The sequence below is a fragment of the Xiphophorus hellerii genome, chromosome 4 (genome assembly GCF_003331165.1).
Source record: "Xiphophorus hellerii strain 12219 chromosome 4, Xiphophorus_hellerii-4.1, whole genome shotgun sequence".
In the NCBI taxonomy this organism is placed as follows: domain Eukaryota; kingdom Metazoa; phylum Chordata; class Actinopteri; order Cyprinodontiformes; family Poeciliidae; genus Xiphophorus; species Xiphophorus hellerii.
In genome coordinates this window covers 25,095,617-25,200,198 of record NC_045675.1, presented here as the reverse complement: position 1 = coordinate 25,200,198, position 104,582 = coordinate 25,095,617, and the positions used below count along the sequence as shown (strand labels likewise).

Sequence of the window (104,582 nt, the reverse complement as noted above, 5' to 3'; positions counted from 1 at the left end):
CCCACTTAACAGGAAGACACCGCTAGCACAACCAAGCTAATGCTATGTTTGTTTGGCCTCCAAGGTCAGAACTTGAATCTGGGAATGGTGTCATGTTGAAATCCATTGAGAATTACCAATAGTTGTGAAACTAAACATGGATATTTCATCTAAATGGCAGCGGTATTATACCATATTTTGGACCAAGGGCTTCTCCAATACCTCAGACTTTCCCCCGCTAAAGAGTGTTCTTTTTGAGTTTGCAGTAAAAGCTTTTACAACATGGACAAGTATATTTGTGGTGGTGGAGGAGTTTCTGCAGCTGCCGCACCAAACAGACGTCAGAGCCAGAGGGGGGAGGAGAGCTGAAGCTGAGTGCAGGAGATGGGTGAAGTGAGGCAGGATAGAAAAAAGGCTTCTTAGTGGGAGCTGCTGTGCACCCTGTTATTTTACAGCAAATAAAATGTCCCGGTGACATGAAAACATCCCCCTGACTCAGTCAACAAATTCACAAGTAGCCGGGTGACGACTGAACCTTATCACTCAGAAGAAGCATAACAGAATCATCAGCAGATTTCCGGATTTCCTGTAGCAGTCGCTGCGGAGAACAGATAAAAGGAAGCAACCATGAGGGGGCTCCTGTGGATAATGACATTTCCACTGACAGGCACCTTTTCACTCTTTGGACGACTCCGGGGCTTAAACTACAACAATTATTTATTGACGTATTAATTGTGCCATCAGCAGATTAAAACCCAGGAACGGCAGTCTAACGTGAGTTTTTTCGGTGCATGCAAAATGCAAATCCTTCTCATTCAAGATTGGGCAGGTTTTACTGAAACGCAGCGGATGCCTGAGTGATGTGGCCACTTTTGGAGCAGAACCGGACACGTATCCTGTTGTTGGCGTAACACAGTGAGTCCTGCAGAGGATGGATTTTGTGAACCCTACTGAGTTCCCTATGGAAAGAAGACAAGAAACAAAGAAAGAAAGGTCTTCATGCTGATGTTCCCTCCCTTCACTCCAGAGTCTGAAACCATTCCAGCCTGATTGTGAAAGTACAGATAGGTGGGTTGAAGTAATCAACCTCTCCTCAGCTCCACTGCTTCGCTACCCACACAGTGTCTGCACGCAGAAGTGAAAATGCAATAAATCTCACCGCCATATGCTGTTACATTCATCTCTGCCCATTATTCTTCCCTGTATAACATCCAAGCTCAGAGAACTCGGTGCTCCTTTTGTCAGCCCAGCTTCCCTCCAGCATTTTTCACATCTCCAGCCTTTTCTTTTTTTTTTTTTAATATATTGGAATAGACAACAAACTTGTCCTGCACTCTAAGTGAGATCACAGCCTCTTTCTAGGCACAGACTCCAGCAGGTTTGGTCCTTGTGTCTAATTGTATTTGTGGTGTTCATGGGCAGAATGTTAAGGGCTTGTTGAGGACAGGAGAGTGTCTGGCTCAGGAACCTCAGAGTCTCTGCCTCGGTTTAAACGATGTTGTGTTGCCGTCTCTGAGTGGACCTTCGTCTTGTACTGCAGCAGGTGTCAGCAGCATATAAAGTACCTGAAATGAGAGGATGGTGTGTGAAAGAACTGGATCTACGGTATTAGCAGCAGAAATGAGTCTCCTCTGGGGGTTACTGAGTTTTGAATCAAGTTTTAAATTTCAACAAATTTCAAATATCTCCAGTATTTATTTATTTATTTATTACAATAATGGCCCAAAGTAGAGGTTAATAGACACCAAATGAAAATGTGAGACCAAAGAACTCCATCATGAACTTGTGGGATTTCAATTTTGGAGATATTTAATGCAGAATAAATGAGCTGCTTATGGAAAAGTTTGTATGAAAGGCAGAGTTGATTCCTGCTGAATTCACTCCATGTTTGGTTTTGTTTCTATAGGATTGTTATTGTGATACTACAAATTGACCGATACAAAAATGTAGGCCAATATTGATATCCAATATTAATACTGCTGTTAAAGTCAACAGCTGACATTTACCAATATTACACTTTTTTTTTTACCTATGTTTTTGACAGCGTATAAAAGCGACCACGCTGCCTCCATTGCTTCCCTGCTTCATTTAGACGTCCCATAATCCTGTGCTGCGTCACCCAATGTCTCTTCAGCAACACAAACAGCAACAAATTGGATCTAGACATTGATTGTTAATATCAATCCAGTTTTACTTACCAGACTGATGCAGATACGGTAAAAAAACAAATCCTAAAACCAGCGAATACTGATGTTGATGCCGTTACATTACGCATCCCTAATTACTATGGAAACCCGGCCACTAATCACAGTAAAGATCCACTTTGAGCACCAACACTGTGCACATATTTGTTAAGTATTTCCTTTAATTCACCGTGCTCTTCTGCAGCGAGAGGAGACGTGTTTAACGTCCTGCGGGCGGACCTCATCAGCACTTTTAATGTTTTGTCCAAATGTCAACGCCCTCCACGGCTCAGGAGACGACCTTTATTAGACCCGAGCGCCTGGTCATGATTAAAGCACCTGCAAACACTAGAGACGCTTATCAAAATGTCAAGAGACGCCATTTTCGAGACTAGACCAGCCCTTCAAGAGAGAGCCGCTCCTGAGAGGCGGTAACCTGATTGTTTTAGGGGGTTTATGTGTTTCTGATCAGGCAGAGAGAAATGAGAGTCAACTCCTTCTTTATCTCATACATTGCTTTGGATCATGATAAGCTGCTAGACATGCAATAGAGCATGGGAATTGGATCATCTGCTGAATTTTGCTCACCCACATTAATCATTCTCTTTATTGTTTTTATGACTTAAACAGAACATCAATCATAAACACATTGCAGAATATGAAATGATTTGCATGTCATTGGCTGAAATATGTGCCAAACAAACACAATATGGTTGAAGAACAGAACAACAGAAAAAAGGTGCATCACGCATTTGGTCAGCAGGTTTGAACACATCAAAGCAGAAACTAACAGTCAGAGCTACAGTAGTTTAGCAATTAAAAGCTTGGACTCTTTACGATTTTCTGTGGACTTGAGGTCCTAACACCGTTGTTTTTTTTTTACTGCAATCACTCCTTTGTTGCGTTGGCAGTAGGTTTTGGGTCATAGTGTCACTGGACGGCCCAGCATTCAACTTTCTGGCTGAGGAAAAAAAAAAAAGGAAGGCTCAAGGATAAACTTGATTCCAAAGAGCTGGAGTTCTGTCTCTTTAGTTTTCTCTTGCTCATGTGGATCAGGGGTCTCCAACGCTAGTCCTGAAATCTGTCCTGCAGTTTTCAGACTAACTGAATGACCTCTTTAGCAAAGTTTAGCAAATGCCTGGTAACATACCACTCATTTGATTCAGGTGTGCTGGAGCAGGGACGCAGCATTATCCCTGACCGTCTGGAGTAGTTTCCGGTTTCTTTATTCAGCCTGAAAACACTTTGGCACTGCAACGCCCTCTGTTCTATACATCAAAGCAATAAGTATAAAAGTAAATGGTTAAAAGTAGTGAGAGGACACCTCCAATGTATAATAGGTTTACGTTCACTGATGCTGAAGTCTGAAACTTGGCCTTGTACACCTGTGTGTCAGCTCAGCCCCCGGCTCCAGGTTTCCCCCACTTCACAGGACATTGCATCACAGAGTTACACGGATCTCTTGCAGACTTACACTAACCCGAATGGAGTTTGCATAAACCAACAGCAGCTTCATACAGACATTTACGTGGATAGCAGAAAGAAATTGTAAAATAAAAAATAAAATAAAAAAAGATAGAGAAAAGTTCAGTCAGTACAAGCTGGTGAAGAAGAACATTGTGTTAAACACTAAGTAGCAACAATCTCAGGAATCACCTTCTGTGGGATTTAATCACCGTCTCATTTGCATTAAGCATTTTAAAGCTGCGGTATGTAATCTTTATAAAAACGCCGTCACTATGTTGTGAAAGTATATTTTTAAGACAGATAATCTGTGGGGGGGAAAAAATCAAGCTCCTCTGCTTCCTCCCTGTGGTCATACTGCCACTCGGTCAAGCAACCAATCAGAGCCAGGAGGAGGGTCTTAGCGCTGCCAATCAACTCGTGGATGCATATTTTTTCACAGATTGTCTGTCTTGTGTTATACTATCACACCATAGTGACAGTTAAAAAACAAACTTAAAAAAAAAAGATGAGCCATAAAGGAAGGACTCCTCAAGTTTTTTTTTTAAAGTTGCTTGACTTCAATAAGGCAATCTATTGCCTTATATATGAGAAAAATATTTTTCTCATGTTAATAATAATAATAATAATAATAATAATAATAACTGTTAGATTGAAGCAGATCTGAGGGTTACGTTCTTTACAACACGTTTACATTTCCATCAGAATAAAATATGATTATGATGCTCTTTAAAGGTCATTCCACCGGATTACAACAGAGAGGAGAGCTCATTAAGCCACAACCTGCCCCTATATATTGTACCTTATATGTGTGTATCACCTACACACAGAGCAGAGCTGCCACAGGATGAAAAATTGAAAGAAAAACACAGACGTAGTGATTTTCAAGGTCAGACTTAGACGTAGAGCTGAGCCCCGTTAAGCTGATGTGGTTGTGGATTTAGGTCCTGACCCGATGAAAGCTGTTTTATACTACAGTTACGTCAATGCAGGCTCCTGGGTTTTTGGGGGGTTTTTTGTTTTTTTTTTCCTGTTAAATTTTTACTACATTTATTTTAGACATTTATAAATTGCCTATTGGGAATTGATGAATGTGTAAAGTTTCAAACTTCCTCCTTTTTATTTCAATTTGTTTCTAGGAAAACTGGAAACAGGAGAAGCAACTAAACAAATGCATGATAACAGTGAGCTAAAACTACAATGGTTTGTTATGTATTTGTCTGAAAACAGGCTCCAACACTCCTGTTCAGTGTTTTCGTTTTGAGATTTTACAGAAGAAAAATGTATTTAAACAATGAGAACAAGATTAATAAAGGTGAAAGTACTGGCTTCTGAGTTTGTCCTTGTGGTTATTTTTATGAAATGTATCTCCTCAGAGATTTGCATAAATTAATCTTGGACATAGATGTTCAGATTAATTGCGTGCTTTTTAATGCAATGAAATTGGAGCTACTACAATTACACGATAGCAGCAGTTAAAAAAATATCGAATCATGGTCTAAACAAGAGGCCTTCTCAATGAGCTTCTCATGAATAAAGAAAAAGTCGAGCCTATATAGTTTCTTCAGGGACCAAAGAATGGTTGAACAAAATACTTTCTTCCTGAGTTAATATAGGGGAGTTTAGGAGGCAGACAAAACCCCAGATGTTTCGCTGCTTTCGGCACTTTATTTGGCACTTTGAAAGAGCTCAGAGTCTCATTTGCTGTCAGCAGCGACTCAAGAAACTTTAGTCTGAGAAACAAACTGCTGAAAAACAATCTCTTAACTCCAGACCTTTTAAAAACACCATCCGGTGGTGAATTTTTCCACTAATGAAGGTTTACCAAGTGGTTAATGATTTCTACTTCCACTGGATTTCTGAACATTTAGTTTTTCTTTTTTCTTCTTCTTCTTCTTTCAAGTTCACTGAAAAAAAACATTACTTTGCGTGCATTTAGGATGATGACATCACCGTAGTTACCGCTGGCATTAGGCAGCAAAACGGTGGACAAGAAGCTCGTGATGTTTCTGAAGCACACAAGTTATATTCCGGTTGCAAAAGACTAAAATTTTACAAGTTTAGAGTCTGATCCTGATCAGCGACGTTTGCTGGTAGGACTGAGATTATGACTCTACCAGCCCATCTGAAATTTGTAGTGGGGGGAAAAAAAATGTCTGAAGTTGATAAATCGTTGACCAGAACAGATGTTTTCGAAACAATTTTGCCCAAATAATCGCAGATGGTTATCATAGTTTGAGCTGGTCCTGTTTCCAAACCAATTCTGTGTTTTTCTTTTTTTTTTCGGTCACCGATTGTTCCTGAAATCCATGCAGTGTTCTCACACACGACTAAAAGGATTGGCTGCGTCCATGCAGGTTACACACACGCCCACACACAAGCTTCCAGGAGGACGTCCATAGCCCTCCTCTAGGCTTCGGCTGTCCCTGCTCTGCATCACGATGGTCCTGTGCTGCTTCAGTGACGTGCTCTGCAAGGCTGTGGGTGAGTTGTAGACTTTTTGGTTGTTTTATATTCTGGTCTGGAGAAGCTTTTATTCTGACGACTGCGTATCTGAGACCAGCAATATGCAGAAAAATTAAGATCTCGCCAATCAGCCAGCTTCCAGATGGCGGAGTTGATTAAAATCTGATGGATCTTTCCTGCCTTTATATTTTCATAATTTTTGCAGCTCAAAAAATTATGACAGAGTCCCTTCGATGTTGCACAGTGGAGCAGCTCAGAACTCCGCTGTGCAACTGGTCTACCTCTCTTGTACTTCACAGTGCAAGGACAGAGAGGAAGGGTCAGCTGTACCCTGATGTTTTACATTTGGACACAAATTCAGATTTTCTGTCTGATGTGATAAACTCCAGATTCTCCAGTCATTTCCTAAATGGTATTTTTCAGTCTGATGTTTTCTTTCTCCTATTTCTAACAAGCTTAAAAATTATTATCCTGTTATTTGACTCATTTACTTCATCTCACGTTTTGATAAATAAAGTTATTATAGGTGCTTGTCAAACTGGAAATCTGAGGCAACTCTCACAGATTGATCCAAACAAATTAGATGCATGTTTTATGACAGGATGCCATCAGCTAAATGCTGATGGAGATAAAAACCTATCGCTGCTTGGACTATGAATGATTCATAGTTCAATTTTCAGCGGTTTAAGAGAAGGAAACCCAACAAAGATGTTAGTAAAGAAATGAAAATAAATCATTGCCTAAAGAAAAACACAATAAAGACCTTCAGAAATCAACAAAAGCAATTGAACATTTATTTTCAGTTGAATGTCCGAACCCCTGGAAGCAAAGTATGAAGGAAAAGGTGTTGGTTTGGGCTTTCAGAGTGTGATTGTGGTCCATTCTCTTGCTTTGGACAGTAGCCACTTTTACAACCATGTTTTTATAAGTTTTGTACTTGACTAGGGATTATGTCTCACAATTATTTACCTTATATTTTGTAATTCTCGGTGTGTTCTCTCATATTTCACGGCCTTGCGACAAACAACTCCTGAGGCCTCGGTGGTTTCTTGGAGAGAATTAGAGAACAAACAGCATAGCGAAGACCGGGGAACGCAGCAGACAGCTGTAGCGAAGTTTAAAGCAGGAAAACACTTTAGAAAGCTCCGACCGTCCAACAGAGCTCTGCTCAAGCAATCAACCGAAAGCAGAAACTGCAGACGGATCCGAGCGTTCCTGTTCGCCTGAACTGACAGGCAAGAAGAAGCAGCCAAGAGGTACATGACTCTGGAGGAGCTGCAGAGATTCGCAGGTGGGAATCCAAAAAATAAATAAAATAAAAATCTTGTCTTTTTTATGCAACTACAGCAGATATTCACATTTCTGAAAACCTGTGACTCTAAACACGCAGCCAGTGCTGCAAAAAGAATGGCTTAGATCAAAGCAATTTCTCATGTGGTAAATTATTGGAAATGTAGTGAAAAATGATTCGAGGGGGTTTAGTACAAACGAACGCCACACTTTTCCTTTTCCTTCAGTTGTGAACACATTAAATTAAAAACTATGCATCATCATAAAACATCAGTAAACCATGTCGAAGTTTGTAGACGTGATGTGACAAACGTGCAAGAAGACTTTTGGATGCGCTGCTCTTCCTCTGATGACTGTCATCCACTCCCAGTCCTCAGCCATATTTCATTAACATGAACTTTAGTGCCTGGTTAATTATTTCACTTCCATTGTGTGTGTGTGTGTGTGCGTCTGCGTGTGTGCTCGGCAAGTCATCAGTTATTTACCAACTACTCTTTTTCATTTTCCAAAAGAATGCATGGCCTCGAAGGAAGTCACTTTAACAGGTTAAGATCAGATGGAAAATCAATTTACAAAGATCTTTTTTGTTTGTTTTTTTTACACTTGAAAAGACTAATCTGCAAAGAATTGGTAACGACCCAAGTGGAAGGACATCAGTGCTCAAATGCTTTTTCATGTCTGTGTAATTTTTATTTTTTCAGTTCAAATGAGTCAGAAAAATCTCTCTGAGGTAAATGAGGTAAGGGTCTCAGATGAGAGTCAGTGAAAGTAACTAAAGTCTTGTTTTTAACAAAGCCAGACATTTTTTTAATTAAAAAAGAAAGAAAGAAAGAAACGCAGCAGTGAATGTGGCACAAAATGAGGCTGTTGGTAATTGGTCTCTTTCTAGTCAAGTCGTTGCATTATACATTCAGTTCAGTCAATGGCTAACCCAGTCATTTCACTGCATACGCGTTTAGCGCGTGCATGTAACTAATTTCCTGTGATGCGTCACACCGAGGGGAATATCGGTGCCCATTTTAAAGTCTATTTCCGCTGCGTACTGCTTATGTTTGAGCCCCTCAGCTCTGTTTACATAGATTTTATTCGCCGTTTCTGTCATATCAAACTTTGACTAAAGCAAAAATATGTGATTGTCATCGCTCTTTAAGACACTTGGACAAAAAATAAATAAATAAAATAGTCTGAACTTGCTGTGTTTTATTGGCACACACGAGGTTTTGCTGCCTAGTTACAATAATCATTTTAGCTCTGTTTTTTTTTTTTTTTTTTGGTGGGGGAAAATACTGATGCGCACGGCTCCATCAGCTTTCTATAAATGCACTTATAGTTAAAAGATGAAAATGGAAAGCGACTGACCACACATTATCTGCCCAGTAATACCAAAAGCACAACAATACACAGATGATTGTGACGCCTTTTTACGCACGACCCGTGGACGACTTTTTTAATTATTTTTTTGACGCATAAATATTCACGAAGCAACGTAGCAAATTAATTTCTTTAGAATTTAACGTAAAACATTCATGTAGCTCTGAACGAGTCAGAACAATCTCATCATAAAAATGAGCGACCAGAAGCTGATGGGTTCCGATTTGCGCATCCGGTGCGCCTTGGTTACAGTTTGCCGAACACATTACGCGCGTCATTAAGTCGCTCCCTGAGCCTTTAAAACCACTATGTCCTGCGGACCAGACCCCGCAGTTTGTCCCGAAACTCCTTCCTCATGAGGCAGTAAATGATCGGGTTCAGGCAGCTGTTGGTGTGCGCCAGGCACACGGTGAGCGGGAACACGTACGTGTGGACGATGTAATACGCACTGTCCCAGTTGGCAAAGTTCAGTTTGACCAGGACGCTCCACAGGGTGATGGCGTGGTTCGGCATCCAGCAGAAGAAGAACGACAGCATGACGATGGTGATGGACTTGGTCACCTGGGATCTCCGTTTGGGGTTGCTGGTCTTCATGCTGCGCTTGCGGATGATGCGCAGCAGCATGAAGTAGCTGACCGACACGATGGACATGGGTAGAACAAAACCCACGACTATTTTCTGGATGTGGTAAACCGCCAGCCAGTACTGGCCGCCCGGAAACCTGAGCAGGCACAGTTTCTCTCCCGTCACGTTGGTGACCGTGGAGAAAATCGATGTCGGCGCGGTGGCCACGGTCGCCAGAGTCCAGATCACCGCGCACACCCACTTGGCGGAGCACGACCTCTGCACGGTTCGGTTCTTCAGAGCCGAGGCCAGCGACCAGTAGCGGGTCACGCTCATGGCGGTGAGGAAGAAGACGCTGGCGTACATGTTCATGACGGTGACCGACAGGATGATCTTGCACATCGCGTCTCCGAACGGCCAGCTGAAGTCCATGACGGTGTCCACGGCCCAGAAGGGCAGCGTGAGGACGAACTGCAGGTCCGTCACCGCCAAGTTGAGCACAAAGAAGTTGACCCTGGACTTCCTGCGCTCCTGTGTGACCCTGATAAAGAAGAGGACCAGCAGGTTGCCAACCAGCCCCGCGGCGCACACCACGGAGTAGACGAGGCAGATGAGGAATCTGAGGACCGGACTTCCGTCAGCCGTCACGTCGATGTCCTCCAGGTTGCTGAAGAGGTCCGGCCTCAGTGACCTGTTCAGAAAGACGCTCTCATTGACTTCACTCATACTGTCAGCATCTGGGGAGGGGAGGTTTAATTTAAACGCCTGAACGTTTATTCCCAAACAGAGTCGCAGCTTGGAGTGCTGCCATCCCAACTTCTCATCTCCTCTTCAAGACGCACAATCGTTTAATATGACACCCTGCGGCTCCTGATGACAGGACAGTTCCACCCACCGCCTCTCTCTCTCTCTCTCTCTCTGTTTTAGACTATGGGTGGGGTTAGATGCTCATTGGTGAGCAGCATGCAGGCTGGAACCATCAGGCTTGCGCGCAAACGAACGCAAATCATCTTCTCCATAAGCATAAAAAACCAAAACAACAAACAAAACAAAAAAAACGTAAATGGTTTCGTTTAAATCTAATAGATAAATGATGATGAGATGACATTGTTAGATAAGTTGTACCTGAAGCCGCACATTGGATGTAACTGAGTGAGTCCCCTTCAAAATAAACTGAAAGTTCATCAACAACTCACTGCTGCCACCCAGTGGCCAAGCGACAGAGAAAGGTCATCCACATTCATCTGTAAAAATGCCAGACGTTTCCAGACTCAACTCCAACTCCAGTTTTCAGTGCTTTACATTCAAAATACAAAATTCACTATTATATGACATCTGAAAAAAAAGAGTGGAAGGAAGAAAGGTGGTGAAAAAGAGGACAAGAAGGAAAAGGAACATGAAAGGACACATAGAAGGAAGGAAACTGGAAAGAGGAAATGATAAAGTGAACAACAAGAGAAAACAGAAAGGGAGTAAGGACAGAAACAATGAACAAAAGGGAGGAAAATGTAAGGATGGACATAAAAAAGGAAAGAGAGAAAGGAAGAAAAGAATGAAGAACAGACACAATGAAGGAAAACACTAGTAGAAAATCTTACCAAGTGGTTGATAAGATTGAAATAAGACAAAATCAACCGAACAGCGACTTTTCAGCAAGAGATAAATTAGCTTCTTTTTTTTTAATGAAAAAAAAACAACAAAACTCCAGAAATAAATTGAAACACGCAGATGTAGCAGAATGCATTTTATTACATCTACTTTTCTACATAAACAAGTAACATTCAATAAGTAAACAATTTCTTCCAATGCAGGTAATAAATATTTTTTTCACTTGGTAAATTTGTACAAACTGACATGGGTCTACTGTACACCGTCTTCCTCCTTCCCTCCATGAAAAGCCTTTTTTTATTTATTTATCTGATTTTTTTTTTTGTTAAAACAAGTTTTTCTGTCTCTCAGATTGGAGCTGTGAAACCTGTTAATAAGGCAGTGAGTGCAGATGTCGACTCGAGTCCGTCTAAGGAGATCATTTCTGTTGTGTGAGACTCTTTATTGGCCACAGTCGTCTTTTTTTGTTTTGTTTTTTTTTGTTTTACAACTTCCGTTTTCTAAAAAATATATAAATTATTTTTATTCCTTTCGCTCTGAAGTGACGCACACACACACACACACACAAAAACAGAAGCATACTAGAGGACATCGAACGGCTCACGTTCGGATCTGAACGTTCAGTTTTCAGGGTTTTCCCATACTGACAGAATATAAACACTTTTTCCCTTTAAGTTAAGGTGAGGATGACCAAAGAGAGGAGCCGCTTTCCCAGACTTCACTGTTAAAGAGCTAAAAAAAAAAAAAAAGAAATAATAATAATAATAACATTAGAGGGAAACCAGGAAGAGATCCAACTTTGTCGTTTTTGGTAATCCCACACAGAAGCTTGTGATGTTTGAGCAGAAACACATTCAACACAGTTTGCTCTGGCGCCCCCTGGCCGTCATGAAGTCAGCAGCATGACGAGAGTGAGGACAGAAGCTTCAATAAATTAAGCCGCAATCAAATGCTTTCAGTTACAGTGACTGTCTCGTCAAGTATCCCAACACGGGAGGGTGGGGGGAAGCAGCAGGAATCTGGTAACACTTTAGAATAAAGGCACATGCTGTCTATGAGTCTGAATGATAAGCCAAACAATTAATTATTAACCGACTCCTTGATGGTCTGTAAGGAAACTCTGCAGCTCCATCCAGAAGCCCTGCAGGCCTCTGCTTTGCTTTCCAGGCCAAAAGAAGCTGGTTTTTAAAATGTTTTATTTAGGAAGAATGTCCTGTTTTGGTTTCATAATCAGGATAAATTTAAAATTCTCAAATGGAGATTTATTTTGTTCCATTATACAAAGGATGTTGGAGGAGGGGGGACAGCTTGGCTGCCTCTCCGCATTCAAAACAACAGGACGCCGTTAAACTCGGATACAAACAGCCCTTTCGGCTGCAGTTAAAAGCAGACGGGAGCTTTTCAGGCCCTCCCAATGTATTTTTCAGTATTATTGAAGAGCAAACAGACAAGCCCTGAACTGGTGCCAGATGGTAAAATGAGGTAAACGGGCTGAGTTGGTGTGAATATGTACAAGGCAGACCTAAAAATGAGACGGTTGTTTACCGACGTGTGGCCTGCAGGCATGGAGGAGTCTCTCACTATGACAACCTGGAAAGAAATCCCACAGTGTTCACTATGCTATTAACAAATACTTACAACTGTATAAAAACAATCTAATTGCTTTAAAATAATGCTAAAAAGCAAAAAAGAAAAATTCTTACAACCTGCTTGAGTTGCCACTTTGATTTTGATACTTGCACATCACCGTTTAAAGCTCAACTTAAGACATAGTCGAATTTTGTTTGAACTGCTAATTTGAAAGATTTAGGAAAATAATAATAATAAAAAAATTGCATCATAAGTCACATGTTAGGATACTTTTTTTTTATTATAATTTCCCAATAAAAATAATTATCTGTATGACTTAAAAATCAAATTGCACACTTAATAATTTACTAACAACACTTATAAAAACTGTTTTGCGAGAACACTGGCAGTTTTTTTCAACTGATTGTGTGAAACATATTAAGCCATATGTTTATCTTAATGAAGGGTCAAAATAAAAAGTTCAGTGCTGCATTTATTTGTGGTGATGCTTTGTCTTTTTTTTTTAGATGTTTTTTCATGTTTACTTTTTGTCAGTGACCAGAAAAGTGAGTATTCTAATGATTTGATTTGTGGTAAATGTCCCAATTAAAGACTCGTTTGGATAAACGACCAACTATTTCTATGAGAGGTGGGCAGTAACTAGCTACGTTTAACTTTAAGTATCAGTTTTCTAAGGTTTATGTTGAAACAGATTGATTTGGAAAAGCTAAATCTTTCTTCTGCCTATAATAATTTTACTTATTTGCATATTTTTCCTTTTGTCTATAAAATACCACAATGTGAACATGACTTTAGATTTTTGTTTATCTGCTGCCATAACTTTTAAATATTACATCAGATGTTGCAATCAAACAATTGCTAAGTACATGAGTAACATTTTGATGGAATACTTTTTTACTCTCACCTTACTAATTTCTTGTATGGCAAAGTTTTACTTTTACTTGAGTAAAAAAAATCCTAACATAGTGCTTCTCTTGGTTGAGTAAAACGTCGAGTTACTCTACACACATCTGACTGTAACCAACTCAAAGAAAACCACTTTGTGCAGCTTAAAAACTCCCATCAGATGCCTGCACATAATCTTGGACTTCTAGAAAAACCTCCACAGGTCATCTGCAATGCCTAAGTCTTCCACCAGGGGGTGAAAGCCAAAAAATGGGGGTAAAATGTTGCAGGTTTTTGAAGGAAAATGAAACGTTACGTTGTAGAGATTTCAGAAATGCGGCATAAATAATGGTCCATTCAGCCTTATAAGGCTAGCCAAAACATAGAATAAACATTTGATAAATTTTATGACACTTTGAGAGTTTATGCACAGAAAATAACTGAGTTGTCTGTGTAAGAGCAACGTGTACTTTCAAACTTCAGCTTCAAAACTGCATTAACACAGAAAGCGATAGGTGGCGCTGGTTCCCACACCTGCTCCAAACAGACAGGCACTTCCTCTCTGCACTTTCAAATTAAGAGGACATGAAACATAGTGGAAACCAGCCCATGCCTAGCAGCGTGTTTAATGTGTATCATCTTTATTCTTTATGTCATTATCTGCCAAACAGCTGAGGCTGATGGCAGCCTTGGAAAACTACCTGATGTTTGGATTTGTCTGCTGGGTTTCTGGTTGTGCAGCCTATTTTTTTTTTTCTTCCCCGCACTCCTTTCTACATCGCTGCATTCCGGAACACACAACACAATTAATTCAAAAGAAACAATTAATCGCGCATGAATTAATTAAGCATTCGTTTGTGCCCATAAAAGGATTACCAGAGTCTGCTACCGAGTAAATGCACGGTGGCATTTATTTCCCTAGAGAATCATCACAACACCTTTCTGAGTAGTCGAGCTGCTGCTAAACAATTATTCAACGCATATTAAATAAAATCTTTTCACCACCGGCTCCCACATGACAGTGACTCACACTCGCTTTCAGTCACTGAGCAATTTGTAAAAAAAAGAAAAGAAAATTCAATATATAGACACGAAGGGTACAAAATAAATAAAATACTGCACAACACAGGAAATACACTAAAAGAACTTGTTCCAGCAGATGATGGAGAGGCAGGAGTTGATTCCCATGAGAAAAGCGGGGAATGGAGTTAGAAATGCCAAGTGGAGGGAAGAGGGGGAGAAGGGAGGAGGTCACCCCGTGTCAGATTCCCGTCCAGTTATCGAGGAATGGGACGGGGCGGCGGGAGGAGGGAGGTGAGGTGACGGGAGACGCTGTCAGAGCCCATTATCTCATGATCGCTGGGATAATTAGGCGCTGCCTGATTCCGGCGCCTGGAAGAGGGGACGTCAGAGAGACGCTCATGACGCCAGACGCTGGGAACATTTAAAGGACGACGGGGAAACACGGCTTCGATAACGACAAAACGAAAGTGTGTGTTGTTTTAAAAATGTACATTCACGAGCAAACCATGCGTGAAAAGCAGCGAACGCGCTTTGCTCCAAACACTCGAGGCTTTCTCCTGACAGGCCATGCATTTTTAAACCGTCTAATTCGGAGCGGAGCCCGCGCTGACCTGCCGAGGCCGCCTTTCTTTCACTTCTCAAGACGTCACCCGCAAGCCGTCCTGACTCAACTTTCCCCCCGGATGGGTGCGGAAAACCAGCCGTAGGTTCAAAAACGTCAGATGCAAAAAAAAAAAAGTGACGATTTTAAGACATTACTTTAATGTTCCTCAAACACGCGCACATAATAAACAGGCACTGCTTTAAGCTTGGTCGCATGCTGTGGACGCCTGTGTCTTTAAAAGGCCCGGCGTTGCTACGACCGGCTACGTCGGAAAATCCTTTTATGACAGTCAGCCGCAAGAGACGCGAAGCAACACACTGAGCCCGGAGAAACAGACTGAAAAAGATCACACTGACACACACACACATTCAACAGCACTCAGATCACTTTCATATTAGTACCTACTTTTTGGCATTGTGCAAAAAAAAAAAAAAAGTCTTCCAGCTAAAAGTCAAAATTGGCAAGTATAAATAGCTTCAACAGTTTAAATGCTGTATGCCGGCAGATTCTTTACAAGGAGTGAAAATAACCAACACAGAATCAACCTGAAAGTCAAGGGGAATGCATATTTCACTGTTTAAATATCATACATAAGTTAAAAAGAATATTAAAACTACTACAACATGATTCAACTGTTAATTCAGTCTCATTATAGAGAAAAACAAAATACACAATGAATCTGGACAGGAGGTCGAAGAGGGGAAAAAAAGGAACGTGGTTGCTGTTGGAGATGCGGATGGAAAGTTAAGCAAACATGGCAGCAGGTGTTGAAGGGAAAGGAGGTCCAGTCCTCCGCCTGGGAACAGCGACAGAAGCAGCTCACTACACTGAAAACGTTCCCGACTTAGAAAAGTAAAAGAGGAAAATAGATTTTGTTCTCTGGTCACGGTGCTGCGCCTTGAAAAAAACAATAAGGAACCCTTCAACCTTGTATTTTTTTTCACTCGGGCAGCATCTCTGCTGTTTGTGCCAAGTTTGTACCAGTAAAGATCAGATGTGGTCCAAACGTTCGGACTGGTTTCTCATCTGAGGTCAGTAACACCAAGTCCACATCCCTCCCTGCTACTCTCCCTTTAAGTGATGTCACCCACTTAGATATTTAGTGCTTTTCTCCATATTATGGCTCCAAAAAGGCTGACAGAGTTCGATGACTTGGGGCCGGTCTAATCTCTGGAGCAAAAAAAAAAGAAAAAAAGAAACGTTTACCCTGCGGTCCGCACCGGGCTCGGCGTGACGCTGCATTCACGCCGGGCCCAGAGCGTCGCCCCCCGCCTCGGGTCAGTCCAGCGATATGACGTCAGGTATCCCGCCGTAGATAGCTGCCACTGCCGCTTCGGCGCTGCTTCGACTGGCCACCACCCCGGGGTGTGTGTGTGAGGACGGGTGTGAGGACGAGTGCGAAGACGACGAGTGTGTGGAGTGAGTGTCTCGAAGGCTACTGGATGAGACCAAGCCGCCGCCGCCCGTGTTGCTCATCCCGTTGGTCGGCGCCGTCAGCGAGGGGGTACCTGATTGGTCGAGGAACAGCTGGGAGGCCGACGAGGAGGTGCTGTAGGGCAGGAAGCGGTTGAGGAGGAGCTCGTGGTCCTCTGAGGCCGAGGCAGCCGCCGCCGCCGCCATGACCATGTTGTAATGCTGCAGGGCGGCAACGAGGAAGAGCTGTTAGTGGGACAGCATTTTATATAAATATATATGTGTGTGTAGGCGTGTGTGTGTTCTTTTTGTCATGTTGGCCAAAATCGTCACCTCAAAACTACTCACAGGACAAAAGAATGTCATTTTTTTAAAAACTAAAATGACCAAAAATTTTATATTTTTTCCACCTTTTCACCAACAAGCTAAGCATAAACTGTTTTAACTAAATGAAGTAATCCAACTCTTTTGTAGGAACTGCATCGTAGATCCAAAACTTTAAGTGGTTTTTCTTGTTAAACGAAAGGCATCCCGTTCGCTTATTGCTACTTTGGGCTCGAATGAAGAAAAGTGAAAACATTTTTTTTGGACTATCCTCAGCATTAAAAACAGGACCTCAGTCAGTCTTCATTTGAAAACGCTTCCAGTATTTATCCAAGTTTTACTGCAACAATTAAAAGCAGATTTGGGTGCATCAAGGTGTACTTTAGAATAGATGTGTTCGTAGTCACCATGACAAAATAAGCAAAGCAGAAAACGAGAAAAAAGATGATCCCTTTGTGTTGCATTTTAACACTTTTTAAAATAGATTTTGATTTAAAAGTCGTAGTTTTGATCTAATTTATTCTTGAATTGTGGCAAATGGCCAGTGCACCCCACTTTGAACACCCTTAATGTATAAGAAAAAATAAAAAAGGAAATAGTTGGCAATATTTTGGTGTTAAATATAATTGAGGCATTTGCTTCTGACCATCTTCTCTTTCAAAGGGGACATGTCAGACGAAACATTTCCAACACCGTGAGTCATATTTAAAATCCCTTCAGCTTCATTGTTTCAGGCTGGCAGCAGAAATCTCCGACGCCGATACGGCGTAGTGAAAGCAGCAGGATATCGCACGACTTTCTGCACCAGACGGCTTTCATTTATCAAATGTTTTGCTCTCGCGGCTCCCTGTATAGATTGAGACTAAGAGCCAGCAGTAAAAGCAGTAAAAAAAAAAAAAAAAAAAAAGGGAACACAGAGTACAGGAAGGATTTTATGTGAAGTTCTCCCCCATCATCAGGCTTCAGACAGGTCAAATAAAAATTTTAAGTGGGTTACTCAGAATTAGGATATGTCTTTTTAAATAATTTCTTTTTATGACGGGGAACATCTCGTCACTGAGAACCCACCGGCAGCTGGCTTCGTATGGTGAAAGTAGAGAGGGCGCTTTAATAACAACAACAAAAAAAAAAAATACATAAGTGTTTGAGGAGTGGGGGGTATTCCTGTGCTACACGACACACAGAACACAGTTGAACATACCTGATGATTGTCTCCTTGAAGAAAAGAGAAGAAGTTCAACTCTGGAAAATAAGCACAAAGGAAAGTCGGTGTTGATTACATCTAGAAATGGGAGGATGGCACACGCCAGCGTAAACCTGCAGGCAAAAATGGTACAAAAAAATGAAGTGGAAATTCTCAAGTGAGAAGTTCATGAGTGTTTCAGAGCTGATGTGGACAGGTCTCGCATCAGGTTCGCCCACCCACAAAAACAAAAACCTTTTACAGCTCATTCTTAATAAGTCATCAGTAAAAAACGTTCTTCTTCTGTGGTATCTGACAATTATTGTTTAATTGGTCCAAAATGTCCAGATAAGTTTCCTCCATGTTGTTCATATCTATACTTTTCCACATCCAACTTTCTAGAAAAATAAGTAAGGGCACAAGAAAGTAAGAAGAAACTGAAAACAAGGGAGGAAAGGATGAACGAAAGGACAGAACTAAAAATAAAGAAAGAAACAAGGGAAGACATGACAGAGGAGAGAAAGAAAGAAAGAAAGATGGAAGGTCAGAAGAGGTAAAAAAAATAGAGGTCATGGCCAATGGAGATACGGAGGAAACAACAAGAAACAGACTAAGAAGAAAAGACAGAAAGAAGGATAGAAAAAGATTAGTACAGCAGAAAAAACACAAACAAGGAAAACAAAGAGAGGAAGGACACCAGACAGGAAGGGCACAGTGAGGGGCCCATATAAGGAAAAAAGAGAGAAAAAGGAAGGAAAGAGAGAAAAACGGACAGGAAGGGAACAAGAGGAAGGAAGGCCAGAGAGAAGAAAAGACACAGAATGACAATGGGACAGGGAAGAAAGTTTGGACTAACAGATATATTCTATATTTATCCGAATTTGGAAAACGTTTCTGGATTCCTGAGTGTGTGGTTGTTACCTGACAGGTCGTTGGGGGTGTGGTAGTAGGGCCTGTAGTCCTGGATGAGTGGGGGCACCGGAGGGATGTAGTTGGTGTCCATGGCTGGCATGCTGGGGGTGCAGCTGGCGGGAGAGGCCTGGTGGTGCAGGTTCAACACCCTGCAGAGCGCGTGCGCACGGAAAACACAAAGAGGTCAGAGGACTGCTGCACCGACCGTCACGTTTTCACTTTGTGCAGAATGCTGGGGTACAGCCAGCATTCTGCACCCTAAACTAAGCCCCAAACACCAACGCAAGATTCACCAAGGCCAAATGAAGCAGTAGAGACTTCATGAATGTTAATCTGGCAGAAAAGGTAGCAATGAAAAAAAAACAACTCTGTATTTAATGCTACTTTGCTCAATTAAAAGTCAACAAAATTTTCCTTATTCTGGGTTTTTATTGTTTACGGTTGGTGAGGTCATGCTTTAAGCTTCACCACAAAAACTGCTCTTGAAAAACATTCCCTTTAAGTAGTAAGATTCTTTAGGATGCAAGTCATTTAAAGAACTGTGATGTGTGATCAAGTCATATTTTCAAATTTATTGATACTCTCATTGAGCAAACGGTGGAGAAAGAGTAAAACTAACAATCCCAACTATACAGACCGTTTTGGAGGGTTTTAAACATCATCAATCAGAATTTATCATGACAAAAATAAATCAAAATTTCTACCGTGATAAGACATGTATCGCGATAAGTGATAAACGAAGCAATACGCGTCCAGCCCTGCTTCTGTGGTTGACTCACCCTTTGTTTATGACAGGCGGCGAGGTCGGCGACAGAGACGGACACGCTCTTTTGACTGGAGGAGGAAGTGTTGCAGAGGAAGGTGGACGAGGAGGAGGAGGAGGCAGCGGCGGGGAATCTGGTTCTTCTTCGTCCGAGGAGCTGTCGAGTGTCAGGTCGATCACTTCCAACTTTTTGCTGTGGCTGCTGTCGCTGTGGCTGGAGGACGAGGAGCTGTGCTGATCCGAGCCTTCAGACGTCCGACAGGAGCCTGAGGGGAAGCACAGACGTCTCAGTTTGTGTCGGGATTTACAGAGAAAGGAGCCTGAGAAAAACCCTGAAGGTTCTCTAAACCTCAGAAAACTCATCTGCTCTGCTGAACATGAATCATAGGGTGTTTGTTGGCATAGAGGCATTTTATTCAGAGGTAATATTACTGACGATTTGGCAAATTAAAACGGACAATGCAAACCAAGTAGCAGAGGATAAACGTTATTCTGTTTGGTTTTCTTTTTTAGCAACTTTGTATTCCTAGCTGAATTGGCTTCCCATCCCACAAAACTCACCATCCAGCCCGTTGTTAAGGGAAGCTGAGGAGACCTCTTGCACTTCCTTCTTAGACCTCATGGGGGCCCAGCTGCCATCCTCCTTAAACTGGATCTCATCACAGTCTGAGCAGCTGTTCAAGATCTCTACAAAAAGTCTAGAAGAAGACACAGGCAGGCAAGGGTTAGCTTAAAATAATTCATTTTAAATGGAAATCTGAAATCAACCAGATGATCTTAATCGTATTTTGTTTTTTTTTAAAAAGCATCTTCCAGACCGACGCAGCACATTCTCTTTCAAAGTTCGCTCAAAACGTACGGATAGAAAGGAAGTGACAGGCTTAAAAAAACGACCGCAGATCAAAAAATGTCTAAAAGTCTTGGCTTTAAAGAGGGACAGAAATGCAGCGAAGAAAAATGCAGCATATGGGAACAAGTTGTCTCTTTGTGACAGGCTGCGATGAACATGTGCCTCAAGATCCCATTTAATATTTAGTCATTTTGTAAGAATCAGCCTGTCACTGAGAGACGGTTCGTCCCACTTTCTGTGACAAATATCAAATATAACAGCTTGATAGACAGAACATTTTAGCAGCAGCAACTAATTTGTGGGAAAAAAACTTTACTTAATAATAGATCCAACTTAAAATGGGTTTTGTCAAAAAGTGTAATGATGCAGTTATCTAACATGACGAGACATTTACATGATATCGTTGTTATACGAACAAAACAGGAAGAGATATTATCAACACTTTTTGGAAAATGAAGACTTCTGTATATAATGTGGTTTGCAAGACTTTCTCAAGTAAAGTGATCCGAATGCCAAAGAAAATAAGAAATAATAAAAATTAGCTCTTTTTAGTGTTTTAAGAAACAGAATAAAAGTTTGGAATTAATAATTCAAAAAAAGATAAAGGACTGAAGTTCACTATGAATTTGTGGCAGTGATAAGGAACCAATGAAAACCAGAAGTGGAAGAAAAAGGAGAAAGAAAAAGCAAAGAGAGAAAGGAAGAAAAAAGAAAGCAAAAATCAAAGAAAAACAAAAAACAAAAGAAGCAAAGAAGGAAAAGAAAGAGAACTGCGGAAAAATCTAACTTTTAGACAATCTGATATAAAATCTAGTATTTTCTACACTCTAACGTTCATTTTCTAAACATTTGCAAACTGCAGAGCAACCACAAACATGTTAAGTCACGTAAAGATCAAACTTGGTCTTCATCAGGGTCACTGTCTGTTCTGGCAAATACTCCTCTTCTGCACTAACTTCAACTCTGCAGCTTCTGTCTCTCTGTCTTTCCCTTGTTATTATGACTTTTAAAATTTAGCTTTTTTTTTAAGGTCTTCCTTTGTAAAATGCATCTTTTTTTCTTGGTGGACTTGTGACTTTGCTGATTGGTGGAGAGATGTTTGTTGAGCTCAGCTACAACAGACACAGACCTTAACAAGGTTTACCCAGAAGTAAAATGTAAAATAAATGCCTTTTAGCCATTTCCCAAAATCAGTTTATCCATTGTGTACTGAAGCATTTTATTACCACCTACTTTTTCTTTCTTGTTTTCTGTACTGAATCCTTTTTACTAAAAGCTTCATGCATAAAGATTCTCTTTAAGTACTGCACAGAGATAAGAGAAAAGCAGTCAAAGTCTGAGTTAAAACACTTTAAAAAAAAAAAAAAACTAACTCAAAAAGCTTTATGCCGTATTTATTAGTAGATTTCAGGAAGAAAAGTTTGGAAAAATAACAGAATATTTCAAAGAGTTAATCATCGCATCTCCTTCAGAAAACAAAGAGGCTGCTTGTGTCTTTGTCTGACTTACCCATCGATGATAAGATGCTCATAAGGGGCCTTCTTGTCACAGACAGGACAGACCCAGGTGGGCTTCTTCTCATTCATCTGGATGTAAAGCGTGGCGTCGAAGCACTGCAGATGGGAGCACGTCAGCGCCCTGCACGGGATCATCAACCGCATCTTCCCCAGCTGCACCGCGAACGCACCAACGGGTGGTGAACCCACAGAGGAAACACGCAGCATGGATTAAGGGTGAATTACACTCTCGAGTGCCATAAACATGCCAAAACCACATGACAGCGCAGGATTTTGCTTAAGAAGAGTTATGCCGACAACGGCATGTTGAGCAATACGTGTGTTGGCAAGACTAGATTATTATATATATATTTTTTAACACAAGATTAAGCGTATGAGGAGCAGGAAAGGTGGTTACCGGGCAGAGCAGGGACACACGCAGGCTGGTTGTGGCTATTTCACTGTCAGGGTCCGCTGTGAGCTTCTCTTTGACTGGAGGTAAGAGGAAAAGGACAACAGCGCTGTATGAGTCAGTGAGAAACAGATGGATGGAGCTCTTCTTCCAGATGTGCTCGCTCAGTCACTGTCAGACACCAGGCCGGCGCTGTGAGAGAATTCAGGAGCTCTTCACGCTGCACCGCAACCTTCAAGTACATTTTGAAACTCATAGTTACCGTCTGGCTGGAACAAAAACAACAAGCTTACTTTGGACTGGGGATGTTTTCCGTTAGTTTAACGTGCATAGCGATAAGTCAGGCCAGTGAAAGACGCTCGAGTCATTTTCTCTTTGCGACTAGTTATTCTCCGAAAATATGTCAAACTGGCCTGAAGACTCTTTTTGAATGAATAAGCGTATAAAGTTGGAGACTGTTGAAAAAACTTTAATAGTTATAGCTACATAACTTAAGAGCTAAGAATGAAACACAATGTAAAAATATGTAATTCAAGCCAATATCCAAAATTTGATTAGAAATCGATATATTTAGTAGTATATTACAATAGCCTACCTGTTAAAAAGTTTTTAAGGTGCAAATTCAGCAACAAAGAACGAATCTGTTTGGATGAAAATACGATAAAACAGAGAAACTACAATAATCTGATCATATTAGAATATGTAGAATATTCTATTCTGATTATATTCTGGTTGTAGAATATAACCAGCATGGCGGCACCATGCTGGAAAAGCTTTGATAAGTTCTGTCTCATTTATTGTTTATGTAGACTATTGTTGATATATATTTTTTGAGTCATTACATTGTAGGACAATTATTTGCTCAAGTTTTGGATTCTGTGCAGCTGACAGGATTTTTGCTCTTACTATAGTTGTTATGATGCGTAACCGTGGACGCGTGCTACGAGACTGGCATTCAGCATGAAATGAGTTAATACATTTAGTTTCCCTATGAGATAATCAAGTATTTTCAAAACTAAATTGAACTGAATAAGTGTCTCCACCCCTAAATTAACACTTTTTTGACCTTTTTATTTAGTCTCAGCATTAGGCATTGTGTCCTTCAGTCTCTTTTTTTCGTGCCCGACCTATTTGGCGCTGGGATTCTTAATGATGGAACCCAGATTTCCTAAGACGGAGGGAAGGCCAGGTTGTACGAGAAAAGAAAGCTACAGGGTTTGCATGCTTATTTATGTCTGCAAATTAAAGCCTCACGATGAGATCCGATGGGCGGCAGACGCTGAACTTTTCGTAGCCTGGAGGTACGGATGCAGCCGAAGTGAGGTCGGCTTTGGGGTAAAGAGGGAGCGCCAATAAATCTTTTGTGTTTCACAGACTCCGCTTCTTTCTTCCTATATCAATGCTGGTCACTGATACAGAAAGAGCGGTGTAATGCGAGAAGGCCGTTATGCCTGGTCTTTTTATATTTTAAACAAAAACTGTAATCTTTTGAAGTTTAGTGTTTTCGTCACCAGTTTATTGTTTTTTTATGTTTGTCCTTTTTAGTCTTTTGAAACACAAATCCTAACTTTACTGGTTCTGCTCGGGGTTGTGCTTCCAGGGTGAATTAAGGTTCTGCCTCCAGGTCGTCATGACTGTAATGCGTGGGAAGACTCGGGAGGAGAGGAGGGCGGGGGGAGCTGCATGTGTGCATGGGAAGCTGGCCGCCATGATAACCAGGAAGATGCATTAAATCTTTTAAAGTCCAAAACCTGACGTTTTAACAAGTCCCGGCACGATTTCACATTGCTTTCAGCAAAGTACTGGATCAGAAGCAGATCTGTAAACTGTCAGAGGAAATGTAAGATGTATCCGAGTACGCAGCTAATTAAAATCGTCCCATACATTTAATCATATAGCAGAAACAGTTGAACAGCAGCTCGTGTAAGTAAATTTCTGTTTAAATCTCCTTCAATGCACAGACCGTACCACAGAAAGTGGTCGGTGAAGAAAACTCCCAGCTCCCATTTAGTCTTTTTAGTACTTTTGATTCAACGTGGAGATTAGATCATTAGCAACTTTTTTTTTTTTTTTTCTTTCCCAGAGCCGAGGACAGATTTTAATCAGAACAGTTTTAGCCCTAAAGCATTCCAGCTTATCGGATCAGTTCATCTGTGAAGAGAGAGGATGGCGGTTCTTACTGAGCGCTCTGGAGTGATCTGGGTTTCTGATGCCTTTTGCTCGCAGTCTTTGTAGCAGCACTGTGGAGGACTGCTGCTTCACCAAGTAAACCGCCATGGAGTAACTCTGCACACACAAATTAAGACACAACATCAGTCACAGCCAGTAAAAGTCAAAAAGAGCTGATTTACAACTCATTAGTGTTGTAAAAGTTGCCTTCACTGGGCTGAGGATGTATTTTCAGGATTTGTTATACTTGATCCTGTTAAAAATTAACATGCAATTTTTACATGTAAAGAATTGCATGTTAATTTTCAACAGGTAATTTAAAAAATTTAAATTCAGCAGAATTTTAAGCTTCTAAACACAGCAAAAATTTGTTTCACTGGTTTGTCTAGTAGTCAAACTGTGAAAGGCCTAAATGAACGGACTGAGTTTTTGTTATTATTTACGAAAACTAACAAACGATGACAGCAAAGGGGAACATTCAGGTTGTTTAATACAAAAAGAAAAAACAAATATTCAAAATAAATGACATATGAACAGTTTTAGTGAAATTTGTATGTTAAAAAATTTTTTAAAATAGGTTAAACTTTCAGAGAAAGAAAAGGGGATAAAAATGTGATGTCAGAGGATTTTTAGTGACATTTGCCAAAAATGTAACACAAAATTTTTTAAAAATGTAGTGGTGTATCAAGCAGCAATAAATGCTTAATACAGGCATTTATTGCTGCTTGTGTATCAATAAAAGTTGATACACAAGCATCAATTTTTATTATCTTTTCTATAATTATTAAATTTGCTTAGCATAAATGCTGCCTCATACCTTCTGACTTTAGTTGGCTATGCTATGCTAGCATGAGAAGGAGCTTGATGAATTTGACCGACAGAAATCAGAAAGACGAGCACGGCAAATTTCAGTAAATTATTTTACCTTATATTTTATAATAATGATTAAAAAACAGATAGGATTTTCTCAGACCCCCCACTTTGAAAAGCACTGTCCTAGGCACTGAGAAAGGACAGATGGGTTTAGCTCCTACCCTTCCAATCTCTGCAGTCCACGATACCACGATGGTGTTCGGGACTGTGGTGGACAATCTGACAAGTGAGGTAATGTTGATCGGCCGGCTCGGCCGCTTAGGCTCGACGCCATTTTTGGTTGGAGGAAGATAACCCTGAAAATCAGACAGAAACGTGAGCCTCGCAGTAGATCTCATTAAACGTTCGTGTCGGCAGACGGCGAGTCAACCAGGACTCCTCACCGGCAGGTTGCATGGCTTCCCGTTGACTTTGACACAAAGATTGGGAGGGAAATGGTCTTCCTGAGGACAGCTTGTCTCCGACAGGCAGAACCGGAGCTGAACCTGAACTGAGAAGTCACATTTGGTCCCCGAGATGTCCCTGTGAGGAAAGGCAACGGTTATCATCAGCACAACCTTCCATGTTGTGGGTTACTATTCAACGGCGGTGCAATAATCAGCGTTGTACTGACATAGAGCTGCTGATCTGCTGGACCTGCTGCGGCGTTAACGCGAAGGCGAAACACGTCTCCTGAAACCGCTGGCTGTTGTCTGACGCTGCGGAGAAGCAAAGACAGAAGAGAGGGTTTACTAGTAGTGGAAGTAACGAAACTCAACTTAATTTTAACTTTAAGTAAATAGGGAATATATGTAACTAAAAAAAAAGTGCCAATTTGATGGGCAGGGTAGGTCAAGATCAGGTATGAAAGCTTGAGCAAAGTTTAAATTTGAAATAATATTCAATAAAAAAAAAAGCCACGTCACATATGCATGTATTGTCTTACAGGCCACACATTATTTTTTTAAAACCATGTTTTCTTTCTCCGTTTCCAAACATCCTGATTTTACATCGGCTGATAAAATTCTGATTGATTGATGACCTCAATCTGTGACTCCTTCTGCTCACGAAGCCAAAACTGAGAGTAAATAGCAACAGTAAGCCGTCGTGCTAAAAAAATAAAAGGCAAAAAGAGAGCGAAGATGTCTGCGCACAGCGGGGTGCCGAGATTTTCATTCTTGCAGAAAATCATTATGCGGTTGATCTCATCTGCAGTGGAAAGACCTGCTAACGAGCGGCTGGATGTCAGAAAGGGACCTCACACTGAGGTGAGGATAAAAACCTGCTCTATTTATAGGCCCACCCACAGGTGGTGGAAATAACCGGAGCTCCTTACCCCGGCCAGCAGGTTCATAAAGTCAGAGAATAAGTTAGTGTGGGAGGTTAGCGAGAGACAAAGAGGTGTTCTGTATTTAAATATATTTGCAAAACTGAACTACAATGGCCATATTTTACTTTTCTGAGCACTTCTTTTACTTCCAGGGGACTGTAGGAGCTATGTCTGGTTATAAAACGTCCTCAAAGGTAAAAGGTTTGGAAGAATTGTCTCACAGAGGCTTTTTATGAGCTGCTCAGACATCTGGGTCCTGCTTCCTTATGCTTCTTTCAGATGCCTGATGATTGTCTTGTGGCTAAACCGGTGCATTATAAAGAAACCATGAGCATCCTGGCTTGGGCCGGGAAGTTTTTGGTCTTTATAAGTGGATAACTTAAAGGAAAAGAAGCTAAAATGAGGCGTTTCGGTATAAAATACAGTTCATAAATAACTACGGAGACACTATGGGTTCCCTCATATGACAGATTTTTAGAAGATAAGCCAAACTATTTTCAGCCAGAAAAGAGACCAAAGAGAAAAGAAAAGAAGCAGCCTCACAGCTTGGGGCATTAAGAATATGGAGCATGCAGAATGCAAGCAAGCTGAGGCTGATCTGTCCAAAGGTGCAAAAAATTACAGTTATTACTCACCAACACGTTAGCACTCGTTTTAAGTGATTGCATCTTAAACGGCATTATTAAAGCTGCAGTATGTCGTATTTTTAAAACGGTGTGTTTTTTATTATTCCTCAGAGAGGCAAGTAAACATAATGTGCGTGTTTTAATGGGGACGCTGGAGTACCCAGAGAGATCTCATATGTACGGAAAGATGCTGGAAAGAGAGAAAGACTCTGGCTGGGATTTGAACCGATGACCTTCTTTCTGCAATTTCAAAAATGAGTCTCAACAGAGTGGGGCTGAATTTCACACTGTTCTGGATGAGAATTAATTGTGCCTTTGTGTGTATTTGAACAAAAAATTTTTTTTAGACGTACCGTTTTAGAAACTGTGAGTTTCTTTTCTGGGGAAATAAAACCTTGGAAAACTTGTAATCTCGGCATTATTTTCAATATATTGCATGAATTAAACAATGACTTTGGTCACATAGTTTCTTTTTGCTACTACTATTTTACTTTTTTTGAATAGATTTCATTAAACCCGAACCTTTCACATAATTCTGGAAACCCAGTCCCGAGCATGTGAAATTGCACGGCCGCGTACATAAACACAAACTCTCAGCAGGATTAGGTCCATGCCGGTAATTTATTTCCATGTAGGCGTTGAGGGGGCTGAGAGCTATAGTTCCTGTGGAGGATTTAACAGACCAATCCTGCTCCTCCTACCATCCGCCGTTCAAAATGCGACAAATTTTCTCAGTAATGACCCATCTCGCCTCCCACTCCTTATCATTCGTGTGCAACGCATTTAACTTTACATCCATGTCGCTGCGTCCTTTGAGCTGCAGCCTGTGTGCTGCAGAACAAACACAAAGCGCGAGTGTGCTTTCGAACAACAGTCTCTCTCCTCTCCTCTCCGGGCACACAGGTTATAAATAGAAAGTGCTCTCTCTCTCTCACTCTCCAATCACTCTGAAACTCACCCTCTTGTCTGTGGTAGTGGATTTTTTTTTTTTTGCTAGTGTTTCAGTGTGCCTGGCCAGGAGATCTAAGATGGACTCCTTCATCTCCAGACAAAACTTAGACTTTATTTTAGATGTAAACAAAATGTTTGATCAACTTGATGATGAGGAAATAATAGATGCATTAAAAACTGCGAATTGGAGCCACAAAGCTGCTCTTTCTCCCCGTATTATTTACGCTGAAATAGGATCTGTCACATTTATCCAGTATTCTATGAAACTCAAAGTCCCCATGATGGTGCATGCTTCCTTAAAAGGAGAAATTATAAGCGCTTCATTTGCCGTTAGGGGGCAGGGTCATCTTTCTCAGGTAAATATGAACTAGACTGAGCGTCCGGTTAACTTAGGTCTACATAAACACCAGAAAAAAGGAGGCTTTTTGAGTCCAAAAACAACAAAATCTGCCTCCCAGCTGCTCTGAAGCTCATTAATGAAGAATGCTGTTTACAGGAGAATGACAGGAATAACCACACAGGATGATGGAAAGTAGCGAGGGGACAGCGGAGTTTAAAATCAGTCAGACTTTGGACTGATAACTGGGCTGAAGAGACACTTTGATGTGGTTAAGTGCATTTTTCAGTCGTCGCTGTTTCACTTAGCAGCAGAAACAAACTGCATCCAACATTAAGCTGCACAGAAAGCAAAGAGTTTATTTTATGTCCACAGGATAACCTCGGTATCTCATCGAATCCCGGGATCCATAGAAGCACTTCTTCACGTGACGCACAAATAACTTTCCTTCCTCTGTTTTGTTTTTCCGTACTAACGCAGGGCCGGAAAATATTTTAATCAAATTCCTAAAAACCTGGACAGCCCATCAGCTGAGCTCGGATCAGCAAGCCGGCCTCTAAACTGAACCGTGGCATCAGGTGTTCAGCAGCAGACAAACATTAACATCAGACACCAGAGACAATTTCCACCCTGGCTCATTATTAATGACCCGTTTCCTTTCCCTAGTTCAAGTGTTGCTCCTGTAAATCAGCACCAGCTTTGGAATCTAGATTTTGTTTTTAAATTCCTTATTTGCTCTAGATTTTAAATAATGATTAGGATAAATGTAACTAAGGACAGAGGCAGAGATATTGCTTTGTACCTCCTAATCCACTGAAGCTTCACTTTGCACTCGGCCTATCACTTTGTTGTTACTAAACGAAAATAATTTCCTCAAAGTCTCTAATTTTCTTCACTTAGTGATTAAGTTAACAACTAAGCATAAATGTAATTACTTGTTTTTGCTTAATGCCACTAACAATTAGCATATTAATGCACATTATTCCGGGTACACTCCTGGGCTGACAATCACACAACTTTAGATTATATCAGCATATGTAATCACTCAGAACAGAGCATCAGACATTTATTCTGTTATTTGTCTCTACATTATTGTGTGGAACATCTATAGATAAAGAAACCTGATTCTCTGTGTTTTATTTTTTCTCTCCACAAAAACTGCTCCGGTGCTAGACTAGGTCTGACTATTAACAGCTTCTGTAAAAAAACAAAACAAAAAACTATTTTCCAGCAGAAAAACATCAATGTTTCTTTTTGCATTTACCTGCAGACCCTTTTATAAAATGTTGTTTTTAAAAACGGTGTTCTCTCTAACAGTAGCTGACACTTCTGATTATTTATGAGCAGGGCTGCAAATGGAGTCACACACACCGTCTCACACAGCGTTCATTAACACCACCTGGCGATATTAAAACAACCCAACAGTCTAAATGAACATTGCGGATTGTTCTGGAAACAGTATGGACCCACACATAATGTGACAAAAGATTATCATAAACAGGAGAAAAAAAATAAATGAGTCAATGGTTCTGTGTTATTCCAGTAAGAATCTGGTTGATTCATTGTTGTTGTGCCTCAGTGTTTATTTTTCTTTCTTTTATTGTTGTTGTCGTTGCATGCGTTTGATTTGCTTTGGATCCCTCTCAAACCGCACTTTTAAGAGCATACCAACCCGGTTGGACAATGTTGTGTCGTTACAAAAGCTGCTTTCTAGGCAAACAGGCCGGACTTCGATTAAAGCGGACTGCACAGGGCTGGTGTGAATGCTCCCTTAAAATGTTTGATGACATTTCCAGGTGGTCCAGAGTTCACTTGTTTGGCTCACACCAGACTACAGATGGCAGACTTAAAGAAGCCAAGAAAACCAACTCTGGTCCGTATAGCGGTAATGTTCTTATCACAGTGTTGGGCACGTGGTGTACTGACCGGTGTACTGATGTTTTATGCTGCACAATCATTTTTATGCATATAGTTGCTAGCGTGTGTTTGAAGTGAAGCGCTTCAGTTGGATTTTCCACACATCAGTGAACAATTTATTGACCGGATCCCGAGTGATCAAACTTTTAAATGTTTATGGGGAGTCTGCGCACCAGATCTCAGCGGAGGTCTGTCCCTTATAAATGTGCCCAAACCGACTAATAAGATGTGGCGTTTGCAAAACATTTTTACTAAAGCTTGGTCACATTTTTTGTAACACAGCAACTTTCTCGTTCACTGTACAACTCCTCGTGTGAATTATCCAGCCCTCCTCTGTGAAAAAAAAAAGAAGAAGGAGCGAGCCGTTTGCTAGCTTGTGGCTACCGCAGCGCACGTTTTTGAAACAAATGAGCATTCTAACAACGCAAGAAGCACAAGCCCAGAAAGTTTGGGCTGCTGATTTCATTCTGCCTTTAAGAGAAATTGCATGAGCTAAACTTCAGAGAATGTGCTCCACCGTATAGCCCGTCGTCAGCACAACAAAGCCCAGCTGGAGTTTATTAACTTGTTAGTGGCTTTGCTACTTTTTTCTCTGCACCACAGGCACAAACACACAAAAAGCCTGCCAGGCATTGTGCACCAACACAAGATAAAACAACATTCAGCAGCAGAACAAAGCCAGAAATTCTTTCTTGCGTCAGTCAAAAGCGAAATTCTGACGCTGGAAGGATCCACAACAAAAGGTCAGATCTGGATGTTTCGCCCACACTTCAACACAATGACAACTAAAAATGGTTCCACAAACGTTCCTTGCTGCCCCTCTGACAGCAGTAATTACCTTCATTATCTACATATGGATGTGGTAAAGTAAGAAAAACTGACAAGGCTTATTTAGGGCCACGAAGGCTGGCATTTAAGGTGTCTGGGCAGTCAGCTTGCTCTGCAATCTCCATTACCAAACGCAGAAGACATTTCAAATCGCCTTTAGGCCATGGCTCAATAAAAAAATATATATATAGAGAGAGTAGAGACCAAAAGTTTGGACACACCTTCTAATTCAATGGGTTTTCTTTATTTTCATAACTATTTATAAGGCAATAAATCCCACTTATTAACCTGACAGGGCACACCTATGAAGTGAAAACCATTTCAGGTGACTACCTCTTGAAGCTCATCAAGAAAATGCAGAGTGTGTGCAAAGCAGTAATCACAGCAAAAGGTTGCTACTTTGAAGAAACTAGAATATAAGGGGTATTTTCAGTTGTTTTACACTTTTTTGTTTAGTGCATATTTCCACATGTGTTATTCATAGTTTTGATGCCTTCAGTGTGAATCTACAATGTCAATAGTCATGAAAATAAAGGAAACTCACTGAATTAAAAGGTGTGTCCAAACTTTTGGTCTGTACTGTATATGGACATCATTTTATCTTTCATTCGCTGCAAAAAAAAATGGAAAAAAACCCCTTAAATGAATCTCTAGAGGAGGAAAATACTTCTTTTTGCAGGAGATGAACAAAAGGAGCAGAGCTGCAAATGTTTACAACTTTAAAAAGGGTCGAATGTGTCTGATCAAACAACTCGCGGAGTTGATGATGAACCAACTCAGACAGAATAATGCAGGTTTAATAGGCTGGGAGAGATGGAGGCCATTCACAGCAAGCTGTTTATAGTTGAATGCAGCCAAGGCTCTTTTTGTTGATGTTCATTTGCTGCGAGAAGGCGGAGTTGTTGACAGTGAAATGAAAATTTTAGCTGGAGGAAGGTCACGCAGAGGTCAGAGTACGAGCCGGTAAATATCAGCTTGTGTTTTCGCACACAGCGAAGTGGTCAAAGGACTGTGTATAGGAGACCGAAATACCCGCCATGACAGCCTAAACAAATTATATAACAAAACTGTATACACAGGTTTCTGTGACCTAAAAATGTAGATTCATTTAAAAACTTTTTCCACCTTTAATGTGACTCAACTGAAACACAAACAAATCTGTTAGCTGAAGCTAGTTGATTAACATCCACACTGTGACACAAATACTTTACTGGTCCTTTTAATTCAGTTTCCTCACTTATTGCGAAGTAACGCAAAAAAAAAAAAAAAATCTCCCTTGGGGGCTCCAGAGAACATCATATCAGACGAATAAAACACAAAACAAAACACAGAAATATGGATTTAATGAAAAGTTTATGTTTAGTACTTGCTAACAAGTTATTTTCAGAAGATACTTTTAATCTGACAGATCAGCCCCAGCAGAACACATGTTCTCATTGATTGACTGTAGCACAGGGAAAAAACAGTTATCAATAATTGGAGAAAATATGGGAAAACGGACAGATTACAGACACCGAACGGTTCTCTGAAACTGATGAAAGGACTAGAAGCAAATTGGTGAGGGAGGCTGACAGCAACACTGGAGAAGCTGCAGGACTTTATGGCAATTACTGCTAATGTTCTTCATTCTACATGTGATTACAACAAGCTCCTGAAATCTTTGTGTGGAGATCTTTTGCAATGCACAGTGGGAAAATATGACCAGGTCAAGATCTGGTATGCAGACAGATTACTAGCATAATGCACAAATTAAAACAAAAGCTGATTCAGCAAAGTACCAGTTTAAGGGTGTGCACACATTTCTGCAACCGGGTCATTCTACCTAAATTACATTTTTATATTCCCACCCCAAAAAACGAAGGTGTGAAATAAAAAAAATAAAATAGTGTGTGATAATGTATTATACTTGTAAAAGCTGGACTGTGTATTTATCTTACACTAAACACAATTCCTTAAAGCATGGTTTATGATCTTCTATAGCTTTATTTTTTTTCTCCCAAATATTCAAAAGAAGTATCTAAATAATCTATAGCCAAAAGGCCAAATAAAACAGTTTAACTTTGTCCTTTTAAATTGTTTTGTACAGCGCTATATGTAAAATGGCTCACTAAATACATTTTACAACATTTTTCAGAGATTCTGATTTTCATATACCAGGTAATGGAATAAGGATTCAACCCTGAACCTTATGAATTCTGTAAATAAAGGGCCTCTTTATTATTATTGCCATAACAAAATTTTAAAATTACAACTCTAGACTTTTTAATTCTACCTAGAAACCCTGGATTTCATTCTTTTGTTAGCAGCGGAAGCACAAAACAAGATGCCCCACGGTCACGACAAACCAGGAAAATGATCAATATGCTGCGTTTGATTAGATCTACTCTGTGAACTTTAAGAGTGAAATCTCATGTGGAAGGCCAGACCTCACATTTGAGTTTATGATTCAATAATTCAAAACTGATACAGCTGCACTGAAAGCTGCATCGGCTGCTTTGATGGAAGAGAGCTGATAATTACATTCTGACAAGTTATTTCACAATAAAATAGCTAATATGACTGAAGGGTGAAACTGCTTCTGAACTCGTTTAGAAAACTTGGCATCAGCCAATCAGCAAATCACAAGAGCCGCAGGAAAAAAAACTGCAAAGTGTCTTAATAAAATAAATAAAAATTTATTTCATTAGCAGTAATAACCTCTGTCTAAAGACAGCCTGTCATATTAATAGAAGATAAGGCTTGGTTTTACTCATTTCCATTCTTTTGGTTTTTTTAGTTTGTGTAAGAATATTTTAAATATTTAAGGAAATTGAGGAATGAAGACGTGGATTTTCTTCTTTTATCAAAATGGACTCAGGCGTGAAATAAATAATAGAAAAAGAGAACTAGACGTTAGACAAAGTATACCCAGCTACAGGCCACAGAGAAAACGTGATGCTGCCCATTTGCACGGCGTTAAAGCTTGATAGGACTGATTTGCTGAGGACTTCAAACTGCTTGTGATTTTTGTTTTGGAAAGAAACAGAGAACATCTGTCGTCAACGGCGATAAAAACCAGATCTAATGTTTATTATCTTGACTGGTGGAAAATGTTGCAACCGAGTTGTAAGCCATACGTTTTCTGTTGCTGAACAAATGTTGATATGGCTATTTTTATAATTTAATGAAGCAATATTTTCCCTTCTAGTTTAAAAAATTTAATTTTTAATGTTAATTACAAACCCTGTTGCTTATGATTTTGCCCTAAACTTATTTCTCTAATTAGATGTTCAGCCCACTGGTGCACTGTTGGCTTATCAAATAATTTATTGGCACAGTCCAACTCCTGACTGTACAGAGATTGTTTATATTGCACTCTAGTAGCCACATTGGAAGATTGGAAATAAACTATAATCACCTGATCCAGAATCATTTGCTCATGTAGGCGGGTCAGAATTTTCCTGATAAACTCTTCATTTCTTCTTACAAACAAGAAGTTACAGCAGAACTATTTATTTATTATGTAATTTGTTTGCATTAATTAACATTACATTGTTAATTGTACATGGTTTTAAGAGTAGCAGGAGAAGACAGCAAAAATAAACGGCCGGTCCCAAGAATGTTGGAAGGATGGAGAATACAACTGAGGGTGGGCATCATATTTTTTAATGAGTCGAATAATACAATATTAATATTTTATTATCATTAACCTTGATTTTACCAGGGAAATCCCACTGAGATTAAAAATCTCTTTTACAAAAAATTATTCAAATAAAACACAGCAACTTAAACTTAAACAATAAAATCTATGTCTTAAATAGACATAGACATACAGTATGAATTAAAATATGACTACTTTCATGAACACAGGCTTTGTCATGGAAAAAAAAAAAAGAATGAACTGCAGAGAGATGAAGAAAATGACTCCTTCATTTAGGCCCAAAACTTTGTTGAGGAAGAAATAAGAGAATATCTCACTGCCCAAAAATCAGATTACCCAAACCCAAACCGTCAGGAAAATATTTATTTTGAGAGTCCAGTGTGCCGCCAGAGAGAGTACGTGATTTTTACTTATATAGCGCCTTGTGCGGATTAAAAAAAACATCACAAAATGCTTCACCAGAATAAAATAAATGATCAAATAATTAAGAAAAAGCCAGTATAAATAGGAGAGCATTTGGTGTCTATGTGTATTCAACAGCATCATTTTTACTTATTTTTATTACTACTCAGTAATTCCAAATCTAACCTATTTCTTCAATTGTTTCCTGGGAGTTTCATTTATTTTTGTAACATTATTACATATTATTTTTTACACATTTTTTACAGTGCAGTTATGTAATTTACTTGCCAATTTGACATTAAGAAGAGATCTTTGTTTAAAATTTAATGTGTTTTATTTATTCTGTTCTAGATGACCTGCAATAAAGCATTCAATGGACATACATTCATTGAGCCATAAAGTGCAGACGGGATTGGTCACAGACATTGCAGGAGTGAAAGACAGAGGTCAGGAAGGTCAGAAATTCAGTGGCAGCAGAATAATCACGCAGCGCTTCATCAGGAGCTACGATTAGCCACTTATAGACTAACGTCTTTCTTTAATATTGACATCAGAATTACACATCCCTGCATCCTGTTGAGTGTTTTTTTCCACCAAAGTGGGTCCAGTTCTAACTCCGGTCTGGAGAAAATGCTGCTTTTTAACAGCTTCTATAAAAACACAGCTCTGGTTTTCCACTGCCAGAGAGTCGAGCTGCAGCTTCACTGAAAACGCCTCGGTCAGTAAAACATTTCGTCTTTTTCTCTGTTTAATTCATAAATTTCCTGCAGAGAACTACAGGAGGCAGAATCTAGACGTCATTTCATCTACGTTCAGCATTTCTGATCATCCGCTATGTGAAGCGTTTAATCCGTGACTATATGCAGCTGTTCAGATTTTGGCTGCCCTTGGTCTTAATTGTTTCCAGCTGAGGCTGAACTTCTATATTGTTATTTATTTTTAAGTATCGTGAACACACCACAGGATTTCAAGAGTACAGTGGCACTATCATTACCCCGTCAAAAACAAATCGCTGCAAACTAAAAATAAATAAATAAATAAATCACTTTTACTCAGCATTTTACCATGAAAAAAACTGTCATAACTACAGAGTGTTTTCTACTGTGGGAAATTTCTGTCAGTGAGAAAATAGTTTTCTTTTTGAGTCCTGCAGAGATCTCAACCTGACAGACATACTGATGGGACTGTTCCACATAACGTGCATCATAAGACATAATGCAGACTGCTTAGCTGACTAAAGCTTAAATAAATAAAAAATAAAAAAATCCTAGCGAATAATAATAAAAAAAGAGGGCTGAAGGCCTAGATTTTACAAAAACAATAAAAAGAGTCGACTTTGAAGGAGGAGAAACGCGCAATTTATTCAAAACCTTTGTCCTTTTCCGTAAGATATGCTGATTTAATCATCGTGTGTGTGCTTAATGACAGCCATAATAAGGCATTTTTCTTTAAGAAGGACAGCCAACAATGGGGATGAGACGGAGTGCAACCCGTGAGGTCGTCATGGTAATCAAGGAGAGGATGGAGGAGCTAAGACCATCGAGCGGAGGATGCTGGCAGGGCTGAGCTGTGGGCTGCCTAACCTTTATTCCCCAGAGTGATAAGACTCAGCAGAGAGCACAGGACTGCACCACAGGGAGGGATAATGACACAGCGAGGGTGGGGGAGAGGAGAGGAAGATGGTGTGAGAGTGATAATAATTACATTTATATGCACAGAAGAAACCCAGGTATTGAGACAAATCAGTGTGAGGCAGGAAACCTGAGAACATGCTCCGGCAGAGTGCTGTGTTTCTCTAACTATAAACTTAATGTATACGCAGCATTAAGCATTCAAGACCTCCTCTACATGCGTCTAGCTTAGCGGTCATAGTTTAATCTCATGAGTTGGATTGTTTGCAGCAGAGGCCGTTTTAGCATGGAAAACCCCTGTCTGACATCACATTTGATTTTTTTCTTTTTCTTTTCGGGAGGTTGTTTTATTGCACATTTTCATTACCTCAATTGGTTGTGGGAGAGAAGCTCATATGACACAAATCCAGTTTTATATAGCTTTTTTTAAAAAAGACCCAGAAGCATTCCAGTCAAATCCACTTAGCTAGACCCTACAAAAAAGCCCCAGTTCTTATTAAATCCAATTTAGGGACTTAGAAAATATCTTAGAAAATAGCGCAAGTCATCTATAGGGGCAAAAATAAATTACTGCCTCCGACCAGTGAAATGTTGTTCAAATTTAGGCAAAGAGTAGTGCAATCATCGCCCAGTTAAAGGGGCAGATTTATGAAGCAGCTGCTGTCGAGTACTGAAAAAAAAAAGAAGAATCAGAGGTTTAGCTGGACAAAAATCAGTCCAGTCCTTTCATTTGTTACCCATCTGTTGCTAGAAAAGGTAAGGTCATTTAATTTATATAGCAGATTTTCAGCAACAAGGCAATTCAAAGTGCTTTACGTGAATTAGAGGAAATACAAACAAAAGAAAAGAAAAGTGAGAGAGAAACAAAAGAGTACTCCACAATTTATAAACTAATCACTTCATTTCTCTGGGTAAACTAAAGGAAAAGAAAAGTATTGGTATAGAGAAGACGCACTGATTGCTTACTTTTATGAAAATCACTCACAGACCAACACACAATAGCATCTGCACACACTCTTATGTTACATATTTTCATTTAATTATTATTTTTGTACAAATCAGTATTCACTTTGATATGAATTTGCTGATTGAACGTTGGCAACAAAATGGTTAAAACACCCAAAAAGGTGGCCAATTTTTTCACGCACTGTACCTTCATAATTTACCTTGTGTTGTAGTCATGACAAAAACTTTTGTACAACCTACTATGACATTTATTATTTCACCAGAAAAGAAAATCCAGAGTAAGAGAGGCAAGCAAATAAGGAGAAGGGAGATGGGGGGGAAAAAATAAAAGCAAAAAAGCAACAGGAGTCAAAAGAATGGGAAGAGAGCAAGAAACCAGCAAAGAAGAGATGCTCTCTGGTAAAAAAAAAAGAAAAATGTGATGCATGTAGGAGAGAGAACAGATGTCTTGAAACAAAAATATATCCTTTATAAATGGGAATTAAACCTGGTTTAGAAGGTCTCAGCTATGAGGTTTGAAAGGGTTCATCACCTCAGAGCTTCTCCTTCCGGCAAACACAAATATGCAGTTTCATCAAACGACGTACAAAATTCTCCGGCGAGTTTTTTTTTTTTTTTTGCCTTTGTCAATCATCTTTTTGTGCTTCTCTGAGACCAGTAAGTGCAACACATGCATTATTTATCGGAAAGTCTGTTTCAAAAATATTGTAAGTGACAATGCTCGATTCAAATTCAAATAAGGGGAGGGTGGGTTCTGCAGGCACAGGTGTACGCCTGTGTGATTTCATCACTCTACATGCAAATTTCGACCAGGGATGGCCATGGAGAGGAAGGAGAGAGAGAGAGAGAGAGAGAGAGAGAGAAAGAGAGAGAGAGGGGAGGCGGAGAAGGAGGGAACACGTGCAGGAAACGGGGGGGAAAGAGAGAGGGAAAGTAAAGGAGAAGGATGGTTTGATGACAAAGCTGCAGGCGCAGTGTTTGTACATGCATCTGCAGGCAAATTAATCACAAGCCAGCCTCTTACTCCATTAAAATGCTAATGTAGGAAAATCTAGACATTTTCATATATTTGCAATATATCCCAGAGCCCAAAGATTGTTATTATGCTAAGTACAGGCTGGCTGCCGAACGTAATACAAAGACAAATCTAACCAAGATAAAACCCAGATGAAATGTCTCTTAAGTAATGAATTAAAGCATAGAAAAGAAGGATGGAGCAACACTGAAACTATGAGTCCTCATGCAGTCAGACAGCAGAAGATTCTCAGTGATTCCCAAAGCGCAGCACTTCTTGATCAGCTACTAAAAAACATTCAGTTATGGTAAACCATACAGAAGAGAGGATGGATGGGGGTTGTGTATTGTGAGATTTTGGGCAACAATCTCCTTCCCTAAACTCAGAAAGGGGTCAGTAGCTGACCCAGCCCATTTGCATTACAAACGTGTGCAAAACTTTGTCAATATTCTGCAAAAAAAAAAAAAAAAAAGCAAATTCTGTGATTCTGTTAAATAACTAAATTTAAACCATATGTGAATAAATTAGTGGATGACTTAAGTAATTAAAAAACTTGCTGCGCCATGATACTCCAACTTCTTCCTCTCATCTTCTTCCAGTGGCAACATTCGGTTATTGATCATGTGACTCGTGTGATACAAAAAAAAGCGTTTCTGTTGCACTTTTGCAAAATAAACCAATTTTGATACAGCCAAAAAAACCCACCTCCTTCTAGTGATAAAACTTTTCAGCCAAAAACGAGTTTTTTGGGGGTTTTTTCCAAAATTGGTGTGTTTCAATTAAGCACATTTATTTCTGAAATGTTAAATTGCGCTTTTATATGGTCAGCAACTGACCTAAACACACAGAGAGCAATTAAGGAGTGACTCCCTTCGAAGAATTTCAAGGTTCTGGAGAGGCCCAGCCCGTCTCCAGACATGAACCCAATGTCAAATCTTTGGAGGGAGGTGTGACTCCATGTTGCCTAGCAACAGCCCTGAAACATGAAAGACCGGGAGAAGATTTGTATGGAGGAGTGGAGCAAACATCCCTGCTGCAAACCTGGTCGAGAACTACAGGAAGAAACGTCTGACCTCTGGTTTCTGTACCACATGTGTCGTTCTATTGTATCAAATACTTCTTTCACGCTACAATTATTTAAAATTCATACATTGAGATTTTCTGGATTTTTATCTTAGACACCGTCTCTCACAGTTGAGATATACTGTACCTATGGCAAAAATTACAGACCTCTTTTGTAAAAGGAAAAACTTAATCAGCGGTATATCAAATACTTATTTTCTCCATTGTATGCGTGTGAGGTACCGGTTCCGTACGTTGCTTTTATTTATGTATCAGACTTCAGCTCCAAGGAGCACATCTTCATGTTTTTGTGGAGTCTTCAAATGGCAACTAAAATATTCTATTCTTTTCCATCTTCATGTCTGTGCAGTCACATTCATAGCGGGACTGTGAATACGTAAAGGTTAGTCGATAGTTTTGCTTCAGGACAAATACACAAAGAGCATGCTGGGTTGTAATGTAAAATAACATTTTAAAACTTTTCCACAGCAACAAAAAAATCTAACCACATTTCAGCTATGGCTGAACTAAATTAAAACCAAAACGGGAAGGCCCTTGCCCCTCTATCAGTGCCACAGTTGTTAAATTCAGACTGGGTCAGAGAGAGCCACAACACGAGTCCCTGTTTTTAATTTAAAAAAATTAAAAATGTTCTGCAGTCAATATTGTTCTCAACAAGTCACAAATGACTGAAATCTTGTTTTACCTTTTCTTTAAACCGACCTGCACAAGTTGAAGGTCATTTTCACACCTGATGGCCGTTAAACTCGGTTCGATTGAGGGCCAAAATTGCAACAATTGTTTTATTTTCCGCTGGTGACCAAACCTTTTGAAAAACCCTGTTCACCACCTCGCTTGTGGTGCTCCAACTTGTGAGGTATGAAAAACTTTTGACTTGTTTCAGATAAACTGCCACACACTTTAAAGAGAAAAGGTGTGTCTGCTGGGGGGTAGTACTTTTTCACATGGCAAAATAAATAAATAAATCAAAGAATCATGATTTAGCACATCCTGAAACCTAACCCACGACTGCACAACGCCTGAGACAAAATATTTATGTGATCATTTACGAGGGTAAAACGGCTTCTGCTGCACTCGTTAACTGATAAACATTAACAGCCGCGGTCACGACCAATAATTACAAGATACGTTTTAGGTTCTTTCAGCTTCATGGATAAAAAGCCCCGGTTCTATTTTCACTTCCAGTTCTAGGGGACCCAGAGTGTTTTGTGTTCATTCTGAACCCTTGAGAGAAGTTTCCTTCGCCCAGTCAGCCCATTTTTACCAGGAAGTGCGACGCAGACGCTGGCAGGGAGCCTTTTTATATAAACAGGCGAACTACAAATGTCGGTGTTTGCGCTGCCTGCTGCTGTGATTATAATAGGAACAGTACGCTCATATAAATATCCACAACCTCTCTGATAATATTTTTGGGTCAGTTTCACGCTCACAAGATATTTTGATGAAAAAGATACGGAAAGAAAACAAACAGAAGTAGGGGGGAAAAAAATGACTCAAACTGTAAAGATATGCAGCAACGTAGAGGCTGAGCAGCAGGACTTGGTTTCCATACACCTTGAATTTTTGTCACGTTTTGTCAAGTTACAACCACAAATATCAATGCATTCTGGAAAAAGTAGCTTAGTGAGGAGGACGAAAAAAAGTTTGCAGCTGTTTTCTGAGCAGAAAAATGTTTGAATATCTGTACAAAATTTTAAGACTAGAAGCTGCCAATTGTTATATGGCAGTAGTGTTGATGAGTTGATCCAGGCGTTTCCTCAACTCTTTCCAGACGTGGAGCAGATACACGAGTTGGAGTTGATCAAGTGAAATGAGAAAACTGAAAACTGTGGCTGCATTTCTTATTCTTCCAGAGTTGAAGTCGAACTAAATCCCTTCCCTTGTTGGATGATTAATGAATCTCTGTGAGATCAAAGTTGGATGTTTTATGCATCTAACTCCTACAACAGCTAACATGATTAATCAGTTCATCACAATGAATGGAATATTGAAATAATCTTCGACTAATTTAGTAATCGATTAATTGGTACCTGGAGTATACAGACTCCAAAAAGGCCATTTGCTGAAATAACATGTTCAGAGCAGAAAACAGCCAAAACTGTACAAATATATATACATTTTGCAATCTAAGATCACAAAAGGTTTTGTTGTTCCGCCCAAAGCTTCTCAAGTTTTAACTCCACCTGATTCAAAGTCTCTACATAAAATGTTCTACAGTATTGAGCCAATCATTAATTGTTTAATCCAATAAATAAACAGGTCAGTCTGACACTGTGTTGATGTTAACTCAAGCAGAAAGGGCTGAGCTGTTCACACTTTTATGTTAGAAGTATTTTTTAGCTGCAGATGCACCCTTTGCTACAAATGACCAAGAGGTCACAAAATGAATTCTACGTTATTGTACTTTAGGCAATACAATGTTTAATTTCTTATCTAAAAATGAAATTTAATTGTTTATATGCATCTTTTAATGTATTTCTAATATTATATATATAAAAAAAGGTCTTCAATTAAAAACCTGCAGAATGTGGCATTTTTTATCCAATTAATTGGTTAATCGTCAGAATAATCGATGACTGAAATAATCTTTAGCAGCATGCATAGTCTGGTGTATTCTTAAAGTCTGCACTGGATTTTATTTAAGGGTATCACATTAAAAGAGGCTGAATGTAAATGCCTTCCACAGATTTTAAAACTGCATTTTTTTTTTTTTTTTATTTATTTAAAGCCACTACATAGGGTTGGTGCATCACACATATCTGCAGCAGTGTGAGTACTTATGCACGGCACTGTACACCAAATAATCTTTACTTTGCAGACTACATTAACTCTCTACCTACCTAGACTTGTCGGCTTGATAAGTTCGTCAAGCAGGTCGTAGAAAGGCAGCCTCTGGAGCTTAACATCCGGATGGACCGGGTGCAGCGAGGCCGAAGTGGGCAGGTGGTGCGTCAGCGCGGTCAGCTCGTGTTTCCCGGGTCCGAGCAGCGAGAGGGGCAGTAAGGCAGCGGGCGACGGAGCGCCGCCGTGACCGGCGTGGCCCTCGTACGCCAGCTGCGTCAGGCCGGCAGGCAGCGCCGCCCCGCCTCCCCCGACGACTCCGACTGAAGCCGGGTGGTGCGGCCCGGTCAGCGCCAGCTCGGGGTGGGAGACCATTTTGGCAGGGAAGCGTCTTCGGTAGAGCTCTTTGATCTTCATGTGCACGGCGGGACTGCAGCCGGATTTCAGCAGGTGGAGCGCCTTGGTCAGCAGCTCGTGCTTGCGTCCATGTTTGTTGCGCCCAGCGTAGCCCAGCAGCACCTGCAGCTCCGACACCCGCAGGCTCATCACCATTTGCTAAGAGAGGGAGAAAAAATTATGAGAATAAACCCCTGACGTGTAACCTCAGTGCTAATACCGCTACGGCTGGAACGATTAATTGTGATGAATCGATTATTGGAATAATTGAGTTAGTAACTGACTAATTGGTAACTGGAATACACAGACCAATAAAGATCAAAAACGTCCTTAGTCTTTAAATATTTTCTAATCTGTTTTAACTTCACCTGGTTCAAATCCAGTAAAATTATTCTATTAAGCAAAGTTTGAATCCAATTATTACTTAGTGAATCTGAATAAAAACTGTACTGATGTTCAGTCAAGCAGAAAGAGTTGAGCATATTGATGTTGGATATTATTTAACTGCTGGTTCATCCTTTGCAACAACTGATCAATCGTACATGTATGCAATCAAGTGTTTATTTTCTTAGTTAAAAAGGGAATTGAATCATTTGTTTACTTATATATATTATAATGTTTTTCAAAAAAATTTTGTCCGATTAATTCATTAATTGTCAGAATAATAAATAGATTATTCGATTACCAAAATAATCGTTAGTTGCAGCCCTACATCCATCTTTCTAAGATCCCAATTAAATATGTGAAGGAATCAATGCCAGTCCACCTCTGCTTCACAAAACAAGATCCCTGATGTCCAAACCACTGTTTAATGTCTTGACAAGTGTGAGAAAATCCCAACATTTGACTTTAACTTATAGTTTACACAGGGGTCTCAAACTCCAGTCCTCGAGGGCCGCAGTCCTGCAGTTTTTAGATGTGCCACAGGTACAAAACACTGGATTGAAATGACTTGATGACCTCCTCCTTGTGTAGATCAGTTCTCCAGAGCCTTAATGACCTAATTATTCTATTCAGGTGTGGTGCAGCAGAGGCACATCTAAAAGTTGCCGGACTGCGGCCCTCGAGGACTGGAGTTTGAGACCCCTGGTTTACCATTTATCTGCAAGATGTTTCACAGAACACTAAAAGTAGCTTCAAATGTTAATGCCCTATATATTTTTTTTTACCAGCCTGTACCTGCCTCATTTCAGCTGGCTGTAAAGTTTGGCATTTTACCCCCAGGGTTTATAAGAACTGACTCACATTTGGAGCCAGACTTCAAATTTTTAATGTTGCCACTTCTTGACTTTAATCTTTAGCTGCAGTGTGTCGTCAAGGCAACATTGTCACTGAGGTGCATACGTAAAGTTTTAGTGTTTGAAGCAGACTTCCAAAAAATAAACAAAGCGAGTAAAGTTGCAAAAGAAAATGATCAGATTGAGCAACAAAAAGCCCAACCAAAGTAACGTGTTCACAGTTTCACATAAATTGATAACCAGCACTCATTGTTAATACTTCTTAACTTCTAATGTGGGGACAGTCTATCTGTGTGGAGAACTAAAACTCAGAATTAAAAAAAAATAACATATACAATTTTAAAGTTCAATATCAGTTCCTCATTTACACCCTAGCGGTTTGTGCAGCGTGAATGTTTCTCTTTGTTTGAGTTCGTTTCTCAATTTAAGCGTCTGGATTCAAAATTCTTGTTTATGAAAACAAAAGTTTTTTTTGTTTGGATTCTTGAATTTATTTCTCACCCGTTTCCTGCCCAAAAAAAACAACCAAACATAAACAAACACCTTAGAACGCATCAAGGTAAAATCCTTCTCTGAATGACAGTACTCATAAGTTACATATGAAAGCTAAAACTGAGAGCCCAGAAACCAAACATAGAGGCAGAACAAAATCCACATGTTCACTTTGAAAGACAGTAGGTTGCTATTCATCGTTAATCTGGTGCTGCAGCCCATCGCCCCCTGCTGAGCCACAGAGTTTTAAAACACGTCGGACAGCATTAACCCACAGCACACCTGCATTTCCCCTCAGTGGGACAATTAAGGACATTTCTATTCAACGGGGGGAAACGTTGAGAAAAGCCCAGTGTGAGTGAAATGCCAGCAGCAAAAGCTAACCACAATTGATTCCCAAGTAAGACACGAGCACAGAGTTTTTGTTCTTGTTTACAATAGTGAAGTGGGGGAACTGGTTTGGACTCGCACTCAGTCTCCCCCCTCTCAGCCAACGTGACCTTAAAGTAAAATAAAAAGCACCAAACAAACAAACTGTGCAAAGGGAAGCAAAAATGTAAAAATAAAAAAACCTCAATCCAAGCCTGAAGACTTGGATTGACTTGATAGGCTTTTTTTTTTTCTTTTCTCTTTTTTATAGTTTAAAACCAGAAATGCCAGCGTTTCATGGCACTACCAACCTGTTGCTGCACACTAACTCTTAGCTGGCTGATGGAAGAATAATGCATTCTTCCCCAGAAAGCAAAATGTACCCACCACCCATCACTCTAATTACAGTTTTATTAAAAAGTGTAGTTGAAAAGCTGTGAGCAGCGTGCGTGTTAGCAGCCACCTGAAGGTTGGTTACTAAGGCACAAAGCTCGACTAATTAACCAGCTACTATCAGCTTGTTATACTCCTAGTGTAGCTCTACAACACGCAGAACAGCAAAACGTTGTTCACAATACAAAGTCAGGCATTCTTGAAAACTCTGAATCTAGCTGGTGCTTATTCTAACTTTCTGCTTTAGCCGATAACAATTGAAACAATGACGCATAGATAACAGTGTTATAAGTATTACTGATTGCAAGCAGTATTGAGTTATGATTTTCTAAGCCACAACAATCTGTTGACATAAATATTGTTAAGTTTATTATTTTATCCTTTTATTTCCATAAAAGTTTTTACCAAAGCTTTTTTTCCACCAAATCGCTGTGTTTCAGGACAGTACTGCAGCCTGCAGCTGCGTGTGTGGGTGTGTGGCACGCGTCAGCCATCGGATGCCGTGTGTCAAAACAAACACGGTGAATGAAATGAGCTGAGCTGCTTTCGATGGCAAATCTGTTCAAATGTATGAAAGTGCTTCAAGTTTAGTAATAATAAACAGATTTGTAGGTTTTCTTATGAAACACGGAGAGATAAGGAACTGAAAACTAAACTAAAAAAATTCCCCAAATAATAAACATTTATTAAATACAAGGCATTTTCAAATTAAAACCTCCTCTGTTATTGCCTCTTAGTTGAAAGATAAAAAAGAAGCAAATTGCAGTGTTGACTGAACTGATGACCATTAGAGAATATGTAATATTGTAATATATAATATAATCTGAATAGTCAGGGTTTTTTATATGTAACTGCATAAATAATAAGGGCTTCAATTATTGATGAATGTTAAAAATGACAATTTATACACACAATTCAAAGTTCAAAGAAAAACATTTTTTTTGTAGCGCATATCTATGATTTTCTAAAGCATATCTATGGCATTTCTGCTTGGGAAGACAAAATGAGGAGGACCTCGCTGCAGCAAACAGAAAGGGGAGGGGACGGACCGCTGTCAGTCTCATACCTTATATGGAAATGGGACCGTTGCACTCCGGAAGTGAAGGGGGCGCTATTTCTTATATTATCCGCGGTCTCCCGTTTTTATTTATTTTTTAAAAATCTGTGATATATCTTCACCTTTAGGAAGGAGTTTCACTCTCAGCATGTACTTGAACTTTTCTCTTTTATTTACTTCAGCCCAGCTCACAGTTTTTAACAAATTCTGTAGCTTTCTGTGTACTTCTAAATCTGCTCTTTAGTCGCATCTTTTCGGGCCTGATACTACTGCCTCTAGTGGTGTGGGGGTGGTAACACAACTAATATAATTACATTACTAAATTAGAATACTGTACCACAAAGTCTTTATTATTTATTATTAATTCTGGCATTACTGGAACTGTAAAAGAAAAAGTCCCTCACAAAACACCAGACCTTTTCATTTTCTTAAGGAAGTAGAACTAATTATATGAGATAAACAAGACCTGAAAGTGGTTCCAGTTTCACTCGATGGCCAACCTGTTGAAGCTGTGGTAAATTTTAAATACCTCGGGGTCTTTCCTGGACAGTCAGCTCAACGTTGCTGAAAACACTGTCTATATTTTTAAGAAGTGTTTTCAGAGACTCTATCTTTTAAGAAGACCCAGTGATCTCGGGGTTACCTAACCTGAGGTCGTGTACAACCAGTTAGGTAGAGGTTGTTGAGTTAAAATGTTAAAACTTAACATTTTAACGAGTTTTAACTCATCCCAGGTTTTAACTGTTGAGTGTTTTAACTTTTCATCTTTTCAGCTGGTTTGGTCACATGAGCTGCAGACTAACAGACAATCTTTTAAGAATATTTTCAATGGCAGGTAAAATAGTAGGTAATATTTCAAGCTTATTAAGGCGTTATTGTGTTCTTCTGGTAACTATAGACTAGAGCATCTATTAGAAGTCATTTATTGACAGTGCAATAATTATTCTTAGCCAAACTAAATGATAACATTTACCTATAGCAACCAAAGTGTTTTACTCGATGCACAATTTGTTGATATTGTGATTCTAAGAATCACAATATCAACGTCCCCGCCCCGTCCTGTTTGCTGCAGCGAGGTGTACTTGGACAAAATACCAAGACACAATGCTTCATTTACAAAGCAGCCAATCCAGGAGAAGCATTTATGTTCCTTAGTGCTGATTGGCTGAATCCCCAAGAGCAGAGATAAAGAAGACTGTAGATGTCAGCTTTTGTTTCTTTAGTGCTTTGTCATGCTAAGATTCCACTGTGTGTATTCTGGTAGATTTGGTGTTTGAACTATTAAATTTAGCAGCTCCAGGCGTCTCCTGAAGGGGTCTCGAGTATTCGTGGATTTCAGCTCTCAGTGGTCGGCACTGGTTCAGAACCGTCACAAATACCAGGGGTCAACTGTCAAATTTATAGGAGAAAAACATCTTTCAAGAAGCATAATTGATCATTTAGATTAATCATTAATTGTGGTTATTGCAGTACAAGTTTCACACCAACTCATGCATACAATACTCAATTCTCCTGCTTTGTTAGGAGCTTCACAAATGCAAACAAATGCATAAAGTAACAGGCTCAACCATGCTGTGAGTTCCTAACAGAACAGCATTTCACCCAACCACACCACATAAAAATAAAGATATCAAGTTAGAAATTTCCAACCTGTTCACAAAAGCAATCCAAGTTTTGCACAAACAAATAAAACAAGAATAAACAATGAAACAAGTCTTTTTAAGCAAGACTATTTTTTGGATTGGAATAAACCCACAAAGGCTTTTTTTTTGTTCTTTTCTAACTTGATATGAGGCTGAGAGCCAAACTCCCACGGGACAGTAGGATGGAGCAGGTTCAGCAATAGCACAGAAAAAGGAAATAAATAACAAAAATATACAGTTTTAGGCTTTAGCAACAGTTTGCAGAAGGATCATTTCACCATCCCAAATTATATAATTTAAAGATAGTACCTTAAACTCTGTTCAATAAACATACATTTCGTATGGTTTTTACAGTTTAACTACTAACATTTTAAAAGATAAAACTGATCTCAAACCCATGTTTAAGTGTCACCAGGCGATATTTTAATTTTAGGACATAGTACTCTATTTTAAGCTAAACTATTTAAGAACGTTCATTCCCTAAATATTTCTGTGTATAAAAAAATACAAACCAAAACACTATAAACAACATTATTAAAGCTATACTGACATATTTAAAGCAATGCAAGGTATTTATCAGTACGTATAACAGTTGTTGCATTTCTGCTTTTGAAGTAAATGCAACTTGAACTTTTCATATACGTCTCGTTTCCAATAAACCGGACAGGCGAAAACAGCGGCGAAATCTCACCTGATGTACATTTTTTACATAACAGTTTGAATGTAGCTTGATGAAAAAGTGATAAACACTCCCTCAGTTTCATGCAACAATGTTCACATGAGCCACATAACTTATGTTTTGCATTCAGTTGATATTTGAAATGACAGATATACTGTATATATATACGACATATGTGGGCTACTTTCTGTGACCTAACCACAGCAGCTGCTTTTTATACAGTAACTAAGAAACGTGTTGCAAAAGAAAAAGAAAAAAAACACTTTCTGACTGAGGGAAGACACTGCATGCAATTAATACCACTCTGTTTTTATTAGGGCACCTGTCTGTTCTTAAATGAATAGCCATAGTTTTTGGAGGTTATCCATTGATGAAATATTAAACTGTAAAGTTTGGTTTATATTGTTTTGTCTTGGTTCTTTCATCGTCTGAGACAACACTGAAAACTGAAGCTTTTGGCACTTTGCTGTGACTATTATCCTTGGAAATGTCAACTTATTTTTATCTCGAGTGCCTCAGGTGTAAAGTGCACCTCTCGCGCTGGTTCAACCACAGAACCGAGCTGTGTGATTAAAACCAAAACGCAGCAATAATACCAGTAAATCTGAACGGAACAGAAACCCCAAACGATTCACAGTTTACTGTAACTCATGCTCCACTTTTGCACATTGAACTTTCACTCTCTGCAAATGTCGCAAAACAATTTCTGTTCTGCATTTATAGGAAGTCTTCCCGTACAACTTTTTCATATAGATTTAGATTAATTACTGGTGTTCATAGAAGAACAGAAACTCTAAAGTGTTTCAGCCTCATCCAGTTTGCTTAAAAAAGAAGAAAAAAAAAGTTTGGTCAGTACCAGTGGCTCCATTGGGAAACAACCCCAATAGTTCATTTGAAATTAAATTACAAAATGTTTCCCTGAAGGAAGAATGATCAGTCTGAGTACAGTAATAAACAAATATTTGCTATTTAAATAAAACAGGTTTACAATCCTATGGATTTCTGTTGTTTCCTCTGTGTGTAGCTGATGATTTCTGCAGTAGGCATCTTATTAAAAATGACTAAACATCAACTTTGATTATATGGGAACTTTAAGTAGTACTCTAAGCAAATAATGAGCCTCCTAACCATAGTAGTTGATTTTAAATGCAGCCTTGCAAGAAGCTAATAACCCGCCTTGATCATCTCAACCCACTCTGCAGTGACAATGACGGACAAAAAGTCAAAACTGGAGCCAAAAGTGACATACCACATTTGGATAATAGTTATCCAGGAACCCAGCCATGTCTAGACTTAGTACTGCTGATTATAAGTGTCTTAAACTACCCAGAGCAGAAACATGGCAGATTATTCACAAGGCTGCAAGTAGGCCAGCATAAATTTTATGTGAAGATCATTTAATTAGTTAACACTTTAACAGAACATTACTGTATAAATAAGGATTGTATAAAAAAGAATCTGACTTTAATATTGCGATAATGATATTGAATGTGATGAACGCTTTTCTTCGCCTCTAATCGTTTCCCTCATCACTTTTCTCCTTACGTTAAATGTAAAGTGTTGGCACTGAGGGCTGTTAAGGTTTGTGGAGATTTTATGAGTGTGAATGCCTGGTGTCAACAATTTAACATTGCACACATCAATATTGCAATTTCTGCGATATTGCAGTTCGATTGTGCAGTTCTGATTTAAAAAGCATAAATATCTGACTTTTATCAAAATTAATTAATCTGAATTGAGCATCCTCTGTGTTTTTCTTTCTCATATAAATCACTCCTTGCTCAGCACCTCAGTGCTCCTCCTTCTTCTTCAGTGGCTTAGTGATGTCTCTCTCCAAGATGGCGACGTTAGAAATCCCAAGATATCTAAAGAATCCACATTTGTCCACAGTCCATTTTTCAGACTTCTCAGAATTTTTATGTATTCTTATAATGTATAAAATACAAACATTCACTTTGAACGTATGGCAGACATTTCTAGCACAGGAGAGGGAAGAGTGGAAAGAATAAGGAAGGAATAATGAAGGATAGACACAGGGACAATAAATAAAGGACAAGGGAAGGAACATTTTCTTTGTCCTTCAGACAAAGGAATCAGGAATAAAGACTAGAAACACAAACATTTTTCCATATTTATGTGAATCTATTAAATACTGAAATCAGATTCCACAGTTTTCCAGACTGTCTAGGTTTCCTGCATTTCTGTTATTACCTTTGTGCATTTTGCTTTTCTTTCCTATAGAAAATACTCCTGAAGAAGTCCTGCTGTGTTTTCCTCTCCTTAGATCCTTAGACTTGGACCTGAATCTGGAAGAAATATGAGTATGACTGGAAGGTATTTGACTGGAGGAAGTGAATTTAAACTGAACTGGATTTAGAGATTGAAATGAATTGGACCAATTTGTTTGGTAAAGAGTCTTGAAATTAGGATCTCTTCTTTTTCTACTTAATCTTTATTTACCTAGGAGGACAGATTAGAACAATTTCTTATTTACAGTGCCGCTTCGCAAAGGGCAGGGGCTTTTGGGGTAACAGGTGGTCTCCATCTATTCCTTATATTCAGTCATGCCACAACAAAATGTTGATTCACTCAAGTTAAACTTGACATTCGAAACAAACTTACTTATATTTAAACCATCTTCCTTTAATCAACACCTCCAAAAAATCCTTCATGTTTTATACGTTTCCAACCAGACACTTATTTTTTTTTATTTTTGTGAATCATATCCTACTTCTTGAACATGCACAAGTCTCACCTGATAAAGTGAGACTTCATCAGCCCTAACCTCTGCTTCCTGAGACGTTGGCTGCAGAATGACGCAGGTCATGGGGTCGTTTAACACCAAAGGTCTGAAAGCCAACCAACATTCACACCGTCTGAAGCGACAGAGCTGCACCTTATGCGCCGCTGCCACATAATGCGGACCATGCAATTTTTCACACAGTTTGAGTAAATCCCTGAGACCTGTTCTAACACTACACACTACTCGCAACCAAACTATCAGCCTAAAAATGTACCGAAAAGCCGATTCCTGTGCAAAACAGAAAGTTGAGGCTGCACGGTGTAACAGGTCCACCCAGAGTAAACCAGACCGTTTCTGTCAATACACACAGAAGCAAGCGGGAGGCAGACGCCCATATGTGAATGCAATTCTAATGCCTCTGGTCTGAGCCACACTGCAGTCATAAAAACACATCATTCAAACACAAGACAGCAGGAGGCTCAATCACAGGTGCAGCCGCCTATAGACTCTCGGTGTGTAGAAATGTGCGTCGTCCACGCCGGAGTAGCATTCGGATAATTCAACATGATCTGGAATTATCCGAACATGAAGAAGAGTTTATCAATCCTTCTGCTACCGACATGAATGGTCAAGTTTCATGAAATATGCATGTAAATGTGTGAGGGGTGGAGCGACATGGAGAAATGGTGACACTGGCTGCCGATCGTTTCACACACACGCCTCCCCCGCCCCCCGCCCACTGCTGCCACAAAGCAAACACACAGAAAAGGAAGACAAATACACAAAAGCACAAACACTGCCTCAAATAAACCTGGCGCACACACCAGCACACAAACACTTCCACCACATTGCGGATGTGTTACATTCCTCTGGCTTCAAAAAATAGAGGGAGAACAAACAGGGAGGAGGGAAAAAGAAGTGGCAAGGGAAGTGTTGGAGGAGAGACAGATGAACAGTTCACTGCCTGCCCCCCCCTTCCTCCTTTTCCTTTCTTTCCGCTGTCAATCATTCTCTTCAGCATTCCCGGTCAGCGGCACGCAGCTTCGAGCTCTGTTTAATGAATGATTTATCTCAGAAATCTTTCTTTGTGCACAATATGTTTTCCACCAAATGTTAAAAATCTTTCTCATCACTTTTTTTCCTGTAGACAGACGGATAGCTTTGTTCTTGAATGAGGAGCAGAGCTAAACCAACAGATGCCGCTTTGTTCAAATTTCTTCCTCTAAAAGCTAAAGACCTACGGGGGGGAATAAATCATTAATAATAAACGGCACAGTCAAATTCTGTCTCGTTTTGCAGTTCCTGAAGCTAAATTAGTGCAACCAATCAGTGATCAGTAGGTCGAAAGTGACAAATCAAATGACAAATGCCTCAACACTGAAAAAGCCCACTTTGTTGTGGCCTGTGAATGCATCACTAAACAAATTCATTGAGGCACCACTTTTCAAATAAAGGTTATTATTTTCCCAACTTTTTTTAAAGCCCCATTTTTATAAGAGATACAAATTCATTTGCCTCAGTTACAGTAAAAGGTATCAATGTATAAATACATTAAGCGTTCTCTCTTCTAGACATTTTTTACTAAAAAAAAAAATCATTGAAATACTAAGATATTATATAAGCCCAAGGCGAGATTAAAGAATGTAATTGCTGTTCATTTTAGGGCTTTAAAGATGGTAAAAAAAAAAATAATTAAAAAAAATACAAATAATTCACTGAAACTGTGAACAGACTTTTTGTTTAAGCTCAGTTTAAGTTCAAGTGAGAAAACATGAGGTCAAGGTATATTATTTATGAAATGAGTTAATGGATGAAACCAAAATCACTGTAAATGATTCAAGAGCTGCGTTAGTAGGAATACAAATCAAAGCGTCTGTGAACCAGCTGGAGGTTGTGTATCAACAGATAGTAAGGAACATATTTAGACGAATGAATGAAAACAAGTTCAATTTACTGTAGATTTGCTTAATTTTGTGAAACACAGATAAGCATCACACAATTATTAAGGAAACTAGACCCAAATCCAGACTCCTTTAAGAAAGGAGATGGACAGTGTGTATAAACTATCGATGGGTCCCACTTCTTGGCTACCCTGGGAAAGCTTGCTTTATGGTGCTTGAAATGAGGCGCAGACTGATTGTTCAATTCAGATCCAAGAGGAGCAGCGTGGCTTTCGTTCTGTCTGTGGAACAGCGGACCAGATCGCAGAACCGATGAGGGAAGTTTGGTTCTCCGATCCACATGGGTCCCCAGAGGTATTTTGCAGAGGGTGTAGAGGGAGTACAGGGTTCCCAGGATGCTTTTATGAGCCGTCTAGTAAAACTCAATCAAGGGCCGAGTTCGCATTCCTGGCACACATTCGAACTTGTGTCTAGTGTGAGTTGGATTCCACCAGGGCTGCACCTGGTCTCAGACCCAGTTTGTTCATGGACAGGATCTCAAGGAGTCATGGAGAGGAGGGTGTCTGGTTCGGATACGTCAGAATTTGCTCTGCACTTTCAGTAGAAGATGTGGTTCTGTTGGTGTCTAGAGGGAATGACTTTCAGCGTGAACCGGAGCTGCTTGGAGTTGAGACTGAAGCAGCCGGGATGAGACGGCTCCTCTATGTGAGACAATAGAAAATGGTGGATTGCTCCTAGTAAAAAGGGCTTAACTCCAAGGGGCTGATCTGATTCGGGTGTTCCTAAGTGTGAATGAGCGACTATGTCTTAAGATGCTTAAACTCCTTGCAGTGAAGTTTAAGTTTATTGGTTTCTTGTTACGAGTTGTTTAGTGGGGGATGGACAGATGGATTAGGGGACTCATCTACAATGTTACCGCTGCTCCAGTCTGTTGTGAAAGAAAAAGCTGAGCCGAATAGCAAAATTCTCGATGTACCAGACTGACGACATTCCGACCCTCAACTCACATCATACCAGTCAATCCACAGAGATCAAAGGTCGTGGTGTGTGCTTTCAGAGCATACAGCTGGGATTATGGAGCCAAAGGGGCGTGCTCTACAACTCCCAGCATTCAACAGACTATGGCACAAAGAACAGCAGAGAACACTAAGTTCTCTGTGATGAAAGAATGCATTCAGCGTTTTAAATGTGAGCGTTGTGTGTGTTGCTGTGCACCTTCCTCCACATTAGCATCGGCATCAAATTGTGAACCATGATGTACCTCTGCTCGGTGCACACAACAGATTCCTGCTGCAGGAGCCATCTTTGCTTTGCTTCATGAACCACATTAAATCCCATTTTATTGCAGTTCATAGAGGCGATCAGTTTGCAGCTACCTCTTAAGTTGCTGCAAACTTAAGAGGGAATATTATTCCCTCTATGGGGGATTAATATAATAAAAAACCGAGAGGGCCCCCCTTCATGTTGGGCCCTCTCGGTTTATGAGGATGCATAGAGAACAAAACAATATGACAGGTACTTAAAGGTGTGGAAGTACATTTCTTTAAATTCATAAAAACTTAAATGTTAAGAAAGTAAGAATAGAAAATTTGCACCTCCTTGAGTTTCTAAAGGAATTTTTTATTGTTGTTGATTTGAAGTAAATAAGTAAGTAAATATTAGTTATTTTGTGAAGAAATGCACTGAATAAACAAGAGTTTGTTAAAAAGGAAGAGAAAATAATGAACTAGTTTGATAAGTAAAAATAGTCTGTTAAAATATTGTGTTCTGTCGCTTTAAGACTGAAAACATTTTCATAGTTTTATGTGATGAACAGCTAGCTCTACTTAAAGCATGTATGTATGTAACCTCTATTTACCTGGGTATGTGTCATTGAGTTTAAAAATATATTTTTCAAGTAAGACCTGACCAAGACTGGGAGCATCAGATCAACAATTACAAATCTAAATTACAGATATCAAAACCCAATTAAAATAAAACATAGATGATAAAGGGTGAAAAATAAGAAGGAGGAAACATAGCCATAACAGTAAAAAATAGGAATAATATACAACTCGACAGTACAAAAAAAGGCGTATTTACTATCTGATTAAGAGTTGCCTTAAATACAGTAAAAGAGATCATTTCATTCAACTAAAAGTCTTTCTGCAGTTGATTCCAGCAAATTGGGAAGATTTTTTTTTACCATCATCATTGTGAACGTTGGGCACAGTTAATAAAATAAAGTAATCCTAGTGCAAAAACTAAACCTTCTGTACAGGTGTGTCAGTGTTAGTGTGTATTTTTATATTGTTCTGCCTAAGGTCAGGCACTGCTAGTGACTGATTGACTATTGATCAAAATTCTCCTGAATTATAATTCATTAAAGGGTGGGACTAACCAGGAGGAGAGACAAAGAGGAGAGAGACAAAAGCAATGTGGAGACTCCGTGGAGTCTGCAGCAACTTTTGGAGGAGTTTGTAGGAAGTCTGCTCAATAAGTGCAACAACTTTTCTATGCACTGGAGGGACATGCGTGGAGCTGGCGGCTGGAGTTCTGCACACGAGCCTGCTGAGAGGGAGAGACTGGCTGCTGTGGATTGCTTTGCGTTTCCCACGGCCTTTACCGAGAAACATGTGGATTGTTTTCTAAAAGACAAGGCATCAGAACCTGTGGATCTAAAAACAGTGGTGAGTGACTACTGGATCAGGCCTGCAATGGGCGGCTTTTTCAAAATATTGTCAGCTTTTATCTGTTTTATTTTTTGATGGGGCCACTAATTAAAAATTGTCGTTTACAGTTATTTAATTTTTACTAAGACCTAGGGACTGTTATTTGCTTTTCAGAGAGTTTAAAGTTGGCTTAAAATCCCTTAAGAGTTTTAAAAAAGAGAAGAAAGGTCCTGATTTCCAAAAGATTTTTGGGGGTTTATTTTGAGACTGAAAAACAATAAACACTTTTATGTTTAGTTATTTAGCCAGACATAAGTCTGTGGGGAGTGTTGTTCTAGGGTTTAGTCTGTGGTCTCTTTTGATTTTGAAATTTGGCACTTTAGTTTCACAAAGTATCATTACTGGATGATCAGACATAATTAAGTCAACCAAGTGCAAAGAGTGATAAAATATCAATAATTAAAAATAAAAACGAAAACAACAAATGCTCCTGGAATGCAGTGCAAAATAGGAAGAACCAAGAACTTCAGAGTGCTAACTAGTGTTACATACTAATAAAGCGCTACCATCGTTTTGCATGGGCACATGCAGATAGCTACTTTTGGACATGAACAAATGTTTAGCGTCATAAAATTCCCAAATCTAAGCTAAGCAGCAGCAGCAGCGGCGGTACACTGAAGAAAACTTGAAAACGGTGGAACACGAGCGGCATCCCAGAAATCAGCCTAAGTGTTGGTTAAACTGTGTTTCATCACTTCCCACTGCCTGCACACCATGCTGCAGCTTTACGGCCAATTAATGCTGCCTTTAAACTCATAAACAGTTCCACCCGTTTCTAGTGATGTCCAGACTCTCTACCCCTCATGCTTTCAGTGTGCTTAGTAAGCTGAGTTGAGTTTGAGTAAATAGAAAACAGCAAATGGTGGAGAAAATCTTGATCATGTCAATTCTCTGAAGAATACATAAACAACGATTACCTCTGGTAATGCTTGGCATGTTGCGTTTCGGTAAAGGTCCACGACCTGCCTGAGGGCGGACTAAAATATGCACAAAACAAATTCAGAAGAACAGAAGCCTCTTCAAATTAGACATGAAAAACAACCATAATTCCTGGTGAAGGAAACAGGACTCTAATATTCACGAGTAAGCGCTGTGTTGTCAAAAATAGCGTGGAAGTCAAAGATCTGAGGGGTTTCTTTTTTTTTTTTTTTTTTTTTTTTCATGACCAAATTACAGACTAAATTTAGCACATTTTTGAATTTGTCATGCGGTTGGGTGAAGATAATGAGCGCCAAAATGGGTTTACTTTATGATCTCATTTTAACATCATCGCTAAAACATTTCTGTAAAATAAAAAACACGCCGTGAATAAAAAACCGTCCGCTGTGTAAGACAAAAGACTTTATCTGGAATCTAAAACATCACCTTTTGAGCCTCTTTTCATCTTTCCTAAAAAGAGTGTTTTATCTTTATACAACCTGTTGAGCCTTATGGCCAAACGAGCAAACAGATTGTTAGGCTCCCAGGAGGGAAATTGTGGAAAAGCTTTAGTTTCTTTTCTTTTCATTTTTTTCATAAAAAGGACAGAAGTTAAACTTTAAAAAATCATTTTAATGTGTAAAACATAAGGCATATGGAGAGTTAGAAAAGTGAAGTAAAAGTAGGTAATACAAATTCACCCGTAAATTAGCAAGTGATGAAATTTAAATTTTAAAAGAATTAAGTCTGGAAACTCAATCGTTTCTGCCAGCAAACGTGTCGAGAAAAACGTGTTCTTTGACACACTTGAGGTGAGTAAATATCAGACAAGGCCATTAAAGGTTTGAACCACTCAACAAAAAACCACAGACTCCTACGACATGTTGCTGTTCTACTAGTACAATATACTGTTTTTGTTTTTTTCACATATAATAATTCTTGTCTGGAACTCAACCAATGCATCAAAGGTTTGTATTAATTAGGTGACAATAAAAACCCGAAGGAAGACGTCAAACCACAAAGGTTTCTACTGTTCTCCATTTTTTTTGATTCGTTCAACTTTGTTCTTTGCCTACCAGGAAAGGGGAGGTAACAGCATTTAGCAGCAAATTTAATGTATAAAATTATGTCCAAAAACTTCCATAATGACAATCTAAAACATGACAGCTGTAATAATTGTGTTAAGTAAAAACACACAGTTTTTCCAAACAAGAACACCTAATAAAATACATAAAATTCTTCTGTATTTATAACTGGAATTCAAAAGTAACAGTTAGATTAAAATTGCTCCACTTACAGGCAATTTGCAAAATGAATGTCTAACCATTTAATCAAATAAATCAGCATAAAAAGTGTCCCAACACATCATAGAGAAAGATGGATCCACCAAGCAGAAATATCGACACTCAATAATTTTGTCCCTGATGGCCAATTTGTGAAACGTCTCCTGACAGCTGAGAGCCTTTCATTTTACGTCAAACGTTATGCACAGCTCTCGGATCGACTCTGAAACCTTCTCCAGGAACAAATTTGTTTTGTGTGTGTCTTTTAAGGGTTTTTAAGACCCGCAGACACCCAGCAGACTCCTGTCAGACTGAAAAGCAGTGTGTAGGGTAATAATTTTCTGTCCAGAGCTGGCGAGAATGACGGATGGAGTGAGGGTGGGGGATGGGGGAAGAGAGAGCCTGCAGCTGAGCCTCCAAACCGAATGAAATTCTCCACAGCTCCAGTGAAAAAACTGGAGGGAGGGGAAGGGTGGAAGAGAGGACGGGAGGGCGGCAAAGCTGATGGACACGGGAAAAAAAAAACACAGTTCTGAAATTAGCATGGCACTAATGCTGCAGCAACTAAATAAAAAGTTTGACCTGAAATTAATTATTAACAAGTATTTAATATTTTAAAAGAGCTGATTATTTGCTTTATAGATCCGTAAAAAAACTGGGAAATCCTATTAGATCTTGTGGTTGACCAAGATATTATTACATATGAATATTTTATCAATAAAAAAAAAAAAAAACATAATCAAATAATTGACCACTTAAAACAAAAAATTCAATAAAGTGCAATTTAAAAAAAAAAATGAATTTATGGTGAATTATTCCCTACTTAAAATGGCTAACGTTACACTCAGGTGCATCACATCAGGCAAACATGATGCGGATTTTGAAGGTTTTCTCTTTTTAAGCCTTTAGACGTTTAGTTTGGTTCCCCTGACTGCTGCAGTGAGAGTGAACATCATGGCGACACTGAAAGCTCTCTGGGGCTCAGACTGATTTGTTCTGAATGTCCACGGTAACGGTATCGGGACTATTTGGGTTTACACTTCCACAGCAACCATTGTTGGCCTGCGTCTCATTTGTTGGAAGTTAATTTTTTCCCAAACGATCTTGAACGCATCAGTCGCGCCTTGTTCCCTGCCCATATGGAAAATTCTAGATTGTTTACTTGGTAAACAATGAGGAAGCAAGAAGACTCAGAATCATAAACAGTCCAGTAAGAAGGCGACCCAAACCAGGACTTCTGGAATAATTTTCGGGATAAACCAAATTCTGAAATCCAGGAATGAAAAATGTTGAATAATGAAGCATGGAAGTGGAAGTGTTGTGATATGGGAATGTTTGCGACAGAAGGATTTCACATGATTTTCTACCCTGTGTCATAGAAAAATATGAGAAATCTGCAAATAAATTAAAGGTTAAACTCAACTAGATCCTTAAACATGGTAAGAACCCAAAACATGCACGTAAATTTCTAAGGGTCAGACTGAAGATCAAGAAGTGGGAAGTCCTTGCTTAATCACAGTCCAGGTTTAAATGTTTTGAAATGCTGTGGGGTGACTTGAACGGAGATTAATCCAACGCTAACTATTACGGGTCGGGAGGGTTACAACTTTTTCCTGAGTCAGAAAACACATTCATATTGATTTCTTTTGTTTAATTTGTACATTTCATTCTGATTGTCAAACCAAAGAGAGGATTAGACATAAACATTTCTTAACGAAGAACTGCTTTTTTTCACAAGTGTATATGACATGAACGTCTTTGACTTTACATAGTTCTGTCTTGCTGTGTGTTCCTGATGCTGCTTAGCCTAATTTCAAGAAGTTTTGTCATTTCCTGGAAACAAATAAGCTAAAAAAGCTTTGACTGACTCATCCTGCTCAGCTCCTGACAGCCTGTAATAAATTTCCATCCATTGAAATGATGATGAGATTCAATCAATCACAATAGAAAGTTGATTTCAGGCAGAGTTTGGACCACTTGTTTTATAGGAAACATTTAAATATGTGAGTATTAATGAGCAGTATGACATCTGCGGTTTTAGAAAGTAGAAAGCTATAAAAAATAGCTACACCTCGTTCTCAGAGTGGATCAAAGTTTTATTATTTACACTTTCTTCTTTTAAATTCTGACAAGATGGGTGTCGTTGTCTTTGTACCAGAACTGATGAAAAATAACTTGCTTAGTCAATCACTTGATCTGAATTTCATTAAATTGGCATCCAATCATTAAGCAAAGAACCTTGTTGTCATTTTTGACCAGCATATGTCATATAAATCCCATATTAAACAGGAAAGATTTCCTTCTTTCACATATGTAATATTGCCAAAAAGGAGAGATGCTGGAAAATCTAGTCCATGTATTTGTTTCTTCAAGGGTGGACTATTGTAATTTTTTACAATCAGGAAGTTCTCAGCTAACCATTAACTAATCCAAAAATGCTGCAGCTAGAGATTTGATAACATTAAAATATCTATAAATGTCCATATGTTCATAAGAGAGCACTTTGCTCTCAGACTGCAGGTTTACATGCTTCCTAAAAGTAGATTGGGAGGCAGATCCTTTAGTCATCAGGCTCCTCTCATGTGGACACAGCTCTCAGTTTTAGTCAGTGAGGAAGACACCCTGTATACTTTTAACACTAGGCTTAAAACTTTTCAATTAAAGTGACAGTTAAAATAACTTCCTCTCTCATGCTTAGTTCTAAGGAGTAGATTATCTGAGCTATCTCTTTACTTTTGTTTACTTTTTTCTCCTACCACACTCCAATTTGTGTCATTAACTACTTTTTGCTTTTCTTTTACGTCTTCCCAAACCCCCAGTGAGTCGTGGCAGACGGCCGCTTGTGCTGAACCAGTTTCTACTGTTAAAGGGCAGTTTTTCCTCTATGCCGTCAGTCCATGCATGAGTTGAAAATACTTTTTTTTGTAAAGCGCCTGAAATTACATGCTTTGTCAATTGGAACTATAGAAACAAACTGAACCGAACTTAGTGTTTCTGAAGTAGGCATTCGACCGAGTAAAGCTGTTTCTGTCCTGCTAAATGATTAGCTCTCCATGATGTTTTTGAGCTTTGTTTTTTTTTTTTTTAAAGCGGAATGTCATTGACTTCAGTCCAAACCCTCCACAGATCAGATAACGTGCGACAAGGTCACTCAGATATTGTTTCAGAGATTCAGCTGGGATCAAAATTGCAACAAATATACCCTTGAAAAAATGTTCTCCAAAGCTAAATTTCTTCATAGTTGTATAACTTTGCATTTTTCTCACACAGTTCCAAGATTCCTGTAAACACCTGATTCTAAAAAAAAAAAAACACACACAAATAACTAAACCGAGTTATGCACGCTTCATCTCCATTCTGACACACACCTAAACCTCACCGTCGCAGAAAGCACACTCTTGTCAGCGCTGCTGCAGCTCGGAGCAGCGGCCGGTACTGAAGCCATAATGAAAGGAAACGAGCAGCATGGACGCCTGCTTGATGAGGGCAGACAGGATGGAACTGGGCAGCGGCCGACTCGTCCTGAATGGGGCGTTTTATCTGTAGGGAGACACAGTGGCCTCCGAAACGGGCGACTGGCTGGCATCGCGATCGAGTTTCTGAGAAAATCTTCCTCGGTAAAGGTTACAAGAGCCAAGCTATTGTTATGATTTATGTTTCAGAGAAGAAAAAGAGCTGTTCCAGACTGATATTGAGTGTCTCGTTTTATCAGGCTTTTTTTTTTTTTTTTACATTTACTTATGGAAACAATAATGATTTGCAAACATAACATGCTAACAGAGCCTGATTGTAATCCTGTTATCTTTATTTTCCCATCATTGGTGCTAAAATGTAAATCAAAGGTTAACATTTCCATTAAAAGTAGCACTTTATTTGACGGGGTGTGCTTCTGACTGACATAATAACACCTGTCATAAACATGAAGGGGTCTTTATGACTGTTTATGACTGTTGTCATTTGGTAAATAATGACACTTTTAATGCAACTTTGAATTAAATGTGTCATTATTTACCTAGATCAATTAACTTTAAATTGTAATGAACATTTAACGCTGGAACTGGAAGAGATTTTAAATATCCAACATAAACACAACAACAGAAACAATAAATAAAATGAATTATGAAGCCTCTGTAAACAAAAATGTCCGTCAGCAAAAGGTCCAGCTGAGACCAAAGCACCAAACTGAAGACTCAATTTGTCATCCAGTTTTTGGTAAAAAAGAGAGAAAAACAATAAATCATGTAAACAGAAACTGAGTTTGCTTCAATTTAGCATGCGATTAATTGCCTTGTTGCTTCTTGCGACATGCCTAATATGGCATTGGAAGAACCTGTTTGGCCAGTCAGATGGACACTGTGCCACTGAAACCAAACTTGTCTTAACACTGGCTGGGTCAGATGCTTAAACGTTGAGAAATCAGAGAGAAAACATTGATGCTGGGAAACAAGCAGAAGCGTGAGGAAAATGTTAAATACAGCAGATATTTTTACCATCTGTTGTATTTAGCATGTATGTCTACCTAACAAGTGTGTTTTTCTTTGGACAATTTGAGAAACTATGCATGTCATCAGCCAATACACACAGTACTGTTTCTGTATGCGTCTCATATTTTATAAATCTTATGCAGTGTAAACTACCACAAAACTTTGAGGCTTGAGGCCATTAACATTTCAGTAATGTTACTGCATGCATATAATTTTCAGTGCATGCATAAAATCTTGCTGTTTATCTCTTTTCAAGATGTATTTAAATGACAGTCAACCTTTAGAGCAGTGGCTGCCTGAACTGAAATTAGAGAGTAAATTCAGCCAACTTCCCCTGTACAATTTTCAATTCCACTTCATTTTTTTTCCCTACAAAAAAAGCATTTCAGATATCACTTGCAATGCAAAGTATTTGAGCTCGAGTTGCAGCTACATGCAAATTGCAGCCACGTTCTCCAGACCCGACACGCAGCGAGTCAACACCGACGTACTACTGGATACAATTAAGCTCACGGTGATTGCATGTGCCGGCCAAATGGTTTGTGCATGCACAAAACCTCAAGTGCAGCTCTCAGCCACATGACAATCATATGACACCAACACAATTATATTTTCCCCCTGCGTGTGCGTGTGAAAAAAATCTGCAATGGTTCCCGGAAGCCTTCCTGTTCAAACCCTCTTTAAAAATACCAAGGGATTTCTACCCATGATTACTTCCTTTACCATTTAACGAGGGGAATGATTAAAATGTTGAAATGCAAACATTTCTTTTGCTTCCATCGCCTACGGGGACAAAAAATACCACGAATAGTTTCTACCTTTTATGACGACACAGAGTAGTAATGCAGTGAAACGCGAGCCTCCAGACCACGCCTTGTTTTTGACGCCAGGCCTTCGACACTCCCCTGAATTTACACTTGAAAACCTTTAGGAAAACGTCTGCAGTCATCCAGGGTGGGGGGCATCGAACATTCATCACTGTGTATGAAAACATGTGGATTGCTTTTAGAGCTCCTGCTGCAATCAATTATCTAAAACAAACACTCCAGCTATAACTTTATGAGACAGGCCTCTGGGGATTATGATCTAACAGTTAATCTAATTACCAGGCACACTGCTGGCAAATGCTTCAACTGTAAGAAAATATGAGCAGAATATGATAAGCTTGGATTTGTCAAAAGAGAAGCATTTCAGAACACATATATCCTGCAAACACAATGTCCGTAAGGTGTGCTTAAAAAAAAGAGAAACGTAATACAGTCAAAGAAGACATAAAAAGCTAAATATTTAGCTTTTCTAAGAAGAATTAGTCTTTCAGACAGCTGTTATGTCTTGAATGTGAAGTCTGAAAGCAGCATGAGAAACTTTGTGAAGGTCATATGAACCAAAATCCTGGTACGGTTTTCTTTTTATTTTCTTTTTTTGAGGGTACTGGTGGCTAAAAGACAATAGAAACTGATTCCTTTAATCAGTTATAATTTCTTTAATCAGGAAAAGTATTCATTTTTAAAAAGAAAAATGCATTTATTGATTTTTACTTCTTAAGAGTTAAACCACACGTGATTTGTTTATCATTTACTTCTGAGGAGACAAACTTTTTTTTTTTGGTAAATATTATGAAGCAGTCCCAATTCTCCCAGAGTGCCTGAAAGCCTGCTGGACTTTAAGTCAACAAATGGTCAATTATACTCGTGAAACTGCCCGTGATGGAGCTTAATGTCCATCTACAACAAATTAACAGTATCTGAAAATTACATCTTTAAGAAATAGGAAAAAGAAATCCATCAAAAATTTGAATCAGAACCTGAGCGATCCATTCAGATAATTATCGTGTTTTTTAAGCCGTGTTGACACAACACTGGACAATCCCTTGAGTTATTTATATCTGAATGATTCACAGGTCAGGGTTAAGTGGCTTAAAGAACAAAAACAACATTCCTAATAAATTAGTCAGGTATCGAACTAGACGAGAGCAGAAACAATCCGCACGATTTGTCTTTAAAAATCTTTAGAAACAACAAAAAATACCAATAAAAACCCATTTTTGGCTTAGAAGAACATCTGGCTCGTTGGAAGTAAAACATAAACAAATATGGGTTGATCACAGACTTTCAAGTGTACGAAAAATAGTTGTCAAAAGTTTTCACTTCAACTTATTTAAGCTCCTGGTACGATGGTAAACATTTCCTAATTGCAATCAAATTAAAAACATGCAAAATGAAATAAATAATGCTGTAAAAATCATGTTTCATAATAATCACATTACAAAGGCTAAAACCTAACTGGATAACGAAAGGCTTTTATACACTGACTAGGGGTGCCCTGTTTGCTGTTTTCTGGTAGATCAACGATCAATAATCAGCTTGACTTATCAATTCCAATTTTGGTCAATTTCAATTTTTTTTGTCTAAGTTGGCAAAATTGGGGCGATTATTGCCACCTACTGTCAGTAAACCCTCTCTCATGGTGGAGAAAATGGATTTCCAGACCTTTCCAGAGGTAGATAGGAAAAATATGCTATTGGTTTCACCTGCAAGTATCGGCCAATCTCCTGTAATGAAGAAAATCAGGCTGGAATATCAGTGCACAGTGCTGATGTGCTTTGAAAAAATGAGTGGAATAATAATGCACAATAGTCAAATTAAAGACAAACCAAAGCCACTCACATGTAATCACTCTGTTTTTCTCTCCTGCTTGGCTAAATGACGTTCAGATCTGAGTTTGTTTCGTTTTATCTTCAAACAAACAAACTGCGATAAACAAAATCTGGAAGTTTCCACCCTAAACACAACCTGCAGCCATAAACAAAAATTATGAAAATCAATTATTTCATTTCACCTGTTCCTCTTGTTTAGCCAGAGTAAAAAAAAAAAAAAACACCAGGTAGCACAAATCCTAAATATCTGCCTTGTTGTTATCCAGAAAAACACAGCTGAGCTCTCTGTGTTTACTTTGCACGGCTAAAATAAACCTGTGCAGTTCTTTCATTTGGTTTTGAGAAGGTGAACAGTACTGCAGTTCTTCTGAATCCCTGGAGGCTGGGAGATGGTGAGGCTCATGTTGTGCCAGGCAGTCTCTGCAGGATGTGTGTGTGCGTGTGCAGGGGTGTGTGTGTGTAGGTGTGTGGTGGATGGGGGGTGGAAGCAGAGGTTGAACACTACCTGGCCATTATATAAAGCTCCAACTCTCGGCTACAGGGCTCTGTACTTAGCGCCAGCCTCCTCCCCTCTTTGTCCTCCCATCCCCCCACCTCTTAGCCTTCCAGCTTCTCTGACTCAAGCTAAACTATGAAATGCCTCCGCCTGTTGTTTTCTCCCTCTCTCCTCTCTCTAGAGCCCCAATCACGGTGTGCATTGTGGCTCAAACAAAAGAACATTTGGGGGGGATAAAGACGTACATGAGTGCAGGTCTTCTTGTGGCTGGATAAGATCAGGTGACCCAGCTGGACGTAGTCCTGAAAGACGTCTCTTTTAATCATTAAACGCCATTCATCCACACCTGAGGCTACTGAGGTCTAGTCCCAGCTTGCCACGGGAAGATAGACATCTAAAACCAGCTGTGTCCAATGCTGTGCATCACGAAATGTTGACGAGGGCGTTTCTGATCTGAGGCCAAGATGGCGAAGGTTCAAGTCGCACCGTTTTTAAATGCCAACATCATCGCCTGTGAACGAAAAAAAACAAATCTCCTGTTTCGTAAAGACAGAATGGCCGTCTTAAAAAGTGCAAAGCTGGATGTCGAAGACGGAAAAGAGGAGCTGTGCTCGCACTCTGCTGCAGCCTTTTAGTCCAGCTCGGTTGGCAGAGGTCGGCAGAACTTGAGATGAAGGGGAATGGCAGAGACGGGAGCAGGAGACTACAGGCTGGGCAGGACCGCAGATGCCTTTTATCTTGAGAGGAGCCTCTTTGATGTTTGACTGCATATACGGACCACGTAACTGTGGTTACGTTGCTGAGCTCCGGTCCGGAGTTTCATTCAGAGGAAAGATGGCAGCCTTGATGTGTTCATAAGATTTAATTTCCTTTCTGCTCCATATCTAACTGCAAATGCGTGACACTGATGCAAAAAGAGGTAAAAATACCAAATTTACGTGGTTTGTTGCATCTTAAGTTAACGATTAAATCATAAAATTATATAAAACATGAACCCCTTCATTTATGTTTTGAGACTTCCCTTTAAAAATACCTAAAAACATATTCTGACACATGGTTACATCATCTTAAGAACTGCAGTTACCTTGAAAACGACCTATATAGACAGGTGGATTCAGTCTCAAAAGACTCTCCATCCAAGGTGTCATCTACCTTTCTGACACTTAGCAAACCAACTACTGTACTTTGTATAAAACCTAACTTTTAATTGAAAGTGAAATTAAAGCTCTGCAACGTATCGAATGGCTGCAGTAATTGAAATGTTTGCGACGTCAATGTATTCAATGTCACAATCACAAGAACTCTACTTGATCTGATGCACGTCATGGAAATAATTACGGGCGTAACAATACCTAAAACTCACAGGACGAGACGAGACATGATGATGATTTCACAAGAACAAGATCGGATTTTAATATTGCTTTCAAGAAAACTTCAAAGATCAAGTTTATGCTACAAGAAGGCCTTTATTTTGCATTTTTTATTGATTTTACCACGAATTCAACAAACTGACATCTGTTTTGTTAGGATTTCTTTTTCTCTCTTCAGATCTTAGCACAGTGCTTAAACTGTGCATGGTCTGCACTACAACATTCACCACTGCCCTGTTAGTACTGATAGAGTGTGCTGTGACTGCGATGTAGCTCAACGTACTCCTAGACATCAAGTCATTGGGGGTTATAGCGATTCTTTCTACCTCTTTCAATGTCTGAACAACTCACTGTGCTTACATATGGTTTGTGTTTTTTCTTGTGTTGCCATTTATTGTTCCTATTAAGGATGCACCGATTTATCAGCGAGTCGATTTATTGGTGCCGATTCCCCTAATTTTGGTAAATCGGTGATCGGCCGATTTTTACATGTGAAGCCGATCTTAACTACCGATTTTTATCTACCTCAGCAAAGGTATTTAAATCAACTGGTATCTTTTTCTGCTCTGCTGTGAGAGAAGTTTCACTGGCAGACCGGCCCACCAGATCAGGTCTATATGTTTGCAGTTAACAATAGTCATCTCACTGTTGGCAGCTCATCAACTTTCTTGCTACATTTTGAAACATTTCAGACAAAGAAAATTGGCCAAAATCGGAATCGGTAGGTCAGGCTTTTTAATAGATCGTTAATCGGTGATCGGCCAGAAAACTGCAATCGGTGCTCCCCTAGTTCCTACTAAGAACCCAAAAAGTTGCCAGTCAGAGGATTTAAGAGTAGTGGCTGCATCTTTGATGAGGCAAAGTCATACTGACCGCAAGTGGCTAGCGCTCGCGAGGTCAGTAATTCAACTGAACGAGAAGTACTGTGATATTTCAATATCGTAAGATCTTGTATGACGAGATCTTGGGCTCCTGCAAATAATTTACCTCAACTGTTGGATTTACGTAAACCTTTCAGTGCTGAAAACACGAATAATGGACAGCAACATCTTTGATTAATTGAAAATCTGTGATTTTCAAAAATGACATAAATTTTGTGACCAAGATGTTAAAACTTGTAGATATAATTTAAAGGAAACGAAACAGCGGGGGAAATCTGGGGTAATTGCAGCCATATTTGTCACAATATTCAACAATATTGCATGTTTTTCTAATGCCATGCAGCTCCAGTTGAAGCTGGTTCCAAGTGTTCCTACTAGGAACCCAAAATATCTCACAGCATCTTGTATTTCATGCTGCGTTTTTTTTTCTTGTCTTTCATAAGGAAAAAAAGATAGAGGAACAGTGTGGCACATTTCCACCTCATCTAAAAAAAACAATGCAAAAAATAATGCATATAATTTACAATCTATCCAAAGATTCATTGTCAGATCGGTCAGATAAACCTTCGATGCATTTTTTTCTTTAGCAGCTGATAAACTGAACCTCACAAAATGTGGTGGGGACTATATGATGGAGGACACTATGGGTCACTTATAGCTCATATTTTCCTATTGGACCTTTGCCTTAACAATCCACACTGATATTGTTAGCTGTGATTCTAAGAATAGTTTCCTGTTTTAACGGAACAAATCGATTTGGCCAAAGATCAGACAGTAAAAGAGCAATCTCAGGAAACCTAACGATAAATATTACATGCAATTAGAGTTGTAAAAAGGTGAAGCAGAGGCTTTATGAGATTACCTGGGGTAATAAAGGATGAAGAACTGTACACAGCTCGTTATCAGAGACGCTGTGGTCAATAAACAATACCTTTTATTTCCCCAAACAGCTTTCTCTGACAAACAAAAACAGAGATTACTTTAGAACTCTGCCACAGACAAATGGTCCACTAATTAAACGGATGAGAATAAACAAACAAGATGTCGCTGATTTAATCAAACTAACTTTTATCTTACAAAATATGAACTTGCTTTTTCAGTTAATCACTTAATGATGATTACGACATTGTGCGGCGCTGTCCTCTAATTTGGAGATTTCACAAGTGGAAGTCAGAGAAGCGCAGTCTGAAGTTTCCTTGCAGATCCAAAAGGATTGGGCCGCTCTAAGCGGACTGCTTCCTAAAGAATGAGGAGCGTTTGGTGAATCACTGGGTTCAGCAGCACTCCCCAAGGTCAAAAGGTCAGTGTAGAGGCTGTGGCTGGTCAGACTGCAATATAAACATATTTTCCAGTAAGCACGAGTTATTACGTCGTCTCATCTGATGTGTTTAATGACAAAAAATTATTTTCTTCCAGTGTAGATGGATGCTTCAGTTACTAACCTCCTATTTTATATTCATCAAATGTAGGAAAAATGTAAAATCTCTCTTTTACCAGAAGTGAACATTTACTTATTTCTCATCTAAAGTAAGACCTGAATTTGCCATCAGTAGCAGATTTAGATTGAAAATTATTTTAACCAAGACGTGTTTCAGAGGAAAAAGAGATAGCAGTAGATAGTAAAACAATGCTCTCTACTGCTGCAAAGCTAGCAGTAGAGAGCTGCTAAAATAAATTTTTTTTTTTTTCATTTTGCATTTCAGATGGCATGTTAAAAATTAGATATACTCTTCTAAATAATCAATGAAAAACCTTTTGTTTGTATTACAGCATCCAATCCTAATTTTTTGTATAATTTGTAATGTTTCAACTGGTATTTGGATGATTAATCTTTCAATTTGGGATCCAGATCTTTGAGGATGGACGGTATCCTTGCCATCGTCCTAATATTTTATCTCCCTCTCCAGATCCTCTAACAGATTTAAGTCAGGACAACGAACGGAGATGCACCGATAGGAGAATTTGGGTCTATAAACATCAATATAAACATTGCTGTTATGGCTGATATTTACCAATTTAATATTTATTTCTCCACCTTTTGACCCCATGAAATAACCACCACACCACTGACATTGCTTCACTGGTTCAGCTCAACGCCTCACAATCCTGCACGGCATCATTACCACCAGATGTGAAACCACGGTCCACCTTTTGCGTGGTTTCACAAAGTCCTTCCGTCTCCAAGTACTGATGAAGATTTATTGCGGATATTAGCTGTATCCCAGCTCCAAAACATCGTATTCAGATGACTGAATTATCTCCCCAGTCACAAAGTTTTGCAAGGGCCAACTAATCAGTCATTCACGTCAACCAGAAGTGTTCAAAAGAAATAAAGCATGAAAACTCCCAGCTTGACCTCTAATACTGACTGGGACTACATGTCTCTACCCTCAACATTATCCCATGTTAACAAATATATATATATATATATTAAATGGTTTGTGAGGAAACCCCAGTGGCGCTTTAAGCAACAGTCATGCCACCATTATGACACCATCAAGGTACAGCCATGGTTTATACAGTTGCAGCTTCAAAACCACAAAAAGTGTTTGCTGTAGTCATTTTGTTGTTCAAATTTCTAGCTAATACCAGAAAGAGTCAGTTCGCACGACAGGTTATTTATTCCACCGTCAAGTGTTAGACCAGAGTAACGGACCCAGTGTGTGTTGCTGCACACTGTCAGACAAGCTGGCTGGAGGAAAGGAGCTCTCATAAATTTGTCTTTGTTGAAAGAAAGTTGGCTGTTTAGGAATACTTACTGTTGCAAATAAACATGAACAACTGTGCCTTTTATGCACTACACAGATAAGATAACTTAAAAGAAATGTGCTCAAAAGCTGTGATTGAGTGTAATGGCGAAATAAAGAAAGAGAAAGTCAGACTAGTTCATCAAACCGGCTTGTTTTAGTACCTTTTCTTTATGTTAAACTATGCTGTCTCATTTTTCTGTTATCTTTTCAGCAATACTAAAATAACTAAGAAAACAAATATATCTATAGCAACATTTTAAAATAACAGGGTTTCCCCCCATTTATTAAAAGCCTGGCGGGGGCACTAAAATAAATAAATTGCTTATTTATTTGAGGTTTTTTTTTTAATGATTGCTTTTAAAGAAAACAACAAAACAAAAAAATGTTATAGTTGGTGTCTAGGTATTAATCTTCCAATCAAGTTATATTTTCAAATTTCCTGTCAACTTTACACATTTTTTAATCCAAAAACGATGCGGACCGCTGAATGACTGACTGCTTTGGGCCCCAAGCACTGGCCTTAGCAAGTTTTCTGGGGGAAACCCTGAGCCGTATATTTTATTTTTGTCATGTTTTTCTTATTTAGCAAATAAAACATGTAAGTGCTGTATTTTTTGTTGATGTTTATTCAATATTTAAAATATAAAATCTCATTAAATGTGGTCCATCATACTGCAAAGAGAGAGTCCTGAATAGAGAGTCTGACTGTGGCTGAGATTGATTAGGATTTGGATACTAATGCTGGTGTACGTTATTCTCTGTTGTGCCACACAGCAGCAAATAATAATAATAATAATAAGTGCATGATAAGTCATAAAAGTGACAAAATCTCCATTGCAGAAAGCTGCAGATGGAGGGAGTTATTGATTCTGAACACACAGCGCTCCTGATGTGTGCCACAGTAGAAAGGAAGGAATATTCTTTGATGAACCCAACTTTTCAACCATCGACCTTTTCTTGTTTCCCAGCAAAACATCTCTAATACCTGAAATAATTCAACGTCCTGGAAAATATGCCGAAAGAAAAATGTCTTTTCTCTCTCTCTCTCTCTCTCGTTCCTCCAGTTGGAAACAAGCAATTGAGCTCCACACTGCTGCCTTCCCATGTCCGTCTCAAATGTGACATGTTTCCACAGCAACAGCACTGTGCAACTAAATCACCACAGGAGTTAAGGAAAGCTCCGTCTCTGCGAAAACCACACAAAAGTCGATGGCTGCAGACAAGCGTGTACTCTCGCGGGGCAAGAAAAGTCTGATGATAATGGAGCTCGAATGGCGCTTTGACTGGGCGGAACATGTAGAACATATATCACGTTGCCTGAAGTGACAAAACATGTTTGTTATCTTTGTCTGGCAGGCCGACTGGTGAGCCTCCCTGAATACTGAGAACATGGGTAAAAAGGCAACAAACCGTCTACAACAGTTTGCTCCAGATGTTTCGATGCTAAACACCTCTGTCATCTCTGGAGCAGAAGAAACATGCAACATCTGCATCAGGTTTGGCATTGTGTGGTTTATCACATCTGTTTTTGCGCTGCTACACATCGTAACTCCATTTATCAAGTTTTTTTTTTTTTATATACATGTATATATTTCCCTCTCTTTCTGGGTTGGCTAAAAACGCTTCACATCTAAACCTTTACATCTTAAAAAGCTGCGTGCAGCATTCACGAGAACAGCAATCACACAATCTGACATTTCCACCTGAACTTCTCATTCTGCTCGAACTGGGAATTAAGTGCGGCGATAATGACAACGGCAATAAAAGAAATAGGCAGGTGTTGAAAGGATGTAGGGAAGCAAAGACGAGGGCCTGTATCATTAGGGATTAACCTAGCCAGAGGCTCTACAAATAGACTGTCTCCACCTATAAGCTGCCTGCACATAGACAGTCATTTGTATTGCCAGGTTGCTGCTGCAGCAGCTCCGGAGAAGAAAGAAGACAGTTCAAAGGAGCTAAAGGCGGATCGAGACTCCTCTCAAACAAAATGCGATGCAACAGGACATGTTGGAGAGAGCGAGCGGTCGGGCGGCGGGGTTAACAACATCAGAGGCTTTCATGAGGATTTTATCGGAGATGACTGCACGGCAGCTTTATGCATTGATTCAGGATGTAAAGTATTAAACTATACAACCAGGAGCCTAATAAATGAAAAAAGCATGATCGCCTCTTTCTAATGTCCTGGGGATGGATTTTATTTAGCATGAGGGGAGTTTTAACTGAATAAAACAACCCTGGAAGTGTTTAAATCTGTTTCAATGTCCTTTGGGACAGTCCCAACTCCAGGTGGCTACAAGATTCAAAGCAACGCTCAATAAATATGAAGTCATAACGCTCGCTTAGGTGCATGCAAATTTAAAAAAACAAAATATTTCACTCAAGTATGATATAATGAACATGATAGGTCATAAGTTCAAGCTTCTGCAAACTGCTACAATATAAGCCAGGATGTTATCAATCCTATTAGTTATGGTTCTTGAAAGCAAGTAAGATATTTGATCTGCTTAAGGGGAGAAAAAAAAAGGTTTTCACGAAACATCTTCACCGACTTTCTTTGCATATTCCATAAAAGCCGACATCATAAAAAATACTGAGAGTTTTACATTGAGCTTTTGAAATATGTGGCTGGCTCTTTTTCTCATCATTTTGTGATGTTTTATATAGCAAGTAAAACTTTATGACGACTCATTTCCACAGACAGCAAAAAATAAATATATTTTATTAAGAGGATGTGTTATGATCAGGGCAAAAACTGTTTCGCTGAAACGGCAGATGATGGAACGCAAACAGTTGTTTACACACATTATAAATCTCCACACTGTCACAACTGTAAATTTGCAGACTTGGCAGCTACAGTGGTCAACATCACAGCTAGTTCTGCTCACACGGAGAGAAAAACTCTCTTATTTTGAAAGGTCAACTTTCCTCCATAAAGTATGAAACAGAATTAAAAGTATGATTATTTATTTCCAAACAAAGTGAGAGAGAGGAAGTAGATAAATCACTGTTATCGTAAACATGGCGGGACTTTATGAGTGCTAATGCTTCACCAGTATGAAAACGTCCAGTTTGATGTATCGGCATGAAACTTGAACCGAACGCCGACCTAAAGCAATCAGTTCGTTTAAAATGCATGGCTGGTGTAACGAGGATGACAAATCCACGGGAACCAATGACTGTGTCAATGGCTGCCAGAAAACACTTTGAGTCTTAGAAAAAATACGTGCGTCTAAAACCGCACATCTGAAAATAATGATGGTCTGTGGAGGCCAGAGCAATTTCAGCTCTCTTACAGAGACAATGTTACCATCAGCACATCACGTTTAGTTTCTTTCTGGACATCTTTCTGTTACACTCAATGCCTATTCCACGCTTAACGCTCACCGACCTTTGCATATTTTTCTCTGTTCATATAATGTTTGAGTGTGTGTGTTTCTTTGTCAGAGATATTGTGAATCTCTATGCGATAAAGAGTCTTGTGCATCATCGATGTTCAGGACTTTGTGGCTCTAACACCTAGGGACATATTTAACACTTTGTGTTTAAATTGGGAAGAAAGCAAGAGTGAATAATTGAGTAACAGGGTTTGTTTTTTTTTTAACTACAAATATTTTCATTAATTTTCCGTTGGGTTTTTGTAACATTTATATTTTTATACAAAACAAAACAGTTTCAAACCCAGACCGGAGAATGAATTGGTTAGATGCTTCTCTCTTGGACAAACAAAACCCACAACGATCCACAACTCTAGGCCTGTCACGATAGCAAATTTTGCTGAGCGATTAATTGTCTCAAAAATTATTGCGATAAACGATAATATTGTTTGAAGACCTTTTTACACTGATTTAATGGAAATGACATAATAATGCATGCGATTTCTTGCCAAAGATAGATACACTTTATTTTCAAAAGGACACTAAACACTGGAGCTGATAAACAAAATAAACAAAACAACCAAAAACAAAAATAAAATGGATTCTCAGTTTCCATTAACAAAAAACGCACTTGGAAAAAAAAAACTAAACAATATAAAGTAAAAGTGGAAATAAATACTGCATTCAATCAAAAGAGTGCAGATTATGAAGTCTGTATACTATGTTGCCCTTCAGTAATAATTAGATTTAAATAGAGAAGATGGGCACATCGACTACCTGATGCAATATTTCACACTACATGATTTTTTGCTCCTATTTTTCCCCTTACAACAATCTTAAAACGTTGATCTTTCTAAGATTGTGTGGTGTGTTACGGTAGATCTTCGTTCCTGCTCCGATCTAAATCAGGGTTTTTCCCCGACTGGGATCTTAAGGCAGCCTGTTGAATGTGACAGGCAGCCAATCAGAAAGCGCGGATTCTCCTCCGCACTTTCTGAGGGGAAATTACGGAGGGGAATCCCAAACAGCTGACACGACGCAACACGAAGTCCAGCGGACATTGGAGATGATATGTGGAAACAACATTAATGTTTATTCAACATGCAAAGAATATAGAAATGACAAGAGGAGGAGTTGGAGCGAAATTGCTACCGCAGTTGATAAACCCGGTAACTTTTCAGCTGTTCTTCGTTAACGTGACGTAAATAGGTTATAATGATTTTCATTCAGTCAGGACTTTACGCTGAAACTAGCCACATGCATTGCATGTAGATTGTAGTAAAGCATTGATTAATGCCTGGTTTTAAAATTAGTTAACTGAACTTGTAGCCATTATTTTGTGCCCATTGTTGGACACCACACGGCAGGAACGAACCCGATCGAACAGTTATACCTAGGATTTCTGTCGGCTCATGTGTGGTCTGTCAGGTTTTGAAAATGGGCCGACAATCGGCCGACAGCTCTAAGGTCGTGTCGTGTGCGCTGGGCTTTACACTAAGGAAATGAGGAAGGAGGGTCAGTGGAGAGCACCGGAGTTGAGCCTTTTTTTATTCAGTGTCATTAACAGAAAGAGAAAAAGGCCGGAAGAGACGATAATGCCGATAATTAAAATGAAGTCGATAGTTTTAATTTATCGTACGATTAATCGATTTATCGTTTATCGCGACAGGCCTACACAACTCTTAACAAAATTGTAACATTTGATGTGACAAAACAAAAAAGAAAGGATGTTAAATACATATCAGCCTAACGAGTCCTTTATTTGTCTGATCTTTCTTTTACATCCTGTCCGGCGATGTGGCACTCAGAATTGAACTGCTGTCTGAGTGCCAAGAAGTTCGTCAGTGACATCGTTATATAAACTTGGATTATAGAAATTACATTGGGTTTATTTCAAATGCAATGGACAGGGTGACAGGAAAGAAAGGCAAGAAGAGAGAAAAAGAAAGGGAGCAAAGTATGGCAAAAAGTTTAAGGAGAAAGGAGATACAAACAGATGAGGAAAAAGCAGAAAGTGAATACGACCCCACAGAAGTCTGCTTCTACACCTGCAGGAAGAGGGAAAAAACAGAACCGAGAAACTACAGCGAATAAAAAGAAAAGATACAGTGCACAACATTATCAATCAAAAGCAAATGGCACTAATTAATTCATGATGTGTATAGTGGCAACCACAGCCCAATACGGAGAGTGCCTCTGTAAACAACTGAATCCAAACACCTGTGGGTGCGTGTGTGAGGAAGCATGCGTTTTCTCCAAAACTGATATTTTATCTTTTAGATCATAAAATGAGGCAATCCAAGTGGAAACATTTTGCCATGCTCATTTTTGTTTGTCCATAACTCTTTTCAGATTTGAAAACAACCTACTTAAGTCGAACCATATGCCAGAGTATTTTGGGATTGAGTAAAAGCTCAATATCCCACGGATGGGTCGAAATCATAGACGCAAAAACAAAACAAGACACAGCATGGCATTTCAGCATAAGCAAATTGCTATTTATTTATTAGAAATGCAAGTCTTCCATCCTTTAAACTAACTTATGCAATCGGTTGGGTTTCAATGGAAAACTTTTTTTCCGCCACTGCTTTCGATGACAAAGTGAATTTTATTCAACCATCTGAGGATGAATTCAAACGGTGCGTAATTAACACGTTGCTGTTGTTTAATCCCAACTAGCACAAGACAACCTTCGCTGCAAACCCGCTCTATATAAATATCGGCCAGGTCAAATCTAATCGGTGCAAACCAATAAAGAACACGAAGCCAGTTGAGCTGACATAGAGAAACCGGTGTAAGAAAAGCTCTAAAATAAGACAATCGATGAATTAAATCATCCTGGAGCTCATGCAAAGACCGATCGTGGAATAACGGGAGCGAGCAGCCGGCGCACCGTTACACACACAGGTGTGTTGGATCATCAACAGGTAAACTAAACCTCAGGCTTATTGGTCCAGGCCAGGTGAGCTGCATCCACCTGCAGGCAGACTGGGCCTCTGCTCTTAAACGAAGCTGCGTGTCGATAACAATCTCTGGGTTGTAGATAAGCCCATAATAATGAGCGAGTTTTAACTAAGAATTCACAGGTGTGAGGAAGCTGCTCTCGTTATATTCAACCCGCCTCGCAGTCTGGAGGCTGCCGCCGCGTCAAAACCGCCCCGGCACGCAGGAGAAACTCGTATAAAAAAAACACAGTTTTAACTCCTAGACACCGAGTTGCAACCGGGAGAAGTGACAGGCGCCCGGGAAGGAGATGGTGCCGCGGAGGAAGACCGTCCGTTTCAGCCAAACCAGCGCCTCTCAACATCAACATAAACATGTTCGCAGGAGCTGTTGGCGGATTGAGGGGGAAAAAAAAAAGTTTCTGCCGCGTTTCGGTGGGAAACCTTCAACCCGACAGGCTCCCAGCCCTCCCGACACTCAGTCCGCTCCAGAACTGCACGGAGCCACAGTGATATACTGCAGGACCGGCTTAAATTTGTAATAATTTCAGGCTGCGCCTTACCTTCAGGTCCGCACTCTCCGCCATCTTCTATTTCTGTGCGCAGGCGTGCTGAGGTGTTGTCACATGACTGGGACGCGCAGAGGGGATTCGTGAACGCGCACAGAGCGATAGTGGTGGGTTCAAGAGCACACCTGAACATGGGAAAAACAAAAATCTATCGGTCTGTCTTGTCTACTTTTTAACAACTGCAACAAAAAATACATTATTATTTTATATTAATATATATTTTACCTATGCAAAGTTACTGGCTTGTTTAGTTTCAGTACAGTCGTTTTATTGGTAAACCTGTGAGGTGAGAGTGAAATTGTTATGTCTGTGTCACCTTTAGTTATGTAAGTTACTTAAACAGGAGCTTCACCATAATGACAGAGGACAGCAACGATTACGACTAAGAGCAACAAAATAATTATTTATAAGCTAATAAAACCGCAATGTTATATGGTCCAATAAATGCAAGTTGTAAACCAATCTATCAATGTAATAGGCTTGTTTGAAAAATGTGTATAAATCATTGTCTTCCTGTAGCTTTTTGGTTTGCGTCCAGCTTTCATCGCTTTGCATCCAGCTAGCTCTACCACCTTTGTCCAAGAGGAACAACAATGATGGAGTGAAATACTGCAGAAAGCACAAAGATGCACAGCAGGAAACGGCTTTGGATTTTCAGGGTCGTGTGGGAGATAATTTGTCCTGAGAAGAAAAAAAAAAAGTGAGATTTGATATGTGGCTGGTGTGGCGCTCACAACACCATTAAGCATTCTGATACAATCTCTGTGTTGAGCTGCTTCTCATCTCATGGAATTGGTCCCAGCGCTTCACAAGATCACTGCCAAGAAAAAAAAAAATAAAAATGTGATCAAAAATCCTCTGAGAGCAACTCGTGATGAACTGTGCAATCTGCTAGCATGATGGAGCACCATGCACTGAACCAAGAATAACAAAGTGAATCAAAGAGCAGAACCTTGGAATTGTGCATCCTCTCTCTCTCTACTCTCTGCACTTTGACCCCTTTTTAACAACACATCTTTTTTTATTTCCTGCGGTCAGTTCGCTCAACACATAAGCAGAGCTTAACAACTCCAAGAAACAACACTTCTCCTAACTTTTGCTTCAACGTCCACAACATCTAGATTCTAGACCTTTGCGTATCATAGATGCCTTTTGTCGTTTCTTCCAGAAAATTGCCAATTATTTTGTCCATACATCGATTGCTTCTATACAACACTCTGTTGTTTCGTAATGTTCTGTGCACCTGTGTCACAAAAATGTCTCCCAAACTGAACAGTTTCTCTCACGTGAACATCAGCTTTTACTGATCATGTCTACAGTTGTGCACAGCTTTACCCACAGGCTGCTTCTAACGTTCGTTGGAAATAAATTTGTGCTTTCTTCTGCCTAATGTTGTGAACAAAGAGGAACAGCAACGAGCAGTAAAAATGTAAAGCATGCTTATTCAGTGTCTGGTACTCATTTAACTCACAAAATGCAGCTATCTGTAACTTGCTGTATCTATTAGTTTTCAAATGGCTGTACAAATAATGCAAAATGCTGTCTAGAGTATGTTTAGTCAGTGTCACCAAGAGGAGACTTTTTGCAACTAAAAAAACAGGGCAAACAGTTGCAATGAAATCATAGCAAAGCTATTTGAATATATTGTTCATAAACATGTAAGAACTTTTCATTCTGATGACATGATTCTCGCTTTTGATGAATGAAGAATCCACTTTGAGCATTTTGCAAGTTATCAGCTAGGCTTTGCAGTTCATAGTTTTTTCAACTTGTCAACTTGTAAAAGTTTTGACATGACAAAAATTAAACCTTCTGAACTGTTTTCAATTGTTTTGTTTTCCCTGTAGAAAGTAAAACATTTAAAAGGCACAGGACCCAACATTGGTCCTATTATCTAGATTTTTGGTCATGACATCTGAAAAGCGATTTATCTTTCTTTCACTAGAAAGGTGTTGAGATATAATGGCGACAACGCGCAAATATAAATTACGTACTGAGTTGCTTGAACCATTGAAGGCAGAAATAACGTCCAAAAAACTAATCCAACCGGATTCAATCGACTGAAACTACAATGAAAATATTTCGTCAACAATCTTTTATTGCTTTCACAAACTAAACTGAAACTAGCTAAAAAGCCAAGTAGAATGAGAACAACTATAATGAAATGTTAAGGTTTTTGTCAACAAATAAAAAACAAGACCACAATATTGTATGGAGATGAATTTCAGTTGTCTGAAAAGATGGGACTAGTTGCTTGTAATAACTAAACATTTCCTCTAGGTGTTATGGTGTCACATTGTACGGGGTCATAAACATTCACTTTTCAATGATCTTTTGTTTCTAATTATTTAAGTAAACTTAGCTGACTCACTAAAATGCAAAACAAATGAAATTGCATCCTAGTCAAAAGTCTTTGACTAAAAGAAACATTAAAATGGCCCGTCAAACTTTACACTGATACCAACATGTTGAAAGGATTTGGCTCTTTTCAGAAACTTCCTGAGAGCGCCGGAAAGTTTCTCCTGAAAGTTCAAATTGCAAAACTAGTCACGCCCTTGAGCTGTCATTTTTCTTACCTTACAACCAAAACTTAAATGCAAAATTTGGGGGACAACCTTGGACTTTCTGTTCAATTTCAAACGACAGCCTCTATCAAACGACCTTCAGCACATTTTGCTCTTTGACAGCCAGTTTCTGACTATCCTTCATGCTGTGGCTCAACAAGCCGAAGGCCACACATGTTTACATGCTGCTTCAGACCTTGGCCGTTGCATGGCGTTTTCTCTGCCTCTGTAAATAGTGGAACAGTTCAATTCTTTGCAGATCAGAGCTGAGAAATATTTTGGGTCTTTTTGATGATTTTCCAATTAGATTTAAAAAAAAAATGTTGTCATTGTAATGTTTTCCGTTTTTTTATATATATATAAACACAACTACAAAGAAGGTCTTTGGTAAGCATGAATATTTAAAGTATTTTAAATATTTTAAGCCTTCATTTGTTTTATTCACAATTTTTCAATTTGGCTCAAACTCAAACTAGGAATCTTCCTGTTATGGTACCTCTACATTTCAGTACACTTTCTGATGTGGCCAACCAGATATTTATGGAGAAAAAAAAAACAAAAAAACAAACTATTCCTTGCTTTGGTTTTGGGGGCCAGTAGGGGGCGCCAAGTGATTTCAAAAGAGAACAAATCCAGCATGAAGTGAATCCTCTAATCCTGCACACTTCCCAAACATTCACATCCCTGCTTACTGTAATAGGATTGTTCTACCACGCTGCACCGAACTTTATAACACTAAACACATTTTGGCTTTGAGCACAAATCCATTATGAAAAAAAAAAAAATGCACAAAGACTTATTGACAAACCAGTTCTGTTGCTTGGTTCAGAGAGAAGAAGCCTCATTATGTCACCATGTATCGCTGCCATCTGTTGCATTGTTGATGCCCAGTGAGGGGACAGGTGTCCACTGACCACAAATGATTACAGAGCAAATAATCAATCCACATCCCAGGGAGCAAATACTGTGAGACCGTGATCCAGAAGCAAAAATAAAGAGTTATTCTTCTTATAAAAATGCTTGATATGACTGTGAATGGGATCCATTGATGCACTTAAAGTTAAACACGTAGGCCTGACGTCAAACAAATAAACTTTGGGGTGTGCTGTGGTGGCGTAGGGGGTTAGCACGCCACACGTTTGGAGGCCTTGGTCCTCGTTGCGAGTTCGACTCCCGGTCCTTTGCCCCATGTCTTCCCCCATCTCCTCGCCCTTTTTCCTGTCGTCCCACTGTCGCAAAAAATACACAAGCGCCGCAAAAACTCTTCGGAGAAAAAAAAAGAAAAAAAAAAAGAATAATTTTTATCAGTGCACAGATACGTGACAAAAAAGTCTATGTCATCGTGTAATCAAGACATTAAATGCAATGCAGTCAACTTTGAATCAATCCTTCTGATTAAATTATACAGCAATGAAGTGGAAGATAACAAAATTGTTCATGGCATAGTTTGTATGATGCCATTCATATTTATTGGTAGTGCTGGTAAATATTTGCAAAAACCTACAAAATGTATTCATCTTGCATCGCTGAACAAAATCTCACACTGTAAATTTTAGAAAAAAAGAAAAACTCAAATAAAAGGTTTATTCTGTTCAGAAAAAAATCCCACATTAACATATAAAGTTTTGTTTTCATCTTTCAATTACTGGTACCACAGTTAGCGGTACCACAAACTCCTGCTTAAAATGTTAATAAAGGATTTTCACAATTGTGCGTCACATCAGGTTGATCTGTGTCTCCTACGGCTTTTTATCAGTAATCCACAATTTCCTGTTTTTCTAGGACATGGCTGTCCACCGCTAACCTGTACAACATGTTACAGGTTACAACCTGTCACATGTAAACCTCAGCCAGGTTTACATGCGACACACCTGATTCAAATAATCCGAATTGCTCCTCAATATGTCAGAGTCCACTTCTCCAGTCTTACATGTTCTCCAGGTAAGACTGGAGAACATGCCAGTCTATAGCCCTATAAGAGCTGATTTATTCCTTGCAGTCCACTGTACTCTTTGTTTGACTGTAAAGACAGTGCCATGTACGGCTCACCAGGGTCACTGTGGAGATTCAGGTGCAGTTCAGCTTTTTTGTGGCTGTGCTGAATTGGTCGTTTTGTCTCCAGCCAGAGGGTGGCACCAAACACACACTATATTAAGAAAACGATGGCTTACAAGAGCCTGGTAAAGGAAATATGAGAAGAAGAAGTCAAAAAGGAAAAAGACACAGCAAAGGGGAGATGTGCTTCTTTCCCCAAAGTGGATCATTTATTTGTTTTTGTGATTTTCTTTTCTGTCTTTCACAATGTAGAAACCATCACATTGTCACCCCATAAGGAGCCAAAGTGTTAACTGTACATCTCTGAGTGGAACATGGTTGATCGGCTGAATATCGTACCAATAAAAGCATTTGCTTTTGCACAAGGTCCAAGCAGACACACACCCACACACGGACACAGCGAGACCTTAAGATGGATTTGTGTTAATATTTAGAAAATGACTCAAATAAGCATAGCTGCTTGAACAGAATAAAACATAACAAATAAACCATCACAGCTGGAGCTGTTGGGAGAGAAACCTAGTTTATCTTGCAGCCACAAAGAGACAAGCAGAACTCGGGTATTAAAACCTCAAAGCTTGCCGATGCAGCAAACAGTGCAGTGCAATGCAGTCAACTTTGAATCAATCCTTCTGATTAAATTATACAGCAATAAAGTAGAAGATAACAAAATTGTTCATGGCATAGTTTGTATGATGCCATCCATATTTATTGGTAGTGCTGGTAAATATTTGCAGAAACCTACAAAATGTATTCATCTTGCATCGCTGAACAAAGTCTCACACTGTAAATTTTAGAAAAAAAAAAAAAACACTCAAATAAAAGATTTATTCAGTTCAGAAAAAAAATCCCACATTAACATATGAAGTTTTGTTTTTACCTTTAAATTACTGGTACCACAGTTAGCGGTACCACAAACTCCTGCTTAAAATGTTAATAAAGGATTTTCACAGAGTTCCCAAGTCTTTAAAATAACCGTTGGATGCTATTTTTATGCACACCAGCTGTTTGGGAGTGATATCAGGACAAAAGTTGTGGAGTTTCCCAAACTGCATTTGGACTTTAGCTGGACAACCTCAAAATATGGTGGAGGATGTGTGATGCTTTGGGTCCATGCAGTGGACTCTTTAAAATGACAGGACATTTTACTAGTCCTTCAGCCAAAGGGAACTGTGGTGCTGATTATTTTATTTGCAATATTCCTTTTTTTTTGTTTGTTTTCCCCACAGAACAAAGGAACTACAACTGAAGGCTGGATTTTGGGAAAATGTTTTTCAATGAAATATTATTTATTGGTTCATACCAAAAAATTATTTTTGCCCTTTTATAGATCTTTAATGTTAATTTTTTAAAAGTTACAGTAAATATTATTCATTAATATGTGGCACTGGATTGCGAATGTTTGTCGAACACCTGGAAAAGAACATCTCTAGCGTTGCATCGTATGTTAGCGTCACACTGCATCAGCTGTGTACTGTATGTTGTTCGGATGTTCAAAACTGCGAACCAAAATGTGTTTTTTAATATTTAAATGAGTTCTAATTCATATAATATACAGCCTAAATCAAAAATTAACAATTTAAACATTTGGAAAGATCATTAACAGAACTGCTTTAAGTTGTTGAAAAACTTAAATAATCCAGTTTACCTTTTTGTCTTTGGGAGAGAGAACAGTTTTGTACGACATCTTATTGAGGAGAGTTTTGTTCCTGTTGTTCACCGCAGAAAACAGAGACTCCAGGGATACCAGCAACGCAAACCTCCTGAAACAGAAACTTATAAAGCAAAAGAAATCTGAACCAACAGAAATACTTCTTATTTCTCCTATAAGAAGGAGAAATTGTCACAGAAAGGAAAAACAAGCATGCGTAGACATTGTATTTTTTTTTTTTTTTTTTACCAGAAGCAACATGCAGACACAGAAGGGAAGCCTGCTCACCAAGTTGACATCCAAAACCAGAGCCGATTGAGGCTGTGTGAGACCCAAATTCCAGTGCACATTATTTCTGAAATAAATAGGCATAATTAAACCGTGGAGACAAAGTATGACTCACTCGTTTGGTGTGACAGATGTGTGTGGAGTACAGCAGACTCAGCAGTCAGAGAGGAGCTTCCATCTGTCATTTATTTATCGATTGGTTTGAAGACACGCAGCAGAAATGAGTCATCGAGCAAGAGTAAATTACATATGTTAACTTAAATATCAATGACATTTTTCCTCAGTATATTACTTGAACCTCAAGCAAATAAAAAGCTGCAATTTTGTAAATTAAAAGAAAATTTTCTCAGGTTTTGTTTTTAATATATTTGAGGTTTCGTCAATAATTTATGTGAAATGGCCCTTTATCTGAAGCAGCTTAGCTTGCAAGATGCCTTGTCCTGGCTCTGTTTCAAATCCACAATGGGTACGTCAACAATATCAACATAAGGAAACTGTAAAATAATGCAAGAAGGCTATAAAAATGCAAAAATGAAATCGATTTTAAGACTGTCAGATTTTTTTTTACAACTGAAATTAGAGTCTGGAAAACCCAAGCATAGAAAATAAATGAATAAACATTAACAACAACACAAAAACATACACAAAACTATTCTCGAAAAACCATAATGACACAAATGAAAAAAACAACAACAACCCAGAAAAGCACAAAACAATAACATTAAAATGACTACCATATTTTGTCTGCTTGGATATCACCTTATCCCTGCCCTGCTGTTCGCCGCCCAGACATTGCTGACTGGTTATATAAAGGTTACAAAATAACCAAGCAAAAAAATAATAATTTTAAAAAGTTGCTGAAAATATTCACAAAAAAGACACAAACTGCATGACACAAATCAAGAACAGGGAGAGACGATATCTAAAAGAGAAATAAATAAAAATAAAACTTAAAAATACCCCAAAAGTACAATAAGTACTAATCAACCTGCAAATATTAACAAAAATAACAGCAAACAGGAAGAAAGACATTCTGGAAACAATCACAGGCGAGTGACACGTGCCAAAAAAAAAAAAACTCACAACACACAAAACAAGCACAAAGAGAAACGTAAATCCTCCAAATAATCCCAGACAGTCAAGACAAGTAATCCATCAGTGTTTGTGTCCACATATCAGTCCCAGTCATCCCCACCGTGTTATGATGCCGTTCATCTCTTGGACCTTGTCAGCATTCAGAGGGAACAAGCTCTGCCACAGGGGGCAATTATGTTCACTGAAAATTAGCATTCAACCTGCACCAGTGACATTATGCGAGTATCTGTCTCAGCGTGAGGCACGCAGGGTAATCAATATCTATTAGTCGTCCCATCTGAAGAATTAGATTTCACCAGTGGATCAACCTGCCTCCATCACCCCCTCCCCTCCACCTCGCCTCCCCGACTCCACGTCAAACATTGGAAGATGACTGGACATGTCATGCGCTGATGTCGGCCGCCTAATGAAAGAGATCATGTTCAGCTCAAACAACTATGGGAGGCAACCCGATCCCCCCCCCCCCCGGGGCAGAGGGGAGCTGTTCTGGAAAGAGGCCAGCAGGTGTCAGGGTCGCACCAGGGGAGCCAGGAAAAGAAACAACCAAAAAGAAAAAAAAAACACAAAATGAAACAAACAAAAACCAAATAAAAACTGTAAAAGTCAGGGATATGAAGCCCAGAGAGCTTTTGCTTTTCAGGTTTTATTTGAATTTGTACAGAGATAAACAGGAGAATGGTGTGTTTGTGTCAGAAAGCAAGAGTCGATTCTTCTTTTGAACGAGTTCAGAAACAAGAAAAAAAAAAAAGGAGGAGTTTGTAGTTTACATACTTGGAACAGTGTTCGTATAAAAAGCGCTTCAGGTGAAAACAAAAAAGGTTTTGGTTCAGTTTGCTGAGACAGACAAATTCAACAGAAAGCAAGAATGAGAAACATTCTTAAACAGATGCATCATTGTTTTGCTGCGTCTTCGTCCTTTTAGCTTGTTGCAGAACATTTCTTTACAGTCTGAAGTGAAAACCTGAAGGGGTCGCTGCGGTAAGTGCTCGTTACTACGTGCTGCGTTTGTGACACGCAACGACGAATTGGAGGAGGGAGTCTTGGTGTTTGGAAATGTCGTCCGTTTAAAGTGCTTCATGACAAACACAGTGTACAAACCCAAGATAAATTACAAATACATGTAAAAACATATTCAAAGATGCAACAAAATCTAACAAATGAGCTTTTAACTTAATGTCATAATAAATACAAGCATTGCACATTGTCACATGACGTGTATATATATATATATATATATATATATTTGTATGTATATAATGTATTTTTCTCTTCAGAGTAGTGAAAGAGCAGACAGTTTCCATTCGTTCCTTGGTTTGAGCTCTGCAGCTTCGGATCAGCAGTCCTCCGGTTCGCAGCGTGAAGTTCACGTTTCCTCTTTAACACAAGAGTCCGGTTCTTAGGAGGAGAGGCCGCGGCCCAGTCCGTCTCCTCCGGAGCCTTGATGGATTCTCTCAGAGGTATATCCACAGAGCAGCAGCAGCAGGAGGAGGTCGAGGAGCAGTCCCGGAGTTACAGGTGGGAGAGGTGAACACATGAAGGCTCTCGAGGCCGGATCTTTGAGTGTGTGTGAGTGTGTGTGCGATTCCTCGGGCTGCTGGGGTGCGGTGGCACTAAGGGGGCAGCAGGGGCGGCTTGAAGGTGCAGGCTCCGGTGCACTGGCGGGGAGTGAGCAGCTTGCAGGAGAAATGGTGAAGGGCGTCGTGAGCTTCTGGGGGGGAAGGAGTCCATCGGTGAGGACATGAAGGCGAGAACAACAACAAAAGTTCGATTAGTGACCAGATCTATTTTAATTCTGACATTTTAAACGAGGGGTGTACAAAGTGTGGCCCCGGGGGACCATTTGTGGCCCTCTGAATAATGAGGGCCACAATGATGGCAGAATCGCTGGCAGAATGATGCACACCTGACTGACCAGAACAGGAGGTTGAAAAATTGCAGCAAATGCGTTTGAAGAAAGAGCAACACACAACCCGTTTCTGTTGACAAATGACCGGGAAATTTCAGAAGTTATAAAAAATAAAATATGTCCACTTTGTTTCTTCCATTAAAGCAAACCATGTTCAGTTTATCTCTTGAGCATTTAAAAGTAAAAAAGAAAAAAAGAACGATAAAACATAAAATTTGTGTTTAACTTTTTCATTAAATCTTAAATTGAAGTACTTTCAACTCGTCTCATACGACAAAACGTTACAACACCTCTAGAAAACATCTGTGTATGGAGTGGAAGTCTAATCTTTCGATATATATATATTAGGACAAATAAACCTAAACCAGGGTCTGGATTTGACTCCTGGCCTTAAACACTTTACAAACAGAAGCTGTCCTACACAGAAATATTACGTTTGTTTTTAATATCACATGTCTGAGTGGTGAAATGACAGCATCCCCAACAACTGTCCTTCATCTGTTCTGCTCCTCAGCTAAGAAGAAAAGCTGAAAACTGCAGGAAGATGGTGAGTTTCCTCACATCTGCATCATACTGCTACTTGCTTTAGCTGAAAACTTTGCCATTTTAAAAGGAACAATTTAATTTATGTTTGAACTTTAACTGGACCGCTCTTAACGCAGGAATACATTTTGATCTTAACCGTTCCACTGGCGCTCTAGTGTCCTGCTGGAGTCTTCTGCAGCTGTTAGCCGATTTTCCTCCAGAGAATAAAAGAAATCGGTAAAAAAACGGATTTTTCTTATGCTTTGGCTGTTCTGCCTCTCTTGGTTAAGAATGAAGCTTCATACTTTCGGGTAAATAATGGTAGCAGTGTGGAAAAATAAGGAAGGTGTAGTAGAGTTATGCAAATGGCCACAATGAAATCCACGATGATTAACACTTTTCAACCAACTTGCTCTTGATTACTTTTTTTTATTTTATTTTATTGAGACTTGTTGGGTTTTCCTGTCTGTGGACATAAGAGTTGTAATGTTTTAGCAGCTTAAAGAGTTTTTCCACCCGTTTTTCAGAAACGACGTCGCCTGGCAACTTATAACGTCAGGCTCCAAATAACGTCCAAGTGTCATTCATTGGTTTTTGTCACATACTAGGGTTTTTATAACAGACTTTTTCACTCCTAGTTTCTTTCATTACCAATGTTGTTTAGCGATTTTGCAAAGTAACCACCTGAACCCTGCAAACACAGAAATTTTTACCATTAAACAATTATTCTTTTAAACTTGAGCCTTCAGATTCTTTCTTTAGTCGCCCAGTTTCTTCTTTTTCTTAGACAAAGAATAACAAACTTTTACTGCCACCATTATTTGTCTACATGCATGATTGTCTAATGGCCCCTGGCGTCTATAATTGTATTTAAATACCAACAACTCAGGGATGGAGGGACATCCAATAGCCTGAAGCTTCACAATTCATGAACAGGAGTCTGTAGATGTTGTCATAGTTGCTGTGATATTGATCAACGCGACATTTCTCCCCTTCCTCTTTTATTTTAGTATCGTTTCCCAATCTTTTGGGATTTTCTTTTTTTTTCCCCCTGCAGCTTTGAAGTTTGATCGTTGAGCCCGAAACCATGATTCGACCGCCACAGAAATGTCATCAGAAATTTTAAAACTCATTTGCATTTTAAAGAAAATCTACTAAGAAGAAGCTGAATTGTTTTTGGAAACATTCTGGTCACAGGCGATATTAAGAAAGCCAACTCTTGCAGAACTGGCTTTCCCCCATCTCCTTTCACTGGGTTTTCCTGATAGCATAACTGCGAACATCAACATTCAGGGAGATATTTGTCGTTTCAGCTACTGTTGGGGGAAAGTAGCAGATTTATTTATTTTATCCAGTTTAGCTGCGGGTCCAAATAGAAGTGGTTTGAGATATTTTCTGTCCTGCTGAGCACCAACAAGCCTCTCTGGTGAAAATAAAAAAAAAGAAGCATTTTTGACAAAAAAATATTTTTTTGGAAATCTGCTCCAAAAGTTTCTAAAAAGAAAGAAAGAACAACTCTGAGTTTTAGGGCTCAATATTTTTCTGATTGAAAAGAAAAATTGGGTCGATTTTATCTAACTAGTTGTGAGTGTCTTGGACTTGTGTGAAAATCTGATAAAATTTTAGATTTTTTTATTAAGGAAAATTAGAAATTATATTTTTTTAAAAATAGAAAAGTTTGTTCCTCTTGTCAGCATGAGTCTCAACAAAGATCCTGAAGCTCTGCTGTTGCCTGAACCATCTACCAAACCCGTCATAAAGTTCATCTTTCCAGCTGAGCAGTTGTTATTGAGAGAAAACAGGGTTTGTTTTTCCCCTATTATGAGATGATTGTGATTTCACAAAAAAATATCATTTTACTCCATCCAGTTTCATCATTCAGCATCACCACCATCACACACAGCAGTGTTTTAGTTGGCTGGATTTCATGAAACATTTGCTGCTTATTAGCTTTTGGTGGAGAAACGGCACTTCTTTTCTTTAAATATAATTATAACTAAATAACATGTAAGTAAATATATTACCCAAAGAGAAACAAAAATTACAATTGATATAATGAAAAGGGAAAAATTTTAGCCAAGTAGTACAAACTTTGAAGCAAATGTCACCAAAGATGTAACAGAATAGGAGCTGATTAGCATTTCCATGCATCTAATGAAACAGTGGGAAGTAGAGCTGACTCTCCACTGGGAGCCGGAACAGCAGAGCAGAAGAAGAAGAAGAAGAAGAGATAAGGTGATGGAATCAGAAAAGCACCGGAAATAAGAGGAGAAATCTGTCATAATTGATTGTTTTGTATGTTCATTTAATGACAGCTGCCACACTTACTATTACATACAAAATTGTCACATTTCGTTTAATTTGGTTTATAAATTGCACATTGTTTTTGCATATTTTCCCCTTGCAGAAACACATTTTGAAGGAAAATGAATGATAAACTGATTAGCTAAGCTCAGGTCAGATCTCAGAAATACAATTTCCTGTCAAATAAACAAAACAATCACTCTAAACAACTGATGGGTTAATTTTACTAAGTCAGATTATCTTTCTTTGAGTCATTTTTTTTTTCTCATCACTCACAGTAAAAATACTTTCCAGCCGTTATAAAACAAAGGAAGGAATATTGTGGCCAACGGTGCTTTCCACCACTGTGAGCACCGACTGGAGACAGGCGTGAAAAATGACTAACTCTTCCTTACAGTAAATACTGACCACCGATGAAAGGAGAGGCTGACTGAAAAATAATAATAATAATAACAAAAAGTAGCACTTGCATATATTTTTTGAGTTTGTGGGTAAAATGTGAATATTGTTTTCTCCCTGTGGGCCAGATCAAATGTACCTTTTAGCTTCTGCTGTATTGCATAACGTGCCTTTCTCTCTTGGTCCAACTCGCTGCACAAAGTGTCTATTAAAATAAATAAATAAATAAATAAAATAAGGATTACTGAGGAAAGTAAAAAAATAAAAATGAAATAAAATCGTGAGCATTATGTGGAGGAGTAGTAATGTGTGCCGTTTGCCCCGTGGTATTTAGAGTGACCCCTCTGTGTACTTGAACCCTGTATTTAAACGACTGTAACGTTAAACCAATCCTTTAACGGGTGGCATTAGTTGATGTCTACTGCATGTAACCGATACAGAGCTACATAATGGTATGTCTATTCAATTTTCCAGAGCATGATTTAGGAGAAAATAACATTTGCAAGCAAAACAATGTGGTTTCAGTTTTCACCTCTGGATGTCCGTTAATCCCCTCAACCATGGGACGAAATATTAAATAAACGTGGAGCTTTACAGGAAAAAAAACTAAACAACTCAACTTCATGTGTTGATATTTCAAATATGCAAGTGTCACTTTTTTCCTTTTATGAGCATGAGAAGCCAGCTGGATTAACAAACAGGAGTTATGTTGCTTTAACTGAAAGGAGGACCGATCTGAGTCTGCTTGCCAGAGCAGCAGAAAGAGACCCACCTCGAACAATCTGCAGCTGCTGGACCATTTCCTCTCTGTAGGACAGCTCACGCTTCATTTGGTCCTGGAAATTATCTGAGGAGAACAAGGAACCTCATCGTATGGATAGACTTGTTCTGCGTCTTGTTTTATTTTGTTTTTTTTCTAACGACTCTTAGCTCGCTGAATACACTCACTTTTTGCCTCTCATACCTTTCAGATGCTGAAATTCTCTCTCCAGCTTCTTCCTCAGCTCCACTTGCTCCACCAGCTGCTTCTGCAGCTCCTCTGGAAAGAGACATTAGCATCAAGACGGATGATCCCATCGCATCTCCACTAATACAGTTAAAAACACACACACACACACACACGCCTGATCAAATTCACATCCTATATTTTTTTCTACTCATAAGGATCTGTTGCAGCCCCTGCAGTAAAGCGACTTCAGGTGTGTCTCTATCCTTGATAACAACCATTGCCCCCCCACCCCTCTCTCTCTCTCTCCCTCTCTCTCTCGCAGGCTGCCGCAGTAATTGCCATGCGTTGCCTGGAGGTGGAGACGATAATAACGGAGTCCCAGGGTTTTTCCAAGCGTTGTAAAATAATTAGCTGCCGCGCCTCGGGGTTATGGCTCTGTTCGTTAAAATATTAATAGCCTCTAAACGATTTCCCCTTACAATAATAAGTCAAAACTCCTACATCTCGTGATTAAGTGGTTAACAACTATGGAAACACTGTAGGCCCATAAAATGCAAATTCGCGTTCGGGAGACTCGGGCGCGTGCGTCTTTAGCGGCTTCGTTTCAAATCAAGAGGAAATCTGTGTGTTAATTTTATTCACACGCGCCTTGGATTTGTTTAAATCGCCAAGGGCCCCCAGTTTCGCTTCGTAAATGTAAACGATCAAAAATAAAAACAAGGAAATAAGATCGCCCCCTTCCCCCCGATCAAATTGTTGCTACATTGTGAATTATTGCGGATAATGTGTTAAACTTTCAGAGTTTGAGGCTTAAAGCGCTTCCTACCTTTGGCCATGTTCTCCAGATCTCTCTCATGGACGCTGATGTCGATGCGTAAAGCTCCATCACCTGCAAATAAATCATTAAAAATAAATCACATAAATTTAAAACGATGTCTTTATTTTTTTTAAAATGCATCTCATGATTTCAAGCTTTTAGTTTTAAGCAATGAATCGTATTTTATCGGGAAATACACAAGAGGATGCTTTAAAAACCTTGTCTGTCCTTCTGCTCTGGATAGGACGCTGAACCGCGCTGCGTTTGTGTCTCGGTCATGTGATGGACGCCTGGACATAAACAGGGGGACAATCGTCTTGGCTTAAAAGGCTGCTCAAAATGTGGTCGAATAAACAGCCGGTAATGAATTGGATCAATAATTGTACCGCTGGCTCTGCTGGACTGCTTGGAGCCGTAGGAAGGAGGTTCGTTCAGGAGGAGCACCGGGCCGTCCTTTTCATGTGGGTACACCTGCAAAACAGAGAGCAATTACACGCTATTTGCGGCGGTTCTTCACATAATTGCAGCCATTCAAAAAAAAAAAAAGAAAAGAAAAAAATTGAAGCTCTGTTTTAAAAATAAATTTATAATTAAAGCCTTTTATTTAAAATGATGACTATTAAGTGTTGGCCTATTTTTTAACCTGTGATCTATAATTGACCAGGTTCGTTGAAATAATAAAGAAAATTTTTGTAGTTTTTTTTATATTTAAATATATTTAAATAATAATAATAACAGTCCTGCTGCCTTGCTCAAGAGCAAGTCATTTTAACTCTGTTTTATAAAGTACAAAGGCCAATTGCCTTTGATTAAGTCTGTGCTGGTCACCATTTCCGTCATATTTACCCCTGCTGCTTCAGTCCAACTTTCCCTCCGGGGATCATTAAAGCTTCATTTCATCTAATCTCACCTCATGGAGAGGGGAGCCGTTGCGCATCTGTCGGTCCTCATCCGACGAGCCCTGCGGTGATGCCCCAGCTGCCCCGGGGCTGGAGGAGCCGTCGGGCCGCTCCTGGCCCTCCTCAGGAACAGAACAGACCCGTTCGAGCGCGACGGACCCTTGCAAGTCCCTACCGGGGGAGATCAGGACCGACTCCTCTTCCTCCGGACCCCGGTTGGACTCTACGTCCACGTCCGGGTCGTCGTCTTCGTCGTCCACCACGCTGTCCCTATCCGGAGAAGCCGACCTGTAGCTGGAGCTCTCGCTGATGAAATCAGGGGACAGGTAGCCCGGGCGCGCGCCGAACCCGTCCCGGTTGCCGTAGAGTTTGGCGATGGTCTCCGCGTCTTTCACCACGGGCCTGAAGGCCGAGATGTAGCTGATCTTCCTCTGGGAGGCCTCGTCCCCGGACTTGTCCTCGTCGTTCCTGGTGGAGGAGGACTGGGAGCTGGGACTGCGCTCGTGGTGGGGGTGCGGGTTTGTGTCTTTGGGTGTGTTTGCGCCCCGGTCGTTTTGGTCAGATAGGTCCAACTCAGCTTGCCGGACGCCCGGCCGCTCTGCCGGAGGCTTGGGCGGGGAGCCCGGATAGGGCGGCATGGGCAGCCCACCGGCTGCGGGCCAGAACATGGGGAAAGCTGGGTAGAGGGAGTCCTTTGCGCCGGGCCAAAACACCCCGGGAACACTGGGCTTGCTGCCGTCAGTCACCCCGTCGCTCTTTTTCTGACACAGCCCGTAGCTGGGGAAGCCATACGGGTGGGGAGGGAACAGGGGTGTGGGGATCTTCTGGAGCATACCGAAGCTCTTGCTGGGCACCGGGATGACGGGGTAGCTCCGCGCGCCGCCAGCCAAGCTCAAGTTATTGCTTCCCTGCTCCTCGTCGCACCGTAAAGTTTTGTGAGGGATCTCAGGGGAGCTAGTTGGAGCCAAGCTGGACGAGGCCTGCGATTTCAGCGACGAGGACATCCCCGACCCGCTCATGGGCAGAGTCCTTTTCCTGCTCCCCCCGTTGAACATGGCCTTAACGTCCTCCCACGCGTGGTTTATATCCTCAGACGGCTTCTTTTCCGTCAATTTCAGGTGCCGTCTCCACGAATTGAAGTTGGCCGCGTCCGGCTGCAGGTACTTAGACTCCGGGGTGCGGTGGGAGTGAAAGATAAACTTATTCGGGGAGAAATACATGTTGCAAAAGCTGCATTTGATGCACTTCGCCCTGGAGCTGTTGTATCTGGCGGGGATGAAGCTGCCTCTGCAGCCCCACGCGCACTCGTGCGACACGTCAAAGGCGAAATTCTCCGGCAGCTTCGGGGGGCTGTGCGCCCCCAGGAACGACTTGCAGAGCCGCTCGGCCTCCCGTTTGGTGATCATGCCGCAGCGCCTGGACGAGATGGGCATAGCCCCGGCGCGCCGCAGGAGCTCCAGCTGGACGGGCGTGCACTGCACGCAGGTGATGCCCAGAGCCACGCGGCGGTTGTGGATCTCGTTGTAGCTGTAGTTCTTCAGCAGGGTGTTGGAAATCTGTGCCAGGCAGAGTCTCTCTTTCCCATCTATGACTAGACACACGATGGGCACCCCGTACAGGGAGGTTTCACTCACTTGGTTCGGTTTGAGGGAGTTTGGGCCGGAAAAGCTCTGAGCGTCCTGCTTCAAACTCGGGGAGGAGCTGGCGTCTCGTCCCGCGTCTCCAAGATGTCCGGGCATCGACTCCATCCCTGGAAGCCTGACGGTCAAACACAAAGTGCTGAAATTTAGCTTAGGGTGGTGTGTACAACCATTTTTTTTATAGGTATATATATATATATATATATATATATATATATATATATATATATATATAAAGCATTAAATGTAATTATGTCAACTATTTAATCATAACTATTTTTTTGTGCTAATTTAAATCTAAATAAGTAATCAATATGCAAATAAAAACACTAATAATCCCATTAATACGAAATATTTATCATTATAAAAAAATAATAATAAATAACAATAATAATAATAATAATAATAATAATAGTTTCTGAAAAATTTTATAACTGCAAAAGTGAAATCAATCTGAGCCCTTCTGCGCGTCCGGCCTTCTCTACCGGATTTCTTTTTCTTTTTTTTTTTTTTTTTGGGTGACCTCCTGCGTGGAAGGAGGACCTCTCTTGCTCCCCTTATCTTCAAATCGGCTCAGCACTTACGGAGCAGCTACTTAAGAGTCACATAAGATCCTTACACACGGAAAAGGACAGAAGGAGAATGCAGCCTGAGCTGCGCCAATGCGCTTAGCGGAGAGGAAAAGAGCAACTGTAAGCTGCTTTTCTGGTAATTACACGGATCCAAGCGTGCGTCCCCGCATTGTTAATAAAAGACCAGCCCTATATATAATTAAAGCTTCAGTGCAGATTAGCCTCAGACAGTGGCCGGGAATTAGGTTGGAGCGGGCCTCTCTCACGTTCACCTGCGCCTACTGACTGCGTAATGTAGGCCGCGGAGATCTGGCATGCAGGTTTTTCATTAAAGTTTAATGGCTGAGTAACAGTTTTCAGAATCAAAGATGCACGCATGCTCCAAACTCGATTCGTGCTTGAGATAGCAGCAAAGACGCATGTAGACATTGATATATTTTTTTAGTTAATTTAAATAAATAAATAAATAAATAAATAAGCCGACGTACCTTTCTCTCCCGAAAAGACACTCCAGCGATGATCAGAGTGGGGGGGGGAAATAAAACAATAAAACTAAAAATGACAAGGAGATGAAATTTCAGGATTAATGTGTCCGGACAGAAACGACGATTAAAAACAAGAGGACAAAACACCGCAGAGTGTGAACTTTATATCAGTTGGCCGACATGCGAGAAGAAGCAGCAGCGGCGGCGGCGCACAGGACCTCCATCCTGTTGGAGCTCAGGGAGGTGAATGGCGTGTAGACAGGAAGCACATGGCACCTCTCTCCTCCTCCTCTCTCCTCCTCCTCTCTCCTCTTCCTCCTCTCCCTGCTGTCATGCTGATGTGTAATAGCTCTCCCTCTCTGCCTCCCCTCCTCTGACGCACACATAAACACACGCCGAGCTGCACAACACTTTGGATAATTCACAATTTTTGACTCGCAAAGACGATAGAGAGACGATTCCCAATTAAGCCCCCGCTGACCCCATATTGGGAGAAATTTGGCCTCGAGATTATCGTTAATTCCTGCTAGTTCGAGTCGAATAACAAAAGCGAATTAGAAGACAATTGATCAGAAATGTACAGCATTTACGGAGATGCAGTCAAGTGGGCAACATGTAAAGCGACTCCTTTAAACTCTAGTTAGTGAAGACCCTCTGGAGGCCCCGCTGGGGTCAAACTGATCACAGCATTTCATTTGCATGAAGGATCAGCTCGGTTGCGACTGTGCATCTTGCGTAATTTGCTCCCAGAGTCAAAGCGAGTTGGAGCACACGTTGCGCTGCGGAGGGCAGAAAGAACACCAAAAAGGTCCGGGATTATTTATCAAGTTACTCGGCCATCTGTCAGGTTTCCACGCTCGCCAAGCAGAAAAACCTTCTGCAGCTTCAGGGACGTAAAAAAAAAAAAAAGAGGCTGAAAGGAAGGATGGATGCTAATCTAAGACGGATGCGTGGAAATTTAAGCAGGTTGAGTTTTGACTTATTGCAATAATAACTGAATGAAGCCGGTTAATGTTCCCCATCGACACGAACCATAGTGAAGTAAATATTGTTAAAGGTCGAGGTTTTTTTTAGGCGTTTTTTGATTCGTATGAAGAAACTCTATTGATATGAAATGCAGGGGTGTCCCTAGAAAGCCTTTCAAAGGGTTGATCAGATGGAGGGGTGGGGGGGCTCAGACCACCAATAAATAAATAATAAATAGATTTTAAAAAAAGACTTGCATGCTGCAAGGACACCAAAAACAAAATTAAAATAACAATAATAGATAAAGAAATGAAAAAAACCATTACAGCACTTTGTAGCATTCCTTTCCAGTGAAAAACGAATTAATCTACATTGATAAAATTACCTAATAACATAACAAACATGTTAAATATATCAAACTTATATGTTTATTAACCTATGATTTATTGTAAGACACTGTTAAGGTCATTAGACAATGTGACACATTAGTTAATCTTTTTGAGTCTTTTTGTTCTTGGGTCAAAACGATCAGTGACAAGCCAAGGTGGTGTTGTTTTTTTTTTAACATATATTTTTAACAGTGATGCACAACATCTGGATGAAGTGCTCCAGATGTGGGTCAGTTTTCCCCTTCCTTATTTCTAACCAGTATTGTACAATTGAAATCCATGTATTGTGACCAGTTTTCATTCATTTCTGTTCTTTACCAACAGACCGTTTTTGGTGGGTCCAACTGCTGCATTTCCTTGGATGACACCTAAAAGTACTTTAAATCATATGTTGTCAAAATGGTCACAAAATGTTCCTCTGATGGCTACAAGCCGACTTACGGTTGGTTGCTACAAAACATAAATTGCCAAATAGGCATATCTGGTATTAAGGAGTAATGACCTACATCTTAACCAAAGCCCAGGAAAATCTGACCTTCCACCAAAAGATGTTGTGCCAAGAATAATAATAATTAAAACAAAAATCATTATACAAATATTGTTTACAGCTGCTACTCAGTTTGCCATTTACGCAACATGAAATAGCGAGACAGTCGGTCAGCCAAAAAAGTTCTGATGGCTCCGTCAGCTATGACAGAACAGTAAATTGTCATTTGCTTTAAGTGGCTTTTTGTAACACGTTTGCATTTGTAAAAATGCATTTTGTAAAAAAAACAAAAAACCTTTGGCTTTACATTTAGGCACTTTTTGTTGGTCTATCACATAAAATCCCTGAAAAAACATAAAAGTTTGTTGATGTAAAGTGAGTCAATGTGAAAAAGTTTCAAGATATGTCAGTGACATCATCGCAATATAACAAATCAGGTTTCAGCCAATTGGGAACTGAATGAAGGATTTTGGTCCAGGGGGACCAGGGAGCAAAGCAGACCCCTTAAAGGCTCTGACCGGCCCTGCTCACTCGGCGAATTTGTTAACAGATGCAAAACGAGTGGGTTGTTTCGGACGGTTTGACAAAAATAACAAGAACGCCCTCATGTCGTCACTCGTCGCGCTGAAGGGAGCGTACAGTGTGTTCCTGGAGAGATGAGAGTGTATGAAGTGTCATCAGCCTGCGTGCAGCTTTTCTTTTTTCTCCTCTCTCTTACCTCCCTGCAATATTGATGCCGAACCTGATCCTATAAGCGCATCCTCTCCTCTTTCGCCATGGAGAGGTTTTTTCCCCCGCGCAGTCCCCCCCCCCCCCCCCCCCCCCCCCCCCACATCCCCCCTAATAATTACAATTTTATACTGTAATTATTCCCCTCCTTTTAATTATTTAGGCCGCCGAGCTGAATGCAGCCTTTTGTCGCCGCTTATTCCGGGAGAAACGTGAGCTGACGCGGCCGCAGATCAGCAGCGAGGAGGTTTTAATTAGAGACATTTCAGCGGTAATTTTACGCGAGCACCCTTTATTATTCCTGTTGGATACAAATTACCCCCGGCCTCATTGATATGCAGTCAACAGAAAGCTTTTAACCTGGAGGAGAAACGCGCCTTCAGGTGTCTGTCCAAACTCAGCAGATGAGCTTCAGCGCGACGCTCAAATGGAGGAAATAATGCTCAGTTTCCCCGGACAGCTGATAAATAAAACTACTTGGTGACTACCTGTGCGCTTCTGCTTTCCTCCCCCCTCTTCTCCTTAACCTTCATCAATTTTATTTATTTATTTATCCCCCCTTTTTGTGTCATATTAAGAAAGCCTCAAGCGGTTTAAGACTATACCTCTCATTTCTGATGATATAAAAGCAAAAATATGTTAGATGGTCTTTTGCTTTTGATGCTACGCAGAAAACTGTCCAGCTACACAACAAATAAGAAAATATGCAGATTATTATTATTATTAATACTCAGCCTCTGAAATTAGGGCCGTCTCCAGAGGATGTTGAGGTTGCTGGATGACTGAAAATCATAGCAGAACTTCAAAAGTGGATAGTAAAAAAAAAAAAAAAAAGTGGTGCATAAAACAACAAAAATGTCATGAAGTGCGGGTGGTGTTGGTGGTGAGGCAGATGCAGCGGACCCAGGTATGATGAATGATGAATTTAATGAAGAAGCACAGTCCAAACAACGAACAGCAGGCACATGGAAACACTGACGACGAAGAAGCTAACATTGACAACGACTAGACTGGACATTGACGAAAAATTGACGAGGACCCGACAAGGAACAAGGAACACAGGTGGAGTTAAATACACAGGAGGGTAATCACAGAGACGAGACACACCTGGGAACAATCAAGGGGAGGACAGGACAACGAAGAGACTTAAGGACACAGAAAACTCTAACTAAACACAGAAAAACACAGATCCTGACAAAAAAAGGACATAAGGTAAATTAATTAAATAAAAAATAAAATTTCAGTTTTTTAAAAGTTTTTCCACTCCTGTCTGATATTCACTATAAGATTATATAGGTCTATATATATATATATATATATATATATATATATATATATGAAAATAGAAAAATACAACAAGACTGTTTGACCACCTAATCTGTAGAAGGGGCCACTGGCCTCCCTGGCTCCTCCTTGGTAGCGCCCCTGTCTGTTTACACCCCTTACTTCACCTGACCGCCACTGCGCTCTGATCGAAAACTTTGTTTTCGGATCCATGAAAACTAAATGAATGCATGTACGTTTTAATAATAATAATAATAATAATAATAATAATTTCTTCCGCATTTCGTTATTTTTTTTTTTGCCTTATGATGTAAAAAGATCAATCAAGCCCATGCTCAACCGGGACAGGTTTAATAACGGCAGCGATTGTAGCCAAATGTTTTATAATTAACAGTTGTATCAGCACCCCATAAAACCATGACCCCTATAAATCCCATTTTAGAGACCAATCAATCCTCCTCTTGGACTAAAGGGCCTATTGATCCCCCTCTGCTCGGCTCTCTTAAACGCTTTCTCCGTCTCTCTTTTTGTTTCCAGTTAAAAGAGCATTTCGATTGCACTTTTTTATTGGAGGAAAGACTCCGCCGAGAGGAAAGCGATGGCTCGAAAATTAAACGGTGACATTTTAATTACAGGACATTGATAAAGGGATCCGGATAATGGCTGTGTACAGGGCGGCCACTCATTGTCCCGCCTGATGCGCTAATCAAGCCGGACTGCTCTGGGAAAAAAAAAAAAAAAAAAAAAAAAAAAAAAAAAAAAAAAAAGGTCATCGGGCCGATACAAAGCGGAGACGCGGCTCGGTGGGAGTTTGGTAATATGAGGGTCCCGGACGGCTTCAAATGAAGACGCATCTCCAAACAAAGCACGGTCAATATCCCGGAGCGCCCCCATCTAGATCCCCCCTCCCACTCAGCCCTCCTCCAACCAGACGTATTATCACCATAGGTCACAGGGAGCGCGTCCATAGATCATCTGATACCACGATTTACATGTCACACAAAGCGTTTGTGACAGGTAAGAGTGACACGACGAGGCCGGGCTGAGTGATCAGCATCGGGGCTCCCTGCAGACTGCAGCTTAGTTAAATCAACACATGGGATCACTGTGTGACGGATTTGGCATTATGACTTGGTGCTCACTTTAAATTAGAGCCAACTAAAATGTGTTTCGGCTCCCACAAATTGAGACTTTTTGTGCCTTTTCTAAAACAATTTAAAAAAAGAAAATTACACAAAATTATTGGATGAAGAAAATCCAAAGACGCAAATTAACTTGGTACCATTGCTGCTAAAGTCTTAAAGATAGGAATATTTGATCTCATTTGCACAATTTTACTGGAAATCTGAGGAAAAAAGCAAACCTTTTAAGCAAATTTGTTTAGTGAAGGAAATAAAATAAAAAAGTCCATACAAATATGGTGACGCGTATAGGCCGTGTCTTTTTGGCACTGGACACCAGGCTTGAGTTTATGAGTTTATGTTTATCTTGTCACACAATGAGCAGGACGGTAAGGGAGTGAAAGCCTCTGCAGTGCTCACTGTTAGAGAGGCATCTCTGGGGCTTCAAATGTCCAAAACGTCTATTAGCACCGCTCTAATAGATGTTTGGCTCAAATGACAGGAGTCCGTCTTATCGTCACAGTCACAAGTTTGCAAAACTCTGCTGGGAGTTCAACTGGGAACTCTGTTTCAGCAAGGAACACTCCAGGTGGGTTTAGCGTTGAAACACAGGGCACTAAGCAGTGCAGAATATGTTGCCATGGGCTATATTTTAAATATACAGTACAGACCAAAAGTTTGGACACACAGTTGTGTCCAAACTTTTGATCTGTACTGTATATATACACACACATACATTTTTGTGCCCTGGGTACCTTGTCAGAGCACATGGCTTTATGAACTCCTGGAAGCTTCAAGCAAATCAAAATCAGGTCTTCCTGGGTCTTTCAATGAGATAATTAACCAAAACATAAGGAGAAGTCAAGATAGATGTGGTTCACCAGACACACACCAACCTTCCATGGACATCTCCACACCCCGACCTAAATCTTTTAGAAAACCTTGGAAATCATCTGCCGGAAAGCGAGCACAAGAGCGCGCTCAGGATTACAGAGATGGTTAAGAGACCCTCTGACCATAACCATCAGGCAAGGCAGGTGAAGTATCTTGTCCAAACACACAACAATGGAGACAGACGGAGCAGGGATTCGAACCGGTGACCCAATGACAGCGCAAGTCCTAACAGGTATTTTTCCGCAATAAACTGCTGTGTGACTGAAAATACAGCAAATAAATAAACAGGAGAAGAACTGAAGGCCACACCTTCTTGCTCCCCAAAAGGCACCTACCAGACACCTGAGTGAGTCTGAGCAGAAGGAATAAAAAACAACCAAATAGGGATGGGCAGAGGGCGCATAAGGTGGATGGCAAGAAAAACAAAACAAAAAACAAAGCAGAGCTCTGGGGAACAATTGGGAAGTCATCCCAAGGAGGAATAGAGTTCCAGTGGATGTTTGTGCAGCACAAAGGAACCCATGAGATCATGTTTATTTGGATGACTGTGTGGCCTGCAGAACCCTAGAGGAACCTTGGGAGGTAGATGGCGGTGGAGACGGCCGAGAGGCTGGTCATGGTGACAGAGAAAGTCTGGAGACAACCTGCAGGAACTTGGAGGCTTTTGGCTGCCAGCAGAGCAGAAGGTCTCACCACGTTTGATTCGAATGTTTAAGAGTCGGTGTCTCAATAATAGTTTTTCTGCTCTTTAGTTTGCAATTATGTGCCGCAATCCCCTCTATTTCCATCAACAGCATAACAGTTTAAGTGCTGCATAACAGCCAAGCTTTTTAAATGACCAGTTAGACACAGATATGGGTACAAATAGGACACAGTGTAAGTGAGAATACATTTACATCTGCTGTTTATGACAAAGTGCACAACTTGGTTATGTAAGAAAACACATTTACTCAAAAACATGATTTTTCTCCCTCTCATAAAACTTTAATTTGTGCATTAGTAATAAGTTTTTAGACCGACAGAATACCAAATTGAGCACTTCACCATCAACAGCTGTTGTAGCCTAAATATATTCTCAGTTAAACTGTGTCCCATTTGCACCCATGAGTTTATCCGCTAGCTTAAAAAGTTTGGATGTTGAACATCATGTTGGTGGTAGAAAAAGTGGGGAACGTGACCCACTATTGTAAACCACAGAGCAGAGAACGTTCTCCTGAGACACAGCGACTCAAATGCGTTGAGATAAAAGTGCCCATTTTTAAAAGACTAATCAGACAAAAAAAAAACAACAAAAAAAAAAGTCACCTTTTGGTGGATATGTTAAGTTTACGAATATATTTAAAGGTTGCCTCGTCGGTCATATTTGAATCCGTTTACGGGAGTTTTGAACGATGCGCGTTCCCGCGAATGCAAACCTAAGCAGGCATGCGCTTTTCGGCTCAACGCCGACAGCAGGCGGATGCTGGTTGATCTAGAGGGCGTGAGGTATCCACATCCCGGCAAAGTTAGAGTGTATCGAGTCTCTTTGAAAGACAAAGTCTCCTCCAGCTGATCGTCAAAGACAAATTCTTCCTCCTCTAACTAAAGAGCTCGTCAGAAAAATAAAAATAAAAATCCCGAGTCCGATTCATAGCAAAGGTAATCCTCTACCTCCTCCACCTGCTGCTGGGTCCATCTCTTCTGCTTGGTCCTTCCGTCACGTAAGGCGGTGAGCCAAAAGTTCAGACCGGAACCCGGGGTCACCGCACACATATTTAATGAAATAAAGATGAACACTTATGGTAAGTGTTCATCTTACCATAAGATGAACTGACAACGTCACGGAGGATAATCTCAGAAGGCAACGGGGGGGAAAAAAACCTTGAAAAACTGACTGACGAACCAATGGAGGAAAAAAAAAAAAAAAATAGATGATAGGTTTTAAATACACCGAGGGAGAGAAGAGAGCGGCATAGAAACCAGAGGGACTAATCAGAGGCAGCTGGGGAAGATAGCAATCAGAGAGATGGAGATGTGAAACAGCTGGAAAGGGAAGCGCACTAAACCAACACGCAAAAACACTTAGAAGAATGAAAACCAGGTCCAAGCAAATCAACAGGAAAACATGACCCAGCTATAGCTCAAACACCAAAGAATTGTGACACAAACACTCACAATGAGAAAAGAGCAATGTCCAACATTCAGGTGTTTAATTTGAGTTTATTCTAAAAAAAAAAAAAAAATTCTCAAGTGTTCTTTTTAATGTGAAAGAATTGCTTCATTAGGGACTTCGTTTCTGACACAGCACATCTATAAACATGAAAGATGAGA

The 104,582-nt window shown here is 39.8% G+C and overlaps 3 protein-coding genes across 5 annotated transcripts; all 3 read right to left on the bottom strand.

Moving 5' to 3' along the window:
• Positions 1-6,864: 6,864 nt before the first annotated feature.
• Positions 6,865-10,959, bottom strand: LOC116718426 (relaxin-3 receptor 1-like). Its single transcript, XM_032560331.1, has one exon. It carries the CDS (start codon positions 10,041-10,043, stop codon positions 9,060-9,062), a length of 984 nt encoding a protein of 327 aa, XP_032416222.1. The 5' UTR covers positions 10,044-10,959; the 3' UTR covers positions 6,865-9,059.
• Positions 10,960-11,229: 270 nt separating this feature from the next.
• On the bottom strand, positions 11,230-78,335 carry LOC116718425 (E3 SUMO-protein ligase PIAS1-like). Its single transcript, XM_032560330.1, has 13 exons — positions 78,248-78,335; positions 42,968-43,463; positions 26,036-26,120; positions 25,806-25,944; positions 25,584-25,718; positions 24,561-24,666; positions 22,387-22,460; positions 21,982-22,142; positions 20,184-20,320; positions 19,639-19,888; positions 18,869-19,008; positions 17,966-18,006; positions 11,230-16,662 (listed from the first exon to the last, which is right to left on the bottom strand). Exons 1-13 carry the CDS (start codon positions 78,269-78,271, stop codon positions 16,306-16,308), a joined length of 2,145 nt encoding a protein of 714 aa, XP_032416221.1. The 5' UTR covers positions 78,272-78,335; the 3' UTR covers positions 11,230-16,305.
• An 8,194-nt stretch (positions 78,336-86,529) lies between these two features.
• skor1a (SKI family transcriptional corepressor 1a) lies at positions 86,530-96,688 on the bottom strand. 3 transcript variants are annotated; one of them, XM_032559712.1, is made up of 8 exons: positions 96,406-96,687; positions 93,717-95,463; positions 93,193-93,277; positions 93,025-93,096; positions 92,816-92,878; positions 92,005-92,079; positions 91,813-91,887; positions 86,530-87,614 (listed from the first exon to the last, which is right to left on the bottom strand). In XM_032559712.1, the coding sequence occupies exons 2-8, from the start codon at positions 95,451-95,453 to the stop codon at positions 87,517-87,519; spliced, it is 2,205 nt and encodes a 734-aa protein (XP_032415603.1). In that variant the 5' UTR covers positions 95,454-95,463; positions 96,406-96,687; the 3' UTR covers positions 86,530-87,516. The 3 variants fall into 3 exon arrangements, 2 of the variants coding, with proteins under 2 accessions (XP_032415603.1, XP_032415604.1); XM_032559713.1 differs by having other exon boundaries at positions 86,530-87,611; XR_004338865.1 differs by having other exon boundaries at positions 87,600-87,614; positions 91,989-92,079; positions 96,406-96,688.
• Positions 96,689-104,582: the final 7,894 nt, after the last annotated feature.

Bases quoted from the DNA above. Each gene is read 5' to 3' on its own strand.
- LOC116718426 (XM_032560331.1), bottom strand. From the start codon at position 10,043: ATGAGTGAAGTCAATGAGAGCGTCTTTCTGAACAGGTCACTGAGGCCG.
- LOC116718425 (XM_032560330.1), bottom strand. From the start codon at position 78,271: ATGGCGGAGAGTGCGGACCTGAAG. The intron at 22,143-22,386 runs GTAACCACCTTT...TTCGCGGTGCAG, and splicing joins GTGTGTCCCTGCTCTGCCCG to CTGGGGAAGATGCGGTTGAT. The intron at 16,663-17,965 runs GTATGTTCAACT...GCCGCCCTGCAG, and splicing joins TTCAAGGAGACAATCATCAG to CATTACAACATGGTCATGGC.
- skor1a (XM_032559712.1), bottom strand. From the start codon at position 95,453: ATGGAGTCGATGCCCGGACATCTTGGAGACGCGGGACGAGACGCCAGC. The intron at 91,888-92,004 runs GTATGAGAGGCA...TGTTCTCCTCAG, and splicing joins AGAATTTCAGCATCTGAAAG to ATAATTTCCAGGACCAAATG. The intron at 87,615-91,812 runs GTGGGTCTCTTT...CTTCCCCCCCAG, and splicing joins GCAGCTGCAGATTGTTCGAG to AAGCTCACGACGCCCTTCAC.